The following is a 144,179-nucleotide window of genomic DNA, read 5'->3' as shown; positions in this document are numbered from 1 at the left end:
GACGCTAGCCCAATTGTGCGTCGCCCCACGGACCTCCCGGTCACGGCCGGCTGCGACAGAGCCTGGGGGCGAACCCAGAGACTCTGGTGGCGCAGTCAGCACTGCGATGCAGTGCCCTAGACCACTGTGCCACCCGGGAGGCCTTAATGATACATTTTAAGCATAAACACATGTATACAAACTACAGATAATTATGTACGATGAGTTGATGTGCCTTTGTGAAAGTAAGACAATTTATGTTGTCAAATCAACTTAAACATGATGGGTCATCACATGCTTTCCAGATTCAGTTAATAGCACATCTTTAATATGGTTGGATTTAACACCGATACAATACAAGTGACAGACTAGCCACTTAACTTGGTCTGAACATAAAGAAAAACCAACAGTAAGCGATCACACATGCTATGTTGTCTTAATGAGAAACCTTGGCTGGTCTGGAACAATATAGTATAGTGGGGCCTCTGCTATTTCCTAGAGAGAGATTACAGCACTGACAGAGAATGCCACTTGGGTGGATATCATACAAGGTCTTATCCTGTTTTTCCACTGCTGTTCACTGCTGTATCAACTCAATGACAAAACACAGACAAACACCTCATAGATGTTGCACATCAAGATATGCAACATAACCAAATACATCATGTTGTGCCATATTTATATGGCCTATGACAATGCATTAAATTGTAGCATTGATCTAATCGAGTGTTTTTTTACTTTAGTTTATTTGGTAAATATTTTCTTACATTTTTCTTGAACTGCACTGTTGGTTTAAGGGCTTGTGAGTAAGCATTTCATGCTAAGGTCTACACATGTTGTATTCGGCGCAGGTGACAAAGTTTGATTTGATCTGGTTTATTTCCTTTCCTGAATACAGCACTACATAGCCACTGTCATTTTAGCCTGCTCTAGCTTTGGCCTACCACAACACATGTTATTGCATTCCACTTTTGACATTAATATTGTCATCTTGTTGCTAGATTTGCATTGCTTAATTACTTATTCTATCCACTGGCTGGCCGATCCTAACTAAAGCCAATGCATACTAATGCCAACTGAACTGTCAATCATCATCTAGCTCAACTGTATTGTGATTCAATTCATCTGAACAACCTTCCATACCATTCAACATCATCTGAATATAAAGACTCAGGTCAGAAACATTAGCATAATGGACGAACGGTGGATCGCATTAAGTATTTCACTGTAACGTCAATTGTATTCGTTGTATTTGGCGCATGTGACAAATGCAATTTCATTTGATTAAGCTCTTAGCTGAAGTTTTGCACAAGTTTTGTATGTGTGCTACTGCTAACATTTGCAGTCATTGCCTGAAATATTGTTTTTATGGATGTGAAATATTATGGCATATTAGTTGAATTTGAGGAATAACATGAGAAATACCTTACAGATCTATAAACTGTCTTACTTTATCAATATAAACATCTGAAAGACCTGTTCATGTTTTGTGATTTGATAATTAGCAAATAAAAGATACAACTTTTGTTTCTTATTTCCTTTCCTGAATACAGTAAGTCTACACATCTCCCAAATGTATTGTTGTACTGCAGGTGTCACGTTCCTGACCTTATTTCCTTTATTTTGTCTTTGTTTAGTATGGTCAGGACGTGAGCTGGGTGGGCATTCTATGTTATGTGTTTCTATGTTTAGGTTCATTGTTAATTAGCCTGATATGGTTCTCAATCAGGGGCAGGTGTTTTACGTTTCCTCTGATTGAGAACCCTATTAAGGTAGGCTGTTCACACCGTTTGTTTGTGGGTGATTGTTCCTGTGTCAGTGTTTGTGCCACACGGGACTGTTTCGTTTGTTAGTTTGTTCCTGTTCGTGCGTTCTTTGTTGTCTGTAAGTTCTCATGTTCAGGTCTGTTTACGTTGTTTATTGTTTTGTAGTTTGTTAAGAGTTTTTCCGTCTTCGTCTTTCTTCAAATAAATCATCATGTATTCTACCCAAGCTGCGTTTTGGTCCGATCCATGCTCCTCCTCAGACGAGGAGGAGAACGAACGTTACAGCAGGGGTGTAAAAATTGAATTGGGGTCGCTAAATGTCTCCTCTCTCTTTGTTTGGCTAGAGAATATCAGAGAAGAGGCGAAGCTAGAGGGTCCACTCCCGTCACAATCTGTCCATGTGGGAATAGAGCGTTATTCAATGCATTTCTATAGGCTTATTGGACTTAATAAGCAGACCGCCTGCCTTTCCGCTTTGCGACAATGACTCCCATTGTTATTGCGTAGAAAAGACCATCTCATCATTAAATACAGTGTCTCTGAGAATCTGTATTCATAGCCACTAAGAGGAGGGAGGAGAGGGAGGTGTGTGTATGTTGATTTGGGGTCTGGATGGATGGATGGAAGGGCTGCAGGAACTATTAATGCCCTGTGCCAACTCCCTCCACAGTTACATAAGCAGTGTTGATGGTTGGACCGTTGGTATTAAGAACTTCCTGGCTATCAGCAGCACCCCTATTATGCAAACTGGGAGACGGATGGACAACAAGTGTCAGCCAATCCAGCACTAAAAGAGGCGTAGGCTCTATGGCTTTACTTCAAAGGACAGGAAAGAAAGATCATGTAACACTGTCCTCATATAACATCCACAATCCAAAACAAAGATGTAACAGCACTGCTGTGATATCCATGCGGTGTGTGTGTGTGTGTGTGTGTGTGCAGTATATGGAAGATGAGGTTATTATCAAGGGAGAGAGAGGAAGAGAGAGAGCGAGAGGAAGACGAAGAGAGAGAGCAAAAGCGAAACATCACAGCATGTTTGGTCTAGAATGAATGCAGTACCAGTGCTGTGGCTATCTTCTTTACGTGTCTTTCACCCAGTACTACAATATGTATAGGCCATACATAATCCCCAGAGGCTCCTTTTTCCCCCTTTATTTAACTAGGCAAGTCAGTTAAGAACAAATTCTTATTTACAATGACGGCCTAGGAACAGTGTTCAGCCTTGTTCAGGGGCAGAACAACAGATTTTTACCTTGTCAGCTCAGGGATTCAATCTAGCAACCTTTTGTTTACTGGCCCAACACTCTAACCACTAGGCTACCTGCAGCCCCATACAGATAGAGATTTCATACACAATGTTGATAGCATCAGAAACAACAAAGTACCCTAACCATCAGGGGTTAAATGGCCTCTGTTCTGACTAGCACCCATCTTGAACGTTGGGTGACATCTGACATGTCAAGCTGGGGATTGAGGCTAAAGGGAGAGCAGAAGTTGGTTGACACGAGCTCACATGCCTTTGATATCCCTGGTCAGGAAACACCCCGAGAGACAGACCGTGCAGTGTGAGGAACTGAGGTACCAGTGTACACTTTCCAAGAAAAACCTGACTTGCTCTCTGAATGGAGCGGGGGAGAGAGGGGAGGTTAGGTGGTTAGCGAGGTTAGCCATTAATCTAATAAGAAATCCGGATTCAGCCCGCCCTCTCTCTCACCGGGCTAGCACTCTGAAAACTGCTGCTTTAGTGGCACCTAAAGCAATTAACTACACAAGCAAAAGACCAATGGACCCAGATTCAAGATTTCTGTCCTTATGTGCATCCCAAATGACACCCTATTCCCTATAAAGTAGTACACTAAATAGGGAAAAGGGTGCCAGAGGGGAACTATTTAGGCTACTGCTGACCTGGACATTTGGCCTTGTTTGGAGGTTTACCTAGATATTAGGCTAGTGTGTGAAAGGAAAAACTGTACTTGTGCCTGACTGACTATCCTTGGAACTGAATAAATTGTGTCATAAAACACTATCTTTTAGAGCCATCCATTCATTCTTCAAGACAAAGCCAGCAACTCCTATTCCCTCTGTAGGTCACTACTTTTGACCAAGGCCTCGGCCAAAAGTAGTACACTATATAGGGAATAGGGTGTCATTTGGGACGCAGACATACAGATCTTAATTTGATCATCCTGTTGAATAATAACTTATTTATTTGTGGGGCAAGAGTTGCTAAGATGTTTGTGTTGTAAGTCTCATGGAAGTCATGCTTCAAATAAATAGTGAGCAGTAAGTACACGAGTTAGTCATGTCTATCCTGGAACAAGTCAGGATTTCTCAGAGATGTGGAAACCATTTACCATCTAGCGTGGGAAGGATTCCTCAAGTCTACTGTCTCTATATCCTCCTGGGTAAGTTCTGAGTGGGGCTGATGCTGCCCTGATGATCACTCTGACCTGTGAGGTAACTGGGTCAGCATCCAAAACGGAACCCTATTCCCTATTTATAATGTACTACTTTTGACCAGGGCCCGCCGCATAGGGCTCTGGTCAAAAGTAGTGGACTAAATAGGGAATAGGGTGCCATTTGGGACACACTCTTTGTCTGACCTTAGGGTTACTATCTCTGATAGAAGTAAAGGGAGAGGACGTTCTGCATACCATCTAGTCTGATAACGCTAAGAGGGGAGGAAGCTTGTAAAGTCCCAAAGGTAATTAATCTGTGTTTTATTGCCCAAAAAGACCGCAGGTTTCTATTACTGCTTGCTGAGTGAACATTCTCTAATTCTGTCACGTCTGCTCCCGCTCTTCCCCCCCTGGCGCTTAAGGGCGCCAGGCTGCCCTGCATCACGCACTCCTTCCATCTATTACGCACACCTGCCATCCCTCGTCACGCACATCAGCAATATTGGACTCACCTGGACTCACTCATCTGTTTATTTCCTCCCCTTTATTTGTCAGTTCCCTTGCTCTGTTCCCCACTGCTGTATTGATTGTTTTTTGTCTTTGTTTTCTTGTATGTTGTTCCTGTCTCCTTCCATGTCCGTTCTATATTAAATGTTTGACTCCCCGTACCTGCTGCGTCTCTCCATCATCATCCATGTGACACATTATCTATTCATTTTGACCCTGCTTGACCCTGAATGAAATAGATCATACAGCAAAAATGTTAACATTGTTGCTACTACCTTGTTTTTACAGGGTCAGACCAGGGTAGATAAAAGTGTTGTGTATAAGTGTATAATGTAATGCCATCCAAGGGGAAATGACCAGAGAACAAACACTTTGTCCGGAACTGCCTTCCCATGAAACATAGACAGACAGACAGATAGATAGATAGATAGATAGATAGATAACAAGTACAGCCTGCAGAGGTTACTCTTATTAAACAGACTGCAGTGCTGCAGCTATGTCCTCTGCAGCTATGTAACCTGATGAAAACAGAGTCTTTGTCCCTTGACCAGAGCCCTAAAGTAGTGCACTTTGATAGGGAATAGGGTGCCATTTGGGACACACACTGAGGGTGGAATGGAGAAGGCTGGTTATGCTTCATAGTAGCCTATAGGCATTATAAATCACCCAATGACTCTTCTATCTGCTCCTAGACATGAAAAAACCTAATGATACACTTCAACATGATGATGTAATCCTATCGAACAGCTGAGAGAACAAATGACGGGCTTTATGCATAGTTGCATATTACCCTCTGTAGTTACTGAGAACACATTTTATTTTACAATAACAACCTGGAATTCACAGCCTTGTCTCCAGCCACATCCTTCCCTCTACAGTACTTCGCACAAACTTATGAAATCTGAAGGAGCCCATACATACTTGGCAAACACAGGAAGAACATTTTAGCAAATACAATTCTTTTCCATCCTAAAAAAAACTGTGAATGTGTACCACTGGTTGTTAGAAGCCTATTTCCACTGGCTTGAGAGACCGAATTTCACGAGGCTAATGTTTCAGAATTCAATAAATAGGTTACGTATTATGTGAGGTTTCTTACACCTCTGGAGCTAGGTAAGCAACACAGGTTTTGCTGTTCAGTGTATTGGAGCAGAAAAGTTAACAGGCTGTCAAGTTCCTTCAAGGTCATGTCTTACACCAGTCGTAAAGGAACTGGGAGGAACACAGAGCTCTTAAATTGGGCTTAAAGGAGTCTCTTGCCTTGCACTGGCCAGGTAACAGTGGGCCTGTTTCAAATGGCACCCTATTCCCTATATAGGGCTCTTCTTTTGACCAGAGCCCCATAGGCTCTAATCAAAAGTAATGCACTATGTAGGGAATAGGGTGCCATTTGGGATGCAAACTAAGTCTCCTGCATGACACTGAGCCATTACTTCCAAAAGTAGTGAGTACATGTTGTTTGCCTGGTATAATAAATCCATTCTCTGTTCATATATAATGTGAGCAAGGTATATCCCAGTGATTACAGAGGGCTGAATAACAGACACAGCATAGCCCAAAAATCAGGCCACTCAGTTGCCTTTTTCCACGAAAGTGTGATGTCTAATGTTGTACTACACATTAGTAGTGTCCATTAGATTAGCAAGAGGCAAGTACATTTATCGTATAGCAAACCAGGAAAGCCCACTGTGTGTACACAATGATGCCCTACTAATCATGAATGCTACCAGGTTTACAGCAAGCAGTACCCTGTAATCAAATCAGAGGAGTTTGGTAGGAGGAGATATAGGAGGATGGGCTCACTGTAATAGCTGGAATGGAATTAATGGAACGGAGTCAAACATGTGGTTTCCATATGTTAAATCTGTTTGACCCAATTCCTTTTAAGCTGTCAGGTAGCCTAGTGGTTAGAGCGTTGGTCCATTAACTGAAATGTTGCTGGCACGATTCCCAGAGGTGCAAAATCTGTCAATGTGCCCTTGAGCAAGGAGCTTGACCCTAATTGTTCCTGTATGTCACTCTGGAAAAGAGCATCTGGTAAATATATTTATGCCATTACAATAAGCTAGTCCTCCTATAGCTCCTCCCACCAGCCTCCTCTGAAACAAATATTATTAAAATATATTTATATTATCTATTGGGTACTTTCTAAGAACAAGGATGTACAGTGGGGCAAAAAAGTATTTAGTCAGCCACCAATTGTGCAAGTTCTCCCACTTAAAAAGATGAGAGAGGCCTGTAATTTTCATCATATGTACACTTCAACTATGACAGACAAAATGAGGGAAAAAAATCCAGAAAATCACATTGTAGGATTTTTAATGAATTTATTTGCAAATTATGGTGGAAAATAAGTATTTGGTCAATAACAAAAGTTTATCTCAATACTTTGTTATATACCCTTTGTTGGCAATGACAGAGGTCAAATGTTTTCTGTAAGTCTTCACAAGGTTTTCACACACTGTTGCTGGTATTTTGGCCCATTCCTCCATGCAGATCTCCTCTAGAGCAGTGATGTTTTGGGGCTGTTGCTGGGCAACACAGACTTTCAACTCCCTCCAAAGATTTTCTATGGGGTTGAGATCTGGAGACTGGCTAGGCCACTCCAGGACCTTGAAATGCTTCTTACGAAGCCACTCCTTCGTTGCCCGGGTGGTGTGTTTGGGATCATTGTCATGCTGAAAGACCCAGCCACGTTTCATCTTCAATGCCCTTGCTGATGGAAGGAGGTTTTCACTCAAAATCTCACGATACATGGCCCCATTCATTCTTTCCTTTACACGGATCAGTCGTCCTGGTCCCTTTGCAGAAAAACAGCCCCAAAGCATGATGTTTCCACCCCCATCCTTCACAGTAGGTATGGTGTTCTTTGGATGCAACTCAGCATTCTTTGTCCTCCAAACATGACGAGTTGAGTTTTTACCAAAAAGTTCTATTTTGGTTTCATCTGACCATATGACATTCTCCCAATCTTCTTCTGGATCATCCAAATGCTCTCTAGCAAACTTCAGACGGGCCTGTACATGTACTGGCTAAAGCAGGGGGACACGTCTGGCGCTGCAGGATTTGAGTCCCTGGCGACGTAGTGTGTTACTGATGGTATGCTTTGTTACTTTGGTCCCAGCTCTCTGCAGGTCATTCACTAGGTCCCCCCGTGTGGTTCTGGGATTTTTGCTCACCGTTCTTGTGATCATTTTGACCCCACGGGGTGAGATCTTGCGTGGAGCCCCAGTTCGAGGGAGATTATCAGTGGTTTTGTATGTCTTCCATTTCCTAATAATTGCTCCCACAGTTGATTTCTTCAAACCAAGCTGCTTACCTATTGCAGATTCAGTCTTCCCAGCCTGGTGCAGGTCTACAATTTTGTTTCTGGTGTCCTTTGACAGCTCTTTGGTCTTGGCCATTGTGGAGTTTGGAGTGTGACTGTTTGAGGTTGTGGACAGGTGTCTTTTATACTGATAACAAGTTCAAACAGGTGCCATTAATACAGGTAACGAGTGGAGGACAGAGGAGCCTCTTAAAGAAGAAGTTACAGGTCTGTGAGAGCCAGAAATCTTGCTTGTTTGTAGGTGACTAAATACTTATTTTCCACCATAATTTGCAAATAAATTCATTAGAAATCCTACAATGTGATTTTCTGGATTTTTTCCCCTCATTTTATCATGTCATAGTTGAAGTGTACCTATGATGAAAATTACAGGCCTCTCTCATCTTTTTAAGTGGGAGAACTTGCACAATTGGTGGCTGAATAAATACTTTTTTGCCCCACTGTATGTATGTACAATATTTGTGAGGGACCAATAAATAAATAGTCTGAGAATAAGATTTAGAACCATGGTGTCTGGCATTCTTTAGTGCAGGTAATTCGCCTTACCACATGTGGAAATGTCCATATTCCACAGTCAAGGAGATGTGTGGTACTCTACCATACAGATGTAGAATCTTAATTTGAGCCAGTTTGCTACCGCCGGCAAATAATCATGCAGCAACTGGAAATGTGAATTATTATGTTGATTATAATTAATTGCCATTTTTGCAGGGGTTGATACATTCTCCGTAAGGGAAAATCAAGTCTGACATTTCTATTGGAAATTATACTTCAGAAGCCTTTTTAAACATCAAATACACTGTTTAACAATGCAACAGGGTGATCAAATTAAGATCTGTATCTCTGCCTCCCAAAAGACACTCTATTCCCTACATAGTGCACTACTTTTGACCGAGGCATTAGGGAATAGGGTGCAATTTGGGACACTGCCTCAGTTCTATTTATCACTTTTACTAAGGGGTAATGTTACAGAGAGAGGACAACACTGTATTGTCCGGTGCCAAGCAGGGATATAGTTAACAACATGATGGTATGCAAGAGGAGAGGAGAGCCCTTCATAGTGCCCTTCAGAGCCACAGGAAGGAAGCCAACCACCTGAATGATTAATAAACCAACACTGGATACCTTGATGCCTGGGGATTCAACTCTATCCAATGACGTCGCCATCCAATGAGATAGTGGCAATAACTACTAGCATTGTGTCAACATGGACATGATATATTTTACTTTGGGCAACATTTGTTTAGATGTCCAGTTGTCCACCTTTCCACACTCTATCTGGGTTACTTTCTTTAAAAAGAGCAAGGTTGGGTTGTTGATGCTGGGTTATTTATGCTGGATTATTGAGATATGACCCAGAGCGTCAGATCAGAAGACTGAAGAAGTGGATTAGCAGGGGTGTGGCTTTCAGATAGTTATTTTTGGCCACCCGTGAGAGTGAACATATTTCCGGTTAATCTGTTCTGTTGTATTGTTATCACATGTTAATGTTGAACACTGACACGTTTGTAACTTTAATGAGGCTTATTAAGATAGTTACCATTTTGTTACAATAGGTAACATTATACATTTTATATAAAAATGTCTCATGCACAAAACTATTGAAGTAAAATGTACATTTGCAGTGTAAAAATTTAACATGATGAACAGGAATTATATTTCCTCTCACATGTGGTCAAAAATAACTATCTGAAATCCACATCCCTAATAATCCACATCTCCAAAAAATAACCTAAAGATTGCATTAAAAAGCAACTGAAAACGGCGATTGGTACGTGTGTTTTTCTGTTGCTCATTAGAAAAACAAGGTTTCAGTCTTGGAGGTGTGTTTCCTGTCTGATTCCGCATTTTGTTAACAACATTTGTCCCCCATGAGACACCGTAGAAGCGGAAGCCTATTTCACCTCCTCAAAATCCTCATAATGAATATATGATAATGTACAGTACCAGTCAAAAGTTTGGACACACCTACTCATTCAAGGGTTTTTCCTAATTTTTACTATTTTCTACATTGTAGAATAGTGAAGACATCAAACATTTGAAATAACACGTATGGAATCATGCAGTAACCAAAAAAGTGTTAACAAGTCAAAATGTATTTGAAATTTGAAATTCTTCAAAGTAGCCACCCTTTGCCTTGAGGACAGCTTTACACACTCTTGGCATTCTCTCAACCAGCTTCACCTGGAATGATTTTCCAACAGTCTTGAAGGAGTTCCCACATATGCTGAGCATATATTGGCTGCTTTTCCTTCACTCTGCAGTCCAACTCATCCTAAACCATCTCAACTGGGTTGAGGTCGGGTGATTGTGGAGGCCAGGTCATCTGATGCAGCACTCCATCAATCTCCTTCTTGGTCAAATAGCCCTTACACAGCCTGGAGGTGTGTTTTGGGTCATTGTCCTGTTGAACAACAAATGATAGTCCCACTAAGTGCAAATCAGATGGGATAGCGTATCGCTGCAGAATGCTGTGGTAGCGATGCTGGTTAAGTGTGTCTGTCCAAAGGACAGATTTCCACCGGTTTAATGTCCATTGCTCGTGTTTCTTGGCCCAAGCAAGTCTCTTATTATTATTGATGTACTTTAGTAGTGGTTTCTTTGCAGCAATACAACCATGAAGGCCTGATTCACGCAGTCTCCTCTGAACAGTTGATGTTACTTGAACTCTGTGAAGCATTTATTTGGGCTGCAATCTGAGGTGCAGTTAACTCTAATGAACTTGTCCTCTGCAGCAGAGGTAACTCAGGGTCTTCCTTTCCTGTGGCGGTCATCATGACAGCCAGTTTCATCATAGAGCTTGATGGTTTTGGAACTGTACTTGAAGAAACTTTCAAAGTTCTTGAAATTTTCTGGAATGACTGACGAGCTGTTCTTGCCATAATATAGACCAAATAAGGTTATCCCTTGTATACCACCCCTACCTTGTCACAACACAACTGATTGCCTCAAACGCATTAAGACGGAAAGAAATTCCACAAATTAACTTTTAACAAGGCACACCTGTTCATTGAAATGCATTTCAGGTGACTGCCTCATGAAGCTGGTTGAGAGATTGCCAAAATTGAGCAAAGCTGTCATTTTTTGAAATACTTTTATTTATTTCACCTTTATTTAACCAGGTAGGCCAGTTGAGAACAAGTTCTCATTTACAACTGCAACCTGGCCAAGATAAAGCAAAGCAGTGCGACACAAACAACACAGAGTTACAAATGAGATAAACAAACATACAGTCAATAACACAATAGAAAAATATATATACAGTGTGTGCAAATGTAGTAAGATTAGGGAGGTAAGGCAATAAATAGGCGATAGTGGTGAAATAATTACAATTTAGCAATTAAACACTGGAGTGATAGATGAGCAGAAGATGAATGTTCAAGTAGAGATACTGGGGTGAAAAGGAGCAACCAAAAATACAATACGGGGATGAGGTAGTTGGGTGGGCTATTTACAGATGGGCTGTGTACATGTGCAATGATCAGTAAGCTGCTCTGACAGATGATGCTTAAAGTTAGTGAGGGAGATATAAGACTCCAGCTTCAGTGATTTTTGCAATTCGTTCCAGTCATTGGCAGCAGAGAACTGGAAGGAAAGGCGGCCAAAGAGGAGTTGGCTTTGGGGATGACCAGTGAAATATACCTGCTGGAGCGCGTGCTACGGTGACCAGTGAGCTGAGATAAGGCGGGGCTTTACCTAGAAATTACTTATAGATGACCTGGAGCCAGTGGGTTTGGCGACAAATATGAAGCGAGGGCCAGCCAACGAGAGCATACAGGTCGCAGTGGTGGGTGGTATATGGGGCTTTGGTGACAAAACAGATGGCACTGTGATATACTACATCCAAATTGCTGAGTAGAGATCGGTTGAAGAGCATGCAATTAGTTTTACTTGCATTTAAGAGCAGTTGGAGGCCACGGAAGGAGTGTTGTATGGCATTGAAGCTCATCTGGAGGTTACTTAGCACAGTGTCCAAAGAAGGGCCAGAAGTATACTGGTGTTGTCTGCGTAGAGGTGGATCAGAGAATCACCAGCAGCAAGAGCGACATCATTGATGTATACAGAGAACAGAGTCGGCCCAAGAATTGAACCCTGTGGAACTCCCATAGAGACTGCCAGAGGTCTGGCCAACAAGCCCTCCGATTCGACACACTAAACTTTATCTGAGAAGTAATAGGTGAACCAGGCGAGGCAGTCATTTGAGAAACCAAGGCTGTTTAGTCTGCTGATAAGAATGCAGTGATTGACAGTGTCGAAAGTCTTGGCCAGGTTGATGAAGACGGCTGCACAGTATTGTCTCTTATCGATGGCGGTTATGATATCGTTTAGGAACCATGAGCGTGGCTGAGGTGCACCCATGACCCGCTCGGAAACCAGATTGCATATCGGAGAAGGTACGGTGGGATTCGAAATGGTCAGTGATCTGTTTGTTAACTTGGATTTCGAAGACTTTAGAAAGGCAGGTTAGGATAGATATAGGTCTGTAACAGTTTGGGTCTAGAGTGTCTCCCCCTTTGTAGAGGGGCATGACCGCGGCAGCTTTCAAAACTTTATGAATCTCAGACGATACGACCGAGAGGTTGAACAGGCAGTAATAGGGGTTGAATCAATTGTGGCAGATAATTTTAGAAAGAGAGGGTCCAGATTGTCTAGCCCAGCTGATTTATAGGGGTCCAGATTTTGCAGCTCTTTCAGAACATCAGCTGACTGGATTTGGGGGAAGGAGAAATGGGGGAGGCTCGGGCAGGTTGCTGTGGGGGGTGCAGAGCTGTTGACCGGGGTAGGGGTAGCCAGGTGGAAAGCATGGCCAGCCGTAGAAAAATGCTTATTGAAATTCTCGATTATCGTAGATTTATCGGTGGTGACAGTGTTTCCTATCCTCAGTGCAGTGGACAGCTGGGAGGAGGTGCTCTTATTCTCCATGGACTTTACAGTGTCCCAGAACTTTTGGGAGTTTGTGCTACAGGATGCAAATTTCTGTTTGAAAAGCTAGCCTTTGCTTCCCTAACTGCCTGTGTATATATGTTCCTAACTTCCCCGAAAGTTGCATATCGCGGGTGCTATTCGATGCTAATGCAATACGCAACCAGATGATTTGTGCTGGTCAAGGGCAGTCAGGTCTGGAGTGAACCAAGGGCTATATCTGTTCTTAGTTCTACATTTTTTGAATGGGGCATGCTTATTTAAGATGGTGAGGAAGGCACTTTTAAAGAATAACCAGGCATCCTCTACTGACGGAATGAGGTCAATATCCTTCCAGGATACCCGGGCCAGGTCAATTAGAAAGGTCTGCTCGCTGAAGTGTTTTAGGGACTGTTTGACAGTGGTGAGGGGTGGTCGTTTGGCCGCGGACCCATTACGGATGCAGGCAATGAGGCAGTGATCGCTGAGATCCTTGTTGAAGACAGCAAAGGTGTATTTAGAGGGCAGGTTGGTCAGGATGATATCTATGAGGGTGCCCGTGTTTACTGATTTAGGGTTGTATCTGGTAGGTTCCTTGATAATTTGTATGAGATTGAGGGCATCTAGCTTAGATTTTAGGACGGCCGGGGTGTTAAGCATATCCCAGTTTAGGTCACCGAACAGTACAAACTCTGAAGATAAATGGGGCGAAATTAATTCACATATGATGTCCAGGACACAGCTGGGGGCTGAGGGGGGTCTATAACAAGCGGCAACAGTGAGAGACTTATTTCTGGAAAGGTGGATTTTTAAAAGTAGAAGGTCGAACTGTTTGGGCACAGACCTGGATAGCATGACAGAACTCTGCAGACTATTTCTGCAGTAGATTGCAACTCCAACCCCGTTGGCAGTTCTATCTTGGCAGAAAATGTTGTAGTTGGGAATGGACATTTTTGCATTTTTGATGGCCTTCCTAAGCCAGGATTCAGACACCGCTAGGACATCAGGGTTGGTGAAGTGTGCTAAAGCAGTGAATAAAACAAACTTAGGGAGGAGGCTTCTTATGTTAACATGTATGAAGCCAAGGCTTTCACAGATACAGAAGTCAACAAATGATAGCGCCTGGGGAATAGGAGTGGAACTGGGGGTTACAGAGCCTTGGTTAACCTCTACACCAGAGGAAGAGAAGAGGAGTAGGATAAGGGTATGGCTAAAGGCTATAAGAACTGGTCATCTAGTGTGTTGGGGACAGAGAATAAAAGATAAAATAAATAACATTTCTGGGCGTGGTAGAATAGATTCAGGGCATAATGTACAGACAATGGTATGGTAAGATGTGAGTACAGTGGAGGTAAGCCTAGGCGTTGAGTGACAATGAGAGAGGTTTCGTCTCTGGAGGCACTAGTTAAGCAAGGTGAGGTCTCCGCATGTGTGCGGGGTGGGACAAAAAAGCTATCTAAGGCATTTTGAGTGGGACTGAGGGCTCTACAGTGAAATAAAACAATAAGAACTAGCCAAGACAGCAGTAGACAAGGCATATTGACATTAGAGAGAGGCATGAAGCAAACACAGGTGTTGATCAGGAGAGCTAAGACAACAACGGGTAAATGGTGATGAATGGGCAGAGCGGGTCAGTTAGGTACATACAGGACCTGAGTTCGAGGCTGGGGCCGACAGGTAAACAAAATGAGGTACCGTGTTATTGAAACAGTCCAGGGGGCATCAGCTGTGTAGCCGAGTGATCGTAGGGTCAAAAGAGCAGCAATAGGTGAGTCAGGGTGCTGTTCGGTAGTCACTACTATGCTAGGAAAGCAGGGGACACGGCGTTCAGAAAAGCTAGCGGGCCAGGGCTAGTAGATGGTTCTTCGGAGACATCGTAACAGAATAGCCTGTTGAAACTACATCAGGCGATCACGTCGGCAGTCCAGTCGTGATGTATCGGCGGGGCTCCGAGTCGACAATAAAGGGTCCTGTCCAAATGGCAAAGGAGGAGTTGTAGCCCTAGAATTAGCTGGTATATGGGCCTAGCTTGAGGCTATCTCAAGGATAACTGGTGCTTGCTTCGGGACAGAGGCGTTAGCTAACAGTAGCCACTCGTTTGCAGCTAGCTAGCTGCGATGATCCAGTGTAACGATCCAGAACGGCAGGAATCCAGTGATTAGTAGAGAGAAGCAGCCCGATATGCTCTGGGTTGATATCGCACTGAGCAGACAGGCAGGTGTTGTCCGAGCTAGCTAAGGCTGGCTGGCTGGTGACCGAGAAAAAGGTGGAGACCGCTAGCAGCGGCTAACAAAGACTAGTAGCTAGTTAGCTGGCTAGCTCCTGATGGAAGTTCCAGTTATAAGGAATAGAAATAGCAAATCCGTACCACATTGGGTGAGGGGGGTTGCAAGAAAGTCTATTTAGTTCGTAGATAGAAAGTGAGATTAAGATATTTACGAAGAAGACCGGCTATTTACACAGAATAATACAAGGGATGAGACAAGGACAAACGCACACGACCTACTGCTACGCCATCTTGGATGAGATCATCAAGGCAAAGGGTGGCTACTTTGAAGAATCTGAAATATAAAATATATTTTGAATTGTTTAACACTTTTTTAGTTACTGCTTGATTCCATATGTGTTCTTTAATAGTTGTGATATCTTCATTATTATTCTACAATGTAGAAAATAGTAAAAAATAAAATAAAATAAAAAAAACCTGGAATGAGTAGGTGTGTTCAAACTTTTGACTTGTACTGTAATTAATAAATGTTGAGGTTTTTGCAGAGGATGTTTTAGTTGCGCAATTTTACATCTCGCTAAGTAAAATTGCGCAACTAAAACATCCTCTGCAAAAACCTCAACATTTATTAATTACAGTGCAAGTCAAAAGTTTGAACACACCGACTCATTCCAGGGTTTTCTTTCTTTAATTTTTTACTATTGTTTTTACTATGTTTGGTGCAGTATATCTCAAGTCGCGCAACATTTTGTCTTATGTCAACAAAGTTGGAGATGCTGCTATTCACCACGTTTGTGGAAAAATTGACATTGTCAAATCAAAACCCAACCTTAATTTACACATTGTGACGCATGAAGGTTCCAAACTTTGTTTTAGACGAGACTGACTATGACCAAGATTATCCTATTTACACTTTGTAGTAAATTTTGACACTAGAATAACTGTTTCTGACTCATATCGATGCCACATAGGCCGATTTCAAATGCAGATGCTGGGTTGCTTTTCAAAGGCAGTTGCTCTGATGCTGGCTTACCCAGCATGAAAGTGAATAAAAACCAAACTGATGGTTAATTTAGCCCATGTTTGGGTATTCCCAACAACCCAACATGTTGGGTTATTCATGTAACTCACCTGGCTGAGTCAAAATTACCCAGCCTGTGTTCTGTCCAATATTTACCCACCGCTGGTTTACCAAATAACCCAAATTGGGTTGTTTTTAACCCAGCATTTCTTCGAGGAAAGTATGAGCAGGGGGGACTTTAGTAACCCTAAGGGGTGTCTTGCACTGTTCAAGTATTAGCTGTTGACTGAGAAAACACGGTTGAATGTTTGTTGTTCTGTTTGGCCATGCGGTGTGAGGTGTTGGTCCCAAACAGATTATAGCCATTAGTGTGTCCAACACTCATTATGCCATTAACCCATTCATCACTGTAGTCACAACATGTACTGCAAATTGACCGAGGGTTACCCGCAAGGTGGGGTTTTGCGGCACCCTTTCCCACTCGGCTGTGACTGAAGCACTGGGTTTGTTTTGGGAATGGTGACCTAGGCCCATCTAGCCCCCACACTCTTCCTGAGTAAACACACATGACCAAAACATTTGGTCTCAGAGCATTTTGTATTAATCTGTATGTAAAACCGAAACACTCCATTTGGTATGATATGTCATGTTTCGTATGGTATGTATTAATTTGTGGATGTCCATCCCCCATTTCGTATGGTATGTTACGAATTACAATTCATATTATATGTTACAAATTTACTAAACGTACAATATGTTACGAATTTGCAAATGTACAATATGTTACGAATATCAAAACGTATGGTACAGTATGTTACGAATTCCAGCAATGGTGGCAAGGTGGCTAATGTTAGCTAGCTGTCTAACGTTAGCTAGCTGTCTAACGTTACCTAGGCTAGGGGTTTGGGTTAAGGTTGGGTTAAGTTTAGGAGTTAGGTTGAAGGATTAAGGTTAGGGGAATGGTTATCTAACATACTAAGTAGTTGCAAAGGAGCTAAAAAGTAGTAAGTAGTTACCCTACTTTCTTTTTTGCCTTAAGTAACCATCTGTCTTATGTAACCATATCAAACGTAACATATCATTCTAATATGAGTGTCCCGATTTAGAATTACTATGTTACGTCTAGTCTATGAGACCAGGCTGGACCACATGTTTACCCCCCAAAACAGCACCTCCTCGCTGCAAAAAAAGCCCATGGTACACAAGCGCCCACTGTCAAAACCACGGAGCTGTGGCGTGATGGTTTTTCCAAGAGCCTAAACCAGTTTTACCACTTATGTGGGCCTACAGCACCATGGCAGACGATGGATGGTTTTGATATGGATGGCCAGAAACTGAAGACAGATCAAAAGAATGAACATCAGTCCCTTAAGTGGTAGGAGCAGGAGGGGGCAGCCAATCAAAAAACAGGATTAGGCCTATCTTTCAGAGATCGGGTAATAGGCACGGAAAAAAACATCCAGTACAGCTTAATTTGAAAAAGAGCGCAAAAGCAGAGCTAATCATCCATGGATATGTGCGTCACCAAACCATTTTTATTCAAATATTTTTATAGGCTGGAAAAGTTATGATATGGGTTCTGGCTCGTTGATTTGAATCCTAAAAAAAATATGAGTCCCACTAAAGTACACAGAGAGGGTTTCTTGTTATGGTGATGACTCAATAGGGGTGTGCCAATGCCAAGGCTACAGTCATGTCCTGAAAAGCAGTAAGAACAATAGCTAAATCATTACTACTGACAGATTAAGATATAGTCTTGGTCTGTTATGTTCCAATGAGTTTTCTATGAGCGGTCTTTCTGGTCTCCCATTCGTCAGAGCCAGGTTCTACCTCCAGATGAGAGGAAAGGCAACAACATTTAGGGGGTTAAACACTTAGCTAACACTCAAGTTCAAGTTTCAAGTTTTAATGTCACGTGCACATGTACAGTGAAATACCTTTCTTGCAAGCTCAAAACCCAACAGTGCAGTGATCAATATCAATGTAGCACTAAAAAATAACATAAGGTAGAACAAAAACACACTAGAAATAAAAATAAGAAATATGAAGAGCACAAGAAAGTAAGCATCTATATAACAGGGTCAGTTCTAATACCATATTTATAATGTGCAGGGATACTGGAGTAATAGAGGTAGATATGTATAGGGAATAGATGATAAACAGAGTAGCAGCAGCGTAAAATAAGATTGTATGTGAGTGTGTGTGAGTGTGCGTAGAGTCAGTATAAGTGTGGATGTTATATGTGTTTTTGCGGTTAGAGTGGCGGAGGTGATGTTCCCTACCCTCACTACCTGGGGTTGGCCCGTCAGGAAGTCCAGGATCCAGTTGCAGTGGGAGGTGTTCAGTCCCAGGGTCCTAAACTTGGTGACGAGCTTGGAGGGGACAACGGTGTTGAAAGTTGAGCTGTAGTCAATGAACAGTGTTCTCACATAGGTATTCCTCGTATCTACGTGGGTGAGGGCAGAGTGGAGTGCACTGCGTCGTCTATGGATCTGTTGGGGTGGTATGCAAATTGGAGTGGGTCTAGGGTGTCTGGGATGATGGAGTTGGTGTGTGCCATAACTAGCCTTTCAAACTACTTCATGACTACAGATGTGAGTGCTACAGGGAACAGAAATGATGGTAGTCATCTTAAAACATGTGGGGAGTAGAACACTTAGCTAACACTCAACACAGCCATCAAGATGTTCTCTCCATTCGCTCATTCTCATCAACTGAAGCGGAACAATGACAGAAATTATAAAGGAAACGTTTAGAAATTATTTTTGAAAAAATATTATTGTCAATGGAATAGTCCTGTTTACTGGTATACTAGAAGGGATTAGGATAGGGAATAGGGTTTACTGTAAATTATCTGAGTAGGGGCATCGACAACAGGAATATTGATTACTTGATAGCTGAGAAACTTCAATGATGAGCTTGCAGATGCAGTATGTCCATATCCTAACACTTACTGAAATACTAGCAACTATCTGATATTGTGTTCTATTTTCAGTACCAATTGCAAATGCTGCTAGAAGAGGGGTGTCAAACTCATTTTGCCCACGGGCCGCAATTCGTCTTCACCGAGGTCCAGAGGGCTGCATTGAAAATTAGTTTCATTTCCTTGCAGTAAAAATGTGCAAAAATAGTCCTCAATCCATTGTTTCTGGAATTGTCAATGCTTTAATTTCGGTGATTATGAGCAAGCTGGACACAGAAAATAAACAGTATGAATGTAGGTTCATTATAATTTCTACACAGTTTCGATTTGGCTTTAGTTCTTTTAAATAATCCTCAATTTGTCCCCCCCCCCCAAAAAAGAATAAAAAATATATATATACACTACCGTTAAAAAGTTTTAGAACACCTACTCATTCAAGGGTCTCCTTTATTTTTACTATTTTCTACATTGTAAAATAATAGTGAAGACATCAAATTTATGAGATAACACATATGGAATTACATAGTAACCAAAATAGTGTTAAACAAATCTAAATATATGTTTTATTTGAGATTCTTCAAATAGCCACCCTTTGCATTGATGACAGCTTTGTACACTCTTGGCATTCTCTCAATTCTCTTCATGAGGAATGCTTTTCCAACAGTCTTGAAGGAGTTCCCACATATGCTGAGCACCTATATGCTGAGCACCTTTTCCTTCACTCTGCGGTACGACTCATCCAAAACCATCTCAATTGGGTTGAGGTCGGGTGATTGTGGAGGCCAGGTCATCTGATGTAGCACTCCATAACTCTCCTTATTGGTCAAATAACCCTTACACAGCCTGGAGGTGTGTTTTGGGTCATTGTCCTGTTGAAAAACAAATTATAGTCCCACTAAGCGTGAAACCAGATGGAATGGCGTATCGCTGCAGAATGCTGTGGTAGCCATGCTGGTTAAGCGTGCCTTGAAATAAATCACAGACAGTGTCACCAGCAAAGCACCTCCACACCATCACACCTCCTCCTCCATACTTCACGGTGGGAACCACACATGCAGAGATCATCCATTCACCTACTCTGCGTCTCAAAAAGACACAGCGGCTGGAACCAAAAATTGCAAATTTGGACTCCACCAGACTAATATACATTGCTCGTGTTTCTTGGCCCAAGCAAGTCTCTTCTTATTATTGTTGATGTACTTTAGTAGTGGTTTCTTTACAGCAATTCAACCATGAAGGCCTGATTCACACAATCTCCTTTGAACAGTTGATGTTGAGATGTGCCTGAACTCTGTGAAGCATTTATTTGGGCTGCAATCTGAGGTGCAGTTAACTCTAATGAACTTATCCTCTGCAGCAGAGGCAACTCTGGGTCTTCCTTTCCTGTGGCGGTCCTCATTAGAGCCAGTTTCATCCTAGTGCTTGATCAATTTTGCGGCTTGAGGAAACTTTCAGAGTTCTTTCAGAAATGTTCCAGATTGATTGACCTTGATGTCTTAAAGTAATGATGGACTGTTGTTTCTCTTTGCTTATTTGAGCTGTTCTTGCCATAATATGGACCAAGTAAGGCTATCTTATGTATACCACCCCTACGTTGTCACAACACAACTGATTGCCTCAAACGCATTAAGGAAAGAAATTCCACAAATTAACTTTTAACAAGGCACACCTGTTAATTGAAATGCATTCCAGGTGACTACCTCATGAAGCTGGTTGAGAGAATGCCAAGAGTGTGCAAAACTGTCATCAAAGCAAAGGGTGGCTACTTTGAAGAATCTCAAATATAAAATATATTTTGATTTGTTAACACTTTTTTGGTTACTATATGAGTCCATATGTGTTATTTCATAGTTTTGATGTCTTCACTATTATTCTACAATGTAGAAAATAGTACAAAATTAAGAAAAACCCTTGAATGAGTAGGTGTGTCCAAACTTTTGACTGGTGCTGTATATATACTGTATCTATATATATATTTATTTTTACTCAAACCACCCACTGGTCAGATTGGACCCCCTCTCACGAGTCCACGGGCCTTATGTTTGACACCCCTGGCCTAAAATACCTCTCAAAACAAATTAAGCACATCTGAATAACCACAAGTTTTTTTTTGCCCATCTGGAAAACATAAATTGATCAGCCCCTCCTTTTCTACGAAGTGCACACACACACACACATGTACACGCACGCACACACGTCTTGTGCACCGTTTTCTCTGAACCATGTAAAGCTAACACAAACAAACAGAGCTCCTGACTCACGTCAACATGATGTGTTGACATCTACACTGCACCATTGTGGGGCCCCTCTGCTTTCCCCAGTGAGTCAATGAACCATGAGGTAGGTGCAGATAAGATGGATCCAGTTATATTGTGGGCTCTGAGAGGATAGACAGTGTTGATGTTGTCAGCAGCTAAACTAATAGGAGACACTCCGATACCATGCCTCTGTTTTGACACTGAACTGAACATTTGACACTGAACATTAACCACTCCGTCAGAGATAATGGACACACACACACGCACACACACACACACGCACATGCAGGTGCATGCACACACATGCAGGTGCATGCACACACACACATGCACACACACCACACACACACGCACACGCACACACACACACACACACACACACACACACACACACACACACACAACATGCACACACTAATGCACACACAGATGCACACACACATTCGCAGGCCAGTGGCTGGATTACAATAGCATGATATAGAACAGTAGTAGTTATATGAAAACGAATGATTTGAATTTTGTTCTTTTAACCATGATGCAACTCATCATGATTTTTTGAGCATTTCTTATACCAATAGACTATTCGAAGAGGGAAGCAAGCTCTTTTTTACTGAATGTTAATTACAGCAGCCCAATTGAACTCACGGGTGGTTTGAAAGAAGAGCGAACACGTGACGGCATTACATGCTGACCAGACCGGACAAGACGCGTGCACAAGCATCTCAAAATAAATTTAGAAATCCATGTTATTCAATTATTGCAACCACACTGCTCGCGCACGCCAACGAGCGTCTGCGTTGTCAAGGGCTAAAATAGACGTCATTCCTATTTCTGACGCAGATCGTGCTGCAATTCCTGCCTCTCCCATCTCCTCATTGGTTTATAGAAGCAGGTACCCACGTGTCATCTCCTCATTGGTTATACCCACGTGGGTGATTGAAAGACGAACTGTTATGCCGGTTGTCGTGGTAATACTATGAAAGTGTAGATGCCAATCACCATATAAGTTCAAATATGAAAAAGCCTGGAAGGAGGAAAGATGACTAGAAACGATTCGGTTGGCCGTTTTATGTGTGGATTACTTGTCAGAGTAGAGGACCTTGTCCATTTCAGGTAAAATAACAACTCAATGTTTATATCCCAGGACAAATTAGCTAGCAACAGCAAGCTAGCTAAATATGACAAATTAGCTAGCAAGTGCAAGCTAACTAGGAACCCAAACCGGCTGCGCGCGTGCGCCATTGTGCGCTATCGTGCATACATTTATTTTGTTCCCCTACACCAAACGCGATCACGACACGCAGGTTAAAATATCAAAACAAACTCTGAACCAATGACATTAATTTGGGGACAGGTCGCAAAGCATTAAACATGTATGGCAATTTAGCTAGTTAGCTTGCACTTGCTAGCTAATTTGTCCTATTTAGCTAGCTTGCTGTTGCTAACTAATTTGTCCTGGGATATAAACATTGAGTTGTTATTCTACTCCGACAATTAATCCACACATAAAACGGCAAACCGAATCGTTGGCAACACTAGAGAGAGAAAGAGGAGGTAGGCAAATAACATTTGGGGAGATATTATGAAAGGTATATATGCATCAGCCTACTAATTATATAAATATGCCCTATTATATTATAAAATTAAAATTAAATTCGCTAGCCTATACTTGTAACTTTGTATGTTCTCTTCTGCTTTATCATTGTTTGAACGATGTGTGTAATTCCAATCCATAAAATACAGTATAATACAAGTTTCATGTATTTACGCAAGAGAGCATATAGCTAGCTACATCTATGGACTTTTATGTTTTTCTGTTGTGCGTAATGTGCAGGAGCCTATATCATATAGCCTGTATTGGATAACTGCACAATAATTTTGGCTTTTTGGGGCTTGGGCTCATAAAATGTATTTAATATATGGCTCATCAGGTTCAGGTAGCATCTGGTTTGAATTTTCATGGTGATCAAAGCTCTAATCAAATACAGACATATTTATATGCTTTATAATGCTTTTGAATGACATTTCTGGTTTTGGCGGGAAATACCTGGTTACCTGGGAGAAAAGTGATTTATTCTCAGGATGGAACATTTGTAAAGTACGGGAAGATATTCAACCCTAGCATGCACCAAAAAGCAGAGCTTAAATGTTAACACCAGAGCTTCTATATTTTACACCTTCCAGAGCCCACTTTCACTGCTCTGTTACTGGTTCCAGCATTACCGGAGCCTAGGTGATGTGATTCTTCCCTCTCACTCTCCTGCTTTTCTTCTGCTTCACTGTTACAAAAGACACACATATAGTACGCCTGAGCACATAGGCTACATGACGATAACTCTCTTGCGTCTGATAGTAAATGCTTTCCATATGCTTGGCAATGTTGATCCGATTAGGGGAAGAATAATAAAGATGAATGATTTCACCCTTTCTTTTTCTTCACCATTTTTTGCATTACACACATGGCTTGCTTATAGGAGCCGTGGTAACTTGTCACGGCCGTCGTAGGGAGGAGACCAAGGCGAGGCGTGATAAGCGTACATTCTTCTTTATTTAAAGAATGAACACTGAACAAAACAAACAAAATAACAAAACGAACCGTGAAGCTAATATGGATAGTGCAGACAGGCAACTAAACATAGAATAAGAACCCACAAAACCAAAAGGGAAAATGGCAACCTAAATATGATCCCCAATCAGAGACAACGATAAACAGCTGCCTCTGATTGGGAACCAATTCAGGCCACCATAGACATACATATGCCTAGACTTACCAACACCCCTAGACATACAAAAAAGACGATACAAAACAAGCATACCCACCCTCGTCACACCCTGACCTAACCAAAATAATAAAGAAAACATAGATAACTAAGGTCAGGGCGTGACATAACTGTAGAGTACTGCCTCCAGTTCAGCACGTGTCAGTCAGCTCGATACACCCAAGCTATAGACTTGAAATAGTTTCTTTGTATTTTTATTGATTAAGGATCCCCATTAGCTGCTGCCAAGGCACAGTTACTGTATATACAGTTTAAAATATTACATGACATTACAGTTCATAACACTTACAATACATTTAGTGTGTTCCCTCAGACCGCTACTCCACTATCACATATTTACATTGCAGTCTGTGTAGAGTGGGTATCTTATCATGTGTATGTGTGTCTGTGCCTGTGTGTCTCTTCACAGTCCCAGCTGTTCCATAAGGTGTATTTTTATCCGTTTTTTCAAATCTGATTCTACTGCTTGCATCAGTTATCTGATGTGGAATAGAGCTCCATGTAGCCATGGCTCTATGTAGTACTGTGCACCTCCCATAGTCTGTTCTGGACTAGATGATTGTGAAGAGACCTTTGGTGGCATGTCTTGTGGTCTATGCATGGGTGTCCAAGCTGTAGAAAGTTTATCAGTAGAAAGATAACAGCATGGTACCACCCCTCTCTGGGGCTGTGTGTGACAAACAGCTGGAGGAGTACAAAACAGAATTCCAAGAAATAGTGCACTATTACCACTGTGTATGGAAGGAAACATGAATTGCAGTCATATACTAACAAATCTACACAGTTGCCTTAAAAGTTGCTAACTACATTTTATGAAGAGGTACTTTTTCAGACAAAGGGCTCTTTATCGGCCACACCTTTAAATGCGCACAATGCCTTATTTCCTTGGTATGTGTTTGTTATTCAACACCGTCCTCCTGCATCTGCATTAATAGGCTCAACGCGAGTCAAGATTTCAAACCTAATTTGTTTTGAGTACTGTGTGCTGTATTTTGTCGAACACACCCAAGTCAAGTCCTGTATTCTGAACAAGTCTCTTTACACATGGCAAGGGAAGACAAGACAGTTAGATTCAGGCATTTGTTGTTTGTCCCCAAGCATCATTAATGAGTCTGTGATGAAGGATTCCTGAATAAGGTTTTAAAGGTGGAACAGAAGAGTTTCAGTGCTGCCGCTCTTATTAATGTGTTATGAAGGGCAGAGGAACTGGACAGTGGGAGCGTATTCTTAAACAATAGCAGGTCTTACAGTCTGTTGTGCAATCCTTTTACTGGGTCCCTATTAGTGCACCAGACTTGAATGGTTCCGTGATGTTAACTGAGTTTCGTGGATGGAGCCTAGACTCATAGCTTCTAAGGCTCCATAATAAACCAAAACCAGAAACATCATAGGCCTACTAATTGTAGGAATAAAGGTGCTCTGATTAAAATCCATCATTGCAAGCATAGCTTCGCCGCAGCTCTTTATTGAAATCAAAGGAACTGAAAACACAATTTTGTAGCGCTTTGTAGAGTTCAGGACCCCATCAACATTAGGAAGCAGCTGGAACCATGGCGACCAACAAAACTATGGAATAGGAGGTGAATGCAATGAAAAAATTGTGGCCTGCTTAGTTAACACAGACTCTTTCGCCCATGCAAAATGTGAGCCAACCTCTTCCTCTAGCAGTGAAAGGGACCATGTTAGGTGTCATGTCTTTTTCATTGGCCCAGCTGGCTGGCACATGGTTTCTTGAATCCCTGGTTGACACAGTAGTACAGTTTATTCTGGTTTACCTGTGGGTGAGGGTTGCTAGGTGATAGCTCCCATGTGGTGCTTCTCCCCAAAGCCATATTATCCTACACAGTTCCATTATATAAAAGAGTTAATACCTACTTTACAGAAGTAACACAAACAGGTCATCATAATTTCATTCCCACATATCAAATTTACTGTTTATGCTACAAAACTAATTTGATAGAGGTTTTAGACTGGATAACTACTACCATATCGCCTGTATGGTCTACTAGATCATTCACCTACTTCAGAACTATATCATTATTTATCTCAGTGTAATTTTCACCCTTCATTATAACAACCATTTAATATTATCTTCACATTGTACAAATGGAATGTGTGCTGTAATTCTAATAGTTCTAATCTTATTGATGACATAAGCCAAATATATGAACCAGGACAAGAAAGGTATGAAACCATGGCATGGGAGAGGAGGAGGTGTGCATTTAGAACTGTGTTATTAATAGGGCTTTAGACTACTTCAACTGATCGTTTCTTACTTCAATAGAGCTTTCCTGCTTTCTGTCAGCCATTGCCACTAACTGTCATCTGACTGTTTTTTGGGGGTTTGTCAATGCCCCTGCTGAGTAGCCATTGGAGAAGGAAGATGGTGGGAGATACTGATAAAAACTAAAGCAGTAATAAGGGGCGGAGCAATTAAGGTAGCTTCCCCCCGAGGTTAGTCTAACGTAGTGGTAACCACACCAACAACGGCCACCTTTAAAGCTCATTGGAGGTAATTAGAACAGATATAGCTCTTGGTTCACTCCAGACCTGACTGCCCTTGACCAGCACAAAAACATCCTGTGGTGGACTGCAATAGCATCGAATAGTCCCCGCGATATGCAACTGTTCAGGGAAGTCAGGAACCAATACAGTCAGTCAGTCAGGAAAGCAAAGGCTAGCTTTTTCAAACAGAAATTTGCATCCTGTAGCTCTAACTCCAAAAAGTTTTGGGACACTATAAAGTCCATGGAGAACAAGAGCACCTCCTACCAGCTGCCCACTGCACTGAGGCTAGGCGACACGGTCACCACCGATAAATCCATGATAATCGAAAATTTCAATAGCATTTCTCTACGGCTGGCCATACTTTCCTCCTGGCTACTCCAACCCCGACCAACAGCTCCGCACCCCTCGCAGCTACTTGCCCGAGCCTCCTCCGCTTCTCCTTCACCCAAATCCAGATCGCAGATGTTCTGAAAGAGCTGCAAAACCTGGACCCGTACAAATCAGCTGGGCTAGACAATCTGGACCCTCTCTTTCTAAAATGATCCGCCGCCATTGTTGCAACCCCTATTACCAGTCTGTTCAAACTCTCTTTCATTTCGTTAGAGATCCCTAAAGATTGGAAAGCTGCCGCGGTCATCCCCCTCTACAAAGGGGGTGACACTCTAGACCCAAACTGTTACAGACCTATATCCATCCTGCCCTGCCTTTCTAAAGTCTTTGAAAGCAAAGTTAATAAACAGATCACTGACCATTTCGAATCCCACCGTACCTTCCCCGCTGTGCAATCCGGTTTCCGAGCTGGTCACGGGTGCACCTCAGCCACGCTCAAGGTACTAAACAATATCATAACCGCCATCGATAAAAGACAATACTGTGCAGCCGTCTTCAGCGACCTGGTCAAGGCTTTCGACACTGTCAATCACCATATTCTTATTGGCAGACTCAATAGCCTTGGTTTCTCAAATGACTGCCTTGCCTGGTTCACCAACTACTTCGTAGATAGAGTTCAGTGTGTAAAATCGGAGGGCCTGTTGTACGGACCTCTGGCACTCTCCATAGGGTTCAATTCTCGGGCCGACTGTTTACTCTGTGTATATTAACGATGTCGCTCTTGCTGGGGTGATTCCCTGATCTACTTCTACGCAGACGACACCATTCTGTATACTTCTGGCCCTTCTTTGGACACTGTGTTAACTAACCTCCAAACGAGCTTCAAACGAGCTTCAATGCCATACAACACTCCTTCCGTGGCCTCCAACTGCTCTTAAACGCTAGCAAAACCAAATGCATGCATTTCAACCGTTCGCTGCCCGCACCCGCCCGCCCGACTAGCATCACTACTCTGGACGGTTCTGACCTAGAATACGTGGACAACTACAAACACCTAGGTGTCTGGCTAGACTGTAAACTCTCCTTCCAGACTCATATCAAACATCTCCAATCCAAAATCAAATCTAGAATCGGCTTTCTATTTCGCAACAAAGCCTCCTTCACTCACGCCGCCAAACTTACTCTAGTAAAACTGACTAGCCTACCGATCCTCGACTTCGGCGATGTCATTTACAAAATAGCTTCCAATACTCTACTCAGGAAATTGGATGCAGTCTATCACAGTGCCGTCCGTTTTGTTACCAAATCACCTTATACCACCCACCACTGCCACCTGTATGCTCTAGTCGGCTGGCCCTCGCTACATATTCGTCGCCAGACCCACTGGCTCCAGGTCATCTACAAGAGTATGCTAGGTAAAGCTTCGCCTTATCTCAGCTCACTGGTCACGATAACAACACCCACCCGTAGCACGCGCTCCAGCAGGTATATTTCACTGGTCATCCCCAAAGCCAACACCTCCTTTGGCCGCCTTTCCTTCCAGTTCTCTGCTGCCAGTGACTGGAACGAATTGCAAAAATCGCTGAAGCTGGAGACTTACATTTCCCTCACTAACTTTAAACATCAGATATCTGAGCAGCTAACCGATCACTGCAGCTGTACATAGTCCATCTGTAAATAGCCCACCCAATCTACCTACCTCATTCCCATATTGTTTTTATTTACTTTGCTGTTCTTTTGCACACCAATATCACTACTTACACACCACCATCTGCTCATCTTCATCTGCTCATCTATCACTCCAGTGTTAATCTGCTAAATTGTAATTACTTTGCTACTACGGCCTATTTATTGCCATACCTCCTCATGCCATTTGCACACACTGTATTTCTTTTCTTTCTATTGTGTTATTGACTGTACGCTTGTTTATTCCATGTAACTCTGTGTTGTTGTTTCTGTCGCACTGCTTTGCTTGATCTTGGCCAGGTCGCAGTTGTAAATGAGAACTTGTTCTCAACTAGCTCACCTGGTTAAATAAAGGTGAAATTAAAAAAATTATTAAAAAAGGGGCCTTAACCGCTCTAAAGCCTCCCTCCTGTATAAAGAGAGAGAGGAGAAACCAAACCGAACCACTGAACATGGCAGCTAGCCAGAGGAAGGCAGGTAATATACTGGCCTCTAAACAAAAATAAACTAAATTCTATTCTGAGTAGGTGAAGAGAGGGGAATAAGAATCAGGTTAAAAAAACCTTGTCTACAGTACATCCAAAATGGTACCCTTATCCCTTTATGGTGCACTACATAGGGAATAGGGTGCCATTTTGGATGCACACCTTGGCTCCTGGACCTTTGCCTCCTGGGGGAGATCAGACTGGCTATTGTTAACTATGCCTTGGGCTCTGTAGCTCTGTAGCCACCACTCTCCTCCTCAGTGGCAGATCTATTTTTATGGGATGTGTTTCATACATAAACAACACCTGGCCGATAGGCATGCATTTCTATACAAACAAAGTTTTTAAAAACTTGATTTACCACAATACTTGGGAGTGGTAGCAAAATGACTCAGTAGCCCCTCTCTGTCTCTCGATTTAAAACAAAGGAACATTCAGCTGAGATAAAGGGGGGCCACAACTTTTCTCTATAAGAAGTCTTCCCTGACCCACTTCCGCTCAACATAAGGCAGTACGCTAAGAGTTCATAAAGAACTTAAGAATAGATCTTTAAATCCTTGACTCATCTTGGCACCACACTGGAAGCTTTAGCTAGCTGCTTCCAAAGCGGAGCATATCTCTGTCATTGGCTCTGACTGCTGCTACTCAAGCTGTTGGGAAGCTGCATGCGTGTTGTATTAAACTGACAGACAGCCGCTTCTGCAAGTCATCATAATAGGGTTTTAAAACAGACTAGGAGGGAGGGGATGGTGGGAACTGGGAAGGGAAATCGCTGCTGGAGGAACTGCTCACAAAGCTACCCTTTCAAGAAGTGTGTGTGTGGAGGGGTTCAGACAGATACCATAAAAGGACCCTCAATACAAATGATTCTTACATAACAGTGAGTGAATAATCTAATAGCAGTCAGTCAGTCAGTCAGTCAGTAGGGGTCTCTTGTGGGATTGAGGATGTGTGGTTGAGAGAGGGAAGAATTCGTCATCTGACAGACAGACAGACAGACAGACAGACAGGCAGGCAGGCAGACAGACAGACAGACAGACAGACAGACAGACAGACAGACAGGCAGGCAGGCAGGCAGACTGGCAGACTGGCAGACAGACTGGCTCAGTTGGAGCAGCAGACCGTTGACAGGTTGATATGCAAGAACGGCCCTGACCCACAGGAGCCAGCTCAAAGTCACAGAGATTATGGATTACAACCAATTTTTCAGAATGCTCTGGACTGAAGCTTTCATCACAGTGTGACCCATGAGTTGTTGGGGGATTGTGTACTGAGATTGTATGCCTATGAAGTATGAATTAGACCTATTCTTAAGTGAAGAGAGAACGTATAAGCCTAGGACTCTGAGGTGTCTATGTCCCACCTGGTCCACTGTCACCAAGACAGGAGCAGCTGGTGTCAGCAATGATCAAGCTATTTACAATTACAGTTTACAATTGGCTCATTCATCCCCCTCCTCTCCCCTGTAACTATTCCCCAGGTCGTTGCTGCAAATGAGAACGTGTTCTCAGTCAACTTACCTGGTAAAATAACGGTAAAATAAAATAAATAAAAATAAATTTATCCCTAACCATTTAAGCAATTCACCATGAGAAAAAAGGTCTGATGACATCATGATCACTTTTGTTTCATGCACAGCAAATTCTCCAGTGTTAAATCAACAGTGAGAGTTTTAAATTAACAATGAAAGTGTGGACCCATATAGACACTGGAAAGTGATAAATTAACACACTGCTTGGTGTAAAGCTTTATTTCCTAGAGTGCCTTGCCTTTTGAGTGAATTGTAGAGTTACCACCCATGACCGTATTTCTTAGTGACAGACACATGATTGTTGCATATACAGTAGCTGCCATGGCGCCCTGGTAGCAGCCTAAGCATAGAGCGCCAGTAAATCTGTACATATACTGACTGTACAAAGCATTAGGAACACCTTCCTAATATTGAGTTGCACCCACTTTTGCTTTCAGAACAACCTCAATTCTTTGGGGCATGGACTCTACAAGGTGTCGAAAGCATTCCACAGGGATGCTGGCCCATGTTGACTCCAATGCTTCCCACAGTTGTGTCAAGTTGGCTGGATGTCCTTTGGGTGGTGGACCTCTCTTTATAGACACGGAAACTGTTGAGTGTGAAAAAGCCGGGTTGCAGTTCTTGACACACTCAAACTGGTGTGCCTGGCACCTACTACCATACCCCGTTCAAAGGCACTTAAATATTTTGTCTTGCCCATTCACCCTCTGAATGGCACACATACACAATCCATGTCTAAATTGTCTCAAGGCTTAAAAATACTGATTGAACCAGTCTCTTCCCCTTCATCTACACTGACTGAAGTGGATTTAACAGGTGACATCAATAAGGGATAATAGCTTTCACCTGGTCAGTCTGTCATGGAAAGAGCAGAATGTTTTTGGCTTGCTAGCTAGCTAGCTGGCTAATGTTTTGTTTGAAAAATGCTTTTGGACACTTTTTTGTTTCACCTACCAATTCCTGATCTTTTGAGAACATAATTTGAGGAGTCGATTGAAGCGTGAGAGGAATGGAAAATAAAGGAATACAGCAGTGCTGAGGCAAAGTGACGACGACTGGCTTCTATTCTGAACTTTGTGTGGTGAGCTTTCTGGCGCCCAGAGCTGCTGAGGCGTCACCCAAGTTGGTGCTACACAGAGAGGAAGAGCAGAAGCCCAGTGGCTATAAGAGTCCGGCTGGTGCCCTGACTTTCCCTCTACAAGATCATCAGCAGACGCCATCACCATCATCTACTATCCTCTGACCAGCTCCCTACACTCAAGCCATAAACTGACCCTCACCATCTTCGGAGAAAGCAGCTTTCATGATATAATGATTGTTTTGTTTTTAAGTGCTTGAAGATTCTATGAAAAGTGCTGTAGAAATGTAATAAATTATTATTATTATTATTTTCAGTCCTACGTGCTTCACCAAGTGAGATCCTGAGCGAATATATTATCATTAAAATGTAATTATTTAACCCGATACAATACATATTTCATAAGGCCTTATTTTGAGGGCCTACAGCAAAGGGAAAATGTGAGAGTGCGTAGATCCGCGAAGGAATTATATATAAAACGAGAAATATATTCATGCTGTTTGTATGTGGCTGCTATGAAAGTGAACTGTGTTTGTGTGTGATCACGGGTGTATTCATTCCGCCTAAATAAATGGAAGCAAACAGAATGAAACAGGAATAAACATACCTGAATTTGTCCAATAGAAACTCGATGCAGGCAAGAGTGTGCATGGGGGTATTTAATGTGTCACTGTCTGTCACCTTGATTACTCCAATTTTTATCTCGACCTGTGCACCTGCGTTGTAGACTTTCATTCATAGGCTAGGATGTAGCAACCTCATGATGGGTATAGGGAACATTTGAGTATCATGTAATAGCCTTAACTTATCGATGTTGCATTGACCTGGGTGAATGAAATAAGAATGACAGTCATCCAATATGCTGTAATAGAAATAAGGCCAAACTCATCTTAAATGTCACTGACCGCCACTGCTCTAAACAATTAACTCTGAAAGTTAAACCAAAACCACGCCCATCATTATCATATTTCCCAGCATGCTCTATTGCAGGTTGATTTTTAAGAATTGTTTGTTTCAATATCTATCACAGGGGGCTTCTGAGGAGAGGATGGCTCATAATAATGCCGGAGCAAATGGAATGGCATCATGTATTTGATACCATTCACCTTATTAACACAATTACCTCCCCAATTAAGGTGCCACCAACCTCCTGTGATATCTATGTACATTGATTGATTAATGAATGTTTCTTAAATACAAATGACATACATTTTCTAAACTAACCCAATGTTACTTGCATTTATTGTATTTTTTGCATTTACTGAAATGGTTGTTCCAGTTTAGATGCTTTAGGTCGTCTCATATTTCAATCTTCCCAACCCTGGTAGTCATTCTGAATGAAGGTTGCAGGTGATAAAAAAATCTGAAGGTTGGATATCCCCACTCAGGCTGGATTTCATTAGGAATTAAATCAAACCAAATTACACGTCACTTTGCAAGCCAGCATAATGTGACAGGTTGCGTGAATAACCCAACATGTTGGGTTGTTGGGATTACCCAAGCATGGGTTAATTTAACCATCAATTGTTATTTTTATTCACTTTCATTCTGGGTTGACCATGCAGCTCGTTCTTTTTTAAAGTAATCCATAGATTATTTTCAGGAGGTGTGGCTTATAAGAGGTGTGGCTTTTAGATAGTTATTTTGGACACCCGTGAGAGTAAATGTCATTCCAGTTGATCGTGTTAAGTTTGTACACGCAATGTTACATTTTCCTTGAATATTATTGCACATTATATAGTCTAATACAGAGGGGTTACTATTCCATTGGGGATATCACATTGGGATTTGTATAGGCTTTTAAGGCACTCATACACTTCTGAAAGCTCCATTAAAGCTACAAAAGAGTCAGCGTTCAACCGTAACATGTGATAACAATTCAACAGAACAGGTGCTCCGGAATGACATTTACTCTCATGTGTGGCCAAACATTACTTACTGAAAGCCACGCCCCTACTAAGCCAAGCTTCAATTCTTCCTTGTTCTCCCCAATTTCGTGATACTACGATCTTGTCTTATCGCTGCAACTCCCCAACGGGCTCGGGAGAGGCGAAGGTTGAGTCATGCGTCCTCCAAAACATGACCCACCAAACCGCACTTCTTAACACCCGCTCGCTTAACCAATGTCTCAGAGGAAACACTGTTCAACTGATGACCGAAGTCAGCCTGCAGGTGCCCGACCCACCACAAGGAGTCACTAGAGCACAATGAGCCAAGTAAATACCCCCTAGTCAAACCCTCCCCTAACGACGCTGGGTCAATTGTGCGCCGCCCTATAGGAATCCCGGTCACAGACGGTTGTGACACAGCCAGGGATCAAACCCCAGGCTGTAGTGACACAGGGGCACTGGGATGCTGTGCCTTAAACCACTGCGCCACTCAGGAGGCCCAAGCTTCCAGTTTTCTGGTCACCTGGGTCATATCTTAATAACCCAGCATCAACAAACATCAACATGCTCTTTTTAAAAAACAACCCAACTAAGTGATCCAATCCCTGCAACCCAGCAGTTGGGTCATCCTAACCCTAACCCAGTATTTTTTTGAGCGTAAGCCCTGCCCTCAAAATAAGCCCTTATGAAATACATATTATATTGTGTTAAATTTTAATGATAACATATTCACTCTGCATCTCACTTGAAGTCCATAGGACTTAAAATACCTGTCTGTCCCAGACCTGCTGTTTTCAACTCTTAATGATCGGCTATGAAAAGCCAACTGAGATTTATTCCTGATTATTATTTGACCATGCTTGTCATTTATGAACATTTTGAAAATCTTGGCTCTCTCTAATTTTCTCCTTCTCTCTTTCTCTCGGAGGACCTGAGCCCTAGGACCATACGTCGGGACTACCGGCCGTGGTGACTCCTTGCTGCCCCCAGTCCGCCTGGCCTTGCTGCTATTCCAGTTTCAACTCTTCTGCCTGCGGTTATGGAACCCCTACCTGTCCCAGACCTGCTGTTTTCAACTCTTAATGATCGGCTATGAAAAGCCAACTGAGATTTATTCCTGATTATTATTTGACCATGCTTGTCATTTATGAACATTTTGAAAATCTTGGCTCTCTCTAATTTTCTCCTTCTCTCTTTCTTTCTCTCGGAGGACCTGGGCCCTAGGACCATGCATCGGGACTGCCGCCCGTGGTGACTCCTTGCTGTCCCCAGTCCGCCTGGCCTTGCTGCTATTCCAGTTTCAGCTGTTCTGCCTGCGGTTATGGAACCGCCACCTGTCCCAGACCTGTTGTTTTTCAACTCTTAATGATCAGCTATGAAAAGCCAACTGAAAATTATTCATGATTATTATTTGACCATGCTTGTCACTTATGAACATTTTTGAACATCTTGGCATAGTTCTGTTATAATCTCCACCCGGCACAGCCAGAAGAGGACTGGCCACCCCTCATAGCCTGGTTCCTCTCTAGGTTTCTTCCTAGGTTTTGGCCTTTCTAGGGAGTTTTTCCTAGCCACCGTGCTTCTACACCTGCATTCTAGCTGTTTGGGGTTTTAGGCTGGGTTTCTGTACAGCACTTCGAGATATTATCTGATGTACGAAGGGCTATATAAAATAAAATTGATTGATTGATTGAAAATGAATGTACGCAACCATAGCCGCGAGAAGGCCCAGTGCACTACTTTTGTGAAAAATGTGTGCACTGGCTATGTATGTATGCAACAAGCATGTCTCTGTCACTAACAAATTAATGAATGAAAGGCAAGGCATTCTGGGAAATATGCAAATAAATCTTTACACTAAGCAATGTGTTAATTCAATACTGTTCAGTGCCAAAGTAAATTTCCTGCAATTGTACACATTTTGCCATGGGGCAGAGTGAATCTTTTCCAATTTTATATCAAATTTTCTGCAAATCGAATCATTTTGCGATGGGGCATAGAAGAAAAAAAATGTACAGCTAATTTCCTGCAATTCTACACGTTTTGCCATGACTTATGCCATGTTAATGATATCTGAGTGAGAGTGACTAACAAAATCAATGGGGACTCCATGGAGGTCAGGGCTCCTGGGCACGTGCCCTGCGTTACCGGTCGGTAATCGGCTATGTTTACTACAAGTTTAGATAGCTGGCTAGACTAATTTATCAACCAAAAAATTGATAACTGACATGGCCAATTGAGTGACTGTCAGTGACTAACATAACAAGATAAACATTGCTGAGGAAAACCACATTTCGAACTTGCACCTTGTGTATTCTACTTTTCTAATTCTCAACATTAAGTTACAAAAAAAATAATTGGGGTGGGGGGGCTCCCTAGCTGCCTGGGGCCCTAAGTGACTGTTTATGTCCTACTGAGTGGCGCAGTGGTCTAAGGCACTGCTTCTCAGTGCTAGAGGTGTCACTACAGACCCTGGTTTGATTCCAGGCTGTATCACAACCAGCTGTGATTGGGAGTCCCATAGGGCAGGGCACAATTGGCCAAGCGTTGTTCGAGTTTGGCTGGGGTAGGCCATCATTGTAAATAAGAATTTGTTCTTAACTGACTTGCCTAGTAAAATGAAAAATATGCCTGGAGCTTGCCATGCTTTCAGTGTTGATTTAACACTGGGGAATTTGCTGTGTGACAATAAAGTGTCTGTCACTCACCTGCAACTCGCACCATGCCACTTCCACAGTAGTCTCTGTGTCCAGTCCTTTATAGACGGTCTTGAACGATCCCCTCCCAATCTCAATGTTGAATTTCAGGTATCTTCCATCAGGTGAGGTGGCCACAGCTTTGGTCTCAATGTCCTCCCTCTCCTCCTGTTCACATTTGCTTTCATACGGACTGCGTGACAACACTTTGTGTGCTTTATTTTGAACAAGCTCATTTTCTGAGTCCGAGCTGGCATCTTGTGTGTTGGGGCTCCGGAGCGAGCTCCAGTTGTTGTCCAGCGGGGTGACGGGGTCCGAGACTTGGGTACAGGAGGGCGTGCTGCCGGTAATGCTCGCGCCCGGGCTGGAGACGGATGGAGACGCCGGTGGAGTATCCGTTTTGTCGTCTTCTTCTACTCTGGCCTCCGTTAACGTTAAAATATTATCCGCTGACCAGGACAGAGCCTTTGATAGCGCCCCGCCATATAGTTGTGGGTCAATGTCCATGTTAATTTTGTGAAGCCCATAAGAGTTTCTCCTGGTCCCCAAATTGTATGTCAGTGGCATCGACGGGACTCGACCAGATAAGCAGTCATCGTTTAGGTCGACAGAGAGGCTTGGGAAGCCGCGTCCAGCTATTTCAACCTCCGCTTGTGACATTGTAGCGGTTCTTATTCCAATTTCTGAGGATAGAAAATATATATTTTTAAACCCGAAATAATCAAATTAAACCGGGCCGCTACTTTACTAAGACAGCATGCTATTTTACACGTCTTTCAGCAATTGGTGCTATTTTACATTGTAGCTTAGTTTAAACGTTCCAGACATTAGCCTACTTGTGGAAAATAATGGTAAAATGTACTTGTGGCACGTAGCCTATTAGAGTACACGAGCTGTAAAAAAGTACTTGTGGCACATAGTTTACAAGACAATTTTTAAATATTTAGGTTACTATCAAAAAAACTATTCTCAATTGAAATAGCCTACCTCAAAATGTGTTCAAATTCGGAAAATTCACATAATACTTCTCAGATAACCCGGGAAAACCGGACCGTCCATCGTCCTTGTACGTGTGAGTTGTCAACCGTGTCTCTAGTAAAGGCAAAACCGCTGTCTGTATCAAGAGGGTTGTTCGGATCGTGCGCTCACAGACCCGTGTGCGCTTTCAACGACGCCCACATAGACAGTCTTCTGTAGCCTACCTGGACAAGATCCTCTTCTTAAATAACTGACTTCATGAGATATAAATCCATTCGTGTGTATATAGCTTATTTTCTTTGGAATAGTTGGTAACACTATTTTCTTGTTCTGAATTAAGAGAAGTGGACAATAAGCACGTCAATTACAAGACTGGTATCAATTCAATTTCAATTCAATAGAGGGCTTTAAGCTGAACAAGACATTTGACAAGTAAACAGTTTGAATTGAATTCCTAACAGAAATCCCTAACAGACCCCAAAACTTAGCTCTTCTAGCTGCTACTTTTAATTAGCTCCCTACAGGAAACATGACTTGGATTATCTGGATTCGAGCTATGCCCTCACAGCCCCACAGTCCACCACATAGGCACAGACAGTGTGTTCTGGGCAAATTACAAGATGTGCTATTCTGTTAAGGTTGTTGTTGTTTTTGTTACAAACTGGATCAAACTGATAGCGCATATGACCAATTATGTATTCATAAACTTTGTTTGAACTCTATTTTCAAGAAGGAATGCATGAATGTGAGAGGGCACAACATGCTTCTGGCAACTCATTCTTCCCTCGTGCAGTTGTCCTTATTCAGTGAAAGAAAGTCAGAGTTATGGGATGTGTCCCAAACAGTAGTCTATTCCCTATAGTGCACTAATTTTGATCAGAGCACCACTATATAGAGAATACAGGGCCATTATGGATGCAGACAAAACATTGTGTGCCATGATGAGAGTGGGAGAGACAGAAAAGGGGGAAAGAGAATAAGGGAGAGCCTGTAGAGGGAGCTTGACTCTAGTCGGCTGAAACAAGACACTTGTTATCACTAAGGCCACAGTTAGCCACACCTGTCACACGGACATGCACTACAGGGAGTTATCAGCAAACACACACAACAAGACTCCCTCAGCTCAGCTGAACCAAGAACCAAGCCTATGGAGACATACCACGTTTTATTTTATTTAGCCTTTATTTAACTAGGCAAGTCCGTTAAGAACAAATTCTTATTTACAATGCCGGCCTACCCCGGCCAAACCCTAACCCGGACGACGCTGGGCAATTGTGTGCCGCCCTAAAAATGGTTAAGTGTGTGTGTGAACTGTCAGCTAAGCTTCCTGCCATCCAGGACCTCTATACAAGGCGGTGTCAAAGGAAGGCCCTGAAAATTGTCAAAGACTCCAGCCAACCTAGTCATAGACTGTTCTCTCTGCTACTGCACGGCAAGCGGTACCGGAGCGCCAAGTCTTGGTCCAAGAGGCTTCTAAATAGCTTCTACATCAAAACATGAGACTCCTGAACATCTAAACAAATGGCTACCCAGACTATTTGCATTGCCCCCCCACCCCACCTTTACGCTGCTGCTACTCTCTGTAATTATCTATGCACAGTCACTTTAATACCTACATGTACATATTACCTCGACTAACCGGTGCCCCTGCACATTGACTCTGTACCGGTATTTTTTGTATATAGCCTCTCTATTGTTATTTTACTGCTGCTCTTTAATTTTTGGTTACTTTCATTTATTTATTTTTTGCTATTTTTCTTAAAACTGCATTGTTGGTTAAGGGCTTGTAAGTAAGCATTTCACTACAACTATTGTATTCGGCACATGACAAATAACATTTGATTTGAATTTGTGAGGTTCTCCAACCCAGCTGGTGACTGTAATAAGTAGCTCACCAGAGTAACAGCCCAGTCAGCGTGTCTGTCTAGTGATTCCTGGGAAATTAGTAGCAATACGGTTGTGTAGGCTATATCTTCCTTGCAATAGCTTGGTTACCTAGAGTCTCTGGGCTTGTTCTGATCTACAAATCACTGAGCATCATAAATAACCACTCATTATTATTTGTAGATCAGTCAGTCAGTCTCAAACACAACCTTTAGTATTGTTTTAACAAAATATTAGAAGCTGCAATGTTCTTTCCTATATAAGACTGGTGCACGGCAAGCAGTACCGGTGCGCCAAGTCTAGGACCAAAAAGCTCCTCAACAGCTTGTACCCCCAAACCACAAGACTGCTGAACAATTAATAAATTCACCACCGGACAATTCCCCCCACCTCTTTTGTAAACTGCGGCTACTCGCTGTTTATTATCTATGCATGGTCACTTTACCCCCGCCTACATGTACAAATTAGCTCAACTAACCTGTACCCCCGTGTAACGGATGTGAAATGGCTAGCTAGTTAGCGGGTACGCGCTAGTAGCATTTCAATCAGTTACGTCACTTGTTCTGAGACTTAGTAGGGTTGCCCCTTGATCTGCAAGAGCCGCGGCTTTTGTGGAGCGATGGGTAACGATGCTTAGTGGGTGTCTGTTGTTGATGTGTGCAGAGGGTCCCTGGTTCGCGCCCGTGCCGGGGCGAGGGGACGGTGTAAAGTTACACCCGCACACTGACTCAGTACCGGTGCCCCCTGTATGTAGCCTCATTATTGTTATTATTTTTGTGTTACTTTTTATTATTACTTTTTATTTTAGTCTATTTCGTAACTATTTTCTTAACTTTTCTTGAACTGCACTGTTGGTTAAGGGCTTGTAAGTATGCATTTCATGGTAAAGTCTACACTTGTTCTATTCGGCGCATGTGACAAATAAAGTTGATTTGATCATTCATAAAAGTGTAGTAAACGTGTAACTGTATTTATCTTTTGACACTAGGGGGCACTATAATACAATTAATGAATCCAAACTCCCCTGAGCTGAAATACTGTTACATGTTACCATTATTGACATTCATTTAATATAAAAAATTGATTGCCACTTGTAATAACTCAAATTAGACCTTGACATGTACAGAATTGTCCTCAATCATAACTGCAAGTAGGACAACATCTGTCTCCTATTTATTTTCTTACAGTATTCCATTGGTTAAAAAAAAGAGGATGAATAGAATAGAGACAGTGTACAGGAGTGTCATTGGTTATGTAGTAAGGGTTTACAGCAGTCAGTCTGTACATGAGACATCCAGCATAATTTTTACAGCTGAACTAAATCAGGATTCTATTATTCCCATGTGTGTCCTCTTCCGGGGGGTTTTAAAACTCCCCAAATGTCTCCAGGGTGTCTTGACTGGGATTTCTTGAGGATCTTTGGAGGTAAAGAAGAACAGCAATACAGCAGAAGTCCATACCACCATCACACATAATCGCTGCAAGTAGATTTGTTAATAACCAGGAGGTTAAGAATAAAAACAAGTTATAAATACAAAACAGAAGAAAATAGTAAGGGAAAGATACAGATTGTGGGGAAAGTCCCACATCAAACATCCCAGGTGACTACCATAGAAGTCGAAATAAAGTCACCTCCTAAACTGTTCCTGCAGATGGAATTTACTAGCGAGATTGGTTCCCTTCCAGTAAGAAAATGCTTTAAACTTAGGTGGACCAAATAAGGCAACTTCCTAAACCAAATAATGACTATTATTATCATCATCAACCACGTAGATTGGGTGCTGAGGTGCAAATAATAGCCTTTTAAACAGCGCAACCCTCATTAACCTGGTCCCAGGTCTGTTTGCACTGTCTTGCACCTCCTTTGTCACGCCAATGACCACAGGGAGTTGGCAGGACAGCACAAACAGATCTGGGTCCAGGCAAGCAGTACTCTCACAGCCAATAAGGATAAAGGTTCCCAGTCTGAGTTGAGCACTTGATCAGTCCCACAATGCAATGTCTCTTCAGAAGAACTTGACCCCCTTCCCGTCGTCCATGGAGATGACCTCTGCCTTGCCGTCCATCTGCAGGGCCTGCAGCGAACGAATCAGCATCCAGTCTTCCAGCCCATGGAATTCTGGGGAAAATGGGTTACATCTAATTACATTTGCTGTACAGCTCAACAGAAGGCATAAAATAGTGCAGATGTCTTTAGGTACTGATGAATAGAAGGAAATATGTCAGAAATTCACATATCTGTTCCTGTACCTTCGCTTTCTGTGTCGTCACCGTTGGCGAGCTCGTAGAGTGTAAACACTGTATTGACCATGCCGTTTTTAGAGACCTGAAATTATTGGGAACATGAGCTCCTTTCATCAAGAAGTATCAACAGAGTACAGATGACACAAGGATTTAGACTATTACTTGCTGGAAAACTACATCATATCTTCAATAATGATGCTACATTGCATGATTCTTCGAACAATGTAAAAGGAGCTATAGGCTACACCCCAGTGGTGTAAAGTACTTAAGTAAAAATACTTTAAAGTACTATTTTAAGAGGGCACACACTTTAATTGAAATGCACTCCAGGTGACTGCCTCATGAAGCTGGTTGAGAGAATGCAAAGAGTGTGCAAAGCTGTCATCAAGGCAAAAGGTGGCTACTTTGAAGAATCTCGAATATAAAATATATTTTGATTTGTTAACCACTGTTTTGGTTACTGCATGATTCCATATGTGTTATTTTATAGGTTTGATGTCTCGACTATTATTCTAAAATTCCAAAAAGTATCCACAAAGTTCGTAGAAACATGTCAAATGTTTAAGTAATTTTTTGGTGTATCTGTACTTTACTTTACTATTTATATTTTTGCCTACTTTTACTTCACTACATTCCTAAAGAAAATAATGTACTTTTTACTCCATACATTTTTCCGTACACCCAAAAGTACTCGTTACATTTTGACAGGAAAATGGTCCAATTCACTTATCAAGAGAACATGCCTGTACATCCCTACTGCCTCTGTTCTGGCGGACTCACTAAACACAAATGCTTTGTTTGTAAATTATGTCTGAGTGTTGGTGTGCTCCTGGCTATCTGTAAAATATATATATATATATTTAAAAATATATATTTGTGCCATCTGTTTTGCTTACTACTTTTACTTTTGATACTTAAGTATATTTTAACAATTCCATTTACTTTTGATACTTAAGTATATTTAAAACCAGATACTTTTAATCAAGTAGTATTTTACTGGGTGACTTTCACTTTTTCTATTAAGGTATCTTTACTTTTACTCAAGAATGACAATTGAGTACTTTTTCACAATTGCCTATATAGTGCATTACTTTAGACCAGGGCCCATAGCAGACCTACTCACCCACTGGTAAATCAGTTTCCCCCATTCCTCTGGCCTCCTCCACATGACTAGACACCGCGTCTTGTTCTTGTCTAACCATTCCAGGTTCCCTGCAAACAATATCCAGTTCAAATATTTTTGTCAGAATAATTATCAATATCCATCCTTCAATAAAAGCTACCCTGTTACCTTTTTTCCTCAATTCCTCAAAAACAATTAGTATGGCCTCCATTGATAGTTTTCCTGAAAGATCAGTTAAGGTTTCAGAGGAGAAACATTCAGTGGGTGTAATTTCAGAGAACATCCTTATTATATTTCCCTTGCCTCAAAGTCTTATTTATTTATCCCGTATTTAACCAGGTAAGTTGACTGAGAACACATTCTCATTTACAGCAACGACCTGGGGAATAGTTACAGGGGAGAGAGATGAATGTGCCAATTGGAAGCTGGGGTTTGATTAGGTGGCCATGAGGGCCAGATTGAGAATTTAGCCAGGACACCAGGGTTAACACCCCTAATCTTAAGATAAGTGCCATGGGATCTTTAGTGACCACAAAGAGTCAGGAAACCCGTTTAACATCCCATCCGAAAGACGGAACCCTACACAGGGCAATTTCCCCAATCCCTGACCTGGTATATTTTATTAAGGGCAATGTCCCCAATCACTGCCCTGGGAAATTGGGATATTTTGTTTAGACCAGAGGAAAGAGTGCCTCCTACTAGCCCTCCAACACCACATCCAGCAGCCTCTGGTCTCTCATGCTGGGACCAACCAGGACCAACTCTGCTTAGCTTCAGAGGCAAGCCAGCAGTGTGATGCAGGGTGGTGTGCAGCTGTGCAACAACAAATGACAGGACAGTAGAGCAAGAAATGGCCTCCTGTGATTTATTTGGTTTGAACTATGACATGCGTGTCAGTAAGTGAAACTCAGAACATGGTAGATAAAAGGATACTATCAATATTCTTGTGGTTGAACACAGGGCTCTCTTGGGCTTCCATGATGTCCAGAGTGTAGAGCTTGTGATGGCGGCAGTAGGACAGTGCGAGGGAGCACCAAGCTGCAAGCTGTTTCTGTCTGGTGTCAACATTGGGCTGTAACCTGTCAACCACCAAAAGCAACCATTACTGACATCGCACCAACTTATATTGATTGACATGTAAGTCAAGCGCTAGCTAATCACTCACTAACGGTTATTCAAGTTTAATTTTGTTTGAAAGAGATGTGAATAATACTCAAGCATTAGCTGCGAACACAACCACATCATACAGTATTTGTGCAAGTTAGCAAATGTAATGTACATTCAAGATAATTTACAGTAGCTAGCCACGGATTGCAATACATCATAACGTTAGCTAACTAGCTTGAATGATAAACTAAGTAGCTAGAACGTCAATACGAATGACTATCTATCTAGCTAGCTACATGTTGAGAAAATCATTGCCATTGCTATCATTCATATGTTCGCCATGTGGCTAACGTTAGCTGATCCACATCACTAGCCAGCTAGCATCATTTTTTAAAAATAGGTCAACAATTAACTAACTTAATGCAATGGCATCCACACAATACAACATTTGTTATACGTGGGTATCACCATTTAGTTGTGAAAATTGTTAACTTACGTAAAAAACGGAGGAAAATTATATTGCCAGGGCCACTCAAAACTCATTGCAAAATGATGTAAACACAAACTGAAACCCGGAAGTCCAACCTCTAAATCGTTCCCTACTAGAAAATCATATCGCACCATAGAGATAGATAGAGGACTCATCATTGTATCTGTGCCATTATAGTTTCTAACCGCAGAGGCACAACATCGCGAGACTTCCCGGGAACGCTTGCAAAGCAGACCAGGGTGGGGTTTGGGGATAGAGAAGTCAATGAGAGAAGTGAAACATTCTTCCTTAGTTGTTCATTTTCTCGAAATCTAAAGGCACAGCCTATATTCGAGCCAATGTCTTAAGTAGTTCGGCTCTAACTTCGTGAAAGTGACAAACTGACATGTTTACATTTCCGACAAAAATAACTTTATATGGGAGTGCCTTTGATTTGACGGCCTGCACATGCGCAGTTCAGCGCGAGACGACCAAACACGCATGACATCGCCTATAAGTGTGATGGGGGATTTCCAATTGAGGAGCAATTTTAGGCTATCTCCATTTTGAAATAGTACATTTTCTTCACGATTGGCTGATCCCTTCTGATGACTCGGTTGGACGTGGACTCCAACAGGGTCACCAGGATCAGGCAATGAAGTTGGAAGTCCCACCCATTTGACTACATTAAAATGGTGGAAGCCCTCAATCGCGATGTCCATGCTTATACGGCCTTTTGACACTAGAGGCCTCTATCTTTCACACACATCAGTGGATAAGGGCCAGGATAAGTTACTTTACGTAATTAACCATTTGAAACAATAAATGTTGACAAAACAGTGAGTCATGTTAGTTGACATGTTTTTACAAAGTTATTTTATTAAAGGAACATGTGCATTTTCAGTAATTTACAGCATAAATATGCTATTGATTTCTATGTACAGAAGAAGAAAAAAATGTTATGCTTCTCACAACTTTCTAACTATTCATTTAGGTCTGGCCTTTTCCAACTCTATTAATGCTAACAAACTTAATGAAATAGCATAGCCATATGTCATTATCATTCTGTGTGTATTTACAATGAGGATTTGTTTAATTAATACTAAATGTGCCTATTTAAAACGGGTGACATCTGATTATCCAGTACAAAATCTAGAGAAGCTGTACAAGGGAAGTTGGTGTCTAATTCATAGCAGGTTGTGGGTAGTACATATTTGATATATTTCTATATTACAGTTACATAATGTACATTGACTGAATAAGACATTATTAGCATAACACAGGACTTCTAGGCTATTCAGAAACATGATATACAGTAACCTCAGATAAACATTTCAGTAACTTTTAAACATTTTGATTTCATCTTTAAAATGCCTCTAAAAGGGTTTGTTTGGTCGTGTGTAAAAACAAAGTATCAAAGCATCTTCAGGTTGCCTTGAGAATTGGGGTGTTAAGATAAAATCATGTTATTGTGAATTAAAATTTTTACATGAAAGGAAGATTTCAAAGTAGGCCTATAGCAACAACAAATGTTTTGATACTTGACATAAGGGTGTGTGTTATTTTACATAATAAGGAATGCAGTGAAGTGGTAGAAATTCAGAGAACAATCTGAATTGGCAAATGATTATCCAACTAAGATATCAGAATAAATGCAGTGCAAATATTTGACATTGCTTTCAACTAGGCCTAATGCAAGCAGCTCCTCTATGGCTGCTTCCCAATAATCTCTCCTTTCTCCTGAAGTGTGCACTTGTTCACTTCCCTTCATGATTTGAAAGGACATAACTGTTAGGCCTATATGTAAACTCCCTCTAGCCCATGCCTACACCAATCCAATGCTTTTAAATTTGTGGGGAATAGTGAATGAGTGCACACTTCAGAAAGAAAGAGAGACTATTTGGACGCACCCTCTGTCTGGTGGTGAGTGTGTGGTTTTTCTCCTACTGCATATTACTTAAATTGACCACTGACCTCTGACTGACAGAGGCTTATGATTGTTTCAACTGGAATGGAAGATGTATTCGTATTCGTTCAGGACTAGCTCCACTATCTGGTTCTGGAAAACCATGTGCATGGCGATGTTGGCTGACTCCATCTCTGGCCGGAGCAGCGTGGGACCAAAGACGATAGCCACGTTCTGCACAGTCATACGGTTCTCTTCTCCATAGTTTATCACTCTGAGAGAGAGGGTGGATAGAGAGGGAGAGCCGAGAGAAGCAGAATACTATACGTTATCATAATATCATCAATAAAATTGGGCTCTGGTCAAAAACAGTACTCTTTATAGCAAATAGGGTGCCATTTGAAACACAAGCAAAATGTGATTGTGAAAGACCTACTTGCGTAAATGGCTGAAGAGGAGTTCCATGGTGTAATGGTTTGGCCGAGGGAGAGACTCCACCAGCTCTCGCATGTAAGACACTTTGAGGGTGTAATCAACAGTTCCTGAAAACAAGACATGATAGAACAATAAATGGTACACTAATGTATAGATTCAATGTATATCTCCAATAGTTCATAAAAAGGGAAGTGGGGGGCCTCTGAGTCGCCTAAGGCACTGCATCGCAGTGCAAGGTGTGCCACTAGAGATCCTGGTTCGAGTCCAGGCTCTGTCGCTTGTCCTGTCACGCTCTAGCGACTCCTGTGGCAGGCCGGGCGCCTGCACTCTGACACGGTTTCCTCCGACACATTGGTGTGGCTAGCTTCCGGGTTAAGTAGGCATTGTGTCAAGAAGCAGCGTCGTGTTTCGGAGGACGCACGCATCTTAACCGTACGGGAGTTGCAGCGATGGGACAAGACTAACTACCAATTGAATACCACAAAATTGGGGGGGGGGGGGGGGGGTGTAAAAAAACAACAACAAAAAACAAAGGGAAGTGGGGTGGTAAACATGATTAGTCCTTCCTTGATAGTGAAGTAATAGCATAACTACACTGGGTAAGAAAACTGAGGTGCCACTGTGGGGCCAATACTTAACAGTTTCAGGCTATTCTACACTACGTGAGGTGACATTGTGGGTCACGGCCTCTGGCCTGCTGCTTACTTATGGCCTGGATGAAGTGGCTGAAGTGGCTGAAGGGGAAGAGGGGTTCAGGAAGCTCCCTGAAGAAAAGCTTCAGAGCCCCAGTGATGACGTGGATGTCCTCCCACTGGCCATCCTCCAGGTCCAGTTCCTCTGTGGAACAGAATCGCATCCCACAACAGAGTCAAAGAACAGGACACACAAATACAGACACAGACACAAATGCATACACACACATACTCGCATACAGAAGGTAAAGAGATGGGCATTACCATGATCTGCCTTGAAGCGTAGTTTCTGAATGACAGCTAGGTTCCCACTGACTCTGTAGAGTCCATCCATGTCCAGACCTGTGAAGACAAACACACATCAGCATTGGGTTCAATCAACTACTGTGGTAACTTTTTTACTTTTACCGTATACATTGTGCTGAGTAATACACCGCTATTTCAATGTTACTGCTACAGTTGCTACAGTTGAAGCCAAATACATTTAAACTCAGTTTTTCACAATTTCTGACATTTAATCCTAGTAAAAATTCCCTGTCTCAGGTCAGTTAGGATCACCACTTTATTTTAAGAATGTGAAATGTCAGAATAATAGTAGAGAATTATTTATTTCAGCTTTTATTTCTTTCATCACATTACCAGTGGGTCAGAAGTTTACATACACTCAATTAGTATTTGGTAGCATTGCCTTTAAATTGTTTAACTTGGGTCAAATGTTTCAAGTAGCCTTCCACAAGCTTCCCACAATAAGTTGGGTGAATTTTGTCCCATTCCTCCTGACAGAGCTGGTGTAACTAATGCAGGTTTGAAAGCCTCCTTGCTCGCACACGCTTTTTCAGTTCTGCCCACAAATTTTCTACAGGATTGAGGTCAGGGCTTTGTGATGGCCACTCCAATACCTTGACTTTGTTGTCCTTAAGCCATTTTGCCACAACTTTGGAAGTATGCTTGGGGTCATTGTCCATTTGGAAGAACCATTTGCGACCAATTTGCGGCCGGTTGGGATGGTGTTCTTCGGCTTGCAAGCATCCCCCTTTTTCCTCCAAACATGACGATGGTCATTATGGCCAAACAGTTCTATTTTTGTTTCATCAGACCAGAGGACATTTCTCCAAACAGTACGATCTTTGCCCCCATGTGCAGTTGCAAACCGCAGTCTAGCTTTGTATGGCGGTTTTGGAGCAGTGGCTTCTACATTGCTGAGTGGATTTTCAGGTTGTTGATATAGGACTCGTTTTACTGTGGATATAGATACTTTTGTACCTGTTTCTTCCAGCATCTTCACAAGGTCCTTTGCTGTTGTCCTGGGATTGATTTGCACTTTTCACACCAAAGTACGTTCATCTCTAGGAGACAGAACGCGTCTCCTTCCTAAGCGGTATGACGGCTGCGTGGTCCCATGGTGTTTATACTTGCGTACTATTGTTTGTACAGATGAACGTGGTACCTTCAGGCATTTGAGAATTGCTGGATGAACCAGACTTGTGGAGGTCTACCATTTTATTTCTGAGGTCTTGGCTGATTTCTTTTGATTTTCCTATGATGTCAAGCAAAGAGGCACTGAGTTTGAAGGTAGGCTTTGAAATACATCCACAGGTACACCTCCAATTGACTCAAATGTTGTCAATTAGCCTATCAGAAGCTTCTAAAGCCATGACATAATTTTCTGTAATTTTCCAAGCTGTTTAAAGGCAGTCAACTTAGTGTATGTAAACTTCTGACCCACTGGAATTGTGATGCAGTGAATTATAAGTGAAATACTCTGTAAACAATTGTTGGAAAATGTACTTGTGTCATGCACAAAGTAGATGTCCTTCAACTGTAACATAATCATCATCACTGTGATTACTAATCATTACCTCTCTTTTCCACTGCTCGGATACATTTCTCCACAAAGCTTGGGACAGTAGTTTTCTCCTGGGCACACAGTGCAGCCAGATGACAGCCAAACACATTGTCTGAGGGAAGGATGATGGATGTTAGTTTACCCGTATCACAACAGAAGATTTGTACAAACTCATTCAAATCTCAATCTCCCTGGATAAGTAACATAGTTGTGACAAATCCTGACAGTAAATGTAATGTAGCCTGATTTGGAGCAAGTTCGGCCTGTGTAGCATTGTAGGAATGAAGACCCTATGAGCCCACCTCGGATGTAACCCTTCTCCTTGACGGACTGCAGCGTGGGTCGTTTCAGGAGGAAATTGATCAGCTTGGTACGAACCTTCTTCTGATCTGTCTCTCCCCCAGAGGAGGTGGCCGTGCTCGGTCTGGAAGCTAGGGAGGAGGAGGGGGGGGGGGGGGTCAAGGAGATCGAAGAGGAGAAGGGGGTTAAACAGCCACGAAACATGAGCAATTTGACCTGGTGGAGGCTATTGCAGCTGAAACGTCTGCTATTTGAAGCAGGAATAGTGCAGTTGGGAGAACTTACACATCCTCCTCTTGTCCAGGGTGCCTGGTGACCTGTCATCTCTGTCTGTACCGGAGGACTTCTCACTGATGTCCCCGTCCTCCTCCTCAGATTGGTGGTGATCCTGGTCCTGCAATGTCATTGGCTAACATGCATGATGTTTGAACCAGCAGCCATTAAGTTAACCGTCCTAAATTGACCTTGATCAGGGAGTTTTTCTTATTTTTATTCAGTACATATTTTTCTCCATGCACGTTAAGGTGTGCAAGTTAATTTACTTCTAAACATTCAAGAAACTTACCAGCTGTCGAATGGTGTCGACTAGAACTTTGTGCCAGTCGTTGATGATACTCTCGGTGTCGTACTGTATCAGAAACTCAACACCATTTTTGTTTTTCAACTGAAGAGACAACATACAACAGAGGTTATTATGACTTTTACTTTTTGCTTTACAGTTTTATAGGGAGGGCAACAGTCTTAGACTAATGGAAAATATATTCTCACATGATGTTGCTTCCCAGAATCACTTATCACAATGGGCAGGAAATGGTGAATGTATAGTCAATTACATTTTTATTTAATAAATGGTACGCCCAAATGAATAATTATCTTTGATGTATTTAGTACAACTCCTAAAACACCTGTATTATGACTTCATAGCAACCAACTGTCAACTCACCTCTACAACGTTCTTTTTGCTGGATTTATCCCTGGGAGCCCAGCCAATCGTTGCACCTCGTAGCTCCACTGTGACCTCTGGTGTGATCTGATTGGACTTGTTCTGTCGAGAGAGAAAGACATCATGGAGGACAGTTGATGAAAACTGACAGTACTGCATTCCATGAAATCAGACAGTGATGTAAGAGTTCTTTATCTGTGCAGGTAACAGTTGTGCACCTCTCACTCACCGAGGCTCCTGTGGCTGCAGACTTAGGGTCTTTGTGGAAGGTCAGAACCCCTCCGTGAAGAACCGTCCATGACTGGGCCCAGTTTTTCCTACAGGAAGGCCACTGAGTATGAGCTTTACTGTACTTCAGGGAATGTTGCAGTGTGGAAAATCATTTGGTAATGTAATGGATGACTATACATTCAAGTTCATGACTGATAATTCCATCACTTGCTTCCATGTCTTTCATGTCAGCAATTATGCCCAGACTTCGGATGAGGTCAGAATTACCTTACTCTTTTCCCGTTCTCTGACACTTTAGTTTTGTTGAGAATTCCAGCTTTTTCTAAACTCTGTACCTGAAAAAGGATCCAAACATAACATGCTTTTAATTATGCGAAGCCAAGTGTTCAAGTGAGACATAATTATTGATGCATTGATACAGTACAATCCTGTTAACCTCTACAAACAGAAATGCACCAAAAAGCGACAGGAGGACAGTATTTGACAACTGTGGCTAAACTCTGACAACAAGCTCCTCTGTAATAGCTTGATAACAGACACCTCTACCTCTATGTTTTATAATGAACAGCATGGATGGTATAAAACCACAGGCACATTTTAGACTATTGCATGCTCTCTTTCACTGTGTAGTGAGGTGTGATGAGGTGGTACGGCAGTTGGTGGCTCTGTCTGAGAGTTTCCCAAAGGTGTTGTGACGTCAGCTGCCCTCAACAGGGAAAAACTCATCTATTTATATACCAGGAAATATACCATTTCCCAAGTGACATCTGTTTTCCACTCTCTCAGGTGTAGCTATGCAACTACTATTCTGCTTACAAATTCATCAATATACGGGTACAACACACCCTTAGCCCTTAGAGAGATAGCATGCGGATGGATACAATATTTATCAGGGCAGTGGTGAGATATTTAAAAAAAAAACACATTGTGCCACTGAGGCTCTGATTGAAGGGGCTTCTTCTGAGTCTAAACCAATCAGCTTTCAGGAACAGAAACAAAACACCATTCAGAGGAAAGACAGGTCAGGTCAGAGTGGTCATAGCGCTCTAGCTGGGGCAACTTCACAGAAGTGTCATTTGAGTAAGAACAGAACTGTCATTTTCAGTCGACTCAGGGCTGATCTAACCTAATGAGGATCAGCAGACTGGGGAGGACAATAAAGGAGGACAGGAGAGGAGGAGGAGGGGGACTCACGTGATGCTGCCCCATCTCTGGAGAGTTGTCTGCACTGGAACCCTCGCTGCCGTAGTCCGAGGCATTTCTTCTGTGATTCGGGAAGAACTTCTGACCAATAGGGGAATAAAGGACACTTTACTTCTTCACAATGTGACCAAAACGACATCCCATCTAAACAGAATTGTTTAATTCATATTCCATTATATCAATTGAGCATAGTTCCTGACTTCCTAGTGTCTGCAATCAGTTAATCTTACCACAGAGTACACAATCTACACTTTTATATGTGTGGTATAGACCACTGTATTGTTACGACAGCAAAGGTCACTGGCTGAACACAGTGATCCTAAGAATAGAAGTGAAACATAATAGGTGTTCCAGGTGCTTGGCTCTCTCTCGTTTCTGAAACGGTGTCAAAAGGGGCGCTGTATGCGAGCTGAGGGGGTCAGGTGTTCATATGGTGTTCCCAGTCACTTCACTCTCAACACTGCTGTCAGAGCCAGCTGACACTCCTACTGTTGCTCTTATAGCTCTATTGTGGTGGGCTCTGGCTAGGGGGGGGGGGGGGGGGGGGGGGGGAGGGGGGGGGGGGTGCACTAGCAACACTAACCCTTTCCTCCATGGTTGAGCTGAAGTGAGCTGGACCCATGGTGTGTCTCCAGTTCTTCATAGATAGAGACCCCCCGTCCAGCGCAACACCGTTTCCCCCCTTAGACTGGCCTGATGCTACAGGCGCCTGGTGGGGTCAAATGATAGAGGAGAAACTCTTTACAAGAAACTCCCAAATAAGTAATTCATAAGTTAGAAATTAGGCATTGATTACCTATCTAAATCTGTATGGTAGAATTAATTTCCATGGGTGTTTAATCTTGATCTCTACCTCAGGCAGGTTCCACTGGGATCTGGAGCCGTCTCTCAGGTAGTAGTACGTCTGTCCTCTGTCGTCCAATGATTTGATCCACTGTTACCACACACACACATGTCCAGTTAAATATCCATATTGCACTGCATCATCATGGAGAAAATGGACTGCATATACTGCGGCGGTATCCGACTGAACGCCACCCGAATCAGGTGGCCCGGTAATATTCCTTCAAGCCGAGTGGCATGGTTTCCCCCTAGATTTCATTCCTGGACAGTTCTCTCTTGAAAATAATATTTTTACCTCAATGAGACTAACCTGAATAAATAATGGATAAATAAAGGGTCTGTGTACCTGCTCAGGTGAGTGTTTGCTGGAGAACACCCATGTTCCATCAGGGTCTACATTGAGGTTCCAGCCAGTTGGGGCGCTCCTGTCCATGCTGGCCCTGGGGATGACCGCCTGGATCACATGGCTGGGGTTGTAGTCATTATGGAAGGAGTGAGGGTCCACTGGGGACAAAGCCAATGGCTTCTCTTCAAGGGATTCAGGTAGGTCAGCCTCGGCTGGGTAGTCCTCCTCAGGCAGGGGAGGCTGGACACACACACAGACGCACACACACATCATGCACACACACATGCGTGTGAACAGACACACACCCACAGACAGGACAGACAACACAGAGATACATACACACACACGTTGTGAGAATGTTACAGATCGAGACCAGGACAATGGATAACCTTCCTCCTAGGTTCCTTTCAGCTTTTCAAAGTTCCTAATTTCAACTAAGCAGTTTAAACAGCTTTTAGCTTATTCTTTCACATCTCTTTAGAATTGTGAAAACACAAGAATGCAGTTGGCAAAAAGTTCACAATGAGGTAAACGTGAGAATGCACAGAATGCATTGCCTAATAGTTTGAGGAAAATGACATCCATGAAAAATAACTGTCTGCTATGTACTGTAGGTGTAGGACTTAGCAGGAGCTTAACTTCATTAAAAAGATGAGTGTTGTATTATTTGTAGATTTCCCATGGGTGAAACTATAATAGACTAAGTAAGTGAGTGTCTAAGTGGAGCAGGCCTTACCGGCCCTTCCTCCAGAGAGCTGTGCCCACTCAGCGGCTCCATCAGAGGGGGATAGGGGCACTGTGGCTCTGGGGGCTCCCAAGACGTGTCCCCCGATACTGGGTTGTAGAAGTACTGGCGGCCGCTAGTCACATCCAAACACTGCTCCCAGTCAGCGGTCCATGCAGGGGGGGAGACAGAGGTGGAAGTGGGGGACTGAGAGGAGGGCGAGGGAGACAAACACACAGGCTCCTCAGCGGGAGCCTCAGGGTCTATGTGGGGGTTGTCCCAGGTGGTCTGCCCCGATTCAGGGTGGTAGTAGTACTCCTGTCCACTCTCCTGGTCAGTGTGCACCTCCCATCCCTCAGAGTCCAGGTAAGGAGGAGAGCAGGGAGGGGAGGAGGCCGAGGGAGGGGACTCAGAGACGTTTCTGTGGAGCTCCGCTACATTGACGTACACAGCGTTCTGGGCACTCTCATTGTCAACCTATGGGAAGAGCAGGGAATATGGGTCAGGGGTCATCTGGAAAAGGTTAGAACTACAGAGTGACGCCAAGCCTTGTCCCAGATCTGTTCATGTGTTGACAATAACCATAGGAGTTGGAAAAACAGCACAACCAGATCTGGGACGAGGCGGAGGTCAAGTGACACTCATTCTAGGCTGTCAGAATACTTAATGCAGCAGAGACAAACCTGTGAATAAAAAACTAACATCAACTTTAGTCTCACAGCTCTATAGACAGTTGGTTCTGAGTAGATAAAAGAAGCTGTGATATTTCTGGAGAGACAAAAAGCCACTTTCACCTATAGCACTCAGAAAGAGGGTGACAGAAGTCTTTCTTTCGGTGCAGTCAGCTCAGAAAGTAAAATTAAAGCTAAACAGAAAGCATTGAGCTCCAGACCACAACCCACCGGCTCGTCTAAATTTACAGACACCCACTATTACCCAGTTACCCACAGACACAGACTCTGCATTGCCAAAAGTGGAGGTGCAAAACTCGACAAACTCTATGCCTACTTCACAGTCCGCCCAGGCATTACTGTGCGACATTGTCGTTCGTTTAAGGGTGGTGGTAATGTTCCAGAACAATAACAACTGTCCACAAACAAATATAGAAGGCCAATATTCAGGTTTCATTCAAAAGTTCGACAATGGTTACTAATCAACTACAGCAGGCGCACTTTCAATTTTCCACAATACAGAACTAAAAAATAATAATAACTCACACTTTCACTGAATATAATCAAATTCAACTGTTGACTGAATATAAGTTAATATTACATTTTATTCTTCCTCTTATCTGCGACCCACAGTTATAGAAACCCTTTTACAGTAGGAGGCAAAATATATCACCAGTATGTAAATATAGGCCTAGTCAAGACCAATACACATGGTTAGGTTAATTAGCCTACATGTTAGTCTTGTTGTCATTGTTGTTGCAGACTGCCCCAAGAAATTGCCCCTCAGATAAATAAAGTTGTTTTAATTGTATTGAATAAATGAGTGAAGGAGAGAGATGTAAATGCCTAATGTACATCTGTGTTCATCATTCCAGAAAACATTGGCACACTCACTTACTCCTGCTAAAATCAATGTTTTTCATTTATATTTTGGTAATTTAACCAGAGCGACTTACAGGAGCAATTAGGGTTAAGTGCCTTGCTCAAGGGCACAGACAGATTTTTCACCTAGTTGGCTTGGATATTCGAACCAGCAACTTTTCAGTTACTGGCCCAAAACTCTTAACCACTAGGCTACCTACTTCCGTTGAAATGACCCCCATCTAAAATAGACGATCTGATCCTACATTTTCAGAGGCCCGAGTCTAACCTGGAGTCTTTTCTTATCTGTTCCAGTGCCCTAAGTTTCACCTGCTGTATTCCAATGAGGGGGTGTCTGACTGACTTGATTCCTGGGACGTCCCTCTGATGTCCCTCTGGGAACCCTGATGGAGATGTTGTCATCATCATGGCACTGTGAGAGGGACTGTTGATCTCTCCCTCCCTCTCCCATAGTCTATATTTACCAGGGACCTTGATCAGCTGTGCCTTCTGGTTGGAACTATCACACCAGGATCCTTTAGACTATGAAAACCTACCACTGGTTTGATGAACGGTGACAGGTCGGAAGCCTATTTATATGGGTCAAAGGTCGGAAGGCAGGTATGGAGAGAAATGAGTACATTTGACTATTTTCCTCTGGTTAACAATAATACATTTTGTATCAGATATGCACTCGGTGTCCCATCTAGAGGTTTTTGGCCTGTCATTAGCATCATTATTGATCTCATTATCACCACAAGGTAATCAATACACATGACCAGGCAATTGAACCGAAAATAGATCAGCAAAATACAGACAAGCGAGAGGAAATTAGGGACTTGCATCATTGATCTCTCGCTGTGTTGATTCTGAAATGCCCCCTCCCCTGCCCACTGGAAAATACATCTACCCAGAGCAAACACCACACAGTAAACACACACTAGCCAGAAGTGAGAAAGTCGGTCTTTGTGTGGGAAAAATGTCAGTGTCACCAATAAACATAAACAACAGGCAAAACCCTCAATCTACCCATTTCATCAACACACACAGTAAGCACCTTACAGTAAATGTAATACCCATATGTGAGAAACTATGGTTTTGTGTTGGCAAATTTGTCAACTTACACCTGGCAAATCTCTAACGTCAAGAGTGCTTAATGGATCTATGCACTAACCATGCGGAAGGCGGCATTACTTGTGTTACTGAGCATGCTCTCTAGGGTTGACGTACACGGCAACAGAGGAAAACAAAGTTGAGCTGAAGCAATATATCCGCAGAAGGGTGAGACAAAGTAGACTAAACAGGAAGCAAGAAAGTGATAACAAGGTAGACGTAAACACTGTCAATGTTTTATATACACTGTACAACAAACCCAACACACTCTGATCTACATTCAGAACCAGCCAATTTAGCCATAGATCCATCAAAACCAGTGCACTGACAGTTTTGGTGAGGCTGCATTGTTGCATTTAGAGACATACGCTATATAGTTTGTTCTGGACCTACCTGGTTTGCAATTGGTAGAGCCAAGCCCCCCCGGGTCTGATACCCATGCCGGCGCTTTGCATAAAGATCCACCATGTTTATGTAATCCTAATTAGTAGAGCCATATAATACAGCTGACCAGAGCAGAGCTACACAGCTACACTAGTTACCACAGGACTGAACTGACAGGAGCAGAGGCAGGCAGGCACACACACCGTGCGCACACACACCAATGACAGAGATGCCTCGGAAAGGAGAACTGCCTACTCTCTTACAATGACAGGGGGAGGGAGGGGTGTTTCAGATGGAGGGAGGCAGAGAGAGAGATAGAGAAACAGAGAGAGCGAGAGAGAGAGAGAGAGAGAGAGAGGGAGGAGGCAGATAGAGAGATAGAGAAACAGAGAGAACGAGAAAGAGAGAGAGAGAGAGAGGGAGGAGGCAGATAGAGAGAGGACAGGTCATTTTAACCCACTTCCTTGCTGTCTTAGCAATGATGGAAAAGGAAATGTTGGCATGGAAACAAAGCTTTAGGAGAGTGCATTCCTTTACTCAAGTGGTGAATTAGATTAATTAGCGAGGAAGCCAGGGCAGAACTAAGAGGATACTGAAAAAAAAAACTCTGGGTTTAGCTAGTCCACTGTACTCACAAAGGTCATGGTATGACTGGTATAACTCTGGTTTGGGTTATATCTCCTTCTCTTTGTGAAGTAGTCTTTACATTAACATTAGAAATTCCTTAATCTCCCTGAAAGTAGCATTAACAGTAAGAATCTGACTACTACTATTGGTTTCCAAATCAAATGACAACAAATATTTAAGAATTGCTTGACAAATTTACATAGAAAAGTAAAATTGTGCTCTGTGTAGAGGAGAAATGTACACATTTCAATGGACAATGTTGCTATAAAACTAGGAGGAACCCAGAGTAGCTGAAGCTCAGACTGCAGAGTAAGTGGGTGTTTGACTTGAGACAGGAAACTTTAGTGAAGGGACAGTTGCTCAACCATCACTTCCTTCCAGGGAGGATCAGACTGTTCACAGATCAGACTGCTGACTGTCTGAAGCCTTTGGCTGAAATGTAGTACCATAACATCCATACTAACACAACTAATAGTATCATAATACGTATCATACCACTGCAACAAATAGCATCATCATAATTCATCAACTAATAGTATCATAACACACAAAACCAACAGTACAGTGCCTTCAGAAAGTATTCAGACCCCTTGACTTTTTCCACATTTTGTTACATTACAGCCTTATTCTGAAATTGATTAAATAAAAAAATCTCCACACAATAACCCAATGACATTTTTGCAAATGTATTAAAATTATAAAACAGAAATACCTTATTTACATAAGTATTCAGACCCTTTGCTATGAGACTCGAAATTAAGCTCAGGTGAATCCTGTTTCCATTGATCATCCTTGAGATGTTTCTACAACTTGATTGGAGTCCAACTGTGGTAAATTCAATTGATTGGACATGATTTGGAAAGGCACACAGTTGACAGTGCATGTCAGAGCAAAAACCAAGCCATGAGGTCAAAGGAATTGTCCGTAGAGCTCAGAGACAGGATTGTGTCAAGGCACAGATCTGGGGAACGGTACCAAAAAATGTCTGCAGCACTGAAGGTCCAAGAACACAGTGGCCTCCATCATTCTTAAATGGAAGAAGTTGGGAACCACCAGGACTCTTCCTAAAGCTGGCCGCCTGGCCAAACTGAGCAATCAGGGGAGAAGGGCCTTGGTCAGGGAGGTGACCAAGAACACAATGGTCACTCTGAAAGAGCTCTAGAGTTCCTCTGTGGAGATGTAGAACCTTCCAGAAGGACAACCATCTCTGCAGCACTCCACAAATCAGGCCTTTATGGTAGAGTGGCCAGACGGAACCCACTCCTCAGTAAAAGGCACATGACAGGCCACTTGGAGTTTGCCAAAAGGCACATAAAGACTCTCAGACCATGAGAAACAAGATTCTCTGGTCTGATGAAACCAAGATTGAACTCTTTCGCCTGAATGCCAAGCGTCACGTCTGGAGGAAACCTGGCACCATCCTTATGGTGAAGAATAGTGGTGGTAGCATCACGCTGTGGGGATGTTTTTCAGCGGCAGGGACTGGGAGACTAGTCAGGATCGAGGCAAAGATGAATAGCGCAAAGTACAGAGAGGTCCTTTATGAAAACCTGCTCCAGAGCACTCAGGAGCTCAGACTGGGGTGAAGGTTCACCTTCCAACAGGACAATGACCCTAAGCACACAGCCAAGACAACGCAGGAGTGGTCTCTGAACGTCCTCGAGTGGCCCAGCCAGAGCCCGGACTTGAACCCGATCGAACATCTCTGTTGAGACCTGAAAATAGCTGTGCTGCGACGCTCCCCATCCAACCTGAGAGCTTGAGAGGATCTGCAGAGAAGAATGGGAAAAACTCCCCAAATACAGGTGTGCCAAGCTTGCAGCATCATACCCAAGAAGACTCAAGGCTGTAATTGCTGCCAAAGGTAGGTGCTTCAACAAAGTACTGAGTAAAGGCTATAACTACTTACAGTTGAAGTGAGAAGTTTACATATACCTAGGTTGGAGTCATTAAAACTAGTTATTCAACCACTCCACAAATGTCTTGTTAACAAACTATAGTTTTGACAAATTGGTTAGGACATCTATTTTGTGCATAACACAAGTAATTTTTCCAACTTTTCCAAAGTAATTTTTGGAGGTGTACCTGTGGATGTATTTCAAGGCCTACCTTCAAACTCAGTGCATCTCTGCTTGACATCATGGGAAAATCCAAATAAATCAGCCAAGACCCCAGAAAAAAAATTGTAGACCTCCACAAGTCTGGTTCATCCTTGGGAGCAATTGCCAAATGCCTGAAGGTACCACGTTCATCTGTACAAACAATAGTATGCAAGTATAAACACCATGGGACCACGCAGCCGTCATACCGCTCAGGAAGGAGATGCATTCTGTCTCCTAGAGATGAACGTATTTTGGTGCGAAAAGTTCAAATCAATCCCAGAACAACAGCAAAGGACCTTGTGAAGATGCTGGAGGAAACAGGTACAAAAGTATCTATATCCACAGTAAAACAAGTCCTACATCGACATAACCTGAAAGGCCGCGAAGCAAGGAAGAAGCCACTGCACCAAATCCGCCATAAAAAAGCCAGACTACGGTTTGCAAACTGCACATGCGGACAAAGATCATACTTTTTGGAGAAATGTCCTCTGGTCTGATGAAACAAAAATGGAATTGTTTGGCCATAATGACCATGGTTATGTTTGGATGAAAAAGGGGGATGCTTGCACGCCCACAGAACATCATTCCATTTAGAGGTTGACCGATTATGATTTTTCAATGCCGATACCGATTATTGGAGGACTCAAAAAAGCCGATGCCAATTAAATCGGCCAATTTTTATTTATTTATTTGTAATAATGACAATTACAACAATACTGAATGAACACTTATTTTAACTTAATATAATACATCAATAAAATCAATTTAGCCTCAAATAAATAATGAAACATGTTCAATTTGGTTTAAATAATGCAAAAACAAAGTGTTGGAGAAGTAAAAGTGCAATATGTGCTATGTAAGAAAGCTAACGTTTAAGTTCCTTGCTCAGAACATGAGAACATATGAAAGCTGGTGGTTACTTTTAACATGAGTCTTCAATATTCCCAGGCAAGAAGTTTTAGGTTGTAGTTATTATAGGAATTATAGGACTATTTCTCTCTATACGATTTGTATTTCATATACCTTTGACTATTGGATGTTCTTATAGGCACTTTAGTATTGCCAGTGTAAAAGTATAGCTTCCATCCCTCTCCTTGCCGCTACCTGGGCTCGAACCAGGAACACATCGATAACAGCCACCCTCGAAGCAGCGTTACCCATGCAGAGCAAGGGGAATAACTACTCCAAGTCTCAGAGCGAGTGACGTTTGAAACGCTATTAGCGCGCACCCCGCTAACTAGCTAGCCATTTCACATCGGTTACACCAGCCTAATCTCGGGAGTTGATAGGCTTGAAGTCATAAACAGCGAAGAGCGGCTGGCAAAACGCACGAAAGTGCTGTTTGAATGAATGCTTACGAGCCTACTGGTGCCTACCATCGCTCAGTCAGACTGCTCTATCAAATCATATACTTAATTATAACATTATAACACACAGAAATACAAGCCTTATGTCATTAATATGGTCGAATCCGGAAACTATCATCTCGAAAACAAAACATTTATTCTTTCAGTGAAATACGGAACCGTTACGTATTTTATCTAACGGGTGGCATCCATAATTCTAAATATTCCTGTTACATTGCACAACCTTCAATGTTATGTCATAATTACGTAAAATTCTGGCAAATTAGTTCGCAATGAGCCAGGCGGCCCAAACTGTTGCATAAACTCTGACTCTGCGTGCAATGAACGCAAGAGAAGTGACACAATTTCCCCTGGTTAATATTGCCTGCTAACCTGGATTTATTTTAGCGAAATATGCAGTTTAAAAAATATATACTTCTGTGTATTGATTTTAAGAAAGGTATTGATGTTTATGATTAGGTACACGTTGGAGCAACGACAGTCCTTTTTCACGAATGGCCACTGCATCGATTATATGCAACGCAGAACACGCTAGATAAACTAGTAATATCATCAACCATGTGTAGTTATAACTAGTGATTATGATTGATTGATTGTTTTTTATAAGATAAGTTTAATGCTAGCTAGCAACTTACCTTGGCTTCTTACTGCATTCGCGTAACAGGCGGGCTCCTCATGAGGCAGTTGGACTAGTTAACCGTAATGTTGCAAGATTAAATCCCTGAGCTGATAAGGTAAAAATCTGTCGTTCTGCCCCTGAACAAGGCAGTTAACCCACCGTTCCTAGGCCGTCATTGAAAATAAGAATGTGTTCTTAACTGACTTGCCTAGATAAATAAAGGTGTAAAAAAAATCAAATTAATTTGTATTATTTATTTTTATTTTATTTAAAATCGGCGTCCAAAATTACCGATTTCCGATTGTTATGAAAACTTGAAATCGGCCCTAATTAATCGGCCATTCCGATTAATCGGTCGACCTCTAATCCCAACAGTGAAGTATGGGTGAGGCAGAATCATGTTGTGGGGGTGCTTTGCTGCAGGAGGGACTGGTGCACTTCACAAAATAGATGGCATCATGAGGAAGGAGAATTATGTGTACATATTGAAGCAACATCTCAAGACATCAGTCAGGAAGTTAAAGCTTGGTCGAAAATGTGTCTTCCAAATGGACATTGACCCCAAGCATACTTCCAAAGTTGTGGCAAAATGGCTTAAGGACAACAAAGTCAAGGTATTGGAGTGGCCATCACAAAGCCCTGACCTCAATCCTATAGAAAATTGGGCAGAACTGAAAAAGTGTGCGTGAGCATGGAGGCCTACAAACCTGACTCAGTTACACCAGCTCTGTCAGGAGGAATGGGCCAAAATTCCTCCAACTTATTGTGGGAAGCTTGTGGAAGGCTACCCAAAACGTTTGACCCAAGTTAAACAATTTAAAGGCAATGCTACCAAACACTAATTGAGTGTATGTAAACTTCTGACCCACTGGGAATGTGATGAAGGAAATAAAAGCTGAAATAAATCCTTCTCTCTTCTATTATTCTGATATTTCACATTCTTAAAGTGGTGATCCTAACTGACCTAAAACATGGATTTTTAACTAGGATTAAATGTCAGGAATTGTGAAAAACTGAGTTTAAATGTATTTGGCTAAGGTGTATGTAAACTTCAACTGTATGTAAATGTAATACTTCAGTTTTTATTTTGAATAAATTTCAAACATTTCTAAAAACCTGTTTTTGCTTTGTCACTATGGGGCATTGTGTGTAGATTGATGAGGAAAAAAATAAATGTAATCAATTTTTGAATAAGGCTGTAACCTAACAAAATGTGAAAAAGTCAAGGGGTCTGAATACTTTCCGAAGGCACTGTATCATGTAATACAGTTCTTAAAGTGGAACATCCCAAATATTTCACCTCTATATTTGGTACCTGGGCACAAGGTGTTTTGCTATTCAAATGTGCCCGGGCCAGCAGCCTCACACTATGCTTATGCTATTACGTAAGCACAGAGGCCTGTATTTCAGACTCACAAACAAGGACCTGAGTGGACGACACATTTCATTGATGCAGACAGATAACTTAACAGGGGATATGGCCCATTCAAATTCAAGTAATTTAATTCATGATTTTTTAAAAGTTTGTCAAAGATCATACATCCTCTGTTTTGTGAGTGTTTCAAATTAAAATTCCAACCAAAAGAGTGAAAGAGAAGCACTGTGGAAGAGGAAACATTGTTATGTTGTTGAACTAGGAGATGATTGCAATGTTTTGCATAGTCTCTAATTGCCCTAAAGGAGAAAAATATGAAATTTCTCTCATACCCTAGCCTTGAGCAATGCTATGAATCAGCAATCTGCCTGATTACTTAACAGCTTTAGCAATCATCCAATCAAACAATAGGGAAGCAAATTGGGGCCCTAATCACACCACAAAAACAGTCGGCCTATTGAATGAGTCTGACTCCTCCCCCGTTACATCACTCCTCATGGCCTAGAATCCTGGATTACCCCAGAGAATGCTGTGTGGAATTCTAGTTCTACCTTCTACAATCTACATACAGCACACCAACCTTATCACTTCCCTACCCATCTCCTCAGGCCAGGCTGAGTGACGCTCTTCTGACTGCCACGAGGCAGAAAAACAGCTTCAGTAGGATCTGCAGGAAAACAGATCTCTAGAACATAGATATTCTAGAACATAGATGGTACATAGAGATGTATACAAAAGAGAAACGATATGGTAATGTCTGAATATACTGTGGTAACATTATAAGAGCCCAATAGTTAAAGATACGTGGTAACAACTGCTGACCAAGAATGCCTGCAATACTGTACACAGTAAAGCTACTTAGCTAAAATACATATTTACTTAAGGTAAGCAGATCTCAGGAGCTTTGATAGCCAAGTCCCAAACAGTTAACCCTATCATCACGAATATAGAATATGTAAAAAAAATATATGTAAAAAAACATGCATCAAGACGACATGAAAGACATTCCGGATCTACTATGATTACTTGACCAAGGAGACAAGATATTTGAGACATTGGCTGCGTTTAGACGGGCAGCCCCATTCTGATATTTTATTCCACTAATTGTTCTTTTGACGAGTCACATCAGGTCTTTTCACATCAGATCTTTTTCGGCACTGATCTGATTGGTCAAAAGACCAATTAGTGAGAAAAAAACATCAGAATTGGGTTGACTGTGTAAATGCAGTTACTGAATAATCTCATTACAGCTGAGGAACAGTCAATGGGAGCCGCTAGAGGAGATACTACACAAGTACAGAGAAAAATGATGGCTTTCCACCTCCCACTCAAGTGGTGTGTGTGTGTTTACCAAAGCAATACATCTAGTGATGCATGAACATGAAGATAACACTATTACTATTCTTTTTCACATGAATAGTTTGTTTACAACAATAGTTAAGGAATTGCTGATTAATTGGATCATATAAGCAATGCATTCCTACATTCACTTTCATGTCAATTGAGTTCATTTTTATTTAACTAGGATAGTCCACTCCACTCGATAGTCCAACCATCATGACAGTCTCGGGATCATGACATTGCGTGTTAGCCTAAATGTTGGATTCATCTAAATGTATTCACCCATCCTTACTCTCAAATAACATCCCCATGATTTCAGTTAAGAAGCCATGCCTAGGATATGTCCAAGATGACCCCCTATTCGCTTTGTAGTGCACTGTTTTTGACCCTATGGTCTCTGGTAGTGCTAGAACTGTTGCTCTGGTTCACACACTAGTACCAATAAACCAAGACTAACCACTCACCACTACCAAGGCTAAATGACTACAATAAAACATAATATCCCTGAGCAGCACAGGTATAATTCAAGGACAAACACTTCAATTGAATCAGAAAACATCTCACTCACAGACAGTCCCAAATGGCACTCTATTTCCTTTAAAGTGCACTACTTTTGACCAGGGCCCATAGGGCTCTGGTCAACAGTAGTAAGCAAAGTAAAGTGCACCATATAGGGAATGGGGTGCCATTTGGCCAGTGTTGCTGCTGAGGAGGGGAACAATCAGACAATGGACTCACCTGTATGTCCTTCCCCTGAACAACACGCTACCCAGTGTTCTATTCTGTCAGAGAGCAGGAACAGTTTCCTGGCATGTGACTTTGGTCTGCAGAACAGAGCAACTTACAACAGCTGCTGTACTGTCTGTCTCTAGGTTATGTTGTGATCTGTTCAGACTCAGAGGCTGTCTGTTCAGGGTCCCCCAGTGCCTCTCGAAGTCTTAGTCCCAATCACAGCACGGGAGAATGGACACGCACACACAAAGGTTCACACACACAGTCAGCTGAAAGGACAGTACACCCTGCCAAAACCACAGAGGGGTTGAGATAGTGTATGTTGAGTCGAAAATACATTTTGGCGTCTCTTTTACAAGATCTTTGGGACATTGGTCCTGTTGACACATGAAAACATTGGACCGACATCGACATGTCTAGTTTGGATGATCAAGGCTATAGACCAACAGTGGTCAATATTCAATCAAAACTTTCAGAGAAGGGTTTTTCCACCAAAAGTCTCTGATCAAATGCATGCATTCTTTTTGACAGTAAATTTCATTAGAAACTGACAGCGCTTATTTTAACGTTCATGTGCCTTCTGCTTAGCTCTAAACATATTAAAGGCTGCGTCCCAAATGGCACCCTATTCCCTACATAGTGCACTACTTTGATCAGAGACCTATGGTACAGTGTAAGTGAGGGCTACAGTTACAAGACATGTAAGATTATGCAAGTCAGACACTAAGGGCTCAGACACACCAACAGCGTTTGCTGGCCAAGAGTACTTAGCACCTCTGAGCGTAATTTGCGAACCAAGGGAGCACCAAGTCGGGCGTCTACAGCGGGTAGTCCCTAAAGCACAGCACGCTGAAAGATCAAGATCAGCAGAAGAACGCTAGATCCACTTTCGGTGCGATGTGTGCGAGCCTTAATACACCTTGTCATTTACTACTGTAAAACCTACAGGACTGCTATCCAGTTGCACCTAAAATGCTGCTTATTTCAGAAATCTGTTGCACATGGCACATTTTATTTCTTTTTTTTTTACTTAACTAAACAAGTCAGTTAAGAACAAATTCTTATTTTAGACCGCTGCGCCACTCAGGAGCCTTTGTGGCTCTAGAACACAGAGAATACAGGTAGGAGGTTCTCTCTGTACAGTCTGTTCGATTAAAGCCTCTATTCATTAGCATCATCCTGTACCAGCCACTGTGCTACAACTTAAATTCTACAAATATTTATACACTGCTCAAAAAAATAAAGGGAACACTTAAACAACACAATGTAACTTCCAGTCAATCACACTTCTGTGAAATCAAACTGTCCACTTAGGAAGCAACACTGATTGACAATAAATGTCACATGCTGTTGTGCAAATGGAATAGACAAAAGGTGGAAATTATAGGCAATTAGCAAGACACCCCCAATAAAGGAGTGATTCTGCAGGTGGTGACCACACACCACTTCTCAGTTCCTATGCTTCCTGGCTGATGTTTTGGTCACTTTTGAATGCTGGTGGTGCTTTCACTCTAGTGGTAGCATGAGACAGGTAGTGCAGCTCATCCAGGATGGCACATCAATGCGAGCTGTGGCAAGAAGGTTTGCTGTGTCTGTCAGCGTAGTGTCCGGAGCATGGAGGCGCTACCAGGAGACAGGCCAGTACATCAGGAGACGTGGAGGAGGCCGTAGGAGGGCAACAACCCAGCAGAAGGACCGCTACATCCGCCTTTGTGCAAGGAGGAGCACTGCCAGAGCCCTGCAAAATGACCTCCAGCAGGCCACAAATGTGCATGTGTCAGCATATGGTCTCACAAGGGCTCTGAGGATCTCATCTCGGTACCTAATGGCAGTCAGGCTACCTCTGGCGAGCACATGGAGGGCTGTGCGGCCCCACAAAGAAATACAAGTCTGTGAGAGACAGAAATCTTGCTTGTTTGTAGGTGACCAAATACTTATTTTCCACCATAATTTGCAAATAAATTCATTAAAAATCTTACAATGTGATTTTCTGGATATTTTTTTCTCATTTTGTCTGTCATAGTTGAAGTGTACCTATGATGAAAATTACAGGCCTCTCTCATCTTTTTAAGTGGGAGAACTTGCACAATTGGTGGCTGACTAAATACTTTTTTGCCCCACTGTATGTACACTGAAAAGAAATATGCGCAACATGTAGTGTTGGTTTCATGAGCTTCAAATAAAAGATCCCCGAAATGTTCCAGGCACACAAAAATAAAATTTCTCTCAAATGTTTTGCACAAATTTGTTTACATTCCTGTTCGTGAGCATTTCTTATTTGCCAAGATAGTCCATCCAACTAACAGGTGTGGCATATCAATAAGCTGATTAAACAGCATGATCATTGTACCAGGTGCTGGGAACAATAAAAGCCCACTAAAATGTGCAGTTTTGTCACACAACACAATGCCACAGATTTCTCAAGTTGAGGGAGCGTGCAATTGGCACACTGACTGCAGGAATGTCCATCAGAGCTTTTGGCAGATAATTGAATGTGAATTTCTCTACCATAAGCCGCCTCCAACGTCATTTTAGAGAACTTGGCAGTACGTCCAACCGGCCTCACAACTACATACCAAGTGTATGGCGTCATGTGGGTGAGCAGTTTGCTGATGTCAACGTTGTGAACAGAGTGTTCCATAGTGGCGGTGGGGTTTTGGTCTAGGCAGGCATAAGCTACGGACAACAAACACAATTGCATTTTATCGATGGCAATTTGAATGCACAGAGATACCATAATGGAGGCCAGAGATACCGAGATACCGTGACGAGATCGATTGTCGTGCCTCAAGTTTCAGCATGATAATGCACAGCCTCATGTAGCAAGGATCTGTACACAATTCCTGGAAGATGAAAATGCCCCCGTTCTTCCATGGCCTGCATACTCACCAAACATATCTGTTTGGAATGCTCTGGATCGACATGTATGACAGCATGTTCCAGTTCCTGCCAATATCCAGCAACTTCGCACAGAAATTGAAGAAGAGTGGGACAACACTCCACAATCAACAGCCTGATCAACTCTATGCAAAGGAGAGGTTTCACACTGCATGAGGCAAATGGTGATCACACCAGATACAGATTGGTTTAATGATCCACGCCCCTACCTTTTTTTCTTTTTCTCAAAGGTGTCTGTGACACTGCTAGTCATCTATGAACATTTGAACACCTTGAAGAACAATCTGGCCTTAATGGCCATGTACTCTTATAATCTCCATCGGGCACAGCCAGAAAAGGACTGGCAACCCTTCATAGCCTGGTTCCTCTCTAGGTTTTTTCCTAGGTCCCTGCCTTTCTAGGGAGTTTTTCTTAGCCACCGTGCTTCTACATCTGCATTGCTTGCTGTTTGGGGTTTTAGGCTGGGTTTCTGTATAAGCACTATGTGACATCTGCTTATGTAAAAAGGGCTTTATAAATAAATGTGATTAGGCCAACAGAAGCATATCTGTATGTTAAATCTATTGATTAGGGTCTAATGAATTTATTTCAATTCACTGATTTCCTTATATGAACTGTAACTCAGTAAAATGTGAAATTGTTGCATGCTGCGTTTATATTTTGGTTCATTACCTTTACCTAGAGCGCTTCAAATCAGGAAGCAATGGAACTAGCCTACAGTACATGTCATGTACTGATAGAATGAGTAAAGACTTGACAATTACCTAAATGTGAGTTTGATTACCAGTGTGCACATTGTGCATAGCCTATACACACACTGCATGGCATGGTTGTCAATGCCACCTAACCTAAGCCCTAGCTAGCTGCTTCTTCTGAGTTAAACTCTAAACCCCCACACATTACCATGGAGACGGACCTCCATTGTGGGGAAGTGGGGCTCCACTTGAGGGGTCCTGGCACGTCCACATGAGTTGCAACCTCTGAGTCCTAAATGGCACCATATTCCCTATACATTTCATTGCTGAGCACTATGGGTCCTGGTCAAAAGTAGTGCACTACACAGGGTTTAGAGTGCCATTTGGGATGCTTCCTTCATTGTTCCGACAGACAGGGGAAGTGAGGGTGTCATTCATTCCACTGACGATTATTGTTGAGAGCCACAAACCTGCTCTCTGCCTTTCCTTTCTGTAATTTAGGGCTAGTTTACTATGGTAAAACAGATTTTAGAAAATAAACCAGTATCTGCGGTGGCTTTATCTAAGCTTTTTAAATAGTCTTTCTACATTTACACGTTTCAGTTTGTAAACTAGATCAAGTTCTATTATAGCAATTTAGGCCTACTATACTAGTTTAGTCAGCAATCATAATGTTTTCACATTGCCACGTGCAACAATGTAATAACTTTAAAATCGTGAGTGGAGCAGAAAAAATGTAGCTAATTTATAGGCTACACCCAGATGGATACAAATTGTTCCATGCCTGACTGTACATCCTGATACTAGAAGCGGCCTACGTCACTTTACCTCGGAACAGGTGAACCAAATATGACATCGGACTCGTGGAAAGTGAAAGGTTTCTCCGAAAAACGATGTTACGCCTGTCAAGCCAACCAACTTTATTCAATGTAATTTCCATTCGCTAAATGTCTATATTTTTTTTAGGTTGGATAATTGTCGTCAACGTAACCGGTGCTCTGGCAACATGCAGCAACTGGAAGCAACTACAACCAGCAGTTTGGAAGTGGTTGGTTTGTTGGTAGCCTACATTTCGGATTAACTCTTTCATTTCTGGTTACATTACGTATGTAGCCTATCGATTCGAACCAGCAGAATTAACCAGTTTCTAACCTGTTCTGTGGTTGCCCCAACAACTCTCCCCTAAACCCGACCCACATTCACGTTAATAAAAAGAAAAAGTAATACGAGATAGAAAGACGATTCCACTTTTGTGAAATCTGACAGATACTTATAATTGTTCCAATCAAATTGCATAGGTCCATACGCACCTAACGGTGATTTGGTCCCGCTTAACGTATTCCAGACAGTTGCACCAACCTGACCAGATAGAACACTTGAATCAGCTGGTCTGGACACTACAGTTGCATTCTAGGGGCACCCCCTTACCCCGTTGGACTGGCACACAAAAGGGTGTGTGTGTATTCATATGTAGATGAGCTGGCATAGAATAATAAATTGAGTCTACTACAGCCAAGATATGCCATGCTATGTTGGGATGCTATTTTGGGAATCTTTCCATACATTAGCAGGGATTTTATCATCTCATGCATGTTTTATGGATATATTTCTTATGGATAAACCAAGTTAACAGCACAACCTTCAACCAAACACATTGCATTCTGTTAACAACAATATCCCCATGCATCTTTAATGCAGATCACAAGCCTTACTTACTGAAAACATATTTTGACTCATGTTTATGGATCCCAGAAGGTAATACAGTATTTCTCTGAATGTGATAGTTTGTGATTCATTAGCTGAGTCCTGTTGACCACATTAACTTTTGGGAAATCTGACACAAGCAATACACCTAGTTCTCATCTGTGACTGTGAATCATTGTTTGATTCCCAATTTGCACCCTATTCCCCTATATAGGGCACTACTTTTGACCAGGTTCCATTTGGGATACAAACATTGAGTACAGTAATAATTCCTCTATGAATCATGGAACGAATCAGACCAGTCCTTTTCTTAAAATAAATACAACAGGGTAACTAAAATGAAGGGTTCATGACTGGTGCAAAACTACCTCACACTCAACATCAACAAACAAAAGAACTGCTCATTGACTTCCGGAGGCAGACCCAGTGAGCCACCTAGTACTGGGTGGTGAAGCGAGTGTGGGGAGTTAAGTACATGGGAACCATCATGGACAGCACATAACTCTTTTAATGCCAACACTAAGAATATCAATAAAAAATACCAACAACAACTGTACCTCCTGCGCAGACTGAGACAACCGAATGTTAACACCCGGATACTCTCCAACTATTACACCTGCCATATAAACTTTCTGTTTCCTGGCCTGGTACGGTGGCCTGTCAGTTTATAATAAGGGTATCCTTAGGCGGACTGCGAATCTGGGGTCCAAGCTCTGTGAGCTGCAGTGCAGGGGGCTTCAGGGCCTCTATGATAAACAAGGCCAAACGCATCATAGAGGACCCCACACACAATCTTGCCCTATGTTTTGAACTGCTGCCCTCCGGAAGGAGATTAAGGGTCCCACCATTGCTTAGTAAGAATAGGAGCACGGCATGTTTCACTCAATCAGCCATTGGGCTGCTGAACAATGGGACATAGGACAGATGCAAGCCCAATAAACAGTTAGACAGTAGGCCCCAGAGACTTTGATTATGTGGAAATGTTTCCTGACTTTCCAGTTTTCTGGACTGCATGTACACTGAACAAAAATCTAAACGCAACATGTAAAGTGTTGGGCCCATGTTCTATGAGCTGAAATAAAATATTCCAAAAATGTTCCATTCGCACAAAAAGCATATTTCTCAAATTTTGTGCACAAATTTGTTTACATCCCTGTTATTGAGCATTTCTCTTCTGCCAAGATAATCCATCCACCTGACAGGTGTGGCATATCAAGAAGCTGATTAAACAGCATGATCATTACACAGGTGCACCTTGTGCTGGGGGCAAATAAAGGCCACTAAAATGTGCAGTTTTGTCACACAACACAATGCCACATATGTCTCAAGTTGTGAGGGAGTGTGCAATTGGCATGCTGACTGCAGGAATGTCCACCAGAGCTGTTGCCATCTTTAATGTTTATGTCTCTACCACAAGCCGTCATTTTACAGAAATTGGTAGTACGTCCAACCGGCCACACAAAAGCAAACCAAATGTATGACTGTGTGGGCGAGCGGTTTTCTGTCAATGTTGTGAACAGAGTGCCCCATGGTGGCAGTGACATTATGATATGGGCAGGCATAAGCCAGAGACAAGGAACACAATTGCATTTTATTAATGTCAATTTGACTGTGCAGAGATACAGTGACGAGATCCTGAGGCCCATTGTCGTGTCATTTGTCCACCTTTATCATGATAATGCACGGCCATGTCGTAAGGATCTGTGCACAATTTCTGGAAGCTGAAAATATTCAAATTCTTCCATGGCCTGCATACTCAGAAAACGTCACTCATTGAGCATGTTTGGGATGCTCTGGATCCACGTGTACGACAGCGTATTCCAGTTCCCACCAATAGCCAGAAACTTCGCACAGCCATTGAAGACTGAGTGGGACAACATTCCATAGGCCACAATCAACAGCCTGATAAACATTATGAGAAGGAGATGTGTCACGCTGCATGAGGCAAATGGTGGTCACACCAGATACTGACTGGTTTTCTGATCCACGGCCCAACCTTTTTTTAAGGAATCTGTGACCAACCGATTCATATCTGTATTCAGATCCCATTGACGGGGGCTGTAGTGGAGTGGGTCGAGAGCTTCAAATACCTTGGTGTCCACATCACCAACCAAATATCATGATCCAAACACACCAAGACAGTCGTGAAGAGGGCACGACAAAGGCTATTTCCCCTCAGGAGACTGAAAAGCTTTGTCATGGGTCCTCAGATCCTCAAAAACTTCTACAGCTGAACCATCAAGAGCATCCTGACTGGTTACACCATCGCCTGGAAACTGCTCGGCATCTAACCGCAGGGCGCTACAGAGGGTAGTGCGTACGGCCCAGTACATCACTTGGGACAAGCTTCCTGCCATCCAGGACCTCTATACCAGACGGTGTCAGAGGAAGGCCCTAAAAATGGTCAAAGACTCCAGCCACCCAAGTCATAGACTGTTCTCTCTGCTACCACATGGCAAGCGCTACCGGAGAGCCGAATCTATGTTCAAAAGGCTCCTTAACAGCTTCTACCCTCAAGCCATACGACTGCTGAACAGTTAATCAAATGGCTACGTGGACTATTTGCATTGACCCCCTTTTTACGCTGCTGCTACTTGCTGTTTATTATCTATGCATAGTCACTTTACCCCTATCTACGTACAGTGCCAGTCAAAAGTTTGGACACACCTACTCATTCAACTATGAAATAACACATATGGAATCATGTAGTAAGCAAAAAAGTTTTAAACAAATCTAAATATATCTTATAGGTGAGATTCTTCAAAGTAGCCACCCTTTGCCTTGATAGCTTTGCACACTGTTGGCATTCTCTCAACCGGCTTCATGAGGTAGTCACCTAGAATGCGTTTCAATTAACAGGTGTGCCTTGTGAAAAGTTAATTTGTGGAATTTTTTCCCTTCTTAATGCATTTGAGCCAATCGGTTGTGTTGTGACAAGGCAGGGTTGGTATACAAAAGATAGCCCTATTTGGTAAAAGACCAAGTCCATATTATGGCAAGAACAGCTCAAATAAGCAAAGAGAAACAACAGTCCATCATTACTTAACAAACTCTTAAGGATCTGACACTTTTTTTCAATTTTGTAAGGATATGCATTTCTTGATACCATTTGAAAGGAAACACTTTGAAGTTTGTGGAAATGTAAAATGAATGTAGGAAAATCAATCACTGACTCTCAATCTTACCTGATCCGAAAGAGAAGGGGCTGTAACATCAATCGGACCACAAGTTTGATCCAGGCTTTGCTGTTCTGCTGGTGTTTTAGTTGCACCCAGAGATCCAGCCGGTTCTGTTCCCACTATGTCTGTCAACTCTGAGAGTGGTATATCTGATATAGTCTCATAAATATCAGAGTCCTGATATAAATTAGATTGCCCACTAGGATCCCCTGCCAGTGTTTTCATCATCCAGCCGTCTGAGTTCTGCTGTTCAACTGGATCCTTGATAAATGGAGAATGGCCTGACTGCAACTGAGGAAGCCCACTTGTGGGCTCGGGCGGGACAAGGAGCTTTAGGGAAGGGTGCTGCAGCAAATCGCCAAGACCTGGAGTGCCTGATGCTGAGTTGAATGAGACACCTGGAACTAAACTATGCCTCTTCAGATCACATGGCGGGTTATCTCTAGTCTCGTTGTTGGAGGTCTGCAGTCCCACCATTGTCTTCACGTGCTCATACCGCTCGATATCATCGATGTCTTGTGAAACCCTGAACATGGACTTCCTGTGAGTGGAAAGTGATATCGCAGAGTGATCCGTGGACACGTGGACCCTCATCACAGCGCCTGGTCTTTGACCTTTGTTAGACATCTTCGGTGGCTCTCTGTCAGTCGTTGCCTGCGGGGATGTGTGACTCCGAGTCCTAGGATCGGTGAGGTCCAGTTGGCCCTGGGTCTCCACAGAGAGCTCCCTCACATACTTTGCAGGGATGTAGAAGGGCTTGGTGCCCTGGTCCTTCCGGACGTGCCACCAGTGCTCGTTGGTCCTGGAGACCAGGATGTACCTGTGAACATTACAGGCCCAAAAAGGCAATGTAAACAATATGTTTGGGCTGTGCAAAACACACAGTACGTCTATAATATTTATCATGTTGTCTGATCTGTTTGTTTGTAATTGTACTCATTTTACCATGAGCTGATGACTAATTTCCATTTTGTGAAATATTTTATGGACAATAAATATTTTCAATTCAATTACATGTCGTTGGGCTTGATGGAGACCAGAGCCCCATCCCTGGCTGTGTACTCATACTCAAACTCCACCTGCACCATCTCCATGTTACTGTAGGTAGGCCTATACAGTCAGCCGCTCCCCTGGCTGGGGCCTCTGTATTGAGATGCAGACAGTCACATTTCAGAAGAGGTCATCTTGGAGCTGGAAACAGTCGATAGGGTACATTTAAAACTGCTGTATCTGACTTTGTGCATCTCAAATGGCACCCTACTTTTTGCCAGGGTCCATAGGTAGAGTGGCATTTGGGACATACACTTTATTTGCATTTAAAACATAAAAAATTCTGATCCAGTAAACTGAGACAGGACTCTGCTACACTGGCCATACAGTAATAGGCGTTAGGGAACCTCAACATTGTGGGATTCACAGAATTACATATTAGAACTAATTTAATAGGATCTCTGTTGTGGAAGTACTCAGTTACTAAAGTCCATCTTTGTCCTCTAGCAACATGATGCACATCTGCCTTACAGATTATTATCATAAAGAATGCAGACTGACCAGTATGGTCGTTTTTGTTCTATGACTTTAACTTGAAAATGGGCAGGCAGACACCATTAAATGTTGGTTCCCATCGCTGTGCATGAAAATACTGCTACAGGAAGTTGCTGACAGCAGTCAGCGCAGTACGCCCTAACCCCAAATTTAGAGCACTAATGACACACAACACGGACACACACACACGCAGAGCCCACAGAACAGGAAGCCTGTAGCCCTGCGCCACCCTGGGGTGACGATTCTCAGATCACCCCATAGTCAATCTGCAATCTCAGTTTCCTATATAAGGCCTCCAGAGGCCAATGGAGAACTGCAGAAAACACAGGACTCAGTTCCTCCCTCTAATTTTAGTATTGTGAAAGCATTGACAACCAGGACCAATTACTGGTCAGAAGTCAAATTGGTCTAAGTTGATTCCCTCTCTATTCTTACCCATTCAAAGTGAGTGAGCCATCTGATCTGTCATCTTAACAATTGTATTTTGTTGACATTGGATATTGTACCTGGATCTAATGTTCTAGTGAAAATGTTAAATATCTTCTTTGAGTTAGAGTAACTTGCTTGATATGGTGTTGAAATAAAGTTTGGATCTTGATAAAGCCAAGGGTAAAAACCACCCCTACATTATGAGTCAGAGATGTTATGCAGAACAAGTTAAACACATTATGATTTAATCCCCACTAACAGCGGAATAGACAAAGTGTCATTCAAAGGGAATCCCATGTCACAACAATGCACACTAACATTACACGAAACTCTTACAATAAAACCAATGTAACTCAAGGCTTGACGATACAATAAATGTGCCTACCCGGAGGTGCAAGAAGGCTTGTACCAATTTTGTCCTCTTCTCTCTGAATGTTCAGAGGCTCCCAGATGTCAGAGGGAGTTTAATAACTTCCATTTGCATTAATACCCATCATATTAAACCTGGAATATCTCTTTCACCATCTAGTTTCCATCAAATTAGTTCACTTGTCCAAGAGTCCTGTGTTCAGAGGTCCTGTGGTGTCAGTTGTAAATCCCAGAAGTCTACCACTGCCCTATGTGCGCACACAGGTTTTAACTTGCCTGACTGCCTCTGTATCATTTCCTGTTCTACCAACTGTGTATTGGAACACAGAGAATGGTGAGACTGGGGGACAGGAAAGAGTGCTACAGTATGGCAAATGGTAGTGACTCAGTTTAGTCCTATCGTCTCATAAATAAAAAATTGTTTCCATTTAGTCTGTGACCATTACTTCTGTTAAGAACTAGTGCTGAACATTCTCTGGTTATATGCGAACAGCCTAGAGAAATTCCCTCAAAATTATGCATCAACTATGGGCCCTGGTCAAAAGTAGTGCACTATATTGGGAATAGGGTCCCATTCGAGACACAAACATAGGCTATTAGTGTTAAATACCATCTAGCCTGCATGCCAGTGTGCATTCTGCTGATTTGGTATAACTACATGGCAGTTGGACAAAAAAGCAACGCAAACAGACTGGTATCAAGATTATTTCCAATCTGTTTTATTAGGAATTACACCTCTGATTCACATCCTTTTATCCTCATAATATTTCCCTCTGTAAAGTAAAGCAAGTTAGTCAAGTCTACAGTAAACTCATGTCTCACCTATTCCCTAGACTCCTAGAGGATGTTACAGAGGTTTGAACCCCGAGCTATGAATTTCCCTTTGTGGGGAATTTAGGACCAAAAACCAATTAAAAAGACCAATGTATGGTTTGTCACAGAAACTTTATTCCCACATATGCAGTACTGATCTCAACAATGGGCAGTGTGTGTGTGTTTGGTCGCACAGCTGGGAGAACATTACCTCTAAACTTAAAGGATAACAAAGTTGGCCTGCCAGATAGGGCTCTGTTCAAAATAATTGCTGTTTTTAGTGCTGGCATCTACAGCTCCATCAGGGCTAGGATTTCATCAACACGCGATGTCTTCCTCTCACTGGGGTTCTTGGTGCCAAAAGCCTTCTCCACCAGATCCTGCTTCTGCCTCTGAATCTTCACCATGTTCTCCTCCACGGAGCCCTTCACTATGAACTACACACACAATAAATATTTGTATGTACACACATACACCGCTTCTGTCCATTATAAAACTACACACTGTAGTGACTACATTACCCACAACCCGCAGCCATGTAATCTCTGACCTTAGTGATGACAACATCTCTCTTCTGGCCAAGGCGGTGACACCGGTCCACACACTGGTCCTCTGCTGCTGGGTTCCATGCCTGTGGACACACACAAAAGTCAGAGTGTGTACATGTATGTCTGTGTGTGAGGAAAGTGTAGATTGCTGAACAGTTGACACGCTTACTGGGTCCATGAGGAAGACGCGGGATGCAGCGCTGAGGTTTATCCCCACCCCTCCGGCTTTGAGTGACAGCAGCATGATCAATGGGCTGCCAGGGGCGTCGCTCTGGAACTCCTGAATGACCTGAGCCCGCCTTTTCTGGCTCATAGTGCCGTCCAGACGTACAAACTTGAAACCCTCCTCCCTAGAGGCAGAGCGTGAGAGAGTGATCCGGGGTAAAATATATTTTTAAGTGTTCTGTGTGTGTGTATGTATGTATGTATGTATGTATGTATGTATGTATGTATGTATGTATGTATGTGTGTATGTGTGTACATGTTACCTGAGTGGAATCTCCAGAATAGTGAGGAAGCGTGTGAACTGAGAGACAACCAGACTCCTGATGCTGTCGTCCTCACTGCGCAGTCTGAGCAGGCTAGACATTAGAGCCTCCACCTACACACACCGTTAGTTGATCAGGGGGTGTCTTACAGTAGCTAGAAGCCATCACATCTTATAGCACATGAAAACCATTTGCCAGGAGTACGGATTCTATGAACATACAGTAATAAATCAATTATACAGACTATATATGTGTGTGTGTGTGTTTGTGAACCCTTTGAAATTCTGGATTTCTGCATAAATAAATAAAATTAGATCTGATCTTCATAAGTCACAACAGACAAACAGTGTGCTTAAACTAATGACACACAAAATGTATTTTTCTTGTCTATATTGAATACATCATTTAAACATTCACAGTGTAGGCTGGAAAAAGTATGTGAACCCCTAGGCTAATGACTTCTCCGAAAGCTAATTGGAGTCAGGAGTCAGCTAACCTGGTGTACAATCATTGAGACGAGATTGGAGACGTTGGTGAGAGCTGCCCTGCCCTATAAAATCTCACAAAATTTGAATTTGATATTCACAAGAAGCATCGCCTGATGTGAACCATCCCTCGAACAAAAGAGATCTCAGAAGACCTAAGATTAAGAATGGTTGACTTGCATAAAGCTGGAAAGAGTTACAAAAGTATCTCTAAAAGCCTTGATGTTCATCAGTTCACGGTAAGACAAATAGTCTAAAAATTGAGAAAGTTCAGCACTGTTGCTACTCTCCCTAGGAGTGGCCGTTCCTGCAAAGATGACTGCACGAGCACAGCGCAGAATGCTCAATGAGGTTAAGAAGAATCCTACTGTCAGCTAAAGACTTACAGAAGTCTCTGGAAAATGCTAGCATCTCTGTTGCCGAGTCTACGATACGTACAACACTAAACAAGAATGGTGTTCATGGGGGGACACCACAAGAGAAGCCACTGCTGTCCAAAAAAATTATAAAATTGCTGCACGTCTGAAGTTCTCAAAAGAGCATCTGGATGTTCTACAGCGCTATTGGAAAAATATTTTGTGGACAGATGAAACTAAAGTTGAGTTGTTTGGAAGGAACTAGCAACACTATGTGTGAAGAGAAAAAAAGACAGCACACCAACATCAAAACCTCATCCCAATTGTAAAGTATAGTGGAGGGAGCATCATGGTTTGGAGCTGCTTTGAAGCCTCAGGGCCTGGACAGCTTGCTATCATTGATGGAAAAATGAATTCCCAAGTTTATCAAAACATTTTGCAGGAGAATTTTAGGCTATCTGTCTGCAAATTGAAGCTCAACAGAAGTTGGGTGATGCAACAGGACAACGACCCAAAACACAGAAGTAAATCAACAACAGAATGGCTTCAACAGAAGAAAATAAGTCTTCTGGAGTGGCCCAGTCAGAGTCCTGACCTCAACCCGATTGAGATGCTGTGGCATGACCTCAAGAGAGCAGTTCATATCAGATCCCAACAATATTGCTGAACTGAAACAGTTTTGTAAAGAGGAATGGTCCAAAATTCCTCCTGACCGTTGTGCAGCTGTGATCCACAACTACAGAAAACGTTTGGTTGAGTTCATTATTAAGACCAAGGGATCACATACTTTATCCACCCTGCACTGTGAATGTTTAACCGGTGTGTTCAATAAAGACATGAAAATGTACAATTGTTTGTGTGTTATCAGTTTAAGCAGACTGTTTGTCTATTGTTGTGACTTAGATAAAGATCAGATCCAATTTTTTGACCAATTTATGCAGAAGTCCAGGTAATTCCAAAGGGTTCACATACTTTTTCTTGCCACTGTGTATGTGTGCGTACACACACACACAAAACCGGTCAAAAGTTTTACAACACCTACTCATTCAAGGGATTGTCTTCATTTTTACTATTTTCTACATTGTAGAATAATAGTGAAGACATCAAAACTATGAAATAACACATATGGAATGATGTAGTAAGCAAAAAATGCATTAAAATGCAAATCAATTTATAACATTTTTGACATGCGTTTTTCTGGATTTTTTTGATGTTATTCTCTCACTGTTCAAATAAACCAACCATTAAAATTATAGACTGATCATTTCTTTGTCAGTGGGCAAACGTACAAAATCAACAGGGAATCAAATACTTTCCCCCCCTCACTGTATGCATGCATGTATGTATGTATGTATGTATGTATGTATGTATGTATGTATGTATGTACACACAACAACTTTCTACAACAGGGTGGTGTTCACTAGGAATCAAACGGGCCCAAACAGGGAGGGACTAGCTGAACATTTCCAATAAATGTTTTGCTAGTTTGCACAAATGAATATACCCCAGAAGTGGTTCTCCAGGTGTGTGTATTTTACCTTGGAGCTGCTCCTCCAGTTCTCCAAGAGGTTACTCTCCTCCTCCTCTTCCTCCAGTGGGAACTCCACTAGTTCACTGGCCTTGATCTGGCCTCTGCACAGAGGGCACCGCGCCTGCTCCTACACACACAATAAGTGCCCCCGGGCAAGGCCTGCATCAATATATATATATATATATAGATAGAGACAGACAGACATGGCGTGTATGTAGTTAAATACCTGCTCACTGCGTATGACCTCTGCGATGCAGGGTCTGCAGTAGACGTGTGCACAGTGTGTGATGACGGGCAGACGAACAGAGTCCAGACATACAGCACACTCTTCATCAGAGCCAGTGCCCAGCACCAGCCTCAGCTTCATTATCAGACGCTCTCTCAACTCTGCAGGAGTCACAGCTACCACACCTGTCGAGGGGGGAGGGGTGGGGGAGAGGGTGTCAGGGAGGGGGTTCATTAGAATGGTATGTGGCTTATTTAAAATACCAACAAAACAATCAGCTACAAAAGTTACAAAATGTATGTGTATACAGACGCTTTATCCATATATGTGTGTGTTACCTGTGTGTGTAGTGGTCTTTCCCAGTAGGTCAGGGTGGCAGCAGAACTGTCTCAGCCTGACTAGGATAGCCAGAACATCTGCGTAGTTCCTGAGGACAGTCCCCTCTGCAACGTACCTACACACAGACACAGGTAAAGACACACGCGGCCACACACAAGTAAAGACACACACGGCCACACACAGGTAAAGACACACACAGGTAAAGACACACACGGCCACACACAGGTAAAGACACACACAGGTAAAGACCCACACGGCCACACACAGGTAAAGACACACACGGCCACACACAGGTAAAGACACACACAGCTACACCTGCTGATGGTGGTGCGTCCCTCTGTGCGTGCCAGCTCGTATTCCTCCCTCTCCTTCTGTGTCAGCTCCACTTCCTCTATTCTGACGCTCCTCTCCGGCAGAGAGACCAGAGGCCGACCACACACCCGGCTGGTCTTCGTACGACGCAGCGTGACACACTTCACCAGAGCCTGCAGATTCCTACACACACACACGCCGGGTGAAACACACACATTTGAGTTGTCAGCTTTGGCAGCCAGTGAAAACATAAACACTAGACATCGTTACAAATGTGAGATGCTGTAGTCGAGATCAGTTGTCGCTTTAGCAGGAGGGCTCTAAAAACCATGAGTCAGCCAGCCAGTCAGTCAAGCTAGCATGACGGTAAATGACTCTCTCGCTGTTATTTGTGCGCGCGCGTGTACTGACTGCAGGCCGGTCTTGTCCCCCTGTGTGACAGGTCTCTGTATGACTCTGTTCCACCACTCTCTCACGTCGAACGGCTTCAGACGCAGAAACGCCACCAGCATCCACAGATCCCTCAGGTTGTTCTGGATGGGAGTGCCTGGACACAAATTACACTGAGCTCTTCACATGTTCTACGTCAGCAGTTGACATTATCCACTAGCAGTGTGTGTGTGTGGCTAGTACCTGTGAGTATCCAGCGTCTCTGTGTGTTTAATTTGAGTACAGCCTTGCTCTGCTGGGCGTTTGGGTTTCTGATAATATGGCCCTCGTCCAAGACTACTCTCAGCCAGCTCACTGTATGGAGGGGACTAGCAATGCCCTGAGACAGAGACAGAGAAGAGTAAGTGAAAGAGAGAGCGTTGCAGTTTACTAGTCCCAAATCAAGAGCTATAACACACACCCACCCTCCACTCACCGAGTAGTCAGCAGAAAGCACGTTGTAGGTGGTGAGGACCACGTGCTGCGAGGACAGGAAGTGTGTGTCCCTGTTGCGTTCCGAGCCGTAGTACAGATACACATTCAGCTTGACGTCCGCTCGCACATGCTGATCCAACTGGTCCTACAACACAAGTTAACATGTTAGTGGGTGTGTGTGTGTCAGAGTGACTGACCGTTTGTTTGTTTGTGTGTGTGTCTGACTGTTTGTGTGTGACTGACTGACTGTTTGTGTGTGTGCACGAATGTGCAAAAGAGTTTGTGTGTTCTCACCAGCCAGTTGCTGAGTACCGATAAGGGGCAGATGATGAGAGTGGCTCTGGCTGCTGGGTCGTCTGTGCTCTGGGAAGAGGCAGCTTCCACCGGCGAAACTACACTTTTACCTTAACTCACACACACCAAATAATGCAGTCATCAAATTGGTGGGGATGCGTGTAGCTTTGTTATCACAGATCATCAGTATATCAATGATGCATGGCAGAGCAATATAATATATCCACCATATATTGACCACTGAACTCACCGACACTCTTTTCCTGAGGAGCTCCCTGTGTTAACCCACTCAATGCTGCTGCAAAGTCCAGGTCCTCCAACACAGCACCCCCTACACATACACACACACACACGTGACACCCAGTTTTGCATGCAAAGCCTAGTGTTGCATGCAAACTATTTTTCAAATCCTAAATGCCCGTACTTGTAAAGATGGCTGTCTTACCTTTCCTTGAGGTGCTGACTGCTTTCCCTTTGGTCTTAGCAGCTGAAAGGACAGATTTTATTGCAGCACAGACCACCACATATACATGGCATCAGGAGGGACAAAATCACACGCACAGCCGATTTACCTTTCTTTGTTGTGGTGGCCTTGGCTTTGCCTCCCTGTGGCCTTCCCTTCGCTGTGTGGTGAAGGACAGATATATTAGTTCAGCTGAGTCTCCATGTACTCACACAAACAGTAGTAGTGTGTATATTAGGGACTTCTACCTTTCTTTTCAGACACCCAGTCCTCGTCTCCATCCTCCACTACATCCTCTTGCACCACGTCCACTGACTCCACACACATTACCTGAGTTTCAGCCTGATTGGCTCTGAAACACACACACAATTTGTCCTGACAGAAACCAGAGGTGATAACATATGCAAGCAGAGAGCTATATGCTAAGGCTCTAACCTACCGCATACAAGGGGAGTGACCAGCGGGAGCCAGAGACACTTCTGCCTGTATGCCCTCACCACTCTTCCCTGAGCGAGAGAGATAGACAAGAGACAGAGAGAAAAGGGAATCAACATTAGTGAGAGAGAAGGAGCAGGCACCTGAAATGTCTGAGCACATACACTTACCTTCAGGGTTTTTCCTTGCGGTGGTAGAGGCCTTAGGTTCAGGGGAAGACTTCTCCTACAGAGACATATAGAGACACAGCTCACTGACAGGACATTCAGAGATCCACGCACAAAGGCTGCCATCTTTTCACTTTACGACAGCTGATCTGAACCAGTGTTGGGGTCAATTCATGAAAGAAAACTTGAAATTGGGTTTACTTTTTGAATTGACTAGAGAAATTAAAATGGAATTGACCCCGTCCCCCCAACCCTGATCTGAACAGACATGATAGTGACAAATCTATCACCTAATCTTTTCACCAATCAGCAGCCACGAAGGAAACCCACTTCAGATCATAACACTTACCGGTTCACACAGAGGTTTCCCGTGGTGGAAGTTGGAGAGGATCAGAGCGATGGTGGTCAACGTTTTCCCCTGAAAACACAACACATGGTGAAGGGTGTGTGTGTGTGTTTGTGTACTGTACATGGTCAGTAATCAGTGTGTGTGTTCGTCTTACCAGTCCCATGTCGTCAGCCAGTATGCCGCCCCGGACCCTCTGTGGTCTCTCTCTAACAGAGGAGTGTGTGAGTGTGTTATAGAACAGTCCCTCCTTAACCTCCCAGAAGTGGGGCAGCGCAGTGTTGTTTTCACACACACACATCCAGCTCAGAGCCTGCTTCTGGTGGGGCAGCAGCGGAGTACACACTGCCTGTAGATCGACAGATACACACACAAACAGCCATGAGTCTATTATGATTTCAACCTCCTCCATCCTTCCTCTGTGTGTGTGTGTGTGTGTGTGTGTGTGTGTGTGTGTGTGTGTGTGTGTATATATATATATACACTGGCGGTCAAAATTTTGGGGTCACTTAGAAATATCCTTGTTTTTGAAAGAAAAGCAAATGTTTTGTCCATTAATAACATCAAATTGATCAGAAAGACAGTGTAGACATTGTTAATGTTGTAAATGACTACTGCAGCTGGAAATGGCCGATTTTTTATGGAATATCTACATATGCATACAGAGGCCCATTATCAGCAACTTTAAAACATTAACAATATCTATACTGTATTTCTGATCAATTTGATGTTATTTTAATGGACAAAGAAAATGTGCTTTTCTTTCAAAATCAAGAACATTTCTAGGTAACCCCAAACGTTTGAACGGTAGTGTGTGTGTGGGTGTGTACACACAGTACCAGTCAAAAGTTTGAACACACCTACTCATTGCAGGGTTTTTCTTTATTTTGACTATTTTCTACATTGTAGAATAATAGTGAAGACATCAAAACTATGAAATAACACATGGAATCATGTAATAATCAAAAAAGTGTTAAACAAATCTAAATATATTTTATATTTGAGATTCTTAAAATAGCCACATGAAGGTCAGTCAATCCAGAAAATTTCAAGAATTTCAAGACTTCAAGTACAATTGCAAGCCATCAAGCGCTAAGATTAAACTCTGGACCCAGAGTACCTCTGCTGCAGAGGACAAGTTCATTAGAGTTAACTGCATCTCAGATTGCAGCCCAAATAAATCCTTCACAGAATTCAAGGAACAGATGCATCATTCTCAACATCAACTATTCAGAGGAGACTACGCGAATCAGACCATCATGGTCGAATTGCTGCAAAGAAACCACTACCAAAGGACACCAATAATTAGAAGAGACTTGCTTGGGCCAAGAAACATGAGTTATGGACATTAGACGGAAATCTGTCCAAATGTTAGATTTTTGGTTCCAACCTCTGTGTCTTTGTGAGATGCAGAGTAGTTGAACGGATGATCTCCGTACGTGTGGTTCCCACCGTGAAGCATGGAGGAGGTGGTGTTATGGTGTGGGGGTGCTTTGCTGGTGACACTGTCTGTGAATCATTTAGAATACAAGGCACACTTAACCAGCATAGCTAAAACAGCATTCTGCAGCGCTGCATCAGATGACCTGGCCTCCACAATCACCCGACCTCAACCCAATTGAGATGGCTTGGGATGAGTTGGACCGCAGAGTGAAGGAAAAGCAGCCAACAAGTGCTCCTTCAAGACTGTTGGAAAAGCATTCCTCATGAAGCTGGTTGAGAGAATGCCAAGAGTGTGCAAAGCTGTCATCAAGGCAAAGGGTGGCTACTTTGAAGAATTTCAAATATAAAATATATTTTTACTTGTTTACACTTTTTTGTTTACTACATGATTCCATACGTGTTATTTCATAGGTTTGATTTCTTCACTATTATTCTACAATATAGAAAATAGTAAAAATAAAGAAAAACCCTGGAATTAATTTTGACTGGTACTGTATATATTTTATTTAACCCCTTTTTCTCCCCAATTTCGTGATATTCAATTAAGATAGTCTCATCGCTCCAACTGCCCAACGGGCTCAAGAAAGGTGAAGGTCGAGTCGTATCCTCCGAAAAATGACCCGCCAAAGCGTGCTTCTTTTTATTATGATTTTTGCCATTTTTATTTACCCCTTGGTAGTCTCCAATTGGTAGTTACAGTCTTGTCTCATCGCTGCAACTCCTGTACGGACTCGGGAGAGGCGAAGGTCGACGGCCGTGCGTCCTCAGAAACACAACCCAACCAAGCAGCACTGCTTCTTGACACAATGCCAGCTTAACCCAGAAGCCAGCCACACCAATGTGACGGAGGAAACACAGTACACCTGGCGACCGTGTCAGCGTGCATGCGCCCGGCCCACCACAGGAGTTGCTAGAGCGCGATGGGACAAGGACATCCCTGCCGGCCAAACCCTCAACTAACCCGGACGACGCTGGACCAATAGTGCGCCGCTCCATGGGTCTCCCGGTCGCGGTCGGCTGCAACTAGTGGCAACTAGTGGTTCTCTAGTGGCACAGCTAGCACTGCGATGCAGTGCCTTAGACCACTGCGTCACTTGGGAGGCCCCCAAAGTGAGCTTCTTAACACCCGCCCGATCAAACCCGGAAGCCAGCTGCACCAATGTGTCGGAGGAAACACCGTTCAACTGACGACCGAAGACAGCCTGCAGGGCCCGGCGCACCACAAAGAGTCTGTATAGCGGAATGAGCCAAGTAAAGCCCCCCACCAGCCAAACCCTCCCCTAACCCGGATGACGCTGGGCCAATTGTGCGCCGCCCTATGGGACTCCCGGTCACGCCCAGTTGGGCTTGAAGCCCAGGCTGTAGTGATGCCGCAACACTGCAATGCAGTGCCTTAGACCGCTGCGCCATTCAGGAGGCCCTCCATTCCTGACTCTCCACACTCTCTCCCGCTTCTCTCAAAAACACACAAGTATACATGCACTCACCTCCACTGCCTCTCTCTCTCCAATCTTATCCTCCATCAGGTTTTCAAATAAATTGTCAAATGCATTCTTCAACTGCAGGAGAGGGGAGGAAACGGCGTGATATGACAACCCAGACGTAGGTAATCATAATTTTCAATATCTTGGTGTACATCTTTATACTGTAGGGAGGGTGGTATTTGGGAAGCAGATGGTTGGAAGTACAATACCTCTTCTGCAGTCAGTAGGACAGTCTTCCTGGGCAGATCTCTAGAACCATCTACACACATGAATCCTTTCCCAAAATGAGACACACACACACACACACAGTGAGACAAGAGACTGCCCAGGAGGAGGCTATGAGTGTACCTGTGTCAGCATGTGTGTGTGTGTACCTGTAGGCCCACTCTGCAGTTTGAAGCTGCGTGAAGTTATCTGCCTCACCACTGCATCTCTGTTCTCCTCTCTCCCCCAGAATGACAGAACTACAGACATGGTGAACTGGTTTTTCACCCCGAACGGGACCACCCTAAACACACACAAAACAGTTAATTACCTTGGCTTGTACACACAGAGCTGCATATCAGTTATAAACACTGATCCATGGACCTCTACATGAACTTTGACAGGACCCATGAGCACTGTCAGCCCTGCTCTCACACACACTCACTCACCCTTCCACCCTGGCCAAGTTGTTGTCCATGATGTTAGCCAACAACGCGGCTAGCTCTCGTTTGATGTGCCCCACCTGACTGCCATAGACGTTAGCTACCATCACCGCATTACGGTCGTACGGGTTCTGAGGCTGACGCACCAGAGACACCATCTCCCCTTTGTTCACCTATACACACATAATAATAATAATTCATTCTAAAGGCCTATTCGTGCCGCATAAGTTAAAGTGAAAGTAGTAAGACGTTAGTTAGCCTAAAGCCAGGAGTGGTCAGGACAAACTCCTGGACCAACTTAGGATTCATGGATTTAGCAAGTTTTTCTTTACCTTTTGGTAGATAGCTACTTACCACGCCAGTATAATACCGGAGGCCTACCACGCTGCCACGTAGGCTGCCAAACAGCACCCCAGTATCTGGCTCTCGGTCCAGCTCTTCTCCTGTGCCTCGGATGGCCTGGGACAACGTCTCTGTGACAGGGTCATCCGCAAAGCTAAACCCAGCCCCTCCAAACCATCGCCTGGACTGCATGGTGCCTGAAACACACAGTTGACAAGTAGCCCCGTGTTTCCCCAAGGCCATACCCCAGGGTGTGCACACATGTTTTGTTCCATCCCAACAATAAGACTGACTCCTGATTAAACTAGCTAACTAGTTGAATCCAGTGTTTTATTTGCAAGTGCAAAATGAACTCCCAACATAACTAGCTGACATTCGAGCTAGCTAGTTGGCTACTGGTCTGGATTGGATTAATCAATCAAATGTATTTATAAAGCCCTTTTTGCATCAGCAGACGTCAAGGTGCTTATACAGAAACTGAGCAGAAAACCCCAAACAGCAAGCAACGCAGACATAGAAGCACGGTGGCTAGGAGGGGTGGTCTCTAGTAAGACTATGATTATCTCAAATTAAAGCAGCTACAACAAACATTTGACTAGTAGTGGGCACTAGCACGTGCATGGCGTTTTAGTCTAACGTTAAAAACTAGCAAGCATTAGCTGAGCTTGTTCTAAGCTAACTAGCCAACGCTGGTTAATGACCTAACTAGCTAGCTAGCTAGCTAAAGATATTTCTAGCAGCAGGGTGTCTGATTGGCTAATGCATGTATTTCACAATATACAAAACATTAAACAATAATTCAAATATATCGGGGTTGGGATTCACCTTGAAGATAAACAACTTATTTTCTAAATGTTAGTTTCATAAAGTTTCAGTCCTTCAACGCAGGCTGTCTATTTAAGCGCCTTCGTCTCTCTCCTGAATAGCCAATGAGCGCGGACTCTCAGCTTAGTCTAGCGTCACAAGAAAGGAACACGCCCACCACAAAGTATTCTGCGTTTTTGATTGGCAAACACGTATTCTGAATTTCCGATTCATCGAGGTACCCGTATTTGCTGTATCCTTCAACGTCAAGTGGACACCGGTAGTTAGCGCCATCCCGATTCAGAAATACGCATTCGTACAATATACATGTAGTTCTGTGCCACAGTTGTGAGTCTGTTCCATCAATATGGTAAGGCTCCCTCCCTAATTCTTATTTTTCCGACGGTTGAGTTACGTTTGGGCATAGAATTTAGCGTCCTGTCCAGTAGCTATCAAGACAAGATCCCTCACGCTACAGAAACAGGTGAAATATTGGCATACCATATCGGCCATTCTGGCTCATACGTTACTTTATTTACTGTGTGTCTAAAAAACACAGCTGCTGTCAAACCAGTGTTCAGTAAGCTCTGAGTCTGATGCATTTGTCCTCTTAAGGAATAAAGTATTATTAGAATCAACACAGTCTCAAATCTTGCAAATGAATGTTAGAGAGGATGATGACACAAAAACAGAGGCAGATAGGCCTGCAGGAAATTCCAGAACCCTCACCCTGACGGTGTGCTCCGCTGCCATCGGTGGCACCTTCCAGTACGGCTACAACCTCTCCATCATCAACGCCCCCACCAACCACATCCAGAGGTTCATCAATGACACATACTGGGAGCGCTGGGGAACCGGCCTAGACACCTCCCAGGTGACCCTGCTGTGGACCGTGATCGTGTCTGCCTTCTCCCTGGGTGGCCTGACCGGGGCTCTTCTGGCAGGACCCATGGCTGTCCGCTGTGGCAGGAAGAACTCACTACTTCTCAATAACTCTTTCTTGTTCCTCGGTGCAGTCCTCGCCCTTACCAGCAGGGCGGCGAGGTCAGTTGAGATGATTATTCTCGCACGCCTGCTAGTGGGGGTCAACGCTGGGGTGAGCATGAACGTCCAGCCCATGTATTTCGGAGAGAGCGCCCCCAAACACCTGCGTGGCGCTGTGGCCTTCTCCTCTGCCGTGTTCACCGCGTTCGGGATCTTCCTGGGCCAGGTGGTGGGTCTAACGGAGCTGTTGGGTACCGAGCCCCTCTGGCCCTACCTACTGGCCAGCAACGCCCTCCCAGGCCTCCTCCAGCTGCTCACCCTGCCCTGGTTCCCTGAGAGCCCCCGCTACCTGCTCATGGACCGGGGGAACAAGGAGGCGTGCGCCCGGGCTCTGGGTAGGTTCCGCGGTGGAGCTGACTTCAGCCTGGAGATGGAGGAGATGCTGCAGGAGCAGGCTGACGCCGGTGGGGCCACGGCCAAGAGTCAGACTCCCTGGGACCTGTTCTCCAACCGCTCCCTCCACCCCCAGCTACGCACTGTGATGGCTGCTAGCAGCGCCATGATGCTGTGTGGTAATGACTCCATCTACTTCTATGCCTCTTACATCTTCCAAGCAGCAGGGATCCCTGTGAAGAAGGTCCAGTATGTTTCTATTGGCACTGGGGCCTGTGAGTTCACTGCTGCCGTCGTGTGTAACCTGCTGGTTGAGCGTGTGGGCCGCAGGATGCTCCTCAGTGGCGGATACGCCCTGATGGCGGTCTGGGCGCTGGTCTTCACCCTGGCCCTGACCCTCCAAGGCTACTCTGTCCCAGGGATGCCCTATCTCAGCATGGTCTGTGTGTTCTGCTATATCCTCAGCTTCGGTATGGGCCCTGCCGGGGTTACGGGAATCTTGCCTGCTGAGATCTTTGACCAGACGGCTCGGCCTGCGGCCTACATGGTGGCTGGGTCCCTCATGTGGATCAACCTCTTGATAGTAGGCATGGCTTTTCCGTTCATAGTGAGTTACCTCGATGCGCTCTGCTTCATCCCGTTCTGTTGCGTCTGTGTTGCGGCCTCTTTGTTTGTGGGCCTCACTCTGCCTGAGACCAAGGGCAGGACACTGGCTGAGATCACAGCAGAGTTTGATAGGAGGAATCCTTTGAAGAAGGGCCCAGAGAAGCAGGGGCCCGAGCCCATGAAGGAGCAATATCAGCTGGGTAAAGCTCTCTCTCTCACCACTGTAGACCCAGAGCCCCTCTCTCATCTCCTAGACCCAGAGCCCCTCTCTCATCTCCTAGACCCAGAGCCCCTCTCTCTCACAGCCCTAGACCCAGGGCCCCTCTCTCTCACCGCCTAGACCAGAGCCTCTCTCTCTCACGGCCCTAGACCAGAGCCTCTCTCACGGCACTAGACCCAGAGCCCCTCTCTTTCACTGCCCTAGGCCCAGTGTCTCTATCTCTCACCCCCCCAGACCAGACCCGCTCTCTCTCACCGCCCTAGACCCAGAGCCTCTCTCTCTCACCGCCCTAGACCCAGAGCCTCTCTCTCTCATCGCCCCAGAGCCTCTCTCTCTCACCGCCCTAAACCCAGAGCCTCTCTCTCACCCCCAAAGACCCAGAGCCTCTCTTTCTCACTGCCCTAGACCCAGAGTCTCTCTCTCTCACCATCTAGACCCAGAGCCTGGGGGGGACAGTCTGGGGGTCTGAGGGTGGGGTATTATATGAATTATATTTAATTATGGTGTATGAATGTGGTGCCTTGGTCCCTAAACCAATAGCCTATACCTCTTTATGAACTCACTGTAATCAAGACTGCTGTTATAATGACAAATTAAGGCTGTCCCCGACTAAAAATAAAATCTTGGTCGACCGAGAGTCTTCCTGTTCTTTCAACCAATCAAAATGTTTAAACTTATTTTTCCATATATAGACATACACCCTATGTGTTTGAATAAAATCAACTACATATGCACTGAGCTTGTCTGATGCTTTAAGCACACTGTTTGATTAGATAATTATCACACAAAAATGACTCAAGAAAGAGCCCGATGGTCACACTGTGTTAAAAGAAATGACATTGAGTGCCTGTGTGACAAGCGCACGTTGTCTCGTTCTCCTCCCTACTGCAGCGAAAAGGCACCACACCACAACATGTGTTTGTTGCGCTGTCCGTGCTGAAACTGCAACATCATTTCAGCCATTTCGTTTCTTACTTGTTTCTGACTGAAAAGTTATGTTATCGAAATCCCTAATTTGTTTACAAAAAATATCCCCTATTCCCTCAACCCTTGCTCTCTTTACATGAAACATGTAAGCATCGCATGCATGTGACCAATAGGGCCTATAGCCTATCATAATCACATCAATAAATTGCTTATAACAAACTCCAAACCCATAATGTTGACTAGCAAAATGGACGCGGAGGACATGGAAAATGAAACTCAAAACGGGCGAATATTTACTGGTTGCTCAGGAGGGAAAGGGGAAGTCAGATCTGTCGAAGACATTTGACTTAGTTGTGGAAACTACTGGTGATTAAGAAATATTTGGGTACAGGCGCAAGCATTGTGAGAATCGTTGCTGTTAGATTAGAATATTATAATTTTTTATAACCATTTGGAACAGTCTAAATAACACCAAATATATAAGTGTACCAGAGAGTCTGTACTAATGAAAAAAACATATCTATAAAGCCTTTATTACATCAGATTAAAAACAGTTGCATGCATTCGTGAATTGCGGTTTATTTATTGATTAGGTAAATTATTCTAAGCTTCCTTTATTTATTTGTAAAACTAAAATGCTTGATTGCATTTGAAAGCATGATTGTCTCGTATGTTTTGTGATGGCATGAACGAACGAAGGAATGAAGGATTGATTGATACGGTAGCCTATATAATGAAATATAGACTTAAGTAAGTTATGGTATTAAGACTAAACAGGACGCGCTCTTAGGCCTACACCTCGATGGTGGTTATACAAGGTTAAAATACAAAGCCTACTAATGATGATGACATTACTCATTATTATAATGATTAAAAACAGCCAAATCTGTGAAATTGCTTTAGCCGCCATTTTGCCGTTGCATGAGGCTTGGTGCTCATGGAATTAGTAGGCTATTAAAGAAACACTCAAACAAGCAACAGAAGCAATATCTGTCTTATTTCTGTAGCTGTATATGGATGATTTGTAAAGCCAGGCACATTTAACAGTTAGGCTATTCATTATAGACCTAATTCAATTGTGGTTTCCTCGCTCCTCAATTTTCTTAGACAATTAGGCTAAGGCAAGGGCTGTTTCCCCGTCTGCTGCTGCCTCCGCCGCATTGTTCTCAATCCCAATATGCTGGTTAACTTTGCTATTATGCACATAGCAACATAGGGAAAGGCAGCAATTCTATGGCGCACTGAAGATTGTTTCAGAATCACGGACAGTGACCGTATCCAATGCGGGAGAAAAATATTAATTTAGAACAAATTAGTTGATTTATTAATGTTGCACCATGATTTTTACGTAATATAACCATATAAAATGTCAGTATCACGTCTTAGAGTGATGGATTGTGCCCTCCCCTTGGCCCTGGCAATGGATTAGTCCACTGAGACAGCCGTGAATCAGACAGGTTTTGTGCATCATGAAAAATTGCTACTGCTTGACTAAAGAGATCTCGGTCGACCAACAGCTTATCGGCCAATTAATCGGCCAGTCGACTAAATGGGGTCAGCCCTATAATGAATAATGATTTTGAATAATGATTTTGCACTATATTATTGCTATGATTTCTTTATCAAAACTCCATTACCTCCATTATGTTTAGACTGATGTAATTATGGTGCAGTTTGAGTCAGATATGTTCCTTCCATACATGTGTGATATGGGGAAAGGGCATTGTCTGGTTATACTTGAATATCAGTACTGTACTACTCTCATCAAGTCCAGTCTCTACAGTTATGTACAATTTAGAATGTTGTAAGCTCGACCTATTTTGCTGTAAATGCCAAACCTTAATTGATATTGATTGTTGCAGTATGTTTACAGTATATAATGCATGTTTTATTTATCACCAAAAGGAGTGTTGGATTATGTATTTTCATCCTATTTTGTCTGTTTGATCAGGAAATCACCAGCTATTTTCACTCTTTATGCCACAACACAAACACTTAAAACACATAATATAGGCTATAATGTTGAGCAGACTATTTAAATTACTATCCAGAATGTCTATTAGGTGGCATCATTGCGCTGAGTAAATCCTTTTTTTCAGGGTTTCATGTATGTACCTTCAGTATCAGGTCCACCCTACCCTTGGTTACTCTTGGGTACCCAAAGGTTATCTATGCACTTTCAAGCATGACAAAGAAACTCTATGAAGCCATTATTTGCAATTCTTGCTTTGTATCTATTTGAGTGTTAGACTGAAACAAGTGCTGATGTCAATCCAGCAATCTTTTTCTGTCATGAAACAACTATATAATATAGATACAGTACCAGTCAAACGTTTGGACACATCCACTCATTCCAGGGTTTTTCTTTATTTTTACTATTTTCTACATTGTAGAATAATAGTAAAGGCATCGCAACTATGAAATAACACATATGGAATCCTGTAGTAACCAAAAAAGTGTTAAACAAATCAAAAATATATTTGAGATTCTTCAAAGTATCCACCATTTGCCTTGATGACAGCTTTCCGCACTCATGGCATTCTCTCAACCAGCTTCATGAGGTAGTCACCTGGAATGCATTTTAATTAACAGGTGTGGCTTAATTTGTGGAATTTCTTTCCTTCTTAATGCGTTTGAGGCAATCAGTTGTGTTGTGACAAGGTAGGGGTGGTATACAGAAGATAGCCCTATTTGGTAAAAGACCAAGTCCATATTATGGCAAGAACAGCTCAAATAAGCAAAGAGAAATGACAGTCCATCATTACTTTAAGACATGAAGGTCAGTCAATCCGGAAAATGTCAAGAACTTTGAAAGTTTCTTCAAATGCAGTCACACTATGATGCACTATGATGAAAGCACTATGATGAAGCACTATGATGAAACTGGCCCTCATGAGGACCGCCACAGGAAAGGAAGACCTAGAGTTACCTCTGCTCCAGAGAATAAATTAATACAGTTAACAGCATCTCAGATTGCAGGCCAAATAAATGCTTCATAGAGTTTAAGTAACAGACACATCTCAACATCAACTGTTCAGAGGACACTGTGTGAATCATGCCTTCATGGTCAAATTGCTGCAAAGAAACCACTACTAAAGGACAACAATAATAAGAAGAGACTTGCTTGGGCCAAGAAACACGAGCAATGAACATTAGACTGGTGGAAATCTTTCCAAATGTGAGATTTCTGGTTCCAACCGCAGTGTCTTTGTGAGACGCACAGAAGGTGAACGGATGATCTTCGCATGTGTGGTTCCCACCGCGAAGCATGGAGGAGGAGGTGTGATGGTGTTGGGGTGCTTTGCTGGTGACACTGATTTTATTTAGAATTCAAGGCACACTTAACTAGCATGGCTACCACAGCATCCTGCAGCGATACACCATCCCATCTGGTTTGCGCTTAGTGGGACAATCATTTGTTTTCCAACAGGACAATGACCCAAAACACACCTCCAGGCTTTGTAATGGCTATTTGACCAAGAAGGCGAGTGATAGAGTGCTGCATCAGATGACCTGGCCTCCACAATCACCCAACCTCAACCCAGTTGGGTTTGGGATGAGTTGGACAGCAGAGTGAAGGAAAAACAGCCAACAAGTGCTCAGCACATGTGAGAACTCCTTCAAAACTGTTGGAAAAGCATTCCAGGTGAAGCTGGTTGAGAGAATGCCAAGAGTGTGCAAAGCTACCATCAAGGCAAAGGGTGGCATCTTTGAAGAATTTCAAATATATTTAGATTTGTTTAACTCTTTTTTTGGTTACAACATGATTCCAAATGTGTTATTTCATAGTTTTGATGTCTTCACTATTATTCTACAATGTAGAAAATAGAAAAAATAATGAAAAACCCTTGAATGATTAGGTGTGTCCAAACTTTTGACTGGTACTGTATATTACCTACAAAATACTGCATGCTGTACTCTTTACCATTTCTGTAATGATGATAATGATGTTTTAAAATGCAAGAAATCTATCCTAATTAAAATCCACAGTGTCTTGGGAAAAACTGTTACAAGAATGTTTCAATAAAGAAATCTGTCCTATGGCTCAGCTCAGGTGCCTGCTCTCACCATAGACATATAGATTTATACATTTTTACATTTTTGTAATTTAGCAAGGTGCTCTTATCCAGAACGACTTAGTTATTAGCACATTCATCTTAAGATAGCTAGGTGAGACAACCACATATCACAGATGTAGTAAGTACATTTTTCTCAAAGTAATCAGCAAAGTTTGTGTTAGTAGGAAAAGGCAAGTGTTGTTTTTAAAAAATTGTCGCTGTGGGATGTAATGAAGATTCTTGGTGAAGAGGTAGGTTTTCAGACGTTTTTGGAAGATGGTAAGGGACTCGGCCGTCCTAACGTCCGGGGATAGCTCATTCCAATATTGGGGTGCAAGGACAGAAGAACTTTGACTGGGACCAGCGGGAGCTGACCCAGCCAAGAGACTAGAAGTGGCTTGTGGTGTAGGGTTTGAGCATAGCCTGAAGACAGTGGTGTAAAGTACTTAAGTAAAAATACTTTAAAGTACTACTTATGTTGTGTTTTGGGGTATCTGTACTTTACTATTTATATTTTTTGACAACTTTTACTTTGCTACGTTCCTAAAGAAAATAATGTACTTTGTCTCCATACATTTTGAGTGTTTAGCAGGACAGAAAATGGTCCAATTCACACACTTATCAAGAGAACATCCCTGCTGCCTCTGATCTGGCGGACTCACTAAACACAAATGCTTAGTTTGTAAATTATGTCTGAGTGTTGGAGTGTGCCTCTGGCTATCTGTAAAAAATAATTGCCGTCTGGTTTGCTTAATATAAGGAATTTTTAATTATTCATTCTTTTATACTATTGATACTTAAGTATATTTTAGCAATGACATTTACTTTTGGTACTTAAGTATATTTCAAAACAAATAGTTTCACTAAAGTAGTATTTTAATGGGTGACTCACTTTTACTTGTCATTTTCTGAGGTATCTTTACTTTTACTCAAGTTTGACAATTGGGTACTTTTTCGACCACTGCCTGAAGGTAGGGAGGGGGCAGTTCCCCTTGCTGCTCCATAGGCAAGCACCAGGGTTTTGAAGTGGATGTGAGCTTCCACTGAGAGCCAGTGGAAAGTGCAGAGAAGCTGGGTGACATGGGATAACTTGGGAAAGTTCAACATCAGGCGGGCTGGCTGCGGCGTTCTGAATAAGTTGCAAGGGTTTGATGGCACAACCAGTGAACCCAGCCAGCAGAGTTGCAGTTGTCCAGATGGGAGATGACAAGTACCTGGATTAGGACCTGTGCCGCTTCCTGTGTGAGGAAAGGTAATTTTCTACGGATGTTGTAGGGCATGAACCTGCAGGAGAGAGTCACTGCTTGGATGTTTGCAGAGAACAGCAGGGTGTTGTCCAGGTTCACGCTGAGGTTCTTTGCACTCTGGGATGGGGACACCATAGAGTTGTCAACTGTGATGGAGAGGTATTTGAGTGGGCAGGCCTTCCTGGGTGTGTGTGGTTCACTTTAAACTCCACATGCTATGGAAACTCGACACACAACGTGCTACTGCAACTGGGAGCAGAGCAGGGCGGACAGATGCAACGTAGAACACAAACACGCCACACACACCAAGTAAGTGGATCCTATCTTGCTTTCTCATATTTTCTTTGTCTGAATCTCCTCTCTTTTCCCCCCTCTGTGTCTGACTTCATCACTCTTCCTCTACATCTCTTTTTATTTCTCTGGATAACTTAATTTCCCCCCTCTCTCTCTACCTTCTTCCTCTTTCTCTAGATATCACAGTCTCCCTCCTGATACTGATCTCTTCTCACCGTCTTTCACGCTCCAGGCAAATGCTGACTCCAGACAACAACAACAGAGGAAGCAGCAGCAAATGCAGAAAGAAGAAAACCATGAAGAGAACCACCAGAGGAACCCCCCTCACTGCTCTCCTTTTCCCAGGACCGCAGTTCTGAGATGGGCTGCTTCTCGGAACGCCAACCCACGGCTCCTGTGCTTCATTCAGACCTGGACTGTGGCAACAGCCCCTCCCCCGTGGAGGGGACCTGGCCCTACCCCCAAAGGACTGATTGCATTTCAACTGATTGTACACATATAAATGGCCATAATAATAGCAATGATGACCCTGGGTGTGGAAACGCTGTGGTTTGAATACTAAAGGTGCTGAGTGTAATTTTACAGTATATTTTACAATGCAATATGAATGGTTGAAACACTGGTATTTTTAAGTATTTGCTAAAGTTGATTATAATTACAAAAAACTATTTAGTAGTATTATAAATCCCTTTTATTTTTATTACTGTTATCAGTTTTTCATGATGTTTCACGAGTCGTGGCTGAACGACAACATGAATAACATAGAGCTGGCGGGTTATACACTGCATCGGCAGGATAGAACAGCAGCCTCTGGTAAGACAAGGGATGGCAGTCTATGTATATTTGTAAAAAAACAGCTGCTGCACGATATCTAAGGAAGTCTCAAGATTTTGCTCGCCTGAGGTAGTGTGGTCTACAGCTTATCGTGAGATACTCTATCTACCAAGAGAGTTTATCTGTATTTTTTGCCGATGCTGGCAATAAGACTAATTAAGACTCAATTAGATGTATACCGCCATAAGCAAACAGAAAAACGCTCATCCAGAAGTGGCACTCCTAGTGGCCAGGGACTTTAATGCAGGGAAACTGAAATCCATTTTACCTAATTTCTATCAGCATGTTAAATGTGCAACCAGAGAGAAAAAAAATTAGACCACCTTTACTCCACACACATAGATGCATACAAAGCTCTCCCTCACCCACCATTTGGCAAATCTGACCATACTTCTATCCTCCTGATTCCTGCTTACAAGCAAAAATTAAAGCAGGAAGCAGGAATAAAAAAGTGGTCAGAAGAAGCAGATGCTAAGCTACAGGACAATTTTGCTAGCACAGACTGGAATATGTTCGGGGTTCTTCCGATGGCATTGAGGAGTACACCACATCAGTCACTGGCTTTCTCAATAAGTGCATTGATGACGTAGTTCCCACAGTGACTGTACGTACATACACCAACCAGAAGCCATGGATTACAGGCAACATCCGTACTGAGCTAAAGGGTGGAGCTGCCGCTTTCAAGGAGCGGGACTCTAAGATATCCCGCTATTCCCTCCGACGAAACATCAAACAGGCAAAGCGTCAATACAGGACTAAGATCGAATCATACTACGCTGGCATCGACGCTCATCAGATGTGGCAGGGCTTGCAAACTATTACGGACTGCAAAGGGAAGAACAGCCGAGAGCTGCCAAAGTGACACAAGCCTACCAGACGAGCTAAATTACTTACATGCTCGCTTCGAGGCAAGAAACACTGAAACATGCATGAGAGAACCGGCTGTTCCGGACGACTGTGATCACGCTCTCCGCAGCCGATGTGAGTAAGACCTTTAAACAGGTCAACATTCACAAGGCCGCAGAGCCAGAAGGATTACCAGGATGTGTACTCCGAGCATGCGCTGACCAACTGGCAAGTGTCTTCACTGACATTTTCAACCTCTCCCTGACTGAGTCTGTAATACCAACATGTTTCAAGCAGACCACCATTGTCCCTGTGCCCTATAACACTAAGGTAACCTGCCTAAATGACTACCGACCCGTAGCACTCACGTCTGTAGCCATGAAGTGCTTTGAAAGGCTGGTGTGATGGCATTTTCCTGTATTACCAAATGAGGAGAGTTACAAACTACACACCAGTCAGAGTTATACTTAAACTTCATCTTTAATGAGCCTTTGACTTTCAACAATTCACTATCTATAATGAATTTTGAGAGTCACTACAGAAGAATACAAAGATATTTTATAGCCAAGATACACCCCTCTCAACTTACATGACGAACCACAGATCTTAGGAACTCTTCACAAAGGGACCTTTACTTGAGAAAGGAGTATCCCTTAGCCAGATTGCATTCGCTATAAATTATCGCTCAGTTTGGTCTCTAAAACGAGGTTCTAATCTCGTTCCTGGTACTTCATAGTACCAAAACATTACCTCATCCAAGGCATAACTCAATTGTCAACTCTAGATACTCCCATCTCAAGTAAACCCCCTCTTGACCCCACTTCTGGACAAGCTCACTGAGGGGAGTGAGCCTTTAGGTCATACACTATCCCAGGATAAGCGCACAGACATTGTGGAGACAAGTAATTGGTTCCCCATTAATCACGCCATCCCTTCACATGGTTTAAGAATAGGTAAAGACACATTCACATATGAAGACAATGTTCCATTCTGTCCTCTTCCCTTTCTGATATTCTGCATAGCACCAGGGACATGTGAAAGACAAGTTCTGATTCATCCGCCACACTGGTCATGGCTCACATCAACACCATTATCCTAGAAACCCTAGACCCACTCCAATTTGCATACCGCCCCAACAGATCCACAGATGATGCAATCCCTATTGCACTCCACACTGCCCTTTCACACCTGGACAAAAGGAACACCTATGCGAGAATGCTATTGTTCAACACCATAGTGCCCTAAAGCTCATGACTAAGTTAAGGACCCTGGGACGAAACTCCTCCCTCTGCAACTGGATCCTGGACTTCCTGACGGGCCGCCCCCAGGTGGTAAGGGTAGGTAACAACACATCCGCCACGCTGATCCTTAACACGGGGGCCCCTCAGGGGTGCGTGCTCAGTCCCCTCCTGTACTACCAGTTCACTCATGACTGCACGGCTAGGCATGACTCCAACACCATTAAGTTTGCTGATGACACAACAGTGGTAGGCCTGATCACCAACAACGAGATAGCATATAGGGAGGAGGTCAGAGACCTGGCCGTGTGGTGCCAGGACAACAACAACTCCCTCAAAGTGATCAAGACTAAGGAGATGATTGTGGACTACAGGAAAAGGAGGACCGAGTACGCCCCCATTCTCATCGATGGGGCTGTAGTGGAGCAGGGAGAGAGCTTCAAGTTCCTTGGTGTCCACATCACCAACAAACTAACATGGTCCAAGCACACCAAGACAGTCGTGAAAAGAGCACGACAAAACCTATTCCCCCTCAGGAGACTCAGAAGATTTGTCATGGGTCCTCAGATCCTCAAAAGGTTCTACAGCTGCACCATCAAGAGCATCTTGACTGGTTGCATCACTGCCTGGTATGGCAACTGCTCGGCCTCCGACAGCAAGGCACTACAGAGGGTAGTGCGTACGGACCAGTACATCACTGGGGCCAAACTTCCTGCCATCCAGGACCTCTATACCAGGTGGTGTCAGAGGAAGGCCCTAAAAATGTTCAAAGACTCGAGCCACCCTAGTCATAGACTGTTCTCTATGCTACCGCACGGCAAGCGGTACCGGAGCTCCAAGTCTAGGTCGAAGAGGCTTCTAAACAGCTTCTACCCCCAAGCCATAAGACTACTGTACATCTAATCAAATGGCTACTCAAACGACTACTTGCATTGCCCCCCCCCCCCCCACAATTTTACGCTGCTGCAACTATCTGTTATCTATGCATAAGTCACTTTAATAACTCTAAGCATATGTACACTACCGTTCAAAAGTTTGGGGTCACTTAGAAATGTTCTTGTTTTTAAGGAAAATTTGTTTTTTTGTCCATTAAAATAACATAAAATTCATCAGGAATACAGTGTAGACATTGTTAATGTTGTAAATGACTATTGTAGCTGGAAAAGGCAGATTGTTTTTTTAATGGAATATCTACATAGTGGGGCAAAAAAAGTATTTAGTCAGCCACCAATTGTGCAAGTTCTCCCACTTAAAAAGATGAGAGGCCTGTAATTTTCATCATAGGTACACTTCAACTATGACAGACAAAATGAGGGAAAAAAATCCAGAAAATCACATTGTAGGATTTGTAATGAATGTATTTGCAAATTATGGTGGAAAATATGCGTACAGAGGCCCGTTTATCAGCAACCATCACTCCTGTGTTCCAATGGCACGTTGTGTTAGCTAATCCAAGTTTATCATTTTAAAAGTCTAATTGATCATTAGAAAACCCTTTTGCGATTATGTTAGCACAGCTGAAAACTGTTGTTCTGATTTAAGAAGCAATAAAGCTGGCCTTCTTTAGACTAGTTGAGTATCTGGAGCATAAGCATTTGTGAGTTTGATTACAGGCATTTCTTCTGAAACTCATCAGTCTTTTCTTGTTCTGAGAAATGAAGGCTATTCCATGCGAGAAATTGCAAAGAGACTTTAGACCTCGTACAACGCTGTATACTACTCCCTTCACAGAACAGCGAAAACTGTCTCTAACCAGAATAAAAAGAGGAGTGGGAGGCCCCGGTGCACAACTGAGCAAGAAGAGTGTCTAGTTTGAGAAACAGACGCCTCACAAGTCCTCAAGTGGCAGCTTCATTAAATAGTACCCGCCAAATAAAGTCTCAACGTCAACAGTGAAGTGGCGACTCCTGGATGTTGGCCTTCTAGGCAGAGTTCCTCTGTCCAGTGTCTGTGTTCTTTTGCCCATCTTAATCTTTTGTTTTTATTGGCCAGTCTGAGATATGGCTTTTTCTTTGCAACTATGCCTAGAAGAGTGTGCTTCTGATCAATTTGATGTTGTTTTAATGGACAACAAATGTGCTTTTCTTTCAAAAACAAGGACATTTCTCAGTGACCTCAAACTTTTGAACGGTAGTGTAAATATTACCTCAATTACCTCAACTACTAACCGGTGCCCCCGCACATTGATTCTGTTCCGGTACCCCCTGTATATAGCCTCGCTATTGTTATTTTACTGCTGCTCTTTAATTATTTGTTACTTTATTTCATTTTTTTGTTGGTATTTTTTTTTTTAACTGCATTGTTGTTTAAGGGCTTGTAAGTAATAATTTCAGTGCATGTGACAAATACAATTTGATTTGATTCCTAATATCTAGTAGTCATTCATCTTGATGTTGTTAATAATTGTCAATTATGTAATATTATTTGTGGTATTAAGGCTATTAACAATTTTCCTAATTTGAATGTTGTTAAACAATATTCTATGTATGTTAACATTTTCTAGTAAATTGTTACGAATTTCGACCATTGTGTTCTTTTTATATTATTATATCTTCATCGCGAGACTTTTTTGTTCTTGTGCAAGCTTGCTGGCATCTGAGGTTGGTAGTTCAAAGGTTCAGAGCCCACCCACTGCGAAAACGACAGAGAGGCTTTGTTTACATAACAGGTTAGGTGAATTAACGTAGTAGGTTAGGAGAATTATGTTAAAGTTAGGAAAAGAGTTAGGGTGAGGTTTCGCCTCAAAATTAGTCATCAACTGTTGTCCCCGACGCGACCACTAGATGAAGCTGTAGGCCCACTCCATCTAGCCATAACGCTAGAAACAAAAACATACTATCTGTGGCGACAAATCATCATTATCATAACACGGGCTTGCAAGACATTGATGTAAAAAGAAAAATAAAGAAAAAACGGGGCTTCCTTCAAGCTTGATTTGGCCGGCACTGCGTTGATAAAATGACAAATATTCGTCGTGATAATTCTCAAAGTTTATCAAAAGCTTGGATTGCACTGAGGAGACTTGATAAAAACGGTTGGTTTATTTTTTGATTCATCTTTTTGGCTGGAGTTGCGTAAACGTTCTACACCTGCATTACTTGCTGTTTGGGGTTTTAGGCTGGGTTTCTGTACAGCACTTTCAGATATCAGCTGATGTAAGGGCTTTATAAATACATTTGATTTGATTTATTGTTGCTCCCTGACTGCTGTGTTTACACTGGTTTCCATATAAACACAGTCTCTGCGTTACATTTTAGCTCGTGCTAGTCGTGGGTTGCAGCTGAAATAACATACAAATCTAGCTTACCCCCTTATCAAGATCAAAACGGCAACCCTAAATATTTACACGTAACAAAAATATAAACGCAGCATGCAACAATTTTAAAGATTTGACTGAGTTACAGTTTATATAAGGACATCAGTCCATTTAAATAAATAAATTAGGCCCAAATCTATGGATTTCTGTTGGTCACAGATACCTTAAAAAAAAGGTAGGAGCGTGGATCAGAAAACCAGTCCTTATCTGGTGTGTCCACCATTTGCCTCATGCAGCGTGACACATCTCCTTAACATAGAGTTGATCCGGCTGTTGATTGTGGCCTGTGGAATGTTGTTCGACTCTTCTTCAATGGTTGTGCAAAGTTTCTGGATGTTGGCGGGAACTGGAACACGCTGTAGTACATGTCGATCTAGAGCATTTCAAACAAGCGCAATAGGTGACATGTCCGGTGAGTATCCAGGCCATGGAAGAACTTGGACATTTTCAGTTTTCAAGAATTTTGTAACAGATCCTTGCGGCATGGGGTTGTGCATTATCATGCTGAAACAGGAGGTGAATGGCACGACAATGGGCCTATAAGGATCTCGTCAAGGTAGCTCTGTGCATTCAAATTGACATCGATAAAATGCAATTGTGTTCTTTGTCCGTAGCTTATGCCTGCCCATACTATAACCCCACCGACACCATGGGGCACTCTGTTCACAATGTTGAGCAAACTGCTCGCCCACACAACGTCTGCCATCTGCTTCCCTGTTACGGTTTCTGACAGTTTGTGCAGAAATTCGGTTGTGCAAACCCAGTTTCATCAGTTGTCCAGGTGGCTGGTCTCAGACAATGGTTACACGTGGACTGGCTTGTAAGGCTGCTTGGACTACACGTGGACTGCGCTTGTAAGGCCTCTTGGACTCCTGCCAAATTCTCAAAAAGATGTTGGAGGTGGCTTATGGTAGAGAAATTAACATTAAATTCTCTGGCAACAGCTCTGCTGGACATTTCTGCAGTCAGCATGCCAGATGCACTCTCCCTCAACTTGATACATCTGTGACCTTGTGTTACTTAACAAAACTGCACATTTTAGAGTGGCCTTTTATTGTCCCCAGCACAAGGTGCACCTGTGTAATGATCAAGCTGTTTAATCCGTTTCTTAATATGCCACACCTGTCAGGTGGATGGATTATCTTGGCAAATGAGAAATGCTCACTAATAGGGATGGAAACAAATTTGTGCCATTTTCTTTTTGAGAAATATGTTTTTTTGTGCATATCATTTCTGGGATCTTTTATTTTAGCTCATGAAACATGGAACCAACACTTTACATGTTGCTTTTATATTTTTGTTCAGTATAAGAAAAATGTAATACATGCTTCCAGCCCAACTTCAGCCAGCTGGAAGCAGGTGGATTTGACATCTTTGTTGATGCACAGTCCACTGAGAACTGATAGCCAGCAAGGCTACTTGAAATTAAATGGAAGCCCCCTATCAAGGCTTCACATTATAAACCATCTGTGATTATTTCTTGCAGTTGCACACATAAAAAAGCTGAATGCATCACAAATTAGATGTGTTCCTCCTATTCCAGATGACAGAGTCATTGCATTGCAAGAGGTCAACATTCCAAAGGGTATGGAGGCCACTACAGTTAAACAGGTAGGCAGAGGTGTTCAGCAGTAGGCCAAATTGTCAGGTCAGGTTTCTCCCCTATACTAATAGCCCTCTCGCTTTCTCTCTTTTTTTCGCTCTCTCTCTGTCCTTCAAGATCATAACACATTTGTTTGGATTGAATTCTGCTGATGTGACACAGACATTTAAGGTATGCCATATTTATTTTTTATGAAGTTATTATTCCTAGATTGTACCATGTACTGTATACTGACTGACACTATTATAATGTATCCCTTACCAAATGATGGCATATTTCTAGATAAGAAACCACAAGGGCTGTCTGATTCCATTCAACAGCTTTATACCTGTGAACAGCAAGCACGTGTAAGTACTGCAACATTCAGTATGTTACTGTGAGCCAATAATTTACTAAAATGTAAATTTCATGTAAAAATAAAAAAAATATTCAAGTGTAATTCATTCTATCAGTGCATAACATTAATGTCAATATATTTTGATTCATAGGCCATATGTGCTGGAAGTGGCAACAGTCTTTCAGCATGGTACACATTTAACTTATATCATCACATTTCACATTAAAATATAATTTAAATAACAGATATACGGTGAGCTACAAAAGTATTAGGACAGTGACATTTTTTGGGGCTCTGTAGTCCAGCACTTGACACTATGAAACCACAGCAATTTTTGTACATAGTCCCCCATTTTAGGGGACCAAAGGTATTTGGACAAATTCACTTATACACTGAGTGTACAAAACATTAAGAACAACTTCCTAATATTGAGTTGCACCCCATCTTTTGCCCTCGAAACAGCCTCAGTTCATCAGGGTAAGGACTCTACAAGGTGTCAAGCTTTCCACATGCATGCTGGCCATTGTTGATTTCAATGCTTCCCACAGTTGTCAAGTTGGCTGAATGTCCTTTTGGTGGTGGACCATTCTTGATACACACGGGAAACTGTTCAGTGTGAAAAACCCAGCAACATTGCCATTCTTGACACAGACTGGTGCACCTGGCACCTGCTACCATACCCCGTTCAAAGGCACTTAAATCTTTTCCCTCACCCATTCACCCTCTGAATGGCACATATACACAATCCATGTCTCAATCGTCTCAAAGCTTTAAAATCCCTCTTTAATCTGTCTGCTCCCATTCAACTACACTGATTGAAGTGGATTTAACACGTGATATCAATAAGGGGATCGTAGCTTTCACCTGGACTCACCCATGTGTCAGTCTATGTCATGGAAAGAGCACGCTCAGTGTATATGCATTAAAGTAGTCAAAAGTTTAGTATTTGGTCCCCATATTCCTAGCATGCAATGATTATGTCAAGCTTGTGATGCTACAAACTCGTTTGATGCATTTGCTGTTTGTTTTATTTGTGTTTCAGATGATTTTGTGCCCAATAGAAATTAATGGTATTCATTCAGGATTAACCGTAATAATGGTAGCATCCACATTAATGTATGTAGAAGTGTTAACAAACATATTCTTATTTACAATAAAAGTGACTGCAAAATGACACAATACATTATTTACCATTCATTTCTATCTGTACAAAATAATCTGAAAGACAACCAAAACAAACAGTAAATGCATCCAACAAGTGTGTAGAGTCACAAGCTTGATGTAATCATTGCATGCTAGGAATATGGGACCAAACTAAACTTTTGCCTACTTTAAGACACATGTAAGTGAATTTGTCCCAATACTTTTGGTCCCCTAAAATGTGGGGACTATATACAAAAAGTGGTGTAATTTCTAAACGGTTCACCCGATATGGATGAAAATTAAATGAAGATGATTTTCTGCACTTTAACATGTATCATTTCAAATCCAAAGTGCTGAAGTACAGAGCCAAAACAACAAAAAATGTGTCACTGTCCCAATACTTTTGTAGCTCACTGTATATGATCTAGTATATAAAATCGATGTTGTTTCCCTTGTTAGAATGCGTGATTGATGTTGTGTGGTGTATTTGTTGATTCTAAGTCATTCCAAAACCACGGACCATTGCCATGACAGTAATCAATAAAAGTATGCGAACAAGACTACAGGGTGTTGTCAGAAGGGTAAGACAATATTTCGAAGGGCTTTCTATATTCATAATCTAGAGAGGAATAAGCATTGATTTGTCATTATTTATTTTTTCAGATAGTGAGACTTGAAGAACTATTTCCTCAGATTAAATTAAGACGTCATGAGAAAATTTATCAGGTACATCATAAGAATCCATCATATTGTATGAAAAAAGTATCAACATGTTTGCACTCACTAATGTAAGTCGCTCTGCATAAGAGCATCTGCTAAATGACTCGTGTAAAATATTGGAACTACAGTATCATCATACATATGTATGTCAGCTGAATTATGTTTTTATTTTAATAGGAAATAGAGTTGCTGAACCAACAGTTGAGATTTCTTCATAAAAGAATGCAGGTAAGCATAAGTATTGCTTATGACAAATATAGGCAGATTTTTCTGTTACTGCATATATGAGGGTTTACTTGAATCGAGCACAAAGAGGTGTGTACCACAGTCTACTGGCTATGTTACATTCAGATTGTGTTTAATATAGATGCAATTATTGTTTCAGATGGCTGATTCTCACAGCTGGATGGGGATGTTCATCAGAACCCCTATGTGGTAGAACAAAACACCTTGGCCCAACATGTTTTATGTACTTTCCATTTGTTTATACTGTCAACTTTACCATAGCCATATGAGAAGATTTAAGAGTAATGGTAAATCTACCTATTATGACATTGTATTTTCTGATTTCATCTGCAGTGTAGCATATCTTGAAAATGTAATAGTTTGAGTGGTATAGAAATTAAATTTGCTGTTGGATATACTTGGTATAAAATGTCCCCCCCCCCCAATAAAACTGAGCTTATTAGTATTTTGGGAACAGTAGTTCCAACTAACCCAGGTACAAGTCTGTTTGTGTGATCATTCCACCACCTAACATGACAAGGGGAGTGGCAAGGAGTAGAATGATCACACAAACAGACTTGTACCCACCCAGGCTAGCTCCAAACCACTTGAGATTTTACTTTTATGAAACGATTGACATGATGCTTTAGTGCTTTGCTACATGATTGTGCAACCTCTCCATTTCCATTACTGATTAAATAAAAAGGGTTTTGGCAACTTTATTGATTTAGGGGGAAAAAATACTTCATGTGATTTTAAGTAAAACGCAATGTTCCAAAATAAAAATTACTAAAATATTTGGGTTAATAACCCTTTAACTGGACATTTAAGTCACGCATACAAAGATACATGAGAAATTAGGAGCTTTTGTCCCATGAATAGTTATACTAAATCCATCAAAAGCATTTGCTAAATTTGGACCATAATTAACTAAATGTAAGGCAGTGTTGCCACCATCCTTACGCGCAAACCAAGTCATTAGACAAAGACAGACATTTAAATAGCATAGTGGCCTTAACTCAGAAGTGGTTGGCAAATTGTTCTGGGAATATGTGAGTGTAAGGAATGTAAAATGTATTCTTTAAATACAGCTACCGTAGTACAAAATGTAACGTGAATTGAGTAGTTTCAAATCTATTGAACTGTTGAGAGGAGTTTCTGTATTCTTTGCCTAGGGGGACATTTGACTCATGCAAACAGTGATTGTCCTTTTAAAGTAAGTAGACAAGATGTCACTTGTCACACAAAAAATAAAAATGTATTTGTATGTAATTACAGAATGGTGCCAAACGAGTATGCACCAAATGTCACATTGATCCACAATTACAAAGATGCATTTCGTCCATCAACAAATATTGAAAATTATATACATAAAGGGCATGTGTGACAAAAACAGTACACTAGGATTCACAGGACACGTTTCCAATAGGACAGTTAAGCAAAATCAATAATTACAAAGAGGCCATTTTACTTTTATATTTTCTCTTCAGTCTCGGGACATTAAACTAAAACTCATCCTATCCCAGAGACCATGGTCTTTAAACTTTTCAGAGATGGGAAAGTTCTGGCTTGTGAAAAGGACTGGAGTTATTGTACTTGTTGGCAGTTCTATTCGCTTTTTGACTTTTTGCTGTCATTCCCGTTCTTCTCTGGGACAATCTCTTCAGGCTTTCTCTTCTTGGTGCCGTCGGCCATGCTGCTGCCAGGGTGAGTACTGAACGTGATGATGATGCAGGTCATGTTGTCACAGCCCGTGCCATCTCCAGATGTATCAGGTGCCAAGCAATGGTCAAGTAGCTACGGAGACAAAATAATGTTTGAGAGCGCTAGTTCATTGTTAAATAAATGAGTAATGTCATGATTACAGAGGAGTGGTGGATCTCAGGTACGTCAACTTTGGTTTCCCAACACACAAAAAAAATATAATCTTACTTCTTCAACTATGGAGGACAAAGGCCTGGCAGTATCATCACCATTAGGCTTTATTCTCTGACTGACAAAGTCTACAACCTCTTGACTGCTCATGACGTTCCTGTGGATGACACTCATTAATGAAGGGAAATATAGCTGTGGATCCATTTCACACATTGATTATTGAAGTATGGCCTTAATTTAAGAAAAAAACGAACAAACTACCAGATTCCGTCGCATGCAATGATCATGAAGTCGTGCTCTGGGTTGAGGGTGAGCACTTTGACGTCAGGCATCGAGGAGATCATCTGCTCCTCTGGGCCAAGGGCCTTGTTTCGTTTGTAAAAGTGGTCGCCTGAAAACACAAAGGCCCTTTCAATCTAATGTCTTTTCTTCAACAGAAAAAAAATACATATTTCTGGAAACAATGCCTGATAATTCAAATCAAATGCCAGGGCTAGGAAATGCAGGAGGATCGATTTACCGATGGCCCTGGAGAGGTTGAGTCCTCCGTTGACGCGACCGTCCATGGTGACCTTTCCACCAGCATTCTTTATCCTGGCCAGCTCCAGCTCATCCTCTGGCTTGTGGTCGTAGGACATGTCTATGGCCTTGCCCTTCTCAGACACCACACAGCGGGAGTCACCGGCGTTTGCCACAATCAGCTGTTTCCCTCTGATCAGAGCCACCACTGCTGTAGTGCCACTGTCTGCGCCAGGCTGGGGGAAAAAGGCACAGTTTCTGAAAATAGCCACCTTCCGTTTAAAGGGCCTGTGATTAACCCACTACACAGCTAAGGAGATTAATCCCAAAATAATATTTTGCATTTAAAGAGGCATAGAAAGTAATCACTACTTCAGACACAAAACACTCCATTACAACTTTGCAACAACCAGGGCTACTCAGAAATCATTTTAATAAAGTGCCCTCCATTCAAGGTTTAAGTTGAAAATTAAGCTGAGTGTATTCTACCTCTTCTTTTCCATCCATTCCAGGGTAGCACATCTCCTCATTCTCTTCATCAGAGTCCTCCCCCTCTTCAGTGTCTTCTTCCTCGTCACTGTTTTCACCTTCATCTTCCTCACTGGCATCCTATAGAAGCGGAATTACATAATTAACACACATAATTCTTTCCACAATTACAAAAAAAATTAAAACAGTGTATTTGTTGAAAAATCCAGTGGGGGAAAATCTATGAAGAGCAAATATGAGTTACAGCAGAGGTGCCCAACCCTCCTCCCGGAGAGCAGTCATTCTGCAGGCTTTTGCTCCAACCAGAATCTATCAACTGATTCTACCAATAGCTCCTCACCAGGACCTTTAAGCTTAATCAGGTGTGTAAGAACTGTGTTTGGGCAAAAGCCTGAATACCCAGTAGCTCTTCAGGCAGAGGGTGGGGCACCAGAGTTAGAGTAACAGGAACTTAACTCCTGAAGGAGAGTTCTTCCCCCTCACCTCCTCTTCGCTACCCTCCTCGTCTTCCTCTTCTCCTGACTCGTCACTGTCCTCAAAGAACTTGGAGCTGGTGTCTCCTGGAGCCGGAGCTGCTGAGGAGGAGCAGGAGGGCCCAGTTTCCTTTTCTCCTTCAGAGGACCCTGCTTCTCCTGCCACTGAAGAGCTGTCCCCCCCTGCTCTCCTGCAGGCCCGCAGCTTGGAGAATCCCACACCACCAGCTGCACTTCCAGCACCATCAGCCTTCCGATTGCTGTCCACCTCACTCTCCACTTCTCCGTTGATGCCCTTTTCCCCATGGGAATGTGGTTCACCTTCCCCAGACTCCTTTTTGCCCTCCGGACAGAGCTTCTTGTGTTTAATCGCATTGAGGTTCTGTCCATAGCGAACAAGTAACTCTTCAATGGTCAAGGTGGCCTCTTCGTGCAAAAGTTCTGCCTCCTCATTGTCCACTAACAGACAGAAAGGAACACATGGGGTTGAATCAAACTATTTGTTTTGAATAAAGCACAAGGAATGACAACGGCATATTTAATTTGGTCAGTTGTTACAGCGTACTTACAATCATCTTCTTCAGCCACTTTTTCATTTGGTGCTTCCTCTTGTGGGCGGCCAGCTATCTGAACAAGCTCTTTGATCACTTCCTCTGTGGTCACCCTGCTATCAATGGCCAGAAATGCATCCTCCAAAGCCTGAAACACATCCACCCACCTAAGACAAATGTATGCTGCTATGGAGTAGAGTTTGACAACAAAAACAAGAGCTACTGAACCAAAGTTGGTTGGTAGTCACTTTTAACAATGTGAGATTGCGCAATGTTTATTGGGTATACTTTCTATATACACTCTTACATATATGTAACATGTTCAATTGCCCATGTCAAGAGGATTCCTTTCCATACCCCAAAAGCATTCTTGCACTCACCTTTTGCAGTTTGCCATCTTTGTAAGTCTTCTGTTCCTTAATCATTTCAGGAAGGTACTTGGAACAGTATAATGCTACTTCCTCACCTGAGAAAGCAAGTACTGGTTACTTAGAACAACTTGTTTAATAATGTCTGATATTAACAAAAATAACATACAATCAAGTTACGCACAAAAGTTACTATTCAGGATAAAAAGAACAGTACCTCCATGTCCATCATACACAGCAAACATAGCCGTTTCATCATCCAGTTCTGGAATGCAGTTGTGAGCATCCTGTTGAAAGAAACAAAAACGTTACTCTAATGGAATGCCATTTCTATGAGCAGTATAACAGCTACATCATAGAAATCAGACCGGTGCCACTTGAATGTGAAAATGAATCATGATGCATTTACATTGTTAATGTTAACGGCCCAGTCTTGCACATCTTACATATCTATATAAATACATACAGGAAAGCTACCTAGCTACATTGTTTGATAACAACAAAATCAGCTAGCTGGCCAATGTTGACGTTGATAGTTATTAAGCCACGTGTTTAATGGTTGGATAGCTAAACCAAGCTCCATATGTTTGATAACGTGTAGCCCATTATAGACAACTTACACTACCTTTTGTTGTCTGAACCAAATAATTTAGTTAGCATTCTAGCTAACTGATAGCTAGTTAGTTGGACACCATACTGGCAACGAATGACTGCGGAATCCAATCCAGCTAGCAATTTGTTTAGATCATCTTACCTCCATTGAGACACGCCAGCCCTGCATGGCCGCAAAGCCATAGCTCATATTTTGGTTTCCCCCGTTGGAAGAGGACTTTACTGTATTGGGTTGCGACAAGTAAGCTCCCATGATGGACCAACAATGGGTTTCAACTTCGTTGGTGTTGGAAAATCCGATGTAATAGGAAAAAAAACAAGATGACGAAAATAAATTAGACAGATGCTCCAACTTCACCGTACAGTTCATTATATCATGCAGTAGAGTATAAATATTGCTATCATGCAGTAGAATATAAATATTGCAATATTTTGATAAAGGGCCAAAGGCTAGTTAGCCGGTTTATTGCTAGCTTGGATGGGGTATCTAGCGACTGTTGGCTAAGCTAACAAACGAATATAGACAGCGTTCTGACTCGCAAACTATATATATTTTTAAGCGAAGGCAAATGAAACACCATTAACCGGAAGATAATACTTGCTATCAAAACATTTCAGGCTTAAAAGTGAGTCCAACTTTAACATTTTACAGGAAAATACCAGCACGTGTAACTACAAACACAACAGACCTCTCAAAAATAATCGGATACATAAAGGAAGCGGAAACGATGTGATGAATGAGAAGTGCGCATGTCTACTTGTGAGCAGGGGCGTTCAGAAAGGGCGCCAAAACTTTAGTTGCAGAGAACGAGTACGTCCACGAGGTGTCGCCAAAGTCACCGATTCTAGTGTGGCCAACAAACGTTGGAGTGGATCCCTATATCTTTTCTCAGTTTCTTCTCCGTTTCTTCTCACGAAAAAAGGCGACAGGCAGCAGTTCGGTAAAAACATGTTTAGTTCTTTAATCAGTAGACACGAAAGAGATTTTAAATACCCAAGAATACATAACAGTAGGTGGGGGGAAACAAAGGAGATGTGTATTGCCACTATCTTGTCCTGTGCTGTTGGTTTTGCTGGTGTTGTTTTAGTGTAACTATTTTAAACCCCTATGCAAAGTCAAAAAGGATCATTGCCAAATATAAACAAAAGTTTAGTACTCAAAAAATTTAATTGAGTAAGTTTTCTTCCAATACTGAGCTTTTCCTTAAACTTTTACAACATTTGAGATTCCCTTCCTCTTGGGGTAGATTGTCCTGTCCTGTGAACTGGAACAAACACACACACAGTCGTGAAGAAGGCAGTGCCTCTTCCCCCTCAGGAGGTTGAAAAAGTTTGACATGGGCTCTCAAATCCTGAAAAGGTTCTACAGCTGTACCACTGAGATCTGGCTGCATCACTGCTTGGTATGGAAATAACACCACCCTCGATTGCATGGCAATACAGAGGGTTGTGCGGACATCCCAGTACATTACTGGGGCCGAGCTACCTGCCATCCAGGACCTCTATATCAGGCGGTGTGAAAAGAAGGCCCGGAAAATCGTCAAAGGCACCAACCACCCAAGCCATAGACAATTTTTTCTGCTGCCTCATGGCAAAAGGTACCGGTTCATCAAGTCTGACACCAACAGACTCCTGGACAGCTTGTATCTTTATTGACCTTTATTTCACTATTTGCACTGTCTATATGCACACTCACAGGGACCTACACACTCACACACACTGTCACTCACTCCATCATTTGCTCCCTCACACATAATATGCACATACATTTATACTGACTCTACACACCCCCACACCCACTCACATGCAAGCTGCTGCTACTCTGTTTATCTTATATCCTGTTGCCTAGTCCCCTTACCCCAATACATATCTACAGTTGAAGTCGGAAGTTTACATACACTTAGGTTGAAGTCATTAAAACTCGTTTTTCAACCACTCCACAAATTTCTTGTTCACAAACTATAGTTTTGGCAAGTTGGTTAGGACATCTACTTTGTGCATGACACAAGTAATTTTTCCAACAATTGTTTACAAACAGATTATTTCACTTATAATTCACTGTATCACAATTCCAGTGGGTCAGAAGTTTACATACACTAAGTTGACTGTGCCTTTAAACAGCTTGGAAAATTCCAGAAAATTATGTCATGGCTTTAGAAGCTTCTGATAGGCTAATTGACATTATTTGAGTCAATTGGAGGTGTACCTGTGGATGTATTTCAAGGCCTACCTTCACACTCAGTGTCTCTTTGCTTGACATCATAGGAAAATAAAAAAAAATCAGCCAAGACCTCAGAAATAAAATGGTAGACCTCCACAAGTCTGGTTCATCCTTGGAAGCAATTCCCAAATGCCTGAAGGTACCACATTCATCTGTACAAACAATAGTACGCAAGTATAAACACCATGGGACCACTCAGCCGGCATACCGCTCAGGAAGGAGACGCGTTCTGTCTCCTAGAGATGAACGTACTTTGGTGCGAAAGGTGCAAATCAATCCCAGAACAACAGCAAAGGACCTTGTGAAGATGCTGGAGGAAACAGGTACAAAAGTATCTATATCCACAGTAAAACGAGTCCTATATCGACAACCTGAAAATCCACTCAGCAATGTAGAAGCCACTGCTACAAAACCGCCATACAAAAGCTAGACTGCGGTTTGCAACTGCACATGGGGACAAAGATCATACTTTTTGGAGAAATGTCCTCTGGTCTGATGAAACAAAAATAGAACTGTTTGGCCATAATGACCATCGTTATGTTTGGAGGAAAAAGGGGGAGGCTTGCAAGCCGAAGAACACCATCCCAATCGTGAAGCATGGGGGTGGCAGCATTATGGTCGGGGTGCTTTGGTGGTGAGGGTAGGTAGCAACACATCTGCCACGCTAATCCTCAACACTGGAGCTCCACAGGGATGCGTGCTCAATCCCCTCCTGTACTCCCTGTTCACCCACGACTGCATGGCCAGGCACGACACCGACACCATCATTAAGTTTGCAGACAACACAACAGTGCTGATCACCGACAACGACAAGACAGCCTATAGGGAGGAGGTCAGAGACCTGGGCGGGTGGTGCCAGAGTAACAACCTCTCCCTCAACGTAACCAAGACTAAGGAGATGATTGTGGACTACAGGAAACGGAGGACTGAGCACGCCCCCACTCTCATCAACGGGGCTGTAGTGGAGCAGGTTGAGAGCTTCAAGTTCCTCAAAGTCCACATCAAAAACAAACTAGAATGGTCCAAACACACCAAGACAGTCGTGAAGAGGGCACGACAAAGCCTATTCCCCCTCAGGAAACTAAAAAGATTTGGCATGGGTCCTGAGATCCTCAAAAGATTCTACAGCTGCAACATCGAGAGCATCCTGACTGGTTGAATCAGTGCCTGGTACGACAATTGCTCTGCCTCTGACCACAAGGCACTACAGAGGGTAGAGCGTACGGCCCAGTACATCACTGGGGCTAAGCTGCCTGCCATCCAGGACCTCTACACCAGGCCGTGTCAGAGGAAGGCCCTAAAAATTGTCAAAGACCCTAGCCACCCCAGTCATACATAGACTGTTCTGTCTACTACCGCATGGCAAGCAGTACCGGAGTGCCAAGTCTAGGACAAAAAGGCTTCTCAACAGTTTTTACCCCCAAGCCATAAGACTCCTGAACAGGTAATCAAATGGCTACCAGGACTATTTGCATTGTGTGCCCCCCCCCACCCAACCCCTATTTTTATGCTGCTGCTACTCTCTGTTTATCATATATGCATAGTCACTTCAACTATACATTCATGTACATACTACCTCAATTGGGCCGACCAACCAGTGCTCCCACACATTGGCTAACCGGGCTATCTGCATTGTGTCCCGCCACCCGCCACCCGCCAACCCCTCTTTTACCTTACTGCTTCTCTCTGTTCATCATATATACATAGTCACTTTAACCATATCTACATGTACATACTACCTCAATCAACCTGACAAACCGGTGTCTGTATGTAGCCTCGCTACTTTTATAGCCTCGCTACTGTATATAGCCTGTCTTTTTACTGTTGTTTTTATTTCTTTACTTACCTATTGCTCACCTAACACCTTTTTTGCACTATTGGTTAGTCTGTAAGTAAGCATTTCACTGTAAGGTCACCTGTTGTATTCTGTTGTATTCGGCGCACGTGACAAATAAACTTTGATTTGATTAAACTTTGCTGCAGGAGGGACTGGTGCACTTCACAAAATAGATGGCATCATGGGGGAGAAAAATGATGTGCATATATTAAAGCAACATCTCAAGATATCAGTCAGGAAGTTAAAGCTTGGTCGAAAATGTGTCTTCCAAATGGACAATGACCCCAAGCATACTTCCAAAGTTGTGGCAAAATGGCTTAAGGACAACAAAGTCAAGGTATTGGAGTGGCCATCACAAAGCCCTGACCTCAATCTCATAGAAAATTTGTGGGCAGAACTGAAAAAGCGTGTGCGAGTAAGGAGGCCTACAAACCTGCCTCAGTTACACCAGCTCTGTCAGAAGGAATGTGCCAAAATTCACCCAATTTATTGTGGGGAGCTTGTGGAAGGCTACCCAAAACATTTGACCCAAGTTAATCAATTTCAAGGGAATGCTACCAAATACTAATTGAGTGTATGTAAACTTCTGAACCACTGGGAATGTGATGAAAGAAATAAAAGCTGAAATAAATCATTCTCTCTACTATTATTCTGACATTTCACATTCTTAAAATAAAGTGGTGATTCTAACTGACCTAAAACAGGGAATTTTTACTAGGATTAAATGTCAGGAATTGTGAAAAACTGAGTTTAAATGTATTTGGCTCAGGTGTATGTAAACTTCCGACTTCAACTGTATTTCCATCACTCCAGTATCCCTGCACATGTAAATATGGTATTGTAACTGACTTTTTAAATATTTCCTGTATATAGTATACTTACTTTATTGTTTTTTTCTAGTAATACATTGTTATTGATTATTGCATTGTTGGGTTTGTAAGAAAGGCATTTCACTGTACTTGTGCATGTGACATTAATATTTGAAACTTGAGTCAGTGGAGCCTCAAGGGGTCATCTAGTTCCTCATTAAACACAGGGGGGAGACACACACCAGTACTCAGGTTGTTTTTTCTAGAATGCCAAAAGCCTGCTCATGGCCAATAACACCTCAAAGCCTTTCATCGTTTAAAAAAACTTTTTTTTTAAGAACCTTTATTTAACTAGAAAAGTCATTAAGAACACATTCTTATTTACATTTTTGGCCTACCAAAAGGCAAGAGGCCTCCTGCGGGGATGGGGGCTGGGATAAAAAATACAAATATAGAGCAAAACACACATCATGACAAGTGAGATGCCACAACACTACATCATGTAGGAGTTAAATGTGTCTGAATAACAAATACTAGTGGCAACGTGTGAGTCACATTGATCTCATTCTGATTCTCACATTCAAAATCAGATTCTGATTCTGACATACTTTTATTTACTGCATAAGTAAAAGCAGCAAATGTATCACCTAGGCACCACTGCCATTCATTCCAATTAGACTGGTTTTGGATTTGCCATTCATTCCAATTAGACTGGTTTTGGATTTGCCATTCATTCCAATTAGACTGGTTTTGCATTTCTACTTGACCAAGATGGCTGCAATTTTCGCCCCATTATGTAACTTTGAGGATTTATGACAGAGCCCCTCTAGTAATTTAATAGGATCTCTATGGGCTAGACTGAGCCTCTTCAAATGACAGTCAAGCCAATCTGACTAAATTGATAACATGTTATGGTAAAATATAGTTTATGGATCTCTGTAGGCCTATCATTGATCGATATAGCAGGTGGCACATACAACTCACAGATTTACACAGAAAAAGCTGAGTTGATCAGAACTCAGTGTGCTTTATCATGGGTCAAAGTTTAGCTTAGGTTTTTAAAGACCATTGCTTTATCTCTATGCAAGAACAACACACTGTTTTAAATATGGAATGAATGTGTGGTTGTCTAATAAAAGTACTTATATAGTCTCATAAAAGGTCCTGTAAAGTAGGTTAGTTGTCCTTTAGTTTTGACACAGCGTAACTTGTAATGTGGAAATTGTTGTTTATTTCAACACTACTTCATTGATGACAGTGACAGTCGGTGCCGTTTAAGATTTTTTATATGAGCATGGCCTTATTTCTTTCTATTACATCATATTGAATGACTGACATTCATATTCTATTCACCCAGCTCAACGTAACATCGATAGGTTTAGGCTACTACATGATACTCAAATTTTCCCTGTGCACATCATGAGGTTGCTACAACCTAGCCTATGAAGGAAAGTTTACAACATAAGAGCACAGGTCGAGAGGATTTTGAGTAATCAAGGTGAAAGACAGTGACACATACTGCCATGCACACTCTTGCCTGCATCTAGCTGATCTAGGGTGTAATCATTAGTCCAACAGTTGTAAATGAGAGTTTCTATTGGACAAATTCAGGTATGTATATCCCCGTTTCGTTTGCTTCTGTTTAAGAAACATTTTTCAACAGAATCTGCAGAATGAATACACCCCTGATCATACTCAAGCACTGTTCACTTTCATAGCAGCCCCATAAAAACAGCATGATCACTTTCCAATTTGTTGAGTAGAGTGTTGGAGGCTATTTTGTAAATGACATCGCCGAAGTCGAGGATCGGCAGGATGGTCAGTTTTATGAGGGTATGTTTGGCAGCATGAGTGAAGGATGCTTTGCTGCGAAATAGGAAGCCGATTCCAGATTTAGTTTTGGATTGGAGATGCTTAATGTGAGTCTGGAAGGATAGTTTACAGTCTAACCAGACACCTAGGTATTTGTAGTTGTCCACATATTCTAAGTCAGAACCGTCCAGAGTAGTGATGCTGGACGGTCGGGCAGGAGCCGGGCAGCGATCGGTTGAAGAGCATGCATTTAGATTTACTTGCATTTAAGAGCAGTTGGAGGCCACGGAAGGAGAGTTGTACGGCATTGAAGCACGTCTGGAGGTTAGTTAACAGAGTGTCCAAAGAAGGGCCAGAAGTATACAGAATGGTGTCGTCTGCGTTGAGGTGGATCAGAGAATCACCAGCAGCAAGAGCGACATCATTGATGTATACAGAGAAGAGAGTCGGCCCGAGAATTGAACCCTGTGGCACCCCCATAGAGACTGCCAGAGGTCCGGACAACAGGCCCTCCGATTTGACACACTGAACTCTATCTACGAAGTAGTTGGTGAACCAGGCGAGGCAATCATTTGAGAAACCAAGGCTGTTGAGTCTGCCGATAAGAATGTGGTGATTGACAGAGTCGAAAGCCTTGGCCAGGTCGATGAATACGGCTGCACAGTATTGTCTCTTATCGATGGCGGTTATGATATTGTTTAGGACCTTGAGCGTGGCTGAGGTGCACCCATGACCAGCTCTGAAACCAGATTGCATAGCGGAGAAGGTACAGTGGGATTCGAAATGGTCTGTAATCTGTTTGTTAACTTGGCTTTCAAAGACCTTAGAAAGGCAGGGTAGGATAGATATAGGTCTGTAGCAGTTTGGGTCTAGAGTGTCTCCCCCTTTGAAGAGGGGGATGACCGCGGCTGCTTTCCAATCTTTGGGAATCTCAGACGATACGAAAGAGAGGTTGAACATGCTAGTAATAGGGGTTGCAACAATTTCGGCAGATAATTTTAGGAAGAGAGGGTCTAGGCCGGCTGATTTGTAGTGGTCCAGATTTTGCAGCTCTTTCAGAACATCAGCTATCTGGATTTGGTTGAAGGAGAATTGGGGGAGTCTCGGGCGAGTTGCTGTGGGGGGTGCAGGGCTGTTGACCGGGATAGGGGTAGCCAGGTGGAAAGCAAGGCCAGCTGTAGAAAAATGCTTATTGAAATGCTCAATTATAGTGCATTTATCGGTGGTGACAGAGTTTCCTATCCTCAGTGCAGTGGGCAGCTGGGAGGAGGTGCTCTTATTCTCCATGGACTTTACAGTGTCCCAGAACTTTTTTGAGTTTGTGCTACAGGATGCAAATTTCTGTTTAAAAAAGCTAACCTTAGCTTTCCTAACTGCCTGTGTATATTGGTTCCTATCTTCCCTGAAAAGTTGAATATCACGGGGGCTATTCGATGCAAATGCAGAACGCCACAGGATATTTTTTTAAGAAAGCCAAAAGCTTACCCTGACATTCGCAATTGAAAGAGAAAGTTTTAAAAAAATACAATAAATATAGTTCTCTCGCTCTCGCTTCTCCTTCATTTTGGAAGAAATGTATTTGTTCAAAACTGTTCAGCTATTGTCTTTCTCTCTCTTTGAGTCAACTACTCACCACATTTTACGCACTGCAGTGCTAGCTAGCTGTAGTTTATGCTTTCAGTACTAGATTCATTCTCTGATCCTGTGATTGGATGGACAACGTCAATTAATGCTGCAAGAGCTCTGATAAGTTGGAGGACGTCCTCCAGCAGTTGCCATAATTACTGTGTAATTGAAATGGAAGTGGGTGAGAACAGTGGTGAGAGCATAGTGAGAACTAGGTTTTGTATTCAAGCTAGCTGTCCTCCAGCTACACCATGATGTTACCCTACAGAGTGCTGCTGAGGGTACTGTAGACCTTCATTGCAAAACAGTGTGTTTTAATAAATTATTTGGTGCCATGAGAAAATATTTAGTATAGTTTTATCTAAAAAGGATGCATTTTTAATGTTTTACTATTTACATTTTTATGAAATTCACTGAGGAGGATGGTCCTCCCCTACCTCCTCCCAGGTGCCTCCACTGATTGACAATTGACATCGTAAAAAGTGAATCTAGAAAGAGAAGGACAAAAAACAACAACAAATTATAACAATTAAACAGCAGTTGTTTACCCCCAAAGCCCTTATTTTTAATTGTACATTTTTTTAGCCCTTTTTTCTCCCCGATTTCGTGGTATCCAATTGGTAGTTACAGTCTTGTCCCACTGCTGCAACTCCTGTACGGACTTGGGAGAGGCGAAGGTCGAGAGCGGTGCGTCCCCCGAAACACGACCCAGCCAGGCCGCACTGTTTCTTGACACAATGCCCGCTTAACCCAGAAGCCAGCTGCGCCAATGTGTCGGAGGAAACACCGTACTTCTGGCGACGGTGTCAGCGTGCATGCACCCGGCCCGCTACAGCACGATGGGACAAGGATATCCCGGTCGGCCTCACCCTCCCCTAACCTGGACGACGCTGGGCCAATTGTGCGCCGCCCCATGGGTCTCCCGGTTGTGGACGGCTGCGACATAGCCTGGACTGAACCAGGATCTCTAGTGGCACAGCTAGCACTGCAATGCAGTGCCTTAGACCACCGCGCCACTTGGGAGGCCCCCTCCAAAGTCTTCTCAAATGGGTTTGTCCCTGATTTCAGTTGAAAACAGGGGGTCCCTGCTGTGATTGACATTTGGAAAGGGGCAAGTCCAGATGGAGAGGTGTGAATCTGTGAGAACCGTTCTCTCAGAGAAGGGGGATGAAGGAATAACTTCTTCAACTGCTGAGTAACAGAGAGCTCTGGATTGGATTGAGACAGCAGCTGATATGTCTCAACACACACATACATGACTCCTACATGATATGAGTGTCAGACATTGCTCTATGGTAAAATAATTCATAACTGGAGTGTGACAATCTTTTTAAAATCATGATATTGACGCACCACTATTGGTGGCCTTGATTTAGCGCTCTTGTGTTTTTGGGATAGACGTATGATTCCTGTTTATTTGGGATACTTCTCGAGAGTGTCTTCCAAAGAGCCGTCATTGTAAATAAGAATTTGTTCTTAACTGACTTGCCTGGTAAAATAAAGGTACATTTTTTTTTTTTTTTTGCCTGCAGCTGTCAAAAAGACAAGTGGGTTAAAGAACTCTACTTGGGTGTCCGTAATTATTCATGGACATCCCTATCAACCGGCAGCTGATAAGATAGAGGCCTAATCAGAGTTGGGGAGAGTCTTAAGTTCCCGCTTTTGCATATGCAGAACTCTAAAATGTATTTGCTCAATTTGGGGGATTAAGGGCGAACAAGAGTCCTCTCTATCTTTTCTCTCACTCTCCCCTCTTCCTTGGTGTGAGCAACTGATGACCCAGGGATGCATGATCCCCCTTGGGGATTAGTGCTCTAAGTCTATGGGTTATGGAACGCTGCCATCTGCCACCAGGCACATTTATATACTCAGCAGAGGTCGGCATCATTTGTTGATTTAAAGGGATAACTTAACTTTCCCAGGACAGTATGACCTCATCGGTCATACTTTCCTAGAAAGAACTACTGTCTGCACATGAGGCGCTGAACCAGAAGAACCAGGCAGAATTTTAAGTGCCACACTAAAATAAAAGCCACCTTTCCACAAAATGATGGATGTCCCTCCGGCAATACGGCATCCTTTTTGTGGACTGAAGGATCTTGTTGATGAGGGAAATAACAAGATTGCATAAGATGATGAAACATATAGGATGTCACAGCACCAGTGACAATCGGTCATTGTTGTAGTAGGCCTACAATTCATCAGTGATTGATGTTGGTCATGTGTTTGTGAATGCACCCTCAAACTGATACAAGAGTCCCAGTGTTCCATCACATCTCCTTATTGAAACTTAAACAAGCGTTGCCTGGGTTGAAATAGCTATAAAACAAAAATTAAAAGCTAGAGAACCCTTAATTCACTCTCAGTGGACACCTGTGCGTCAGGCCATTGTCCACTAACCAGCTGCCTCTGGCCAGAGTGTGAGAAAGAAGAGATAGACTCATTTGAATGCAAAAGCTCTTAGACACCATAAAGCCATACTTGGGAGAGAAAATAACACACAAAAAGCTGTCCAAGTCTTTGAGAATGCCACAAGGTATTCTTGTCTGGGTTGAAGTGTGGGAGCAAATCCGTACATATTAGTATGGTTGGGTGACCCCGTCGGTAGTTAATGGGCAAGTTGATGGAGACAATTTTATTACAGCCTTATTCAGTTTAGGACACTCAAACCTTTATGAATTTGCTTTAAACATTATTGTTCCCAAGAGCTTAAAGTCTACATTTGTCTCAAAATTCAATACATTGTCAAGACCCAGCACACACACACATGTTCAAGAACCCATCTGGTTTTTGGGGGACCGGAAGCAGGAATTATTTGTCCTGTCCACTTTTAGTGCCAGTGGTTTGTTGTTCTTTTTAAGGCAACGTGGCGTGCGAGGAGGATCTTGGAGGGGATTAAAAAGTGACAGGCTTGAGTGTCCTACTATCAGACTGAGCTCATGCAAGGAATTTGGTGGCTTAGGGGCTCAGATACCATCTTTCCACTACTGCTCTATTTGCTCTTGCTTGGCGTCACTGTTAAGCTTACATGTGCCAAATGACAACCACCTTGCATAAGATGCTCAATTGGTGACAACACCATTTGTGGTCGATGTGTTGTGAATGGGTTAATACTAAGCTAATGTGGACTCTCTTTTTTGGAAGAGTATGGAGGAACATTCTTTAATACGTTTATTTTTTGCACTTCTTATTCAACTGGCAGAGTCTGTTGAATTAAGATTGCTGTGAATTGCTGTGAAAAGTAGCAGGTCAGATATTTGCCCACCTCTGTTCCTCTGCTGAAAGTCAAGGGCCTATTCAGACTGACAAGAGTTGTAGGAGAGTCTGACGAGAGGTGTCGCAAAGGGATTTTTACTTTTCCTTGTCTTACAGTGGCTTGAGAAAGTTTTCACCCCCCCTTGGCATTTTTCCTATTTTGTTGCCTTACAACCTGGAATTAAAATATATTTTTGGGGGGGTTGTATCATTTGATTTACACAACATGCCTACCACTTTGAAGATGCAAAATATTTGTTATTGTGAAACAAACAAAAATAAGACAAAAAAACAGAAAACTTGAGCGTGCATAACTATTTACCCCCCCTCCCAAAGTCAATACTTTGTAGAGACACCTTTTGCAGCAATTACAGCTGCAAGTCTCTCGGGGTATGTCTTTATAAGCTTGGCACATCTAGCCACTGGGATTTTTGCCCATTCTTCAAGGCAAAACTGCTCCAGCTCCTTCAAGTTGGATGGCTTCTGCTGGTGTACAGCAATCTTTAAGTCATACCACAGATTTTCAATTGGCTTTGACTAGGCCATTCCAAGACATTTTAAATGTTTCCTCTTAAACCACTCAAGTGTTGCTTTAGCAGTATGCTTAGGGTCATTGTCCTGCTGGATGGTGAACCTCTGTCCCAGTCTCAAATCTCTGGAAGACTGAAACAGGTTTCCCTCAAGAATTTCCCTGTATTTAGCGCCATCCATCATTCCTTCAATTCTGACCAGTTTCCCAGTCCCTGCCGATGAAAAACATCCCCACAACATGATGCTGCGACCACCATGCTTCACTGTGGGGATGGTATTCTTGGGGTGATGAGAGGTGTGTTTGCGCCAGACATAGCATTTTCCTTAATGGCCAAAAAGCTCAATTTTAGTCTCATCTGACCAGAGTACCTTCCATTTTTTGGGGAGTCTCCGTCATGCCTTTTGGTAAACACCAAATGTGTTTGCTTATTTTTTCTTTAAGCAATGGCTTTTTTCTGGCCACTCTTCTGTAAAGCCCAGCTCTATGGAGTATACGGCTTAAAGTGGTCCTATGGACAGATACTCCAATCTCCGCTGTGGCCACGCAGTCATGGGTGAACAGGGAGCACAGGAGGGGGCTGAGCACGCACCCTTGTGGGGCCCCAGTGTTGAGGATCAGCGAAGTGAAGATGTTGCTTCCTACCTTCACCACCTGGGGGTGGCCCGTCAGGAAGTCCAGGATCCAATTGCCCAGGGCGGGGTTGAGACCCAGGGCCTCAAGCTTAATGATGAGCTTGGAGGGTACTATGGTGTTGAATGCTGAGCTATAGTCAATGAACAGCATTCTTTCATAGATATTCTTCTTGTCCAGATGGGATAGGGCAGTGTCCAGTGTGATGGCGATTGCATCGTCTGTGGACCTAATGGGGTGGTAAGCAAATGGAAGTTGGTCTAGGGTGACAGGTAAGGTGGAGGTGATATGATCCTTGTCTCTCAAAGAACTTCATGATGACAGAAGTGAGTGCTACGGGGAGATAGTCATTTAGTTCAGTTACCTTTCCTTCTTGTGTACAGGAACAATGGTGGCCATCTTGAAGCATGTGGGGATAGCAGACTGGGATAGGGAGAGATTGAATATGTCCATAAACACACCAACACATGCTCTGAGTACAAGGCTAGGGATGCCGTCTGGGCCGGCAGCCCTGTGAGGGTTACACGTTTAAATGTCTTACTCATGTTGTCCACGGAGAAGGAGAGCCCACAGTCCTTGGTAGCGGGCCTCGTCGGTGGCACTGTATTATCCTCAAAGTGGGCAAAGAAGGTTCAACCTTGCTCACTGTTCTTTCATAATCAATGCACCACAGGCTTCATTTAATCAATATCATACAAATTAGTACATTAAATAAATGCAAATTGTGACTTAAAATGTTGTTCATTCACTGGGGAGTTGACCCTGTTTGCCTTTGCATTGAAATGACTGCTCTGAGATTCCTTTATTTCTTTTTTATTAAAGCTCGAAAATGTCACACTGTAACAGGCTATAACTGGGATTGTAGGTAAAAACTCAGTAAAACAAGACTCAAATAGAGGCCTGAGAATAAACAGAGGCCTAAGAATAAAGTCTACTGGTCCTTAAAATAAGGGAGTGTGGGGAGGGGCTGGAAAACGATCAAATGATGTCCTTTTGCTCTCTTCCACCCGGGTTTTGTAGTTATTTTTGTTTTCTCACCCCTGTTGTTTGTGGAGAGGGCCAGTTTTTTCAATGGGGTTTGGTGTTGGAGAACAAACAGACGCGGGCTGTGGGAACCCCACTGCTGATCCATCTAAATCAATTACAGCCTCTGAGAACACCAGTCTCCAGAGGGAAATATAATAACTGCCTTTCACCTTTCCCTGCTCCATTCACAGTGTCTTTTCACACTGTCACTAGGCTAATTTATTCAATTAGTGTTTGAAACGCCTGCCCAAGTCTTTGTCTTTGTATAGACAAGGGATTGTTTGCTTGGTTTCTCCATCTCTCTCTCTCTCAAAAATCAAATCAACTCAAATAAAATTGTATTTGTCACATTCGAATACAACCTTACCGTGAAATGGTAAGAAATCATTTACTAAATAAAATAAAAAGTAACACAGTAAAATAACAATACTGAGGCTATATACAGGGGGTACCGGTACCGAGTCAATGTGCGGGGGTGCAGGTTACTCAAGGTAATTTGTACATGTAGATAGGGGTAAAGTGACTATACATAGATAATAAACAGCATGTAGTAGCAGCAGCTCTCTCTCTCTCGCACACACAAACTGAACTGTTCATTTTGTTTTGTCTTTAATTTAAAGAACTTCCCCAGCACTTAAGTGGGGCTCCTTCTGATGAGTTATTAATACTTTTTATTTTTATTTGCGACAGGCGCAGGACACGGGCCAAACCCTCTCTCCAGGATATCCTCTACCAGACTTGTTATACACAGAGGCTCTCCAGTGTTCCCTCAATAATTCTCTAGTCTCCACCCACACACCATGCCTTCATATCAAGTTTAGAACTGTCGTCAAGTTTAGAACGGTTAAAAATGTTTTGCACGTCAGTTTTAAAGATAAAACTTTCAAAATGCAGAAAGTGTCACAGTATCTGTATTTTGAAAGATCTATAACTTGAAAACTTGATTGCTGACATGAAAAACATTTTGGGACTGTTTCAACGGTGGACTAATGAAACAAATACTAAAATACACTTTTCCTTTAAGGACTGAGTCCTTGGTAATGTTAACTTCTCATGAAAGAGTGGGGATAATCGGATTAATTTTCTCCGTTCATGGCTTTCGGTGTAATTGAGACTTTTTTTTACGTTCAGCATCAACCCGTCAAGGGAAAAATAATATTCTTTCTAACAAAGATACCATCTACATATATTTCAGGATGTTGTGTATTTCTGGAAATGATCAGAATTGATGTAAATATTAAGATTTTGTATGTGCCCTCAAATCCTCAAAAAGTTATACAGTTGCAACATTAAGGACATCTTGACTGTCTGCATAACTGCTTGGCATGGCAACTGCACCTCCCTCGATCGCATGGTGCTACAGAGGGTGGTGCGGACAGTCTAGTACATCACTGGGGCTGCACTCCCTGCCATCCAGGACCTCTATATCATGTGGTGTGAAAGAAAGGACCGGGCACACACACTTAATTTGCTCACACACACAACACACACATTCATACTGACTCTACGTACGGTACACGCACACACACACTCACACAAAGCTTATTTCTCTCTGATTTTGTGCACAAACTTGTTTACATCCCTGATTAAACAGCATGATCATTACACAGGCGCACCTTCTGCTGGGTAGAATAAAAGGCCACTATTAAATGTGCAGTTTTGTCACACAACACAATGCCACAGATGTCAACATCTTTAGGGAGCGCGCAATTGGCATCCTGCAGGACTGTCCACCAGAACTGTTGCTAGAGAATTTAATGTTCATTTCTCTTCCATAAGCTGCCTCCAATGTAATCTTAGCAAATTTGGCAGTACGTCCAACTGGCCTCACAACCGCAGACCATGTGTAACCACGCCCGCCCAGGGCCTCCACATCGGTTTCTTCACCTGCGAGATCATCTGAGACCAGCCACCGGACAGCTGATGAAACTGAGGAGCATTTCTGTCTGTACAAAAGCCCTTTTATGGGGAAATTAGGATTGGCTGGGCCTGGCTCCTCAGTGGGTTGGCCTGGCTCCCAAGTGGGTGGGCCTATACCCTCTCAAGCCCAGCCATGGCTGCGCCCCTGCCCAGTCATGTGAAACCCATAGATTAGGGCCTAATGAATGTATTTCAATTGACTGATTTCCTGATATGAACTGTAACTCCAGTAAAATCATTGAAATTGTTGTATGTTGCATTTATATTTTTGTTCAGTATAGCTTACTTACTTTCTCTTGTTCTTCATATTTCAATTTATTTTGTGTTTTTGTTTTATTTTTGTTCTAATTAAGACTTTATTTTATAAATATTTTATAGTACTACTGATATTGATTAATGCATTCTTACTAAGAGCAAGCAAGAAAGGCATTTCACTGTACTTGTTTGCGTGACAATAAAAACTTTTGCTATTATTGTTAATCACTCCCTGTTCAGTTACTTTTGCCACTGCACTAACCTGCTATGGTAAAACCCCTTCTGAAGAAAAGACATCTAGATTCTTCAGCATCTCCAACCTTCCATTCTTAAGTAAAATTCTGTAGATTTTTTTTTTTAAACAGCTAAATGATTTAAGTGGTAACTGTATTTAAAAAAACACAGATGCCTAGAAGCTATCTGTCCTTGTATTCTTGGATTTATGTGCTGCAGTCGACACTGTTGACTACGATGTCCTTCTAGACAGACTGGAGAGGTGGATTGGCTTCCCCGGTCCAGTTCTAAATTGGTTTAGGACCTATTTAACCGGTCTATTTTTTTGTCACCCTTGGTGAACATAACTCAAATATAATTGATATGACGTGGCTTTCCACAAGGTTTTCTTTTGGGTCCATTACTGTTCAGTTTATATATGTTACCCCTTGGCAGCATTATCAGAAAGCACAGGATTGATTTTCCCTGCTACACAGACATTTACATTACATTTAAGTCATTTAGCAGACGCTCTTATCCAGAGCGACTTACAAATTGGTGCATTCACCTTATGACATCCAGACGACACACAACTTTACATTTCTGTCACCAGAGGATTTTAGCTCCACGGATAAATTATTAGACTGTATTGATGATTTAAATACTTGGATGGCTCACAACTTCCTCCAGCTAAATGAAGATAAGACTGAGGTACTTATTGCTGGAGCCAAAGCACAGAGAGAGAACCGCACATTTTAATTCATGGGCTATAAAGATAAAACACAAGGTAAAAAACCTAGCTGTCATTTTAGATTCTGAACTCAGTTTCAAAACACACATTAGGAATTTGACCAAAATAGCTTTTTACCACCTGAGGAACATTGCCAAGGTGGGCCTTTTCTCTCTAAGGCTAATACAGAGAGACTCATTCATGATTTTATTATAAGCAGGCTTGACTACTGTAATGTTCTCCTGTCTGGTCTACCCAAGAAGACCATTGGTCAACTGTAAAACATATGGAATGCTGCAGCACGGGTACTGACCAAGACCAGATGGAGAGCACACATTACATTGGTTTTAAGGTCTCTGCACTGGCTGCCTGTGAGTTTTAGAATAAATTGTAAGATTCTTCTATTGGATTTGAAATCAATCCACAATTGTGCTCCCCAACACATGTCAGACATGCTTTTTAATTATGTACCCAGTAGGTCCCTCAGGTCCTCTGGCACTGGCCTTTTAACTATCCCAAAGCCTAGAATGAAGAAGCAGCCTTTAGTTATTATGACCCCAGACTCTGGAATAGCCTGCCAGAGAACCTGAGGGGGGCTGAAACTATGGACATATTAAAAAGGGATCTTAAAACACACCTTTTTACATCTGCTTTTCCTTATGGTGCTTTTTACTCTTTCAGTGTGTATTCTTATATATTTTTTTATCCTCTGTTTGTGGAGTAAATATTTTTTTAAATGGTGTTTTTCCCGTGAAGCGCATTGCGTTGCATCCATGTTTGAAGTGTGCTATATAAATAAAGCTTGATTTGACTTGAATATCAGCCATGTCTGCAAAAGCACTACTGTAAATACTGCAGTAAACTACAGTAATGTCTGCAAAAACAATGCAGTAAATACTACAGTATACCACAGTCATGTCCGCAAAACCACTACGGTAAATACTGCAGTATACTACAGCCATGTCCGCAAAAACACTACAGTAAATTCTACAGTATACTTCAGTCATGTCCACAAATACATTACGGTAAAGATTACAGTTTATTACAGTCATGTCCACAAAAACACTACAGTGTAGTAGTAGTACAGTGTAGTACATAAATATAGTAATACTACAGGATTTAGACCATGGTGTAATATTGTATATTGTATTTCTGGCATGTTGACTTTGTGATCTTAGTTTATTAGGAGATTTTACTCAGCTTTGCAACATACCACACATATCTGTTACTTCACAGGCACCATTCTAGTAATCTCACTCCCTCACCATGATTGTTTTGAAGTATAGACTCCGGTTACAATGGTTCAGGTAGACCTGTAAGGGCACATCAACAGAATTTTCACCTTGTCAGCTCAGGGATTCAAACCAGCAACCTTTCAGTTTCTGTCCCAACACTCTTAATCGCTAGGCTAACTGCCGCCTGTAAGGACTGCCTCTGACAATGGCTTTCATTAGTTATCAGAAACATCCAAGGCATCCAGTCTGAAGGTCTTCTTTGTTGGTTGAGGCTAAAAGTGTAGCCTCTCCATGAAAACCACTCGGAGGTGAACATTTCTCGTGTTGGACGACAAGCTGAAAATAATATTCATGTTAACACAAACAGTTTCTCAAGAAAAAAGTGTTTTAATGAAATTAGGATTCTAACTCATTGTTGTCGGATACACTAGAAATTTGAGTATGACATACATTTTTTTTTGTTTAGAAGCTTACCTTCTTCACATCCTTGTACCGAACACAGTCAATGTGGGTGTTATTGCTTGTGATGTTTTTGTTGCAAACAACAAAGATTATATAGGGCTACGGAGAAAGGAGATAAAGTAAGATGTTATAGATGTAGACAGTGGTTGATTGACTATATCAAATACTGAAGTGCTGCATTTGGACATGGGGGAACTTGAACTGTCCCCGTTCGCTTTGAATTCAAAGTCCAGAGTCCAGATAAATGAAATAACTTAACTGAGGTCTACACTTGTCTTGTGCTTCACTTTCATTTTCTACACCAATCAGAAAATATCACAGAGGGCTACGCCTCTAATTACACACATGGAGGAGCCTAACTGCATGACCCCATCCACATCGACTGGGCTGCAGTGGATCGGGTCGAGAGCTGTAAGTTCCTCGGCGTCCAAATCAAGGACTTAAAATGGTCCACACACATGCACACAGCCGTGAAGAAGGCGTGACAGTGCCTCTTCACCCTCAGGAAGTTGAAAAGGTTTGGCATGGGCCCTCAAATCCTCGAAAAGTTCTACAGCTGTACCATTGAGAGCATCTTGACTGGCTGCATTACTGTGAGCTCTCGTTTTCCATGGCCAACATGAGCGAGACGTTTAAGTGTATTAACCCTCGAAAGGCTGCCGGCCCAGATAGTATCCCTAGCCTCGTCCTCATAGCATGCGCAGACCAGCTGGCTGTACTCTTTACGGACATACACAATTTATACAAAGGTACGTGGATACCCCTTCAAATTAGTGGATTTGGTTATTTCAGCCACACCCGTTGCTGACTGGTGTATAAAATTGGGCAAATAGACAAACATTGGCATTATAATGTCCTTACCGAAGAGCTCAGTGACTTCAATGTGGCACCGATATAGGATGCCACCTTTCCAACAAGTCAGTTCATAAAATTTCTGCCCTGCTAGAGCTGCCCCGGTCAACTGTAAGTGTTGTTATTGTGAAGTGGAAACGTCTAGGAGCAACAACGGCTCAGCCGCAAAGTGGTAGGCCACGCAAGCACACAGAATGGGACTGCTGAGTACTGAAGCGTGTAGCGCGTAAAAATCGTCTGTCCTCGATTACAACACTCACTACCGAGTTCCAAATTGCCTCTGGAAGCAACGTCAGCACAATAACTGTTCATCAGGAACTTCATGAAATGGGTTTCCATGGCCGAGCAGCCGCACACAAGCCTAAGATTACCATGCGCAATGCCAAGCATCGGCTGGAGTGATGTAAAGCTCGCTGCCATTGGACTCTAGAGCAGTGGAAATGTGTTACCTGGAGAACTTAATCAAATCAATTCAAAGTTTATTTGTCACGTGCGCAGAATACAACAGGTGTAGACCTTACAGTGAAATGCTTACTTACAGGCTCTAACCAATAGTGCAAAAAAGGTATTAGGTGAACAATAGGTGAGTAAAGAAATAAAAACAACAGTGAAAAGACAGTGAAAAACAGTTGCGAGACTATATACAGTAGCGAGGCTTTAAAAGTAGCGAGGGTACATACAGACACCGGTTAGTCAGGCTGATTGAGGTAGTATGTACAGATATGTGTAGATGTGTAGATATGGTTAAGTGACTACGCATATATGATGAACAGAGAGTAGCAGTAGCGTAAAGAGGGGTTGGCGGTTGGTGGGTGGTGGGACACAATGCAGATAGCTCGGTTAGCCAATGTGCAGGAGCACTGGTTGGTCGGGCCAATTGAGGTAGTATGTACATAAGTGCATGAATGTATAGTTAAAGTGACTGTGCATATCTGATAAACAGAGAGTAGCAGCAGCGTAAAAGAGGGATTGGGGGGAGGCACACAATGCAAATAGTCCGGGTAGCCAATCACGCTTCATCATCTGGCATTCCGACAGACGAATCTAGGTTTGGCTGATGCTAGGAAAACGCTACCTGCCCCAATGCATAGTACCAACTGTAAAGTTTGCTGGAGGAGGAAAAATAGTCTGGGGCTGTTTTTCATGGTTCGGACTATGACCCGTAGTTCCTGTGATGGGAAATCTTAACGCTACAGCATACAATGACATTCTAGACAATTCTGTGCTTCCAACTTTGTGGCAACAGTTTGGGGAAGGCCCTTTCCTGTTTCAGCATGACAATACCCCCGTGCACAAAGCGAGGTCCATATAGAAATAGTTTGTTGAGATCGGTGTGGAAGAACTTGACTGGCCTGCACAGAGCCCTGACCTCAACCCCATCAAACACTTTTGGAATGAATTGGAATGCGGACTGCGAATCAGGCCTAATCGCCCAACATCAGTGCCCGACCTCACTAATGTTCTTGTGGCTGAATGGAAGTCCCACAGCAATGGTCCAACATCTAGTGGAAAGCCTTCCCAGAAGAGTGGAAGCTGTTATAGCAGCAAAGGGGGGACCAAATCCATATGAAGGCCCATGATTTTGGAATGAGATGTCCGACGAGCAGGTGTCCAAATACTTTTGGTCACGTAGTATATTCAATCTCTCCCTATCCCAGTCTGCTGTCCCCACATGATTCAAGATGTCGACCATTGTTCCTGTACCCAAGAAAGAAAAGGTAACTGAACTAAATGACTATCACCCCGTAGCACTCACTAACTGTCATCATGAAGTACTTTGAGAGGATAGTTAAGGATCATATCACCTCCACCTTACCCGACACCCTAGACCCACTGTAATTTGCATACCGCCCCAATAGATCCACAGATGATGCAATCGCCATCACACTGCACACTGCCCTATCCCATCTGGACAAGAGGAAAACCTATGTAAGAATGCTGTTCATAAACTACAGCTCAGCATTCAACACCATAGTACCCTCCAAATTCATCACTAAGCTCAGGGCCCTGGGTCTGAACCTCGCCCTGTGCAACTGGGTCCTGGACTTCCTGACGGGCCTCCCCAGGTGGTGAAGGTAGGCAACAACACCTCCACTACGCTGGTCCTCAACACAGGGTTCCCACAAGGGTGCTTGCTCATACCCCTCCTGTACTCCCTGTTCACCCATGACTGCGTGGCCATGCACGTCTCCAACTCAATCATCAAGTATGATTACCAACAACGGCAAGACAGCCTACAGGGAGGAGGTGAGGGCCTTGGTGGAGTAGTGCCAGGAAAATATCCCCTCCCTCAATGGCAACAAAATGAAGGAGCTGATTGGGAACTTCAGGAGACAGCAGAGTGAGCATGCCCACATCCACATCGACGTGGGGAAGGGGAAAATCTTCAAGTTCCTTGGCTTACATATTACTGACAATCTGAAATGGTCCACCCACACAGACAGTGTGGAGATGAAGGCGCAACAGCACCTCTTCAACCTCAGGAGGCTGAAGAAATTTGACTTGGCCCCTAAGACCCTCACAAACTTTTACAGATGTACCATTGAGAGCATCCTGTCGGGTTGTATCGCCGCCTGGTACGGCAACTGCACTGTCCCCAACCGCATAGCTCTCCAGAGGGTGGTGCGGTCTGTCCAAGGCATCACCAAGGGCACACTGCCTGCCCTTCAGGACATCTACAGCACCCGGTGTCACAGGAAGGCCAAAAAAATCATCAAGGACCTTTGCCACCCAAGACACGGCCTGTTCACCCCGCTACCATCCAGAAGGCGAGGTCAGTACAGGTGCATTATAGCTGGGACCGAGACTGAAAAACAGCTTCTCAAGGCCATCATTCTTCAAAGTAGTCACCCTTTGCCTTGATGACAGCTTTGCACACTCTTGGCATTCTCTCAACCAGCTTCATGAGGAATGCTTTTCTAACAGTCTTGAAGGAGTTTCCACATATGCGGAGCACTTGTTGGCGGCTTTTCCTTCACTCTGCGGTTCAACTCATCCCAAACCATCTCAATTGGGTTGAGGTCGGGTGATTGTGGAGGCCAGGTCATCTGATGCAGCATCATCACTCTCCTTCTTGGTCAAATAGCCCTTATACAGCCTGGAGGTGTGTTTTGGGTCATTGTCCTGTTAAAAAACAAATGATAGCCTTGAATTCTAAATAAATCACTGACAGTGTCACCAGCAAAGCAACCCCACACCATCACACCTCCTCTTCCATGCTTCACGGTGGGAACCACACATGCGGAGATCATCCGTTCACCTACTCTGCGTCTCACAGGGACACAGCGGTTAGAAGCAAAAATCTCAAATTTGGACTCATCGGACCAAAGGACAGATTTCCACCGGTCTATTGTCTATTGCTTGTGTTTCTAGGCACAAGCAAATCTCTTATTATTATTGATGTCCTTTAGTAGTGGTTTCTTTGCAGCAATTCGACCATGAAGGCCTGATCAAATCAAATCAAATGTATTTATAAAGCCCTTCTTACATCAGCTGATATCTCAAAGTGCTGTACAGAAACCCAGCCTAAAACCCTAAACAGCAAGCAATGCAGGTGTAGATGCACGGTGGCTAGGAAAAACTCCCTAGAAAGGCCAAAACCTAGGAAGAAACCTAGAGAGGAACCAGGCTATGAGGGGTGGCCAGTCCTCTTCTGGCTGTGCCGGGTGGAGATTATAACAGAACATGGCCAAGATGTTCAAATATGACCAGCAGGGTCAAATAATAATAAGCACAGTGGTTGTCGAGGGTGCAACAGGTCAGCACCTCAGGAGTTAATGTCAGTTGGCTTTTCATAGCCGATCATTCAGAGTATCTCTACCGCTCATGCTGTCTCTAGAGAGTTGAAAACAGCAGGTCTAGGACAGGTAGCACGTCCGGTGAACAGGTCAGGGTTCCATACCCGCAGGCAGAACAGTTGAAACTGGAGCAGCAGCACGGCCAGGTGGACTGGGGACAGCAAGGAGTCATCAGGCCAGGTAGTCCTGAGGCATGGTCCTAAGGCTCAGGTCTTCCGAGAGAGAGAAAGAAAGAAAGAGAGAATTAGAGAGAGCATATGACTCACGCAGTCTCCTCTGAGCAGTTGATGTTGAGATGTCTCTGTTACTTGAACTCTGTGAAGCATTTATTTGGGCTGCAATCTGAGGTGCAGTTAACTCTAATGAACTTATCCTCTGCAGCAGAGGCAACTCTGGGTTTTCCTTTCCTGTGACGGTCCTCATGAGAGCCAGTTTCATCATAGCGCTTGATGGTTCTTGCGACTGCAAGGTCTTGAAATTTTCCAGATTGACTGACCTTCATGTCTTAAAGTAATGATGGACTGTCGTTTCTCTTTGCTTATTTGAGCTGTTCTTGACATAATATGAACTTGGTCTTTTACCAAATAGGGTTATCTTCTGCATACCACCCCTACCCACAACTGATTGGCTCAAACACATTAAGAAGGAAAGAAATTCCACAAATTAACTTTTAATAAGGCACACCTGTTAATTTAAATTAATTCCAGGTGACTACCTCATGAAGCTGGTTGAGATAATGCCAAAAGTGTGCAAAGCTGTCAACAAGGCAATTGGTGGCTACTTTGAGGAATATCAAATATAAAGTATATTTTGATTTGTTAAACACTTTTTTGGATACTACATTATTTCATATGTGTTATTTCATAGTTGTGATGTCTTCACTATTATTCTAAAACTTAGAAAATAGTAAACATAAAGAAAAACCCTTGAATGAGTAGGTGTGTCCAAACTTTTGACAGGTACTGTATATATTTTCTGGACTCTGACATTGCTCTCCCTAATATTTCCATATTTTTAAATTCCATTCTTATACTTTTTCGACTTGTGTACACTTGTGTGTGTATTGTTCTGTATTGTTAGATATGACTGCACTGTTGGAGTTAGCAACACAAACCTTTCGCTACACCCGCAATAACATCTGCTAGATATGTGTATGCGACCAATAACATTTGATTTAAACTTGATTTGATTTGGCAATAGCACCGCCCTCGATCGCGTGGTGATACAGAAGGTTGTGCGGACAGCCCAGAACATCATTTACGCCAAGCTCCCTGCCATCCAGGACCTGTATATCAGGTGGTGTGAAAGGAAGGCTCGGAAAATCATTAATGTCTACAGCCACCCAGAACATAGACTCTTCTCTATGCTTCCGCACGGCACGACGTACTGGTGCATCAAGTCTGACACCAACAGGCTCCTGAACAGCTTCTATCCCCAAGCCATAAGACTGCTAAATAGCTAACAAAATCGCTAACAAAATGGCTACATGGACTATCTGAGTTGGCCCTTAATTTTTGCACTGTCTCTATTCACAATCACAGGGCCTTACACACTCACGCACACTGACACTCCAACACACACACAAACACTCACTCGATCATTTGCTCACACACACACATAATATGCACATACATTTATACTGACTACACACACACATAAACCCATTCACATGCAATCATCATATACGTTGCTGCTACTCTGTTTATCATATATCCTGATGCCTAGACACCTTACCCCTATACATACAGTATCTGTCTCTTTCGATCCAGTATCCCTGCACATTGTAAATATGGTACTGGAACTGACTGACTATGAATATCGTATGCTTACTTACTTTCTCATGTTCTTCTTATTTCTTATTTTTTATTTCTTGTGTGTTTTTGTTCTACCTGATGTAATTTTTTTGTGTTTACATTGTTATTGGTTACTGCATTGTTGGGTTTAGAGCTTGCAAGAAAGGCATTACACTGTACTTGTGCATGTGACATTAAAACCTGCAACTGCTGCCATGAAGTACATGCAGTAATCTGGAGCAGTCGAATGTACTCTTAACAAGATTGAGTGTAATTCCATCCTTTACAAGAAAACTATTTCAAATAGTATGTGGATATTTAAAACTCACATGTTAACGAGTGATAAGAGCATAGTAGTCACACACATGGAGGATCTGAACTACCCACCGTTCTGGATTTAAATTCACAGTCATTGAGATGTTTATGTTCACTGTTACTACTGCCTTTACGGCAGACTGTTGCTTTCAAGAACAAGTTGATTCTAACTTCCTTAGCTTTGATCTATAGACCGAAAAAGGGAAGGAGCTGTTTTTGATAACAGTGAATCATATGTAAAAAAAAACATATTCAAGACTAAAATGTATAATTTAATCTTACCACAGATTTTCCAGAAGTTTGGTAGAAATTGATGTGATGTTTTGGATTGTTTTTCTGAAGCTTGTCATTTTAACATATTTCTTCTCAACCTCCCGCAGCATATCATAGTTGCTCTGCCCCTTAGCTGTAAACTGCAAGGCTGGTGATTTAAATTCTTGGAAGGCTCACAACTTCCTCCAGCTAAATCAAGATAAGACTGAGGTACTTATTGCTGGAGCCAAAGCACAGAGAGAGAACCACACATTTTAATTCATGGGCAATAAAGATAAAACACAAGGTAAAAAACCTAGCTGTCATTTTAGATTCTGAACTCAATATCAAATCACACATTAGGAATGTGACCAAAATATATTTTGCCACCTGAGGAACCTTGCTAAGGTGCGGCCGTTTCTTTCTAAGGCTGGCACAGAGAGACTCATACATGCTTTTATTACAAACTGGCCTGACTACTGAAATGCTCTCCTGTCTGGTCTACCCAAGAAAACCATTGGTCAACTGCAAAACATACAGAATGCTGCAGCGTGGGTACTGACCAAGACCAGACGGAGAGCACACATTACATTGGTTTTAAAGTCTCTGCACTGGCTGCCTGTGAGTTTTAGTATAAATTGTAAGATTCTTCTATTGGATTTGAAATCAATCCACAATTGTGCTCCCCAACACATGTCAGACATGCTTTTTAGTTATGTACCCAGTAGGTCCCTCAGGTCCTCTGGCACTGGCCTTTTAACTATTCCAAAGCCTAGAACAAAGAGGCATGGAGAAGCAGCCTTTAGTTACTATGACCCCAGACTCTGGAATAGCCTGAGCCTGGGGTCATAGTATACTACAGTCTACTACTGTTCTTAGTTTATTAGAAGATTTTACTCAGCTTTGCAACAAACTACACATATTTACTACAGTACCTCACAGGCACCATTCTAGTAATCCCACTCGCTCACCAGGATTGTTTCAAAGTATAGACTCTGGTTACAATGGTTCAGGTAGACCTGTAGGCTCCCATACCTGCCATGCTGTGGCAGACTGACTGATTGGAGACAGTTATTTGTGGCATTCCTCCAAAGCTTCAGAAAGCCCATTGTTGTTGTGGGATGGTAAAGGACTTAGTGGGTCCATATTACAGGTCCACAGTTTAATCAAACTCCAAAGCAGAACCACCTTTGATCTGCACACCTCCTCTCGCGTCTCTGTCCTCCACACACACACACACACATTCCACGTGCACATACACACACAATTGCTCCTCCCTACTTATCACACTGCATCTGTACATGGGCGCTTTCTATTCATCATCCCTGTTTTGACACTTGGGCTCATTAAAGAGGCACAGGAGATAGCAGTGGGGTCAGAGGGAGGGGGAGGTTAGGGGGGAGAGGTAACACCCCGGTGGCGTGAGGCTGGAGCTCAGCCCTGTCTGCTCTAACGGCACCTCTCACCCACATGCTGGCTGTTATCAGGGCTCTTCTACACTTAGGGACAGGGGAGCGTTACTGTTGACAGGGCCCAGTTACCTTCTCTCAGCAACTGCACAAGTAGAGCCATGCTGCAACATGGCTCGTCGCCATTCTCTGTGCTGCTGACTTACTCATTCCTATTCGCTAAAATAAAAGATCTTTGAGAGTTTTATAGTGAAGTGTAATTTATTGATTGTTTGGACATCAGATCATCATCATTCTTCAGACTACTGCAGTCAACAAGGTGTCATATAATATACCAATATTGCATCTCTCTCTCTCTTTCTCTCTCCCCCCTTCGCCACTCCCACTCTCTCTGTCCTCCTCTTCCTCCATGTCTCCCTCTCTCTGCTCATTGCAATACAGCGAAATTGAGTTACCAATTTCAATGCTTTCTCTACCCTGCTAGCTGGATGGCTTTTCCCACAGACAGCTCCAAAGGGAAGGAGAGGGGGGCAAAATGTACACGGAGACAACAGCTTGTGGGAAAGAGATATAATTAAATCAGATCCCAAATGCAGCTTCTCTTTTCATGAAACAAATCAACAGAATTCTAAATAGTTCATGCATCATGGAAAAACTGAAGAAACAGATGTACACTTTATGAAGTTAGAATGTTGTATTTTGTTGCTGAATGCTGGGTCACTAACAACCAAAGTATGCACTCAAGAAATTAAACCAAAGCTCAGAGAGAACTGGGATAATCTGCTGCTTGCATAAGCAAAAATGTAATGACTTAATGGAATAATATGTTTAGTGGATAATGACAGGTACGTTTTAATTGATTTACCCCCAAAAATTATAGCACATTAATGTTCCAGCATGTGTAAAACTTCACAAATGAGAATTGTCATCACATATTTCAGATGATACAATTCATTTTCTGTATTATGAGAAATGCAATACACCAAGACCCTGTATTTAAACAGCCTAGCCATCCCTCCCTGTTGGAAAGATTTCCACTTTACATCCTTGCCATTATGAGTGTAATGAGCCCAAAGACCGTGAACCAGAGCCCTGTGAAACACACAGGGCTTCATTAGGAGTGAGTGTGAAACTCATCTGTCCCTCTCTCTCCTCAGAATCAGTTGCAACTGTGTTATCATATGTAGCTCATCATAAGCCTAACATCTCCAGCACTTAACCTCCCTGGAACAGAATGAATGACAAAGGTATCAGTAATAGGAAAAGGTGGGGGGACATGGAGCAGGATGCAGAGTTTCTAAAAACAGCACTCAATCAAGTGATCAGAGATAGGTGCGTGGCTCCAGCTTCCCTTGACAAACCTCAGGGTGGCTACTGAGACACACAGACACTCCCTTTCACTTTGACAGGATGAGATACCCTATCATTGCCATTTTATCTAGTAAAGGAAACTGGAGTATGACACTGTCACACGTTTGGAAATAGACCATTGTGTGTACTGGAATGATGTAATGAATTTGTTTGAATCTCTTGGTCTTTGTCTCTCTTCAACTTGCAATCCTGTAGCAACTAGAACCATTTATAGAGATCTATATAGAGTACCAGTCAAAAGTTTGGGCACAACTACTCATTCAAGGGTTTTTCTATATTTTTACTATTTTCTACATTGTATAATAATAATGGACATCAACATTATGAAATAACACATATTGAATCAGGTAGTAACCAAAAAACAGTTCAACAAATCAAAATATATTTTATATTCGAGATTCTTCAAAGTAGCCACCCTTTGCCTTGATAACAGCTTTGCACACTCTTGGCATTCTCTCAACCAGCTTCACCTGGAATGCTTTTCCAACAATCTTGAAGGAGTTCCCACATATGCTGAGCACTTGTTGGCTGCTTTTTCTTCTATCTGCGGTCCAACTCATCCCAAACAATCTCAATTGGGTTGAGGTCAGGTGATTGTGGAGGCCAGGTCATCTGATGTAGCACTCCATCACTCTACATCTTGGTCAAATAGCCCTTACACAGCCTGAAGGTTTGTTGGGTCATTGTCCTGTTGGAAAACAAATGATATTCCCTAAGCGCAAACCAGAAGGGATGGCGTATCGCTGCAGAATGCTGTGGTAGCCATACTGGTTAAGTGTGCCTTAAATTCTAAATAAATCACTGACAGTGTCACCAGAAAAGCATCCCCACACCATCACACCTCCTCCGTGCTTCATGGTGGGAACCACATATGCAGAGATCATTGGTTGGAACCAAAAATGTCAAATTTGGACTCATCAGATGAAAGGACAGATTTTCACCGGTCTAATGTCCATTGCTTGTGAATCTTGGCCCCAGCAAGTCTTTTCTTCTTATTGGTGTCCTTTAGTAGTAGTTTCTTTGCAGCAATTCGACCATGAAGGCCTGATTCACGCAGTCTCCTCTCAACAGTTGATGTTGAGATGTGTCTGTTATTTGAACTCTGTGAAGCATTTATTTGGGCTGCAATTTCTGTGACTGGTAAGAGGCAGGTAGCTTAGTGGCTAGTGCGTTGGACTAGTAACCAAAAGGTTGCTAGAACGAATCCCTGAGCTGACAAGGTAAAAATCTGTCATTCTGCTTCTGAACAATGCAGGTAACCCACTGTTCCTAGGCTGTCATTGTAAATAATAATTTGTTCTTAACTGACTTGCCTAGTTAAATAGAGGGTTAAAAAAATATCTAATGAACTTATCCTCTGCAGCAGAGGCAAATCTTGGTCTTCCTCTCCTGTGGCGGTCCTCATAAGAGCCAGTTTTATCATAGCGCTTGATGGTTTTTGCGACTGTACTTGAAGAAACTTTCAAAGTTCTTGAAATGTTCCGGATTGAATGACCTTCATGTCTTAAAGTAATGATGGACTGTTGTTCCTCTTTGCTTATTTGAGCTGTTCTTACCATAATATGGACATGGTCTTTTACCAAGTAGGGCTATCTTCTGTAAACCACAAATGCCACTTTTAACTTTTGACAAGATTAATTGAAATGCATTCCAGGTGACTTCCTTATGAAGCTGGTTGAGATAATGCCAAGAGTGTGCAAAGCTATCATCAGGCAAAGGGTGGCTACTTTGAAGAATCTCAAATAAAAAATATACACTGCTCAAAAAAATAAAGGGAACACTTAAACAACACAATGTAACTCCAAGTCAATCACACTTCTCTAAAATCAAACTGTCCACTTAGGTAGCAACACTGACTAACAATAAATTTCACATGCTGTTGTGCAAATGGAATAGACAAAAGGTGGAATTTATAGGCAATTAGTAAGACACCCCCAAAAAAGGAATGGTTCTGCAGGTGGTGACCACACACCACTTCTCAGTTCCTATGCTTCCTGGCTGATGTTTTGGTCACTTTTGAATGCTGGCGGTGCTTTCACTCTAGTGGTAGCATGAGACGGAGTCTACAACCCACACAAGTGGCTCAGGTAGTGCAGTTCATCCAGGATGGCACATCAATGCGAGCTGTGGCAAAAAGGTTTGTTTTGTCTGTCAGCGTAGTGTCCAGAGCATGGAGGCGCTACCAGGAGACAGGCCAGTACATCAGGAGACGTGGAGGAGGCTGTAGAAGGGCAACAACCCAGCAGCAGGACCGCTACCTCCGCCTTTGTGCAAGGAGGTGCACTGCCAGAGCCCTGCAAAATGACCTCCAGCAGGCCACAAATGTGCATGTGTCAGCATATGGTCTCACAAGGGGTCTGAGGATCTCATCTCGGTACCTAATGACAGTCAGGCTACCTCTGGCGAGCACATGGAGGGCTGTGCGGCCCCACAAAGAAATGCCACCCCACACCATGACTGACCCACCGCCAAACCGGTCATGCTGGAGGATGTTGCAGGCAGCAGAATGTTCTCCACGGCGTCTCCAGACTCTGTCACATGTGCTCATGTGCTCAGTGTGAACCTGCTTTCATCTGTGAAGAGCACAGGGCGCCAGTGGCGAATTTGCCAAACTTGGTGTTCTCTGGCAAATGCCAAACGTCCTGCACGGTGTTGGGCTGTAAGCACAACCCCCACCTGTGGACGTCGGGCCCTCATACCACCCTCATGGAGTCTGTTTCTGACCGTTTGAGCAGACACATGCACATTTGTGGCCTGCTGGAGGTCATTTTGCAGGGCTCTGGCAGTGCACCTCCTTGCACAAAGGCGGAGGTAGCGGTCCTGCTGCTGGGTTGTTGCCCTCCTACGGCCTCCTCCACGTCTCCTGATGTACTGGCCTATCTCCTGGTAGCGCCTCCATGCTCTGGACACTACGCTGACAGACACAGCAAACCTTTTTGCCACAGCTTGCATTGATGTGCCATCCTGGATGAGCTGCACTACCTGAGCCACTTGTGTGGGTTGTAGACTCCGTCTCATGCTACCACTAGAGTGAAAGCACCGCCAGCATTCAAAAGTGACCAAAACATCAGCCAGGAAGCATAGGAACTGAGAAGTGGTGTGTGGTCACCACCTGTAGAACCATTCCTTTTTTGGGGGTGTCTTACTAATTGCCTATAATTTCCACCTTTTGTCTATTCCATTTGCACAACAGCATGTGAAATTTATTGTCAATCAGTGTTGCTTCCTAAGTGGACAGCTTGATTTCACAGAAGTGTGATTGACTTGGAGTTACATTGTGTTGTTTAAGTGTTCCCTTTATTTTTTTGAGCAGTGTATTTTGATTTGTTTAACACTTTTTTGGTTACTTCATGATTCCAAATGTGTTATTTCATAGTGTTGATGTCTTCACTATTATTCTACATTGTAGAAAATAGTAAAAAATAAAGAAAAACCCTTGAATGAGTAGGTTTGTCCAAACTTTTAACTGGTATTCTATATGGCTCTCATATACACAATGCAGTAGTAATCTAAATAAAGAGAGGATTGCTTATAAACCGACAGGTGTGCTCTTCCGACAGCCCTCTCCTCGGAGAACCGTCTACTAAACCACTTCATCGGTAATCTGGGTCAAAAACCTGAATCATGTTGTTCCCTACTTGGTAAAGCACAAGTTAAAATATAAACAGCAAGGCCTTAAAGATGGAATCTGCATTAAGGGAACCAGCGCCACTGTTCTACCCAGTCCCTCTGTTATTATTTTGTTGACGAAATGGTGTTGAGGAGAGTCCAAACGGAGGTGAGCAGCCTGGTAAAGAAAATTGAAATGGTGTCCGAGGGGGAAAAAACTGTGTTTGTTGTTTGCAGTAACCTCTTTGTTGTTGTAATATCCCAAACGGACGTGGTAGTTCCACAACTAAGGATTCCAAAACAATGGATGTCGAAGTCACTGTATGCGTAACCTTGTGTCCCTCCCTACTTCCAGGTGTCCTCTGTCTGTGT

At 42.7% G+C, this 144,179-nt stretch overlaps 6 protein-coding genes across 8 annotated transcripts in view; 1 reads left to right on the top strand and 5 right to left on the bottom strand.

Moving 5' to 3' along the window:
• wnk4a (WNK lysine deficient protein kinase 4a) overlaps positions 1-38,091 on the bottom strand; it is a 74,660-nt gene extending 36,569 nt beyond the window's left edge. Inside the window, exons 1-2 of the mRNA XM_055890115.1 lie at positions 37,284-38,091; positions 36,309-36,979 (exon numbers count right to left, since the gene is read on the bottom strand). Coding sequence (XP_055746090.1) covers positions 36,309-36,956 — 648 coding nt within the window. The 5' untranslated portion in view covers positions 36,957-36,979; positions 37,284-38,091. The remainder of the gene's footprint in view (positions 1-36,308; positions 36,980-37,283) is intronic.
• Positions 38,092-40,303: 2,212 nt separating this feature from the next.
• On the bottom strand, positions 40,304-44,241 carry vps25 (vacuolar protein sorting 25 homolog). Its single transcript, XM_055890104.1, has 6 exons — positions 44,129-44,241; positions 43,459-43,604; positions 42,694-42,747; positions 42,526-42,614; positions 41,409-41,484; positions 40,304-41,277 (listed from the first exon to the last, which is right to left on the bottom strand). The coding sequence occupies exons 1-6, from the start codon at positions 44,173-44,175 to the stop codon at positions 41,165-41,167; spliced, it is 525 nt and encodes a 174-aa protein (XP_055746079.1). The 5' UTR covers positions 44,176-44,241; the 3' UTR covers positions 40,304-41,164.
• A 709-nt stretch (positions 44,242-44,950) lies between these two features.
• On the bottom strand, positions 44,951-76,144 carry LOC129828849 (rho GTPase-activating protein 27-like). 2 transcript variants are annotated; one of them, XM_055890098.1, is made up of 19 exons: positions 75,598-76,144; positions 74,253-74,429; positions 73,245-74,058; positions 53,583-54,047; positions 52,847-53,086; positions 52,511-52,591; positions 52,241-52,366; positions 51,649-51,735; positions 50,722-50,789; positions 50,453-50,540; positions 50,224-50,325; positions 49,846-49,944; positions 49,566-49,674; positions 49,283-49,411; positions 48,994-49,092; positions 47,399-47,476; positions 47,148-47,279; positions 46,444-46,549; positions 44,951-46,281 (listed from the first exon to the last, which is right to left on the bottom strand). In XM_055890098.1, exons 2-19 carry the CDS (start codon positions 74,330-74,332, stop codon positions 46,104-46,106), a joined length of 3,081 nt encoding a protein of 1,026 aa, XP_055746073.1. In that variant the 5' UTR covers positions 74,333-74,429; positions 75,598-76,144; the 3' UTR covers positions 44,951-46,103. The 2 variants fall into 2 exon arrangements, with proteins under 2 accessions (XP_055746073.1, XP_055746072.1); XM_055890097.1 differs by having other exon boundaries at positions 51,649-51,738; positions 75,598-75,989.
• Positions 76,145-76,507: 363 nt separating this feature from the next.
• On the bottom strand, positions 76,508-88,098 carry hltf (helicase-like transcription factor). Its single transcript, XM_055890099.1, has 26 exons — positions 87,990-88,098; positions 87,177-87,361; positions 86,829-86,995; positions 86,550-86,683; positions 86,385-86,449; positions 86,179-86,250; positions 83,406-83,597; positions 83,252-83,320; positions 82,906-82,960; positions 82,740-82,806; positions 82,549-82,652; positions 82,410-82,460; positions 82,283-82,324; positions 82,088-82,168; positions 81,838-81,947; positions 81,545-81,688; positions 81,313-81,448; positions 81,091-81,226; positions 80,683-80,862; positions 80,367-80,482; positions 80,029-80,213; positions 79,810-79,929; positions 77,431-77,543; positions 77,112-77,292; positions 76,945-77,025; positions 76,508-76,831 (listed from the first exon to the last, which is right to left on the bottom strand). The coding sequence occupies exons 2-26, from the start codon at positions 87,354-87,356 to the stop codon at positions 76,685-76,687; spliced, it is 2,928 nt and encodes a 975-aa protein (XP_055746074.1). The 5' UTR covers positions 87,357-87,361; positions 87,990-88,098; the 3' UTR covers positions 76,508-76,684.
• Positions 88,099-88,210: 112 nt separating this feature from the next.
• Positions 88,211-107,681, top strand: LOC129828852 (solute carrier family 2, facilitated glucose transporter member 11-like). The gene is made up of 9 exons (XM_055890103.1): positions 88,211-90,151; positions 104,475-104,542; positions 104,652-104,705; positions 104,817-104,881; positions 105,023-105,060; positions 106,516-106,595; positions 106,678-106,740; positions 106,912-106,962; positions 107,120-107,681. The coding sequence occupies exons 1-9, from the start codon at positions 88,627-88,629 to the stop codon at positions 107,171-107,173; spliced, it is 1,998 nt and encodes a 665-aa protein (XP_055746078.1). The 5' UTR covers positions 88,211-88,626; the 3' UTR covers positions 107,174-107,681.
• LOC129828851 (protein phosphatase 1G-like) lies at positions 107,654-112,582 on the bottom strand. Of its 2 annotated transcripts, none has more exons than XM_055890102.1 (11): positions 112,536-112,582; positions 111,989-112,122; positions 111,452-111,521; positions 111,247-111,332; positions 110,885-111,014; positions 110,326-110,774; positions 109,843-109,962; positions 109,355-109,589; positions 109,096-109,225; positions 108,892-108,991; positions 107,654-108,756 (listed from the first exon to the last, which is right to left on the bottom strand). In XM_055890102.1, exons 2-11 carry the CDS (start codon positions 112,097-112,099, stop codon positions 108,568-108,570), a joined length of 1,620 nt encoding a protein of 539 aa, XP_055746077.1. In that variant the 5' UTR covers positions 112,100-112,122; positions 112,536-112,582; the 3' UTR covers positions 107,654-108,567. The 2 variants fall into 2 exon arrangements, with proteins under 2 accessions (XP_055746077.1, XP_055746076.1); XM_055890101.1 differs by lacking the exon at positions 112,536-112,582 and adding an exon at positions 112,449-112,512.
• Positions 112,583-144,179: the final 31,597 nt, after the last annotated feature.

The sequence above is a fragment of the Salvelinus fontinalis genome, chromosome 30 (assembly GCF_029448725.1).
Source record: "Salvelinus fontinalis isolate EN_2023a chromosome 30, ASM2944872v1, whole genome shotgun sequence".
Taxonomy (NCBI): Eukaryota; Metazoa; Chordata; class Actinopteri; order Salmoniformes; family Salmonidae; genus Salvelinus; species Salvelinus fontinalis.
This window is presented reverse-complemented; position numbering and strand designations above follow the sequence as displayed.

Bases quoted from the DNA above. Each gene is read 5' to 3' on its own strand.
- vps25 (XM_055890104.1), bottom strand. From the start codon at position 44,175: ATGAGTTTTGAGTGGCCCTGGCAATATAATTTTCCTCCGTTTTTTAC. The intron at 43,605-44,128 runs GTAAGTTAACAA...GGTGGTTGACAG, and splicing joins AATTTTCCTCCGTTTTTTAC to GTTACAGCCCAATGTTGACA. The intron at 42,748-43,458 runs GTATCCTTTTAT...CTGATCTTTCAG, and splicing joins CAACCACAAGAATATTGATA to GAAAACTATCAATGGAGGCC.
- LOC129828852 (XM_055890103.1), top strand. From the start codon at position 88,627: ATGAATGTTAGAGAGGATGATGACACAAAAACAGAGGCAGATAGGCCT. The intron at 104,706-104,816 runs GTATGCCATATT...GCATATTTCTAG, and splicing joins ATGTGACACAGACATTTAAG to ATAAGAAACCACAAGGGCTG. The intron at 105,061-106,515 runs GTACACATTTAA...GTTGATTCTAAG, and splicing joins GGCAACAGTCTTTCAGCATG to TCATTCCAAAACCACGGACC.
- hltf (XM_055890099.1), bottom strand. From the start codon at position 87,356: ATGCAGTCCAGGCGATGGTTTGGAGGGGCTGGGTTTAGCTTTGCGGAT. The intron at 80,863-81,090 runs GTCAGTACACGC...GTGTGTGTGTAG, and splicing joins GGGGACAAGACCGGCCTGCA to GAATCTGCAGGCTCTGGTGA. The intron at 77,544-79,809 runs GTAAAATACACA...CGGTGTGTGTAG, and splicing joins ACTGGAGGAGCAGCTCCAAG to GTGGAGGCTCTAATGTCTAG.
- LOC129828849 (XM_055890097.1), bottom strand. From the start codon at position 74,332: ATGGAGATGGTGCAGGTGGAGTTTGAGTATGAGTACACAGCCAGGGAT. The intron at 49,945-50,223 runs GTGAGTTGACAG...TTGTCTCTTCAG, and splicing joins GCAAAAAGAACGTTGTAGAG to TTGAAAAACAAAAATGGTGT. The intron at 47,280-47,398 runs GTAATGCCCATC...TCTGTTCCACAG, and splicing joins ACGCTTCAAGGCAGATCATG to AGGAACTGGACCTGGAGGAT.
- LOC129828851 (XM_055890101.1), bottom strand. From the start codon at position 112,491: ATGTTAAAGTTGGACTCACTTTTAAGCCTGAAATGTTTTGATA. The intron at 111,522-111,988 runs GTAAGATGATCT...TTCTTTCAACAG, and splicing joins GCTGGCGTGTCTCAATGGAG to GATGCTCACAACTGCATTCC. The intron at 108,992-109,095 runs GTAGTTTGTTCG...TGTCATCCACAG, and splicing joins ATTGCATGCGACGGAATCTG to GAACGTCATGAGCAGTCAAG.